Source organism: Lynx canadensis, chromosome D4, assembly GCF_007474595.2.
Source record: "Lynx canadensis isolate LIC74 chromosome D4, mLynCan4.pri.v2, whole genome shotgun sequence".
NCBI classification, from domain to species: Eukaryota; Metazoa; Chordata; class Mammalia; order Carnivora; family Felidae; genus Lynx; species Lynx canadensis.
Window position 1 is genome coordinate 14,377,893 of NC_044315.2, and position 144,179 is coordinate 14,522,071.

Here is a 144,179-nt window from a genome sequence, read left to right on the forward strand (position 1 = left end):
TTAAGATTAACTGTATTTAAAGCTACACAATCATTACTCATTCCAGAAGCCACACATAACAATGTCAACAAACATCAAAACAAAATTCCCTAGCAATTCCATTACCTCCACAGAATGATATCCATTGTTTTGGTATACCTTTTAAATTCTAGCATATACGCCTATAGGCTTTTCATGACTGTAACCATAGCATGAATGACATTTTTATTTTATTTTATTTTGAGAGAGAGGGAGAGAGAGAGGAGAGATCAAGTGGGGGAAGAGCTGAAGGAAAGGGAGAGAAAGAGTCTTAAGTAGGCTTCATGCCCAGCACCGAGCTACTCTCGGGGCTCCATCTCATGACCCTGACAATCATGACTTGAGCTGAAGTCAAGAGTCAGACGCTCAAATGACAGAGCCACCCAGGCACCCCATAAATGATATTTTAAAAAACTTACCATCTTCTATGTAATTGCCATGTGGCTGTTTTAAATATTTCCCTGCTTTTTAATAACTGCATAATATTCCACTAAACCTGTCTCTACTGTTGGTCACTCAGGTTGCTTTCATTACAAATAACATATTAGCCGTATCTGTTTTAGGGATCCAGTACCTCTTCTGGAAACATTGAATGGACTCCTTTTTTACATGACAATCCAGACATTTTCTTCACTTTTCCTTCTGAGGTTCATATGTATCCAAGCCTGAGTCAAGAGGATGTTTTCACTGTGCTGGCTGTTGGACCTACAGGGAAGGTGTGCGAGTCTGCAGAATCAGGACAAAATGACAGGGACAAAGGGCTAACGTGGCAACCTTAAGAGGCAAGCGCGATGCTCTCAGCTTCAGGGCTTCCTAATTCTGAGTCCCTGGTAGGGTGACCAGCCACTTCAGTGTTCCCGTGACCGCAATTTCCTCAGGGTGAAGGACCTGAGAGGGGAACGAATCATTTATGTAAACTGGCCCCGCATCATAATAGCAGCAACTCAGAGAAAGCCTGGTCGTACGCTGAAATGAGAAACCCTTATCCTTTAGGTAAGAGCCACAATAGATATTTATCTCAGGTTATTGCTCTGCTCCCCCCAAAAACATGCATATATTTATTCAGTAAACATGTAAGAAACCCCAGGCACCGTTCTAGGCATAAGAGCCCTGGTCTCTGGTTGGCCTGGGTGGCTCAGTCGGTTAGGTGTGGGACCCTTGATTTCAGCTCAGGTCATGATCTCACGGGTTGGTGGGAATGAGCTCTGTGATGAGCTGTGCACTGGCAGTGTGGAGCCTGCTTAGGATTCTCTCTCTCTCTGCTCCTCCCCACCCCCCAAATAAATAAATAAACATTAAAAAAGAGAGAGAGAGAGAGTGAGCCTTGGTCCTGTGGTGCTTCCATTACTCTGTGTGTGTTTTGCAGGGAGAGGAGCAGAAATCAGTGAAAAACAGGCAATAAATGAGGATGGATATGATCAATGCAATGGCAGAAATAAGGTGAATGGAATAGAAACTTTGGGGGTGGGGCGCTGCTGCTCCTTCGCCGGCTGGGAAGATTACTCTGGAGCTACATTTGAGGCAAACCAGTGATGAGAAGGGTCGGTCACGGTGAAGATCCGCAGGCGGCCTTAAGGGCAGAAGGAGCAGAGTGTGTGTGGCCCTGAGTGGAAACCAGTTGGTCTCCCTGGAGGAACTGAGTAAATGATTTTGTGAACGCGTTGCAAGGAAGGAATGCTGACCCGGAGGCGGTCTTAGCAAGCACCCCTTCCGAGTTCAGTTTTCACAAATGAAGATAAAGAGGCCGAGGCTCACTGCCTTGACCATCGTCTCTTGATTCCTAGTCCAGTGCTCTTTCCATCAAGCTATGCCACAGTGCCATTCCTAGCCACGTGGCCTGAGAACTTAATCCCAACCCCCCCTCCCCCCACGCCGTACAACTGGAATTAAATCAAAGAAATGCATTTGTTTTAGGTGTGAGAAAGACTGGAACTGGAATTGTTTGTGGATGGTCACAAGCGCCAAAACACTGGACTCAAGGAAAAAGAGAGGGATTTGGGGGTACAGATCAACCTTTGTTGGCGGGGCCCCCAGCAATTCTGTTGAGGGATGCTTCCGGAGCACCAGGTTAGGACAAATACTGCATCCCCAGAAACTGAAAACAAAACTGATCCGTAAGGCAGGCAGTTCTAGCGGACCTTTCCACCTGTTCCTGAACTTGGGACTGTTCAGACTTTGAAAGTGCTACAGGTTGAAGAGGTACAGGGTTGGGTCACAAGCAGCCCGAAGTTTAAAGGGCAGAGAGAGCAGGCAGGCGCAACGCCAAGTGTGCCAAAAAAGACAGGTGGAGGAGGCTGGGGGACGCGGAGCAGTGGCGAATTTAGCGACCGACGGAGGTGCAAGGCTGGAAACGTCCGCTCCTTCTGCCCCTTCCTTTCTTTCCCTCCCCACCTGGGTTGGTGACTCAGCCACCCCAGGTTGAAAGAACTGCGTTGTAGGCTGTGAATTTGGAAACTCAAAGAGTTAACAGATCAAAAACTAACACAGGGGAGGAGAGAAAGACCACACCCCAAGGGAGCGCGGAGCCAAGTCACAGGAGGAAAATCCTATTGGCATCGAGGAGGCACGGAGCCCGCCCCTGGGCGCGGCCTGCAGGGGGCAGGCGATCGCCCAGGAAAGCGGGGGCAGGAGGAGGCCCAAGCAGGTGCACTCGGCAGCCACCCGCAGTTGCAGGGACCCCTCCTGGCACCTCCGCCCGGTGCGCCCTCCTCGGCTCGAGAACCCCGCGCTGCGCTCTGCCGCTGACATGTGCGCCGCCCCGATGCCGCCCCTGGCGCACATCTTCCGAGGGACATTCATCCACTCCACCTGGACTAACCCCATGGAGGTGCTACGGGACCACCTCCTCGGCGTGAGCGACAGCGGCAAAGTAAGCGGGCGCGGGGTCTGGCGAACCCCGACGGGCGCGCGCGCGGACAGGTGGAAAGAGTCTGGCGCCTTGCGCTGCGGAGCGAGAGCCTCGGCTCCAGAGTTGAACTTGACTGTTTGACTCTTGGGGAACGCCACAAGAGCCCTGGGGCTAGGTTCGTGGGCTGGCCTGGGAGTAACACGTTCCCAGAAGCTGGGAGCTGTGGAGTACTCACACCCACGATTGGTTAGACAGCCGTCCAGGCTGCGGTGGAAGGGGGAGCGAGGCTGTGCCCTCGCAAGTATTAAGAAATCACTAATAAACCTGAACCTTGCTTCATTCATCTTTGTGTCTTTGGCGCCTGGCATACTGCCTCGCACAGGCTAGGCGCTCCGTACATTTCATTGAATTTATTGTGAAAGAAATAACAGACGGGGGAGTCACTTGGTTAGTGTTGTTTAGCCCTTTCAGTGCATAGAATAAGCAAACAACTGATTTCATTCACTTGATTGCTCAACAGACAATATACCAACGATGCCAGCGAGATGACTTATAATGCTAGAAAGGTAGTCAGAGCGAAATTAACCACGTCCTCCCTCCCCTGCCCCCCACCCCATAGCCATTTGCATCAAAGCAAGCAGTTGCGTTTTAAGGCTCAAAATGTCCTCTATGAGTGTGTCTTCTGTACTTCTTTTCCCCAAATCGGGATTTCTACAAACGACCTAGGTAACTTTGATGTCTGATATTTACTGTTCATACGCACCGGGCTGGACGCACCGGGCTGGGGGTGGTGACTGCATCAGCAGTGGCTTGGCTAGTTTGGTAAGTGGAAGCCATTCCATTTTTGGCAGAAAAAAAATAAAGACGAGGGTGGGCTTTTCCTCAACTACCAGTCTGGTTAGCAAAAGTACACCTATTTGTGACTTGTCAGCTTGAAGATACCATTCCTGGACTCGAGACGCTTCCGAGTCAGTGACAGTTTTGAATCGTGACTCTTACGTTTGGGGATAACTGAACCCTGTTTTCTTATGATGCTTAAAAAATATTCTCTCTGTGTGTATTCAGGGAGACTGCTGTTGTGTTTCCAAGGTGATGGAACTCGCAGAGCTCCCCCAAATGGGGAGGCTTTAATAATGCCCCCCCCCCACCAAGAGTGATACATTATTGCCTGGTGTATTTGACCCTCAAGTTTCAGGGAACCCTTAGACTTGGGGCTAGTCCTAAGAAGTAAAGCAACAGTGACCACTACTCTGGGGAGAGATCAGAGGTGTTTCCCTAATCACCAGGAGCTGTTCATCTCTTGGGTTTCTATTTAAAAATCAACTTCCCATATCTAGAATTTTACTTGGGAAGATAGCAGACAAGAGGGTGGGTTTGAAGACTGCCTTCACCGGGTAGCGCGTAGTAAGAAAAGGAAGTAATTCACCTAAAAAAAAAAAAATTACCTTTTCTGGGGGTTGTAGAGAAGAAGAAGAAAAGAGTGTCCCGAACATGCAATTAGCAGTTCAGTCAGGAAGTCTACTCCTCAGTGAGAGCATACTGAAGTTATAAATTTAGAAAAATGCCATTCCTCCACAAAATAAAATAGCTAGGAATTGAATACAAAGGTGAGTTAATCGAGTGCCTTATGCAGTGTCCGAACTGGTAACTGTTGATTGCTCTTCTAGCTGTAAGGCAGTTGACTGCAGACTGCGTGTAAGGGAAGAACGTGCCATATATATTCCAAGATTTGACTTCCTCCATTTTGAAAATGGGGCTGCTTTGCCTTTGTAGCTGCTGGGATAATGTTCATTTAAAAAATGTCAAGGTTCTTCCACAAGATTATCTCCCCATAAAATAAATATGTGGTGTCATGGTGATGTTTACATTTTTACTGAGCTCCTAAAGCTGTTCACAAACCTGGGGATGATCGGAAACATGTAGGGGTGTTTAAGTGCTGGTTCCTGGGGGTCATTCTCACTCCAGAGAAGGTGCATCTGGAGGGGCCCCCAGGGAATGGCATTCCAGCAAAGGTCCCAGGGCATTCGGATGCAGGTTGTGGGTGGATTTGGGGTAAACAAGGGTATAGGGTGTGTGATGGGACCAGTTGTATAGGGTCTTGGGACCTAGTTCTCCATTTCAAGCCCAGGTCTGGGGTAGCTTGTCAGAGAGAGGGGACATGACTTCCTCTCCTTCTCTCTCTCCCTTCTAGACCTCATCTCTCATTTCCTGTAACTTCATTTAGGACTTAGAGCATGGTAATGACTACTTTTAATTCATTAAGTAAAGCTCATTGAAAATTACATTAATTTAAAAAAATCTCTTGTCAACATCTTAGTATTGGGCATTTTGAATTCAGAGTTAACTCAAGTGACATGTAGCTTTTTAAAAGAGACTCCTGCATGTATAATTTATTTGCAGATATTCAGTTAATCTTGAGATGCTGTGTGCTCCAGTTGTACCAAATTATCTGATTCTTCCCACATAGAACAGGGGCGGGTTGACTTTAAACGTGGCGAAAAGATGCCCGGGGCCTTTTTAATGCACACTTACCTGGAAGCAAGAGCAAGGAAGAGAATCATTTTGGAGGTACTACCCTGGGAGCAAGTCCTATGGAGAAACCAGACTTGGGTTCAAGTTCGGTCTCCACCACCTGCTTGCTCTGAGACCATGAAGGAGACACATGAAGGAGACACTTAATCTGTCTGAGCCTCAATTTCCTCACTTGTAGACTCAGGGATTCTTTTACTGAGTATTAAATGAGATAATATATGAACATGCCTGGTGCTTAGTGGATACTTAACACACGCCATGTTCATTCTGTTACCTTCTTTCCCTCTGCTCCTAGCAAACCCTTAACCTCTGGTTCACTGTAGCGTTTTTGCACATTTCCACTTGATGGCATCGTGCAGACCAGCAGGTGGAGAAGAAAGCCATGGCCTGTGATGCACTATGTGGGACGTGGGGAGGTCACCACATTTCCACTGTGCAGCATCCCAGCTCATGTCCTTGGCCCACTGGGACACAAAGATGCACCTGGGAAGAAAGATCTACATGGCATTTGTCGCCAGGTGTGCTAGCACATTGTATTTAGTATCTCACTGTGTCATTATTCCCATTACAGATGAGGAAGTTGAGACTTGAGAAATCATGCTTTCAGAGATGGTGGCGTAGCTGGATTTTGAATTAGCAGGGCCAAAGCCATATTCTCTTCACTAGAGCAAGCCGCCTCTGTGAGGCATAGTCCTCAGCCTCAAAGGACTTGCACTTTTAAGCAAGAAAGCTTAGACGTGTACCTGTAATAAAAGTGGACTGACTCCTAAACCAAAGACTGGACTCGTTGCTGACGACACGTTGATGAGAGGGACACGCAAACCTTGCCCTGCCCTTGTGAAATTGATAACATAGTGATACATTAACAGACTGCTATGACCTATCAGAACTTGAACTAATCAGGGAGTGGAGAGAAGGCTTTCCTTAGTGTCAAGTGACATTTAAATTGTGATCTAAAGGATGAGTAGAAATTAAATAGGTAGGGCAGGAGGCATTGGAGATAGGGAGGGAGCAGCCTGTGCAAAGACCCTGGGGTAGAAAAGAATGAATGCATCGGTGTGGTTAGAGTCCAAAGTTCTAGGAGAAGGATAACTCAAGATAAGGCAGGAGAGATAGGCAGGGCAAGGTCTCGGAGTGCATAGGGAGTTGGAGGGCAGGGACACAGATTTGCCATCATCAAATTGTACACTTTTTAATTTTTTTTTCTTCTTAACATTTATTTATTATTCAGAGACAGAGAGAGACAGAGCATGAGCATGGGAGGGGCAGAGAGAGGAGGCGACACAGAATCTGAAGCAGGCTCCAGGCTCTGAGCTGTCAGCACAGAGCCCGACGTGGGGCTCGAACTCACAAACTGAGAGATCATGACCTGAGCCGAAGTCGGACGCTCAACTGACTGAGCCACCCGGGCACCCCAAACTGTGCACTTTTTAAAGGTCATTTTAGCTTCAAGTTCAAGAATGCATTAGAGAGGGGCACCTGGGTGGCTCAGTCGGTTAAGTGTCTGACTCTTGATTTCAACGCAGGTCATGATCTCACGGTTTGTGAGTTCGAGCCCCATGTCGGGCTCTGTGCTGACAGAGCAAAGCCTGCTTGGGGTTCTCTCTCTCTCTCTGACCCTCCCCAGCTCACTCTCTTTCACTTTTTTTCAAAATAAATAAATATAAAAAAAAGAGAATGCATTGGAGAGGAGTCAAGTGCAGGCAAGGGGATCAGATAGGAGCCTGTTGAAGTAGTTTAGGTGAAATGGATGTGGTTCAGAAGAGAGGCAGTGCATTGTGTCAATTAAGATATGAACACCTGGAGCCTGCTTCAGATTCTGTGTCTTCCTCTCTCTCTCTCTCTGCCCCTCCCATGCTCATGCTCTGCCAATCTCTCTCTCAAAAAAATAAACATTAAAAAAATTAAAAAAAAAAGATATGAGTATAGTTGATACACAATGTTACATTAGTTTCTGGTAAGAGATGAACTGTTAAGAGTACCTAACTATGTGCATCTGATGAAGTTACTGAACATTTCTACTTTCCAGTTTCCTCATGTATAAAATAACTCGTGTAACCCCCCCCCCCCCATACGGTTGTTGGAGGGCTTACGTGAATTACTAATTGTCAAGTGCATAGAATACTGCCTTGGACGTAGCACATGCCCAGTAAACATCAGCGGTTACCAGCAGTGGAGGTGGAGAGAGGTGGACAGGATTGGTGTCAACTTAGGTCAGGTCAAATGGATTTGATGATACGGTTAGAGAGATATGTGTGACTCTATTAAAAGGTATGGTGCGATACTTACTTTTCCAGTTTCCTGGTGTTGAAGGGTGGCCAGTGTTGACATTCTGACATGCAAGAAATTGGCTAAGAGGCTTCTGGGAAATATTTTTCTCCCTCGTAAATGTGGGAAGAGTTCTTCCTTTTTTGGATGTTCTCATGTGAAGAGTGGACCTGCTGCCCTTGTTTGAGACGATGAGGAAGAGCTTTAGAGGATTTCAGAGACACTTACCTGGTCTGTCTTTGAACATCATCGAATACATACATGAATAACATCATTGGATAGTTAACTGTCCCGGGAACTGCCCTCCGCCTACTGCCCTCAGACTTCTGCGGGATAATGAAATGGCTTTTTTTGGTCTACACATCTGTTAATTGCAGCCCAGGGCACCTCTAAATACGGCACTGCTTTTTTTTCCAAAAAATCATATTATTTCAAAGGACTGCTCACTGCCTTTTCCTTTCCCCCATTTCTGTCTTCTCCTTGTTGGCCCAAAATGTCAGTGTCTTTCCAGGCACCCAGATCGTTAGTCCAGACCAGCTTGTTTTCCTCTGGGGAACCTTTGTATGCGCCCCTGTCCATTATCATTGACCTTGTCCAGCCTTTCACTTTCTCTTGCGAAACTAATACAGGAGCCTCCTAGCTGTTTGCTCTTCTGCATTCCGATGTCTATTTAATGCCTACTCCTCCTTTAGATCACAATTTAAATGTCACTTGACACTAAGGGAAGCCTTCTCTCCACCCCCTGATTAGTTCAAGTTCTGATGGGTCATGTCAGTGTACCCACCAGGTTATTAATTTCACAAGGGCAGGGCAAGGTTTGCCCGTTTCTCTCATCAATGCTCTCCACATCCCTGAAGGCTACTTCTTAGAGCATGGCTAGCATCACGTATCGCTTCTCATACCACTACCGTCGGCTCTGTGTTGTCTCTGAGATCCAAACGTTCCTGATCGACATTCTAGGGATGACATTGTTTGACCCCACCCTGCTTCTCTAACAAATACTTCCTCCTGCTCCGTGTTTCTCTCTGGCAAATGGGAGGGGGATTTGCATGACTCGTTTACACCACGAGGTATCCATGAGCTCAGGGATGTCTATCCCTGCCAACTTCTCACTGTTCCCCAGCACATCGTGTTCTTTTATGCCTCCTTTGTGGGTGCCAATCTCACAGCCCGGAATAGTCCTCCTTTTTATATCCCCCTCTTCACTCCACCTCTGTCAAAATAAAATCTTGCTCTTCCTTCAAGGCCCAGTTCTGATGTCTTCTTCTTCTTCTCCAAAGTTGCCCTGGCCATCCTCCTTCAGTTGCAATAAATTACCCTTTGTTCTCCCACAAAAGTTGGCATATATACTGACACCAGTGTTTTTCTGGTGGTGAGGAGCATGGCTTCTGGAGTCAGACTGTGTGGATTCAGACCCCAACTCTGCCTCTTACCTGGATGAATTTTCTAACATATCTAAGCCTTGGCACCTCATGTATAAATTGTGGACAGTAATAGCACCCTGAAGGAGTGGTGAGGCAGATAAGACAGAGTGTGTAAAGCACTTGGCACATAGCAATTGCACAATAAATATTGGCCACTGTTCTGTTCTTTTCTTTCGGTAAAGTAATTATTTCATTTTTGCCTTTCGTTATGCTTAGCTTTATAGAACGTCCTCACTCACTGGGCTAGTGTGAACTTCTTTTACAAATGGGAGGTGAACTGGAGAGAAGGTAACATTTCTTAAGTCATACTTTTTGTCAGACTCTGGCAGATTCTTTGTACGTTAGCAATTCTGAGATGAGACCGCATCATCATCGTCCTGTTTTTGCTTCATCATCCCTGCTTTACAAATGAAGAAGGGAGGCTCACAGAGTTGTCTGTCTCAGCTGCGGCCACAGCAAGTTAGTGGCAAAGCCGAGATTCACACCCATGACTGATTTCAAGGTCTGTGCTCTTTCAAGGAGTCCCTCCTGCCTCCTGTCATGAGAAGGGCTGAAACCCTATTGTCCTTAGGGCCCCTCAACATTGATTTATCGTTTGAATGCAAATTAGGTCTGTTGAATGTGTTGTGTAGTGTGTGTGTAAAATGTGTTGAATGTGGTGTGTAATACAAAGACAGTCATGCGTGATGAGTGAAAAAGACATTTATAGTTCCAGAGAGATTTTTTTTTCAAATTAAAGGATAGTTGATACTCAGTGTTACATTAATTTCAGGTGTACAGCATAGTGATTCCGTGACCCTATACTTTGTGTTACGCTCACCAACACTCACCATACGATGCTATTATAATACTATTGACTCTGTTCCCTATACTGTACCTTCTATCTCCATGACTTACTCATTCCATAACTAGAAGCCTGCATCTCCCACCCCCCTTCACCCATTTTGTGCATTCCCCTACCTCCTGCCCTCTGGCGACCATCAATTCGTTCTCTGTATTTATGTGTCCATTTCTGCTTTTTTTTTTTTTATTCATTCATTTTGGTTTTTTTAGGTTCCATGTACAAGTGAAATCATATGGCATTTGTCTTTTTCTGACTCATTTCACTTAACATAATACCCTCTAGGTCCATCCATGTTGTCACAAACAGCAAGATCTCATTCTCTTTTTATGGCTGAGTAATATTCCTTTGTGTGTGTGTCTATCCATTCATCTATCGATGGATACGCGGGTTGCTTCCCTATCTTGGCTATTGTGAATAATGCTGCAGTAAACATAGGGGTGCAGGCATCTTTTTCAAATGAGTGTTTTTCTTTTCTTTGGGTAAATACCCAGTAGTAGAATTACTGGGTCATATGGTAGTTCTATTTTTAATTTTTTGAAGAACCTCCATACTGTCTTTCACAGTGGCTGCATCAGTTTACATTCCTACCAACAGTGCATGAGCTTCCTTTTTCTCCATATCCTTGCCAACACTTATTATTTCTTGTCTTTTTGTCTCCAGCCATTCTAACAACTGTAAGACTATATCCCAGAGAGATTTTTTTTAATGTTTATTTATTTTTGAGAGACAGAGACAGAGTGTGAGCAGGGGAGGGGCAGAGAGAGAGGGAGACACAGAATCCAAAGTAGGCTCCAGTCTCTGAGCTGTCAGCACAGAGCCCAACACGGAGCTCAAACTCACGAGCCGTGAGATCATGACCTGACCTGAGCCGAAGTCGGATGCTTAACTGATGTGGCTCTGGAGAGATTTTTTGAAAGCACAATTGGACTTCTTCTTTGAGGCTTTGAAGCAACGCTGCTGGGTGTGACTGGAGTTCGCCACTCTCTGGTTCTGTAGTGTTTTCTGTTCATGGAATTTCTCTGCAATCATTTTCCAAGGTTGATCATCTCTTACCTCATGCATGATTCTGACTGACATTGTTTCCTACTGTCTAAAAAGCCATACTCTTTTCCTTTGTGAAGACTTTTTTTTAGTTGACTTTATTATACTACTTTATTAATTCTAAAAGATAAGCTACATTAACTTCAAATTTAACTTCTAATTGAGATCCAGTTTTCAAAATCTTTTGACCGTTGTGTTCAGTGCTTCTGCTTGTGAAATGCAGATTTTTTTCCTCCCATGAATAAGTTATTCATGCACTGTTACCTGAGACCATTTCACAACAAACACCCTTTACATCTTTTCTTTCCCTATTGTCCCCGCTCAGGTTGGCACCCGCAGAACACCGGTTCCTACAGCCACAGACCTCTTGCTCTTCCCAGCCTATTACTGGGTTTTGAAGAATTATTTTGACTGAATGAACCTTTCTCAGTTAAAACCCCACTTGAAAACTCGATTGCGCGGATCTCAGTTTATCAAGTTAAAAAAAATCTTTGAAGGCTAAAGCAATGATACTGTAGTTCTAATTACAAGTAAGTTCTTCTAGGCTTCCTAGGAATTTTAAAGGCCTGCTGTTCCCCAAAGGCTTATGTGGGCAGAAAAAGTGTATCACGTGATCGTACAACCTCTCCATGCACCTATACCCTTATAAACACACTTACAAAACACATTTCTGGAAGGCAATATTAAAATTAAGAACCAAAATGGGGCACCTGGGTGGCTCCATCTGTTAAGTGACCGACTCTTTTTTTTTTTTTTTAATGTTTATTTATTTTCAAATGAAAGAGAGAAAAAGAGAGAGGCAGACGCAGGATCTGAAGCAGGCCCCAGGCCTCGAGTTGTCAGCTCAGAGCCCGATGTGGGGCTCAAGCTCACAAACTGTGAGATCAAGACCTGAGCCGAAGTTGGACGCTTAACTGACTGAGCCACCCAGGAGCCCCAAGTGTCCAACTCTTGATTTCAGCTCAGATCGTGATCTCACAGTTTCCAGGATCGAGCCCCGCATTGGGGACGCGGAGCCCACTTGGAGTTTCCTGTCTCCTTTTCTCTCCCCCCCTCATCCACAAGCACACACGCACTCTCTCTCTCTTAAAAATAAATAAATAAACGTTAAAAATATATAAAATTGAGAACCAAAAATAATATTTACTTTTGTAGAGTAGGAGCGGAGAGTTAGGGACGTGGAGGAGAATTTTTATGTTGCACATTCTAGCTTTTCACAGTGTTAGTTTTTTGTTTTCATTTTATTTTTATAATTTAATATAATATTTACCATTTTAACGTGTGCACTTCAGTGTCCTTTATTACAGTCACAGTACAACCATTACCATTACCTAGTTCTAGAATATGTTTGGAGCATGAACCATGTAGCAGCCACCCCCTATTCTTCCCCTCCCCGCCTCAGCAACCACTAATTTGCTTTCTCTCTCTAGATTTGCATATCCCGGATGCTTCAAATAAATGCACACATACAGTATGTGACCTTTTGTGCCTGACTTTTTTCACTTAGCTTAATGTTTCCAAAGTTTACCCATTTTGTTGGTTATCACTCTAGTCCTCCTGTTCTCAGGAATAGCTAAGCCCATTTTGTCCCCCTTTTTGTTTGGCACCTCCTTACATCTCTTACTTTTTTTCTTGAATCTCCCCTATAACCTCACCTTGAAGGCAGGGACTATGACTGTCTTTCTTTCTTTCTTCCTCCTTTCCTTTCCTTTCTTTCCCTTCTCTTTCCTTCCCTTCCCTTCCCTTTCTTTTCCTTCCCTTTCCTTCCCTTTCCTTTCCTTCCCTTCCCTTCCCTTCCCTTTCCTTCCCTTCCCTTTCCTTTCCTTCCCTTTCTTTTCCTTCCCTTCCCTTTCCTTCCCTTTCTTTCCCTTCCCTTCCCTTCCCTTCCCTTCCCTTCCCTTCCCTTCCCTCCCTTCCCCTTTCCTTTCCTTCCCTTCCCTTCCCTTTCTTTTCCTTCCCTTCCCTTCCCTTCCCTTTCTTTTCCTTCCCTTCCCTCCCCTTTCCTTCCCTTTCCTTTCCTCCCCTTTCCTTTCCTTCCCTTCCCTTTCCTTCCCTTCCCTTCCCTTCCCTTCCCTTCCCTTCCCTTCCCTTTCCTTCCCTTTCTTTTCCTTCCCTTCCCTTCCCTCCCCTCCCCTCCCCTCCCCTTCCCTTCCCATTTCTCTTTCTTTCTTTCTTTCTTTCTTTCTTTCTTTCTTTCTTTCAACTTTTTCACTTTTGTATCCACAGCTGTTAGCATATGGGAAGCACTCAGATGACTATTTGTTGGATAAATAAATGGTGTTTGGATTTTTTCACCACATGATAACCAGGATGGAAAAGTTCACTTGAGGAGTCAGCAAAATGTACAGCTAGCTAAAAATATCTTCCAAACAACCAATTGTTTGAACAAGAACTCTGGGTTTTTCTAAGCTAGATGCTTGATACAACATATTTGGCCACTGGGGGTTGTAATTAGTTTCATGTCCTAGTGAATAATTAAGAACCTGAAAAAGTAGAGTTTAATTGGAACTCTGAGACCTCATAAAATTCTCAAATGCCTTTAGCTCGAACCATGTGAAGGATTCGGAATAATGTAGATTATATAGGACTGCTTATTCCCTTTGGTTTTATATTACGGTTTGTTAAGTGTTCACGTCTTCATAAAATGGTAATTTACTGGAAATATTGCCTTTAAATTGCCACTTACAATTTACAGTCCTGGAACATGCTAGGCCCTCCATGAATAATAACTTATTATTCGTCTCCTGCCCTCATAGTACTTACTGCTTTAGCACAAAATCGCCACTCAGTAAATGCTTCTGAGTGAAAGGACAGAATGGTCTGCTATGCTCTCTACGCTATTTGGGGGGGATGCATAGATGGGGCAAAGTTTTTCATCCATACTATTTATTTATTTCTTTTAATGTTTTGTTTTGTTTTGAGAGGGGGTGAGGGGCAGAGAGAGAGAGGGACACACAGAATCTGAAGCAGGCTTCAGGCTCCAAGCTGTTAGCACAGAGCCCATCACGGGGCTTGAACCCATAAACCGTGAGATCACGACCTGAGCCAAAGTAGGATACTTAACCAACTGAGGCACCCAGGCGCCCCTCCTCCATACTATTTAACCTAGAGGTTGTTTTTCCCCTGCCATGTGTAGAAGGGTCTCATGTATGCCTTAACCTGTTGTTTTTGTTTGTTTGTTTTTGTTTTTGTTTTAAGTATAAAACACAGAGAGAAGCCACTCTAGGTCCTCGGGTCAGTGTGAGCACATGAATCTCCTCAAGATCCAGCCTGGTGTGGACTCACAGTCCTGTGTAGCTAGGATGCTTGGAGCTCATAAGAATTGGTAGCTGAAGAAGAAAGAACAAAGGCTTCAAGGGGTTAGGGACAAAACAATGAGCAAAACAGATGCAGGTTCTGCCTTATTTGCGTTCAGAGTCAATAACCACATGAGCATGGAAAAGTATATAATTTCTAAGAAAGAAAAATGCAGAGCACTAAGGAGGTGTGAAACCAGAGGACTTGGCTTATTGTGAAGAGAGGCTTCAAGAATGCAACTCTAAGGAAGCAACATTTGAGTTGAGTTTGAAGGTTGCATGGGAGGTAATTCGTCAGAGAAAGAGGAAAGGCCTATGCAAAGACCCAGTAGGGGGAAACAACCAGAAACTGATGTCGTGGAGGGTGGAGGTGGGGGGCAGGGGTTGGTGGAAATAGATGAAGCCAGGGAGATACGTGTCAGGCAATAATAGGCTTTTTTGTTTATCCCAAAGGCAGTATAATGGGAAACCAGTGAAGAATGTTACAGAGAGGAAGGCAGATCAGATTTGCATTTAAAAAAATATATAAACAATAATTGCAGAGTAATAATTATAGGAAAACAGACTGGACTGTGGAACAGGGCAAGAATAGTTAGTCGCTAGAGGAGATGAGTTGGAAGATAATGGCAGTGGACCTGGAAACAGACACGTAGGTGGTGATAGAGTTGGAGAGAAATGAGCAGATGTGTGAGACAATAGGGAGGCAGACATCAATGAGATTTGGTGACCGTTTGGCTAAAGAGGGCTAGGAACAAGCTTCCCCTGTATTTCAGGGTTCTACAACTGAATGGATGTGTTGGCCATCACTGGTTGAGGGAACAGAAGAAGAGATCCACCTGGGGAGGGCAGATTCAGAGGTCTTTTCTGGTCATGCTGAGTTGAGGCCCCCTTGTGACATCCATGTGGAGATGCCAAGTAGGGGGTGGCTGGCAGGTCTGAATATCAGAGGAGAGATCTGAGTGGGAGATATAAAATGTGGAATAAAGTTTGAGAAAAGAACAGGAACTATATTAACCCCGGTGGTTGAGTTTGGAGTAAAAGAGACTGAGTGAGGTGAGAAGGGCAACCCAAAGGTCAGAGGATAACCCCGGGAATGTGGTGTCATAGGAAACAAAGGATGGGCGACAACTTCAAGAAGGAGGGGGGTGCCTGGGTGGCTCAGTTGGTTAAGCGTGGGACTTGGGCTCAGGTCACCATCTCACGGTCCGTGGGTTCGAGTCCCATGTCAGGCTCTGTGCTGACAGCTCTGAGTCTGGAGCCTGCTTCGGATTCTGTGACTCCCTCTCTCTCTGCCCCTCCCCTGCCTGTGGTCTGTCTGTCTGTCTGTCTCTCTCTCAAAAACAAATAAACATTAAAAGAAAAAAAGAAGGAGGGAATAGAACAGATGGTACATGTCATTGAATGGTAGGAGGAAGAGGAATAACACTGGGAACATGTCCAATGGATTTAGCAACCTGAGGTTATTGGCGACCTTAAGAAGACTTATTTGGGGAGGGGGGCGCCTGGGTGACTCGGTCAGTCAAGCATCCGACTCTTGGTTTCAGCTCAGGTCACGATCTTGCGGTTTCATGAGTTCGAGTCCCGCATCTGGCTCTGTGCTGGCAGCTCAGAGCCTGCTTGGGATTCTCTCTCTCTCTGCTCCTCCCCGACTTGGGCGGTCTCTGTGTCTCTCAAAATCAATAAACAAAAAAGAAAAAAGAAAGAAAGAAAACTTATTTGGCTATAGAGAAGATGACAATCAGCTTCATTTGGGTTTTGGAATGGGTGGAAGATAAGAAAATGAAGACAGTGGTCATAGACCACTCTTTTGAGATGATAAACGTGCAATACTTTTGTTTATCCTCTGAGAAAAATAAGGTAGTGCCTTTAATAGTAATAAAATACAAATAAATTATATGTTTTATTCTCCCAATTCTTAGGTTACCTGAGGACTTTTCATACAAATGCGCCACTTGTAACATGATATAAGCATGTTGGTATCTCCCGCTTGCCAGTGTTTGAGTGGATATCAAGACATTTGCAAACATGTATGTGCCAGCGCTTAGACGTGGTTGCAGCCTCCTTAATAATCATTTTACACTCTTATCTCAGAAATGTAACTTAGTGTCTCGGCGTCACCAGAATTCCTGGTATTCGGTCAGTATTTTTGTTTTATAGTACAGGATGCCAGCAGCGAAACTGTTTTCATTTTATTAAGATCTAACAGGAAAGGCATAATTTTTCCTTGAGTTTGAGATTTTTTTTTTGAAATTAAAACAAAAATAAATAAATAAAACTAGAAGAGACCATAAAGCCAGATGTTTCCTTTATTTAAAAATGCAGTCAGTTTGCAGGAAAGCATTTTTGGACTTTCTCTAAGGGAACCGAGAAAAACCTCTCCCCTTCCATCCCTCCTGGTGGATGACTTTGAAAAGGAGATTTAATCCAGCTGAGAAAAACAACTCCTGAATGACTCATATTAAGGAGAATTGCAATCCATACATGTTTGAACACAGGCTTGTATAATCGTTCTGTTTTTTTTTCTTTCTCTGTCCAGATAATCAAGTAGGAAGCAGGAGAAAAACAAGAAGGCTTATGCTAGATTTATGTCAATTGAAATTAGAATAAGGAGAATTACACATGTAACCTAGAAAGGATTGGACGCTTCCAAAATGCCAAACCATTGGGCAGGTAGAGTAAGAAGACAGTAAGATGAAAGGATATGGAACTAAAATGAAGTGACAAATAGTAATATAAACCCACATCAGTTTACATTTAGTCATGCCTTTGGGCTTCACCATCGTTTTGTCCACACCCCAAATACCCTTACCTCTCATTCTCCCATATGTATGTATACCTTATCCATCACCTCCTCCAAAAAGCAAACTCATTTCTCTAGTCCTCACTGATTTCTCCCTTCTCTTGAGTTTTCTCAGCTCAGTCTGTAATGCCAGTTTGGACTTTACAAATATGCCACCGTGCATGGTTTTCAGTTTCCTATATGCACTTAAATTTTATTTCCCCAGCTAGAATATAAACTTTTTTTTTTGTTCTTTTGATGTTAACTTACTTTTTGAGAGAGAGAGAGCATGAGCAGGGGAGGGGCAGAGAGAGAGAGAGAGAGAGAGAGAGAGAGAGAGACAGAATCCAAAGCAGGCTTCAGGCTCTGAGCTGTCAGCACAGAGCTGGATGTGGGGCTCAAACTCACAAGCCGTGAGTTCATGACCTGACCTGAAACCAAGAGTGGGACACTTAACCAACTAGGTGCCCCTAGAATATGAACTCTTGAAAGGTGAGGATTATTTCTTCTACGTATATCTGATATGTATATATCTGATGTATATATCCTTAGCAGTTTGATGGGCATATGAGGTACATTTCAACAGTATGTGCTGCCTTGAATTGTTATCAGTTGAAATGCATTACCGAACACGACAAAAGGTAGGCCAAGAAAAATATTTTGAGCAGCTTCCCCCAACCTCTGTGTTCCATGATTTGATTGGCATGTACCCCGTCACAAGCTCTTGACGTGCACAGGTGTGACTTTCACAGATGGCTGCATCTCATTTTGTTGGGGTTTAGGACCGAATCCCAGAAGCTGATGTCAGCATGTTGGTCAGTATCACTTGGTAAGCCCACAAGCCCAACCGGTTCGCCCGCAACGGTGCCTCAGCGCGATTTCTCATCCTTGTTATATATGCGGTAACTCTCAAGAAGTAGTTGAAAAACAACCCAAACTTGGCATTTTTAATAAAATGGTATAATGTTCTTGAGAATGTGGATGGGCAAATGAAGATGTGCTATCAAAGTAGTTCTCGGCAAATATTTGAGGAATGAATAAATAAGAAAGTGATTATTTCTAATACAGGCAAAAGATTGCATAGCACTTTTTTTGTTTTTTAAGTAGACCAGCAGGGAGCCCAATGCAGGGCTTGAACTCAAGACCCTGAGATCAAGACCTGAGCTGAGATCAAGAGTCGGACACTTAACCGACTAAGCCACCCAGGAGCCCCTGGGTGAAACATCTTATGTTTCAGCCACTGGTCTAAGTCTTTTATGTATACTAACTCAATCATTGCAACAACACTGTGAATTAAGTACCATTGTGTCTCCATTTTGCAGATGAGGAAACTTGAGTCATCAACAATTTAAGTGCTTTGTTCAAGGTCACATAGCTGGTAACTAACTAGTGGAGTCAGGATTTAAAGCCACATGGTCTAGTTCTAAAGTCTATACCTTTAGCAGCTCTGGCATGGGAGAAGTTAAACGCTTTATTGTTACTCAGATGTTTGGGGGTATATGGAAGCCTTAGGATATAGTCGTCAGTTACTGTTATAAAATTTTTGTTTGCTTTTGTCTTTTTGTCTTGCAACACAAAACTCCTAAGGCATTCTGACAATTTGTCAGTAAACCTGAAGCAATTATGTGTCCTTTCCAAGATCAACAATTTTCTAATTCTTAATCAGGTTTTCAATAACACTATTATGTTGTTACATGTTAGAGCTTTAGGACCTTCTAGGTTGGCTTTGGCAGTGGTGAAAAGTAACCTAGTAACAGTTCATGGCTGGCATACATCTTCACACAGGAGAGGAATTTGTAAAACCAATAGCTGGGCCTGTTCTGAGTTTCTTTTATCAGTTTCAGGAGTTAAGTTTGTGGAGTTAAGCAGGCAGTTCCCATGTTGGTTGTGTGAAATCTAATGTCAAGTGCATTTAGAGATACTATGAAGAGAACACAGACAAGCAGGGAGGGAGAGAATATTAAGTCACATGAAATGCTTCTTGTCAGACTCAGATTTTATCTTTTTAAATCTACTCTTTTGGAAATAGAGCCCTGATTTGACTTAAGTTAGCAGCTGTGAATGCATGCTGCCTGGATGGCCACCATGATTTTGTTACACATTTATATAGACTTTGTAAGTGGGCTTTATAAATCAAACCTTGGAATAGCTGTAGGAAGTCTTGGCAGAAACAACCAACCAAAATTTTGCCTTTCTGTTCTCATCCAAGTTTCAATATGCAGTCAATCTGATTAACAAACCAACAGTAAACAACAACAACCAAAAAGGCTAGAAATTGAAAAACATTTGGTTTTCCAGGGGAACTGGGAAAGGCTTTGTAATTAACGTGACAAATGGAAAACCGACAAAAATACGTTATCAATTTTGCCATTTGGGGTAGAAAAAAAGAGTCCTTTAAAAAAACGTATCCTCCGGCTCTGAGAGCAGGTGATGGTGCTCTACATCTGAGCCTCCAGGAGGGGGCGCTCTCTGGTATTTCTTACACCTGTGTCCCATCCAGTGACCAAATGGGATGAGGAGAGAATTGTAAATCAAGCATAAAGCCTTTGCCCCTTTAAACTTAGGGAATATGGCATCAAATACCACTCTATGGCTGCCATAAAAATACAACAGGAAACTTGGATTAGACCCACAGGTTTGACTAATGATGCGGTGTTCATGAAAACACACAATTTTCCCTGAGCTCTTAGAGCGAACTGGTTGCAGGAGCTCAGGAGTGGGGGAGGGGATTTGCACATAATAATTGTAAAGACAGAATTCTAGTTGGCAAAAAGTGACTCTCCTAGAACTACATAACGTATGCAGCAAGCGGCGAGGAATATATATAAAAACTGAGAGAAAAATAAAGCTCATCATTGCCTTCATCCAGTGCAGATCTTTTCCAGACCTTAATAACTGTATCATTGTGGAGCTGTGTGTAAAAGGGATTTTATAAAGTAAATCTTCTGGGAAAATGTATTAGTCTGGAAGTTGGCATACCTGAACTAGAGAAGGGATTCTGTTATTCAAAGGATCGTGTGATCATGGGCTAGTCAGCACTCATTGTGGGTCTTTCTTCCTTTTCTGTGAAATGGTTCCAGGATGTGGTCTTCCAGAAAGGATTTTTATTTTCTTCTTTTGCGAGCTAGGGACTACAGGGACTACCGTGCATTTCGTCTGAGCTCAATGCTCACTGCTCACTGCTCCTCTTTCTGCCTAGAGCCTCCTTTTGAAAAGCGTCGATGCTTTCCCTGTGTCCTGAAAGTTCTACCTAAGAAGTCTTGTGCAGCATATCATTATTTTGTAACTGAAGTCTCTTTACAGTATCTTGCCCGCCATATTTATGGAAACAGGTATCGTAGATGTTACTGAATGCTAACTTTATGCCAGGCATTCTTTAAAAAAAATTTTTTTAATGTTTATTTTATTTTTGAGAGAGAGAGAGAGAGACAGAGCGTGAACAAGGGAGGGGCAGAAAGAGAGGGAGACACAGCATCCAAAGCAGGCTCCAGACTCGAGCTGTTCACACCGAGCCTGACATGGGGCTCGAACCCACAAACTGTGAGATCATGACCTGAGCTGAAGTCAGGCGCCGAACCGACTCAGCCACCGAGGCGCCCTCAGGCATTCTTTCAAGCATTTGCACATGTGCTATCTCAGCTAATGCCTACAGCCACTTTATGAGGAAGGTAGTCATTTTATTCTCATTTTATGAGTGAGGAAACAGAGGTCTAGTGGGATTAAGTAATAAGTTGCCAACGTCGCACAGCTGATGAATGTTGGAACTGGGATTAAAAAAAATATCTACCTAAAATAAATCCATGCACATGATAGGAAGTTCTCAGTGCACAAAAGGAGATGTAGTTGCTGGTAAGTTCCCTTCCTTGTTCCTGTAGCCTAGACATGGTATCACCCCTTCCAACAGGCAACCAATGTCTGTTACCAATGTCTTACATACTTTTCTGGAGGTAGTGTAGAACACATACAAACGAATGTACATAGCTTACACTTGAAAATATTTACATGTAGTCGTTTTTCCCTGGCGAATGGTAGTAACTAAATGTACTGTTTAACCCTTTGTCTTGGACGTCCTTTCCTATTAGCACATAAACTAGCACATCTTAGTCGTCCATAATTTTGCATTATAGACATGGGCCAGGATGTTCTTAAGCATTCTATGTAGATGAGCATGTAAACGATTTTATCTGTTTTTCTGGAGTGTGAACTCAGGGCGTGTGACTCCCGATTGCCTACTTCTTGCCAACCTTCTTTTTTGCTTTCTGCTGAGGTGTTTTCTCTGTTCTGGAAACAAGGAAGGAAATGGAAACTTACTTACTTACCTACTTACTTACTTATTTATTCACTTACTAGATAACTGGTTTATTATAAGAGGATACAACTCAGGAACAGCCAGAAGGAAGAGATATATAGAACAAGGCATGGGAAATGTCATGGAGCTTTCCCCACGTGTCCACCTGTTCCCCAGTCTTACAGTTTTCTGAACCTCATCCTTGTGAGGTTTTGTGGAGGCTCCATTATGTAGGCAGGGTTAATTAAATCATCAGCCACCGGTGTGTGTGTGTGTGTGTGTGTTTTGTTTTTTTTTTCACCTCCAGCCCCTCTCCCCTCCTGGGGTCAGGGGATGTAGGCAACGTGATCTCCTACGTCTTCCACCTGTCCAATCCCAGCCATCTGCTGCAGCCACCAACATGGCCTCACCTCGAATCCTTGAGCTCTTCATTGAGCCTACCACAGTGCTGTCAGCAGACACATGCAACCAGTGCCAAAGGAATGCCCTGTTTAACCTGAGGGCATAGGTCACCGAGTTAGTGGTTGGCCCTTCAGCTGAATTCCTCAAGAGTGGGTGGGAACGAGCTTCCATGTCATTACCCCCCAGTTCTGTCTCTCTGGCTTTACCTCTTACAATTGTTTTCCTGGCTCCTCTCACCCTTCTGGACTGATCAAATCAGCTGCAAACCCTAGGCTTCCTCCATCAGCCTTTTCATCCAGATATGGCTCTTTCCTAGATATGTCATCCTCTTGTGTGGAGTTCACACTCACCTCCGCACAGATGACTCCGGTCCCTGTCTCCAGACCTGGCCACCTCCAGAACTTCAGTCCTGTGTCCACACCTGCTGTTGGACAGCTCTGTCTACAAGTCCTGCCCCCCCACCTCATCTCTCCTTTCCACTCACAAACTCTTATCTCCTCATGGCCTTCCATAGTTCTATCCTTCTTTCCTCATTCTCTCATTCAGAGATGTGTGTGTATGTGTGTGTGTGTGTATACATATATTTATGTGTATACACACACACACACATACACACACACACACACACACATATATATGTATACATATCTTCAACCATTCCTTCCACATCCAGTATACTACCAAGTTGTGAGGGTCCTTCCTTAACATTCTGCCCACATTCTGCTACTCTCTGCACTGGCCATTGCCTTCACCAAAATGAACCATTCAAATGGGTGACGAAAGCTTCTTCCTGTTACTAAACTGTCCTCCCAACTTACCTTACAATCATTGTTCCATTAATTTTCACCTGACTCTTGTTAAAAAAAAAACTTCCAGAGAATAAAGTCTAAACTCTTTAATATGACATTTTAAGGTTCTCCAGAGTCTAGGGCATGTATTTATTCATCCAGTGTCCATTAAACACCTCTGATGTACTAAGACTGTGGCCAGAAATGGAAGTATGACAATGAGTAAAAATGAACATCTCCACCCTTGTGAGATTGCCATTTAATGATAAAGACAGATATAAATAAAACATTAGTTATGAATACATGTGAGACTGTGAAATTGCAACTGTAATCAAATAGTAGCTCAGACTTATATAATGTCTGTGATGTGTCAGCCACCATACTGACCATTTATGTATATTGTCTTATTTAGTTGTCACAAAGTGTTTACAACTATTATCCCCACTTTATTTTTTTTAATTTTTTTTACATTTATTTATTTTTGGTAGAGAGAGACAGAGCACAAGTAGGGGATGGGCAGAGAGAGAAGGAGACACAGAATCCGAAGCAGGCTCCAGGCTCCAAGCTGTCAGCACAGAGCCTGATGCGGGGCTCGAACTCACAAACTATGAGATCATGACCTGAACTGAAGGCAGACACTTAACTGACTGAGCCACCCAAGTGCCCCCCCCCCACTTTATTTTTTTAATGTTTATTTATTTATTCTGAGAAAGAGAGAGAGAGAGAGAGAGTGCACGCACACTAGCATGGATAGAGGTAGAGAGAGAGGGGGAGAGAGAGCATCCCAAGCAGGCCCCACACCGTCAGTGCAGAGCCCAACACAAGGCTCCATCTCATAAACCTCGAAATCCCGACCTGAGCTAAAATTGACAGTTGGACACCCAACCGACTGAGCCACCCAGGTGCCCCTATTATCCCCACTTTATAGATGAGAAAAGAGGCACAGAGAGTTTAGGTCAGGCAGCCTGGTTCTAGATTTTGTACATTTAACCACAATGTTTTTCCACAAAGAGAAGGTGCCTGGTGCTTTGAGAATCATTCATTGGGGATGGGGATGAGGAATTTGAGGTAGTCTGGAAAGGCATCCTAAGGAAAGACAGCTAAACTTAAATAGGAAATATGAGTAGGGTTAATTGGGCAAAAATAGAGTAAGGTGTTTATGCAGAAGGAAGGTCATGTGTAAAGGCCCCATGGTGGCGAGAGTAGGGTGCCTACAGGATCTAAATGGGATCAATATGGTGGAGCAGAGAGGGCAAGGGAAGTGAGGAGCAAGACATGGGATTAAGCTGAAATTGGATTAGGCTAGGAAGGCACATAGGTGCAAACCACTCAGGGCCCTGTAGATCACGTTATAATCTTTTCTCAATCTTAAATGCAGTGGGAAGCCATTGAGGTTTTAAGCAAAGGATAAGAGAGAGATGTGGCAAAACTTTCTACAATGTACCGTGAATTGATGAGGTCTTGTTCTCCAGAACAGGAATCCTGGAAAGGGACTAACGAAGTTTGGGAATAAGATTATGGATTCCAGTTTGAACATGTTGACTTTGAAGTGCTTTGTGAGAAATACTCATGAGATATCAAGGGAAATGTCAAATATATGGGTCTGGAGTTTGTAGAAGTCTGGGTTGGAACTTTAAGTTTGGTTGAGCAGATGGTGCCATATTAAAAGAGATGGTCCCTTTATATATGAAAAGTTGAAAGGCTCAGGACTTGTTTCACTGACCATTTGCAACCGAGAGATGAACTTGTTGAAGGACTTCATGCTTATTAAAGAGAACTTTAAGGCCTATTGGTGAGGTCTGCATTAGTCTTTTACAGCAGATTTGAATGTAGGGTAATAATCAAGGAGAGTGGGAGGAATTCATTTTAGAATCTTTCTCTGCTGTGTACTTTTACAACAGATTACCATTGTATAATCACTTATCTTTCAATGATAGGAGCTAATTTTTGGAAGTTGTGGTTTGGATCTATTAAAAGAAAGTGGCATAAAAAAAGGCTGTGTGAGTAGGCTTCTCAAGACTGCATTGTACCCTTAGTGTTCAGATCAAAATGGATTGTATTGGGTGACTATCGCTGTGTAACAAATTACCTCAAATGTAGAGGCTTAAAAACAACTTACTATCCTCACAGTTCCTTTGCCTCAGGGGTTCAGGAGAAGTTTAGCTGAGATGCTCAGGCTAAGCATCTCTCATGGAGCTTCAGTGAAGATGTTGGCCATGACTGAAGGCTTGACTGGGGCTGAAGGATCCACTTCCAAGTTTCAAGTTTATTTGCATTACTATAAGCTGGTGCTTACAGTAGTTGGCAGCAACCTGTGGTATTTCCCCACAAGTGCTTTTCCCAGGACTGCTTGAGTATCCTCAAGGCATGATGGGAGGCTTCCCCCAGAGTAATAATGCAAGAGTGAGAGAGCCAGGTGGAAGCTATTCTCTTCTGAGCTGGCGTTAGAAGTCACATAGCATCATGAGTGCTTCATTCTAAGCACATCACTAAGTTTGGTCCACTACAAGATTGGGGAAGGGAACTAGACTCCACCTTTTGACAGAGAGGAGCACTGAAGAATCTGTGGACATGTTTTAGAGCCACCACATGGATGTTCGGAATCTGAGTTGTGGAGGGAGCTCCCCCTCTCACCTTGTGTAGAAATTAATTTCTGCTACAACAAACCTAACAGATGGTCAGTCAGCCTCTGCTTAGCACTTTCAGCTATGAGAAGTTCACTACGTTATGAGTCAGTGAATTCCATTTATACCCACTTTCAATCGTTAGAAGTTTATTCTATTCATGAAATTGACAACTCTTCTGCTGAACATTCCAATATTGAAACTACTTCTGCTTCTCTAGAGTGGCACATTTATGTGATGGTGTGTCCATTATCTGCAACCAGGGTAATCTTCTTGATTTCTTTCTTCTTCAGAGAAAATACTGTCAGCTCCACTCAGAATTTCCCCTCACGTTTTGATTTCAGGATTTTTTCACCTTCTGGTCACCTTCCTGAAAACATCTCAATTGAGTTCATCCCTCCACAACTGCAAACCAACAACTAGTTCTGTACCCTAAGCTAAATTTAGAAGGACAGGACAAGGCAGTCCTCACTTGGCACAATAGGGAAAGACTGAAAAAAACCACTGTGAAAACTGAAATCATGCAAAGTAATCTTAAGAATCAATGAGAGGGGTGCCTGGGTAGCTCAGTTGGTTTAAGCATCCAACTCTTGATGGGCCTAAGTCATAATCTCCTGGTTCAAGATTTCAAGCCCCGAGTTGGGCTCTACACTGACAGTTTGGGATTCCCTCTCTCCCTCTCTCTCTTCCCCTCCCCCACTCAGAATAAATAAATAAACCTAAGAAAAAATAATCAATGAGAAAATTATGATTATTGAGATCATTAAACACTTTTGTTAAAATATTAAAAATTTTCCTTCTGATATGAATGCATGGGAAGATGAAAAGAAACCGTAAAAATAGTGTTCATTTAGGATACCTTAAAACATTAGAAACAGAGAATCACAGTGTTTTGTTTCTTTATTAAAAAACACAGCAAGAGTAGTTTGGACAGTGCTTGCCTTTCTCTTCTCATTATATAATAATTATACAGAGCAGACATCTTTTGTTCGCCTTGGCAAATTGCCTTCTGGATCAACTTCTAAGATTTAACGTCTTGAACTCTCGATGTAGTGAAATCTCTCTTGAGCTACTTCTCTGAGAGTTCCTTCAATGGGAAGCTACTGCTGGTGCCATGCCTTCTGAGACATCTTTAATCACTATCCTCATTTATGTTGATAAGTCTACCTCCGCTAAGTTCCTCTGGCTGTAGATCTAGAATTTCTCCAATGGTGGCAATGTCAACGTTCCCATGGTCAGCTATTTCTTGTATAACTCCCTTTATGTTAGATTCTTGTGCTATGCTAAGCACTTCTTGTGCTATGGCTTTTCACTTCTCTGCTGTACTTTCATCGTTGTTAAGCAATTCATTCTTTCAATGATCTATTTTTATAATATGCCACGTGAGTTTATTTCTGGGAGACAAGGAGGTAACACAACTACATGCTTTGCTGTCGGTGTGCGAACTCAGTAACAGATAGTAGACCATGGTAACTGGTAGACATGGTAACCTTGAACCATGCCATTGGGGCACTGTTGTTGTTCAACTAAACCGTGGTATCTGAAATTGATAAGTATCAGAACCATGCAAAGCAGGTGTTGCCTGTGTTTCTACACATTTGACCTTAGTTAGATCTGTTTTTATGGGCAATTATTCCACACGGCTTGTTTGAGCTCATGGTCCTTGTGGTTATCAAGTCTCACACATCTTTACCTTGTGCATTTGATTTTTCTTAAATAGAAAATGTCAGGTTTTACTTACATTCTGGTTAAGCTTTCTCTGGTAGTCTTAGCCCATGGATGTCTTTTTAAAACTTTATGTTGCTATCTAGGGAATAAACTATCCCTTCCAAATTGTTACCTTTTTCATATCTAAAAGCTGTTAATAAGAAGAGGCTGGGGTGGAGCTTACTGATCTTTCTCTCCATCTCCAGACATGTGTCCCTCATTGTATTCATCAACCCTTTGAGTAGGAATATATAAACTAATATGAATTCTCCAACTCTTTTGTCAGCCAGCTTGCCTTTCTCTAGCTTATCCAACAAAGTTAACTCTCCGGGGCCATCCGATGCCATTCCGAAATCAAAGCACACTGCAATGGCAGTCGTCTCCTACCATATCAAATATTAACACTATTGATAATACCTATGTTTACAGAGAGCTTTTACACTTCATGGACTGTTTTTACATATCTCCATTTGAAAATAGTTTGCCTTTATAAGATTGAAAAGTGTGGCACATATTATCAGCACGTTTTTAAGAACCGTAAGTCAGAAAAAGTACAGGATTAGCCTGTGTTCACAGAACTGCTAAATAGCAGAATCTTGGTTCTTCAGTGAGTTTAGTGTTTTGGTTTTCTTTAACCACTTCAAGCTTCTCAGACGAGGTGCCTACAGAAAACAAAGGAAGAGAGTTTCTGCAGTGTTTTTCCTTTGCTTATTTGCTAGAATAGTCTTCCAATCTTTCCTCCTACAGAGACTTCTATTAGTTTTCTAGGAGTACTAGAACGAAGTACCAGAAGCCAGGTGGTTTGAACAACAGAAATTTATTGTCTCTCAGTTCTGGAGTCCGCAAGTCTGAGATCAAAGTATCAGCAGAGTTGGTTCTTTCTGAGGGCTGTGAGGGAAGCATCTGTTCTAGGCCTTTTCCTATGGCTTGTGGATGGCATCTTCTCCCTGTGTTTTGTCATATCAACTTCCCACATTTCCCCTTTTCATGAGGACAGCAGTCCTATTGGATTAGGGCCCATCCTATTGACTTCACTTTAACTTGATCATGTCTGTAAAGACCATATTTTCAAATACAGTCGCATTCTGAGGTGCTGAGCGTTTAGGACTTCAGTGTATGGATTTGAGGGATCCTCAGTTCAACCTATAACAGGTCTCTAAGGCAGATTTCATGTTTAAAAAACCCCAAAGGAATAGACTTGTGTAGCCAGTACTTTTGTGTATACCTGCATTTTCTTATCAGTAGCTATGTATCTGCCGCAGTCTGTTGAGATAAACTTTGGGGAGAGTTGACATCACCTTTCGGTTCTCAAAAGAAGAATGAGTGTTTTTCCTAAATTCATACTCAGTTGTCCACTTGCTGAATTTAGTTTCTGAAGATGTCTTTTGTGAGACAGCAGCTGAAATTGTTAGCTTGTTTAATGATTTCATGATTCAAATGTGTCATTTAACCTTGGTTTTGAGATTTGGAGTGAAGTTGATTCAATGTTTTGTGATAATTGTAACCATTTTAGCAGTTTCCCTACTTCACAAATTGGTTAAGGCATCAGGGGATTTTGAATTTAAGAAATAAAAAACATTAGGGCATAATAATTTGTATCCCAAAGCCTTTTGCAAACTCTGGTGCATGTAGAGGTCGTTGGGCACATTACTAAAAGAAGGAACATACATGACCTCACTTTAGATTGCTGCTGTTGGGTGCTATCAACGTTAGATCCGTGTCATTCTGTTTTCCCGCTGCTTACACCCCACTCTTAGTTTTTCTTGTTGGTCATTTGGGTGTTCCACAGATTATCAGTGTAAGCATTTTATATAGTATGATTTTGAAGTTAAAAACTAACATTTATTATGAGCATGTAATTTGTTTTTGTTCATATATTTGCTCACATAAAAAAGAACAGCTATAATGCCTGTGTGGTTGTAACAGATGAAGACATGATGAACTGTTGCTTTTAATCAAAGCCTCCCAGATGCCCCTTCCATCCCCTTTCCTTCCCTTCCTCCTCTGAGGGAGCCATTATCCTGAATTTTATGTTTATCATGTCCTTACTTGTCCTTATACTTTCATTTGAATATTTGTATTTCTTATATTATTTTATTTTATTTTAATTTATTTTATTTTATTTTATTTAGTTTGGTTTAATTTAGTTTAGAGAGAGAGCATGAGAGCTGGGGAGAAGGGCAGAGGGAAAGACTCCCAAGCAGGCTCCATGTTCAGTGCAGGGCCCAATGTGGGGCTTGACTCCATGACCCTGGCATCATGACCTGACCTGAAATCAAGAGTTGGAAGCTCAACTGACTAAGCCACCTAGGCGCCCTTAAATATATGTAATTCTAAGAAATATACTGTTTGCTTGGTAGTTAAGATTTTTTAAATATTTAAGTTACTGCAAATTGTTTTAAAAAGTTACAAGAACACTATGAACAACTCTCATATAGCCTTCACCCAGGTCCCCCACTGTTAACATTATAATGTTAACCATATTTGCTTCATGGTTCTTTCCCACTTTCTCTAGATATATGTAGGTATACATATGCAAACACACACACACACACACACACACACACACACACACACACACGTTTTTAACTAATTGAGAGTAAGTTACAGACATGCTCTTCTAGTCTAAATACTTTATCATATATTTCCTAAAAAGAAAAAAACAAGGATGCTATCTTACATAATCATGTACAATCATCTAGATCAGAAAATTAACATAGATCTAATTCTGCCCTGTTATCCACAGATCCATTCAAACCTTGTCCATTGACCCAGCAATGTCCTTGATAGCTTTCTCTCTCTTCTGGGTCAGGATCCCCACTAGAATCACAGGTTGCACGTTCTTGTCATGATTTTTTAGTTGTCTTCCACTTGAAACAGGTCTTCAAGTCTTTCTTGTCCTGGATAAGTTTCAAGAATACAGGACAATTTGTTTGTTTTATTTTAGAATGTCTTCCTGTTTAGGTTTACCTGATGTTTCCTTATGATTAGAGTAAGATTATGCACTTTTTGGCAGGAATACCACAGAAATGGAGCTGTGTTCTTCTTGGTGCATCATAGCAGGAGGCACACAATGTTGATTTATCCCATTATTCTTGATGTTAACTTTGTTCAGTTAAAGTAGTATTTACCAAGCTTTTCTACCATATAGTTACTATTTTTCTCTGTAAAATAAATTTTGTGGGGAGATATTTTGGATTTATATAAATATCTTGTTCTGCAACAAAATTTTCACCCACTAGTTTTAACATTCATTGATGATTTTTGCATGAGTCATTTATTACAATGATGGCTGCCAAATGCTCATTTTCTAATTCTATTATTCTTTCCACATGGGTTAGTTGGTGTTCTACTGTAAGAAAAAACTCCCCTTCCTCCCTCCCTCCCTCCCTCCTTTCCTTCTTTCCTTCATTTGTGTGGACTCAGGGATTCCTATTTTATTCATTGGGATTTAATTTATTATTACTATTATTATTACTATTATTAGATGCTAAAACTGGCCCATATTTGGCTAGCTGGAGCTTCCTCAAAGTGGCTCCTGTGGACTTTTTAACACTCTTCAACTATATTTTTAGTGCTTCCTTTTTGGTACAAAATTACATTCCAGATTTGTCATGTACTTTCTCTGCTGCAGCCGTTGCTGCAGTCAATCTGATTCTTTCTAATGGAGAATGGTATATAGAAACCAAGATCTGAGCATTATGGGTGCTGATTGCTACAGAGTATCATTGTTCCTAAGTCCTGTCAGCACACAGACTTAGGAAGGACTTATGTATGTATGTATATGTATGTATGTATGTATGTATCCATTTATTTATTATTGACCTGTCTAAATGAAAAACCATGGTTGACACCAGTACCTCCAATTCAAATCCAGTACCACCATATGCTAGCCTTCCCTTTCTATATTTGTAACTCCCCTCTGAGAATACTATCATTAACCACAGTATGTTTACCTACTTGCTGGTTACCTGTGTGTAATCAATCTCTTGATCCTGGTAGCTGTCTCCTCAGCCATCCCTGTCCTCTTAACCTGCCTTATTGACTCTATACTTCTTCATCCCCAGCTCTTCTGGCCCTGTTAGCCTTCTTAGCCTTGATGACACCTTTAGCCCTGACTGCCTTTGTGTTCCTGGTCCCACCAGGCCCACAGTCTGGGACGTATTAAGGGAAGGGAAGGAAATGGAAAAGCACAAAGAAATATTTTGTAAAAAACAAAACAAAACAACAAAACAAAAAGAGAGAGAGAGAAATTAAAGGGGAGGGCTTTTAACAAAATTTTGTGTGAAAGACAATTTTAAAAATGTATAGCATGGTGCTTAATAGCCCTCAGCCTGGACAGGGACTATAGTTCAAATTTTAGATACCTACCAGCTGTGTAATCTTGGGTAAAATAGTTAACATACCTATGCCTGACTTTTCTCATCTGTGAAATGAGGTTAATAATAGTACCTACCTCATAGGGTTCTTGTGAAGTTAAAATGAGTTAACACAGGTAAAGTGTGTAGGACAGTGTCGTACACGGTAAGCACATTTAATAAGAATATTTTTATTATCAGATGTCCCATAATTTTAGAATGTTTTATTTTTGTACTAAAAAGTTACTAAGTGCCAACGAATCATTTACAATGCCATTAGATCGCAAGAATTACTGAAGTTACTTTTTTAATCTATTGAAAAATATCTGTATTTCTATAGCAAAATCAGGTTTTATAAGGTAGCCAGAAAGTATACTTTTCCAAGAGTATTTTATCAAACGCTAAAGTTAAAGGAATAATTGGTAAAAGTTATTGCCAATTGAAAAACCAATCATAAATTGAGATAAAGCTTTTCTTGAAAATGTTAGTGTAAGCCACTGAGATGGTTTTCAAATTATATGATTATAACATCCATGAGTCTTTTTAGGAGTCTGCAGCAAAGCTTGGCAAACTGCGACCCACAGGTCAAATACAGCCCACTGACTGATTATATATGGCCAGTGAGCTAATATAATTTTTACATTTTAAATGATTGGAAAAGAAGAAATTCTCATGACAAGTAAAAATTATATAAAATGCAATTTTTTTTCTATACATAAGGTTTCATTGCAAAATAGCCAGGCCTATCTATTATCCAGGACTGCTTTTGTGCTACATGACAGAGCTGCGTACTTACCACATAGACAATGTGGTCCATATTTACTATATGGCCCTTCATAGAACGTTTGCTGACCCTTAGTTAATACTATTGCAGAAGCAATCATAAAAGGTCTGGGAGAATCCATAAGACGGGTCGAGTCAAGCAGATACTCCTGGCTTGCCTCGTGACCTTCAACAAGTTATATAGCCTGGTCCGTTTCCTCACCTGTGACATGAGAATATCAGATCTGAATGTGTAAGTTCCCCACGCCGCCATTTGGTGCCTTTGTAACGTGAGTTTGTTCAGTTCTACCTCTATAAGCTGACAAGTTTTTGTTTGTTTTGCCTTTTTAAGGTAATCACACTTTGTCTTTCTTTTCCATTAATCTGTTTGTGGTGAATTGAGCTAATATGGTGATTTTCATCTCCGTTCAAAAGATTCAGAAATCTTTGAAACCTCATGTTTTTGATCTGATCTTATTTCCCATTACAGGGCCTAAGGGTGGATTTTATGTAATGGGTTGCAATATATGTTACCTTATTTAGTTGGATGGGCAAGCTATTTCACAATGGCCTGAAGAGCAGTTTACTCTGTTCATAGCAACAAACATCTTGCCCAAATTTACCATCTGGTGTTTGAAGCCTCTATCTTGCAAAGATTTTTTTCACTAGCTAACAGCCATTACTCATCTACTTTTGGCTTTAGTATTGCTGACATTCTTGTTATTGCCCATCCTAAATAGTCACAGTTTCAAATAAGAGAATTGGAATTGTTTGCTTAACAGAAGGGACTCGATTTCCTCATCTGGAAAACAAGGAGGTCAGATGAGAAGGTTCCAGTGAGCTGGCACCATCTATGATTTTATGAAACTTGGTTTTTATTGATTTCTGTATGTGCCAGACAGCCCACCTAATCCGTGGCTTGTGGAGGAAGTGCGTGGGTTATAACAGGCACTCATTAAATGGTGAAAGATTGAAGACGTGGTTGAATGGCCACATACGCCCAGAAAAACTCAGGATGAAAGAGCATTGTCCCATAAAGAGAATCTCAGTGATATTTGATAACTTTGCCACATTCATTTTCCAAAATACTTTTAGATGCTTCTTAAAAATAAATCTCAAGGCTGTACCATGATCTACAAAGCCCCGGCTACCATCTCTACTCTTCTGGTCCTTGTCGTGTATCCCCACTGGTATCCCTGATGTTTCAAAACTTGCCAAGCATCCAATTTAAATTAAATTTGAATAACATATCAGAGCCTTTGTGCTGATTTGTTCCCTCTGCCTGGAATGCTCCTCCCAGAATATCAAGTGTTTTACTCCCTCCCTTCATGTAAATCTGTGCCCAAACATCATTTCTCAGAGACATCCATCACACCCCACTTTTTATCTCATCCATTTACTTTGATTTATTTTTCATCACAGCACTCACTAATCTATGCAATATATCTGATATTCACCTATCAATTTATTTACATGCAGGCGATAATTGTTGAGTGAATACATGAATAAGAACAAGAAAGCAATCTATTAATTAAGTACTTGATTTGTGAATTAAAGCTGTCTCCAACCCAGGTTTCCAATGGTATTTAAATGTCCTATTTATTTATTTATTTTTTTATTTAGAGAGTACAACCAGGGAGAGGCAGAGAGAGAGAGAGAGAGGGACAGAGGATCTGAAGAGGGCTCTGCATTGAGAGCAGTGAGCCTGATGCAGGCTTGAAACTCACAAACCACAAGATCATGACCTGAGCTGAAATCAAGAGTCAGATGCTTAATCAACTGAGCCACCCAGGCGGCCCCTTGTTTTCCATTTTTATGCATATAAGTGCTGAGAAATATTTTCACATGAATCAAGTGGGTGGGATTGGGGGGGGGCTTTGTTATAGCAGTATCTCTCAATTTTTTCAATTCCTTCTGAGTTATTTGATAAAAATTACTATTAATATATCACTGAAAAAGCACTTTTAATGATCTGTTGGTGGATATGCAATTACGTTTTCTGTAAGTTTTACTAAAAGTAAAGACCACGGTGCTAGAGAAATGTCTTAGGGTGTCAGGAGTTGATAGGAGTTGATAGGAACACTTTGGACCTTGAAGATTATGGATATTCCATCAACCATGTCATGTGCTGCGGCCCAGAGAAGGGGAGAGTTGGATTCAGCTAAGGCTAAACTTCTACCTGGTATGTATTGACTAAGACATAAGAAATATGAAATAATAGGTGGTAGAATCTAAGCTAGACAAGGACAGTGTGGAAGAAGAGCACTGATGGACTGGGGAAAAGTAGAAAGGAGAAGATAAAGGGAAATTCAGGTGGAAGACTGGTTGGAGGAGTCGAAATGGCAAACAGGAAAGAGAGGTAATTTTTGTCAGATGTATGACTCAGGAGTTTTGGAGGTGGAACAGTTATGGGTCATGAACATGTCCAAGGTGTGACCACGGTGTGAAGTTCATGAGCTTCATTTGTTCACTTGTTTACGAGCAAATCACTGAAGATGGGTTCGTGGAAATAGGTGGTCATGGTGTCGAAAGGATCCATGATGATTTTTTAAGGAATGAAGGCAGGGCTTGGAGTGGAGAGAAAGAATGTGAGGCAGGCATTGACAAATGTAGACAATGAGAGAAAGGTTGGTAAAGGAGAACAACAAAGAGAGGAAAGGTGGTCTTGAAAGCTGGAAGGGGTGAGTCTTAAAGAAATTTAGTTTACAAGGAGCTGAAGGAAAAATGGTTTAGAGATGGCCATGGTTGGTATGGAAGAAACCAAACTCATTGCCTGACCGGGATGCATGAGAAACACAGAGACAATCGTGTCCTCAGGGTAGAGCCCCAATTATTAGGAGGGAGAAACTTGTGTTTGTGACAGGTATCATGGTTCTGAACCGCGAGCTTCCCTAATGGGTTAGAAAACGTCCTCAGTTTCTTCTAGAGTTACTAGTTCCTTCAGTTTCCCAGAATAAATTTTGATTGTTCATATTTTCAAAAACGATTTCTTTCAGGGGTGCCTGGGTGAGTCAGTCGGTTACGCTTTCAACTCTTCATTTCAGCTCAGGTCATGATCTCACGGGTTCGTGAGATTGAGCCCTGCGTCTGGTTCTCCACTGAAAGCACGGAGCCTTCTTGGGATTCCTTCTCTCCCTCTCTCTCTGCCCCTTCCCCATGCGCTCTCTCTCCCTCTCAAAATAAATAAATGTTAAAAAAAAAAAACACATGTTTATTTGAAATATATATTCAAATGTGTGAATATAGTGCTTTGTATAGTTTTTGTATGTATGTGTATGTATTTATGTCTTTAATGGTGAGTCAGCTCTGAGTTTTATAGATAAATACTGTTTTTGTGTTTTTTAAGTTAATTATGGATCTGTTTTGATCTACTCATGAATTCAAATATGTTTTTTAGACTCATCAAATTACTTTTTCTTATTTGTAGGAATTACATTTTTATTTTCCTCCTCTGATAAAAATCCCAATTTTTAAAAAAGCATATCATCAATGAATAGAGAAATCAACATATATTTTACTTTACTTTCAGTTCCACAAACTATTTTTCCCACACTATATTGCCTTGCTTCTAATTAATTAGATACATTTTATCTACCAGTGTTTTTTCAGTATTATATGTTCCACGAAACATGTATTCTCACAATATTACATTTATAAATGAAATGCAGGATATTTCCTGTATATATATATTCCATTGTTCCTTGTTTTTTCTTGCTTTGCAATCCATTTTTATAGAGAAGACAATAACACTGTATTTAAAAAAAATCAGCAATAGATATAATGTGTCTAGCATTTATTATGTTCTAGAGATGTGCTAATTTCTTTTCCAAAATTATGATATTTACTTTCTACAGTAGCCCTGTGAAGTATGCTCTGATGTTACCCCCAGTTTGCGATGGGGAAACCAGACAAAGAGAGAGGAAGAGGCCCATCCAAACTTCCCCAGCAATTGCCTAGGGCTCCCAAGCCTGCATGAGAGATCACTCTATTAGCATCTCATCCACAGTACTAGAAAAATATAGCAGACCTCCCTTTTTATGGTCGATGTCCAGCACCAGAGCATCAACATAAGTCATGCTAAGATTTGATTACTGGGCAATTATTATGTGCAATCATATTGTGTCAATAACCTTCCGCATGATACACTACTACCCTACTCTAGATGCGGGTTTCCTATAAAAGCCTAACAAAAATTTTTTATTCACCTGCAGTGAGGTACACTTTCTATAAACAATTGTTTCCTTCAATCATTCTGGGGTGGGGGAGAAATAGATATCAATGAATGATTTTTAATACCCTATATCTTCAAATTAGAATTTTGAAGTCTTACTTATGCCTACAGAAAGGCAGAAAAGGAAAAACTTCCTTACTTCCTTGGACAAGTGGAGGCAAAACCCTGTCTTTTTGTCTCTGAACGCTATCCCATTTGGTATGGAACACCTTTAAAAATCAATTCAGCTACAGTTTAGTCTCTTTTTAAAAGATTTAGACATTTAACAACAACAAATGCCAATGGCTTATTAATTTCTGATTCTTTTCTTTCTTTCTTTTAAAGATAGTGTTTTTAGAAGAAGCATCTCAACAGGAAAAGCTGGCCAAAGAGTGGTGCTTCCGGCCGTGCGAAATAAGAGAACTGAGCAACCAGTAAGTCATAGCCAACTTCTTCCCTTTGCTGTCAACTAGTGATGTCAACTAGTCTCAGACAATTAGACACCTGCCTGAAGACAGAGAGGCTTTGTTTTTTTTTCCCTCTGGGGTGAGTTGAGAGGGGACTAGAGAACAGGGAGCTGTAGGGTGGAAACTTTGAGAACAGGAGTCTGCCATCATTCATTCATTCCTTTAGCAACCCTTTGGTGAGCTAACTGTGTGCAAGAACTAGGATCTGGAGCAGAAAATGGTCTATAAAGTCTTTGCCCTTGCGGGGTTTACAGCCCACGGGGATCTCAGAGATGAAGTGGGTACACAGACACAGAAGCACACCAGCGATAGGTTGTGATACCTTTTGTGAAGGAAATAAAGAGGAAGCGAGATAAACCACCAGGAGGAAGGGGATGGAGGTTTGGGGATCAGTTACTGACAGCACGGTTAGGGAAGACCTAATTCCAGCCACTTCTGTGTTATTGCCTATTTCCTCTTTCTAGATTTTCTTGAGAATATATGTTGAGGAATGTTGAGGACATTAAGATTCCTGCCTGTGTGCCTTTGGGATATGGGGTCAGAAACTGTGGGAGTGCACAAGAGGGAGAGAGGGAAGTCGGGTGGCCATAAGCAAGTGGTTCAGCAGTGGGAGGGTGGGGGGAAGGGCAAATACTTCTGTGGCCTTTTATATTCTTGTGTCCCTCTTTATGAGGCTGCTTTTGGAGGTAAATCCATCAAACAAATGTAGATTCTGGTGGACCTGTAAGCACCACACACAGAGAAGTGGTAAGGTAAGACAAAATGTAAACTTTGGTGGAAGACTGAAGTCTTTGAAGAAAAAGAATATTTATTTATTTATTTATTTGTTTATTTATTTATTTATTTTTAAATGTTTATTTTTGAGAGAGAGCATGAGGAAGGGCATGAGAAGGGGAAGGGCAGAGAGAGAGAGGGGAGCAGAGGATCCAAAGCAGGCTATTTGCTGACAGCAGTGAGCCTGATGTGGGCTTGAACTCACAAACTGTGCCATCATGACCTGAGCCAAAGTCTGGCACTCAACTGATTGAGCCACCCAGGCACCCCAGAAAAATAATATTTAAAATGCAAGGTAATCCTATTTTTAAAGTGTTTATTTATTTTGAGAGAGAGAGAGAGCGAGCTAGCAGGGGAGGGGCAGAGGGAGAGGGAGAGCGAGAATCCTAAGCAGGCTCCTTGCTGTCAGCGCAGAGCCCAAGGCAGGGCTTAATTCCACCAACTGTGAAATCACCATCTGAGCTGAAACCAAGAGTCAGATGCTTAACTGACTGAACCACCCAGGTGCTCCAAAATACAAAGTAATTCTTATATCAAACACACGAGATACGTGCAGTTGAATTTCTTTAAGTAGCAATTTAAATGCCACAGAAGATGATGTCTCTGACAGCGTGTTTATCAGACTTCCTGTGCCTACAGGTTTACCTCAGCACGATGTGGATTTTTTAAATGCAAATACTAACTGGAACACTCTGAGTGGTGCTTTCATAGAAGTGGATCAGATTGTGGCTATGGGACCATAGAGACATTGGCAGGGCCAGGATTAGGGTGAGGCAAGTGAGGTGTTCACCTTGGGCAAGGAATTTAAGGGTGGTGGGGAGGGCAAAAAAAAAGTCAGTAATCAAGATAAGTAATAGTTTGGTGCAGTATTTTGAAAAATCAAAATTAATGCAAAGAATCCATGATGAACAAAATACCAAAATTTTAAATGAAGACAGAATGTTGTTGATAGTTTTATATGCCTGTGTTGTTGTGCAAGAAACAGTCATTTTCAAATGGCCTGGGCTCCCCAGGCCCATGGGACCATCACACCCCCTGCAGGGGAGGTTAATGAAGGTTGACAATGATGTACAAACAGATTGGGCAACTCAGACCCTTCTAGACAGTCATGTGTTTTGACTGTTGAGCTTTTATTAACGTTTTCCACTTGGTTAGAACATGGGTGGATGTTCTGGCAAGTGTATATCGGGGAAAACTTTGTTTTTTGTCCTCAGAGTCTAATACAGGCTGGCCAGCACCACAGGTTTGGAAGATGAAGTCGATTGGTTTTTATCGGGGGAGGGGGGAGACGCCGAGCTTTTCTAAGGGAATTAAGATAGTAAGTAAAATTGGAAAGAGGAAAGCTGAAAAGCAGAAGGAAGGAGAGCTCTTTCACCTTTTTCTGTTTCCACTTGAAAGCCTCGTCTCTGCTGTGTCTGCAGCTTGACTTTCATTAGTTATGATTTAGCTGCAAGTGAGGTCTTCGGTGGAGAACCGAGTTCTAATCCCGACCAGGCCACCACTAACAAGATGCATGTCTGAAAACAAGCGTGTTGTGCCCAAGTTTCCTTTTGCTCTCTCTATAAAATGATTAGTTGGGCTCAGTGACCTCTGATCTCATGAGCAGCTCTCACAGTCCACACTCACACATGCATCAATACCTGTGATACATACACGATACATATATAAGCAATATGTGAATATTGCGAACGTCAATATTTCTACTAATAAGCATTAGTAGAAAGTGCTTCCTGTTTCCCCAAAAGAATCGTTAGCTCTTCTGGATGAAAGTCACATGTAGGATGCAGTAAATCCCTGCTCTTCTGTCGCCTCTGAATTTGTTGTACCCTAAATTATCTCTTTTGCTTCTCTCGTCTCTGCTTTCTTAAAAACGTGCTCAACAAAACGTGACTTTCCCTCTCCTCCTACACTACCGTTCTTTCACTACCAAATATTTTTAAAGAGAGCTCTCCCTCCGCCCAGTACTTTCTCTAACATTCGTCTTCCAATGTTCCTGTGTGTCTTTTCAGCACCTAGGACAGTAACTAAACCATTCTAGATATAACGAGGGACTGAAGCCATGTGAAGTTGGGTGTCTCCCCCAACCACTGCATCGAAATGAGAGCACTCAGTCTTTCCTGAAACCACTTGCCCTTGCAGTTTTAACACCATTCCCTGTCCTGAACTCCTTTCCTTTCATTGGTGCCCTTCATACCTCTTTCCTGGGTCTCCCTCTGTCCTCCTGACAAATCTGCCCAGAGGGAGCATGGCCTTCTCTTCCTCATTCTTACTCCTTAAGTGGATGCTGCTGCTCAAGATTCAGTTTTGTTCTTTTTCCACAGAAGTCTCTGGCACCACCAGCTTCTAGGGTTAGCAGCTCAGGGCAGACTCTCCAATCTGAATCCCATCTGTACATCTTCTGTGACCTCTTAACCCACGTTTCTGATGCTTTGGAGGTTACACTTGGACCCTAGGCTTCGTAACATCGCCCCTCCCTCAATGTGGAGATTCCTCCTACATTCTCTGCCCTTTGTATCATATGTTCAGCATCACATGCTCAAAAACTCTCTCTTGAACTCATTCCTCTCCTTTGCTTCCCAGACCTGATAAAATGTCAAGGTTTTTCTTTTGTATTCATCTTTTCCTTTTGTTCCTATCACCATAATCTTTATTTAGAAATGTGACGGTTGGGAGATGGAAGGAATCTCCCAACACATGCCTGGCACCACCCGATTTCTGTCCTAAACCTGTGGTTCAATATGTCACAGTTCTGCAAAAGAGAAGGAAAAAAAAATGTAACAAATACCATCTCAATCCCCTCTCTCTTGGGTACAGAATAACCAATACAAAATGTTTTTAAGTTTATTTATTCTCAGAGAAAGAGAGTACGTGGGGTAGAGTCAGAGAGAGAGGGGAGAGAGAGAATCCCAAGAAGGCTCTGCACTGTTAGTGCAGAGCCTGATGTGGGGCTCTAACTCACGAACTGTGAGATCATGACCTGAGCTGACGTCAAGAGTCAGATGCTTAACCAACTGAGCCACCCAGGCACCCCAGAATAACCAATACCAATTAATTCACTTAATTGACTCTTCAAGACTCTTTTTAAAGACACTTTTTTTTGACTGTTGTTGTTTTTGAAACATTTTTTATGTAGTAAAGTGCATAGATCTTAGGGATGTTAATTGATAAATTTTGATAAGCATATCTACATATGTAACCAACACACCAAGAAAGATATAAAATATTCCTATCAGCCTAGAAAGTTCCTTTGTGTCCTTTCCAGTCACTCTCCACCCCCTCATCCACTGTTTAATTTTTTTTCTATCACATAGATCACTTCTGCTTGTTTTTGAATGTCGTATGGATGGAATAAACCAAGAAGTCTTGTGTCTGGATTCTTCCATCCATCATAATGTATTGAGATGCATCCATATTATTGTTTATATCAGTAGTTCTTTCTTTTTCATTGCCAAATAGTATTCCATTGTGTCAATATACAGCAGTTTGTTTCTTTGTTTTCCTGTGATATTTGGATTGTTTCCAATTTGAGGCTAGTACACATAATGCTGCTATAAATATTTTTGTACCCTGTTTTTGTTTTTGTAAGCATATGTTTTATTTCACTTGGGTAAATCACTAGGAGTGAAATTGTTCACTAAGATCTTTTATATTATGACCAGATTTACTTCTTTTTTTCTCTCTAGCTCTCTCACAACCCCCCCCCCCCCCCCACACACACACACACCACACACAGAGATATCCTCACTCACCCCTAATCTGCTCAACCAGGTTATAATCTTTTTGGAGACAAGATGTCTTATTTCTTTTTGGACTTTCCAGAAGGCTTAGGAGAGTTTTTTTTTTTAACGTATCACATACTTGGGAAATATTATTTGATTGAACGATTCAACTACATAAAGAAATCATACCACCATTTCACTGTGTGGTAGTGGAGACAGTAAAGGTCCCAAGGACTGGGTTATCCTGAGAGGTCAGTGACTCAGGCCTGAGAGGAATCCCTAGTTCATCCTCCCTCTCTTCATGCCCCACATTGTAGACTCGCTTCCTGCTGCCTTCTTGCCATGCTAGCTGGTCACTGCTCTCCATTGCCAGAGTGCATTAAGAGTTCAGTCATGTGGAGGGTGACCAAGAGTAGTGAGTCTGCAGACCAAACTTCCTAGACTAGTTGAATGATTGCTTTTTTTCCAAGCTACTCATGTTTCCCGAGCTTCAGTTTTCTCTTGTGTAAATGAAGATAACAACACTACTTCGTAAGTTTGTTGTGAGCATTACATCATCATAACAACTACTGCTTTTTTTCTTTTTGAATGCTTTTTATTATCTAGGCGCCGTTTTAGCACATGCTAACAATCTTCACGTCAACCCTATGGTGCTACTGCTGTCTCCCTTTTACATAAGGGGAAACTGAGTCACAAAACACCTCGATTATCCCACTGCTGATTTATGGCAGGGTCTGCATTCAAAATCAAGCAGGCTGAGTCAAGAATGTATATATTGAATCCCTATAATCAGCCGCCTCCCACAAGTAGGATGATGCGGTGCCCAGTGCCCAGTACATGCACCTTGTCAAGAAAATTCCCTGCTGCTACCACTGTCAGCAGTAGCACTACCCATTCCTAGTTCCCACTGCTCTAAAAATGAGGCGTTTAAAAATGTTCATTTAGTTTTGAAAGAGACAGAGACACAGAGCGCGAGCAGGGAAGGGGCAGAGAGAGAGGGAGACCCAGAATCGGAAGCACGCTCGAGGCTCCGAGCTGTCAGCACAGAACCTGATGTGGGGCTTGAACCCACGAACTGCAAGATCATGACCTGCGCTGAAGTCACATGCTTAACCCACTGAGCCACCCAGGCGCCCCTGAAACTAAAGCATTTTATAGGCGGCCCTGGTTTTGTCTTCCACCTAGGTGGTATACATTTGAATTGGTAGAATAAGGAATTCTTTGTTATGTCAAGTTTTGAGCTCGAGTTCTTTATGCACATTAAAATGTAATTAGTATTTTCTCAGGGTGGTGGCACATACTGTCTTCTAACAAATATCTGTTGGGATATGTTTAGACACTTAATAGACACCAGTGAACTGGATTCGTTCTTTAGAAAAGCCATTAGTTTTGGTTTGTCTCGATTTTGTGGGGAATGCCTCTGAAAACTCTTTAAAAAAACATCTTTCCAGAAGTTTCTGTTGTAAGAATCAGTAGACATGTGAAAATCAGTTGGAGGGCCAAGGTAACAGCAAGAGAGATCAGCAGCACCTGGGGAAGGGTTGATAGTCTCGTCTCCTAAGATTGCCTGCCCCTAACCAGCCTCAGTGTGCATTGCTGCTTCTATTTCAGAACTCAGCCCCTACATCACATGGGAAAAGACTAGGTTTCTTTCAGTCAGCCAAGGTCAGGTGACCACTGGGTCTAAAATTGTGGCCACTGTGTGTGTGTCATCATCAGTCATCCTTAGTGACTTGGGAGTAATTCCTCAGCAGGGCTCTAGATGTTTTCAAGACCTTCTTTCTCATCTTTGCTCGCCATCGATACCCTTCCAGTCGTGAGAACAAAGTCGTGAGGTGTCTTGGTCCACGACTGCTTTGCTTCTACTCCGTGCTGTGCTTTTTCCCCTTTGTCATCTTTGGTTAACCTCACACCAGCCGTTTTAACAGAGGAGCCGTGTCTCTCCCAGCAGAGCCTTACTGTTGTTTCTTGATCTCTAGATAACAGGGGAATTTACAGCCCTCTGGTTGCATCAGCTCTAAACCTGTGTGGGGTGAAAATTAAATCATTGTTGACAGAAGATGTGATTTAAAGATATGGAAAATGACTGAAGATGGTGTTAAAGTTCTTTTCCTCTCGTATTAATTTCCAGTGAGTTTTTCATGCCTGGGCTGGTTGATACGCACATCCATGCCGCTCAGTATTCTTTTGCTGGGAGTAATGTAGACCTGCCACTTTTGGACTGGCTGACCAAGTACACGTTTCCTGTAGAACACAAATTCCAGAACCTCGATTTTGCGGAAGAAATATATACCAGAGTTGTCGTAAGTATCTTGCTTGTGAGTAGTGGTGTGTTATGACTGAATCACCTGTAGAAGGGTCCATTTTGGGGGGCAAATTTTTTTTAATGTGTATTCATTTTTGAAAGAGAGAGAGAGAGAGAGAATGCAAGTGGTGGAGGGGCAGAGAGGGAGACACAGATTTCAAAGTGGGCTCCAGGCTCCGAGCTGTCAGCACAGAGTCCAACGCAGGGCTTGAATTCACGAACCGTGAGATCATGACCTGAGCCGAAGTCGGATGCTCAACCGGCTGAGCCATCCAGGTGCCCCATCTTGGGGGCAAATTTTAATTATAAAATTAGCAGTTAAGGCTAGCATGGACTGTTGAGACTTTTTAAGGTTTTTTTACAGCCCAAGGAGTTTGTGACCACCTCATCTACACAAGCTAACCCCTAGCAGAGAGACAACTTGAACTCCAAATTCCCAAATCCCTGATTGGGTGGCCTCTCTTTACTCTGTTACTTCTTGTGTTTTTGCATTACTAAATTTGAGTTTAATGCATATGTGTGTTCCCTTACTCCTGCCAATCCACAGTGTGTTCTGGGGACCATATGGAATAGCTGTGTAACCTTTGGAAAGTTCCGTGACTCATTTTCCCCATCTGTAAAATAGAGATAGTGATAGTAACTATTTCATAGGATTGTTATGGTAAGTTAGTGTTCATGAGGTTCTTAGGATAGTGCCTGACACATGGTAAACACTCTATATGTTTGCTTTAAATACCCAAGGAAGTTTAAAATTAAAATTTCAAGTTACAGTTAGAAGAATATCACATTATTTTAGTAGCTTCCAAATTGGGAGAAATTGGGTGCCCCCCCCATAGCAGGGCATGTGGGAACGTGATGAGCATTAACACCACTAGAGGGAACTATGGAGCTAGTTCAGTCATTGAGCAGCGCCTGTGGTGTATACCCGCCATATATTGGAGGCTCTGAAAATGTCCTTCCTTCCACTCTTTCAAAGAAGTCAGTTCCCTTCTTCTTATTCCAGCCCTATGCCAAATTCACTCAGCAGCCAGAAACAGCTTCTGCAGTTGAGAATACCTTCTCCAGATCCCATCTTATCTGACCACTACCTCTTATCATTCAACACACTTAGCCTGAACATTCCTGCATTTTTGTTGGACCCGTCGATGGTTTTTCCTCTAAAGTGACGACTATGTGATGGCGACAATATTATAAGCATTATGCAGTTACCCAGCCATTTTGCCATTTTCCTTGGTCTTGCATCATTCAAGCCTTGAGGAGTAAAAGCAAGTGCTATCCTTTATACACTTGACTTGCTTAATTATAAATTCAGTGTAATTGTGGGTCTTATATATTCAGCTAGCATCCACATGACACCAGAAAAACTGAGAAGGACTAACACTGTGCATGAAGTTGCCATTGCATTGTGTTAATGAATCATGTTAACCACACCAAACCTTTTTATCCTCAAATTTTATTTATACTTCCCATTGTTCTAGAAAGGGTTTGAGATATCTTAAAATAACATAATGTACAATGGAAGCAAATGAGTCACAAGAGCATGGCAAAGGAAAAAGAGAGAGAAAGAAAAAAAAAATAAAACCGAGAGTTAAATGTATGCCATGGCCAGGGGGTGGGGGAGGGGGATCCACGCATTCTTTAGAATTTATCACAATGAATTTAACTTAAAGCTGAATGAGTTAGCTCAGTTAGTTCAATGACTTGACTTGAAGCTGAATACTCTAAGTTTCTAACAGCTGATCCAGAGAGGGAAATCAGTTATGTAATTTACACAGTGTATAGGATAAAAAATAAAACATTTCTTAAGGTAAAGCGTGTCTATTCCTTATACTGATTTCCTTAAAAATTAATTCCAATAATCTTTAATATAAATACATGCTATGTTGTCAAAATATATATTATTAAGGTGCTATAGTATAAAAAAAAGACACATCTGTGTTTTATGTTTTAGACAGAGTATCTAGAACCATATATCCTTCAGACAGTATTCTATAAATATTATTTCTTATATCAGAGAGTTAAGTATTTGATGTCAGTGACTTCAAAATAGATTTTATTCTTGACAAATATTTGCATTGCATATGTCCTATGTTTCTGATTAGGAGCAAGCAGGCCCACACACTTTAACAGTTGGATGAGCTGATGGTATGATTGAAATCTGTTTAAGTTGAGATGTGTTAAGTAGAACCTGTCCCTAGGCTGAAGACTGCCCATGGCAGTGCAAAGGGATGCTAAGGCAGTACTTACGAATAGAGGGAAGCCATTTTTGTTTGTTTGTGTTATTTTCTCCCTCAGAAAACCTAGATCTATACATCAACGAATGGGCAATCCAGACCCCAGAGTTTTGCACCATAGATGACAATGGTGCAAATTTCATTTCATTTCATCTGCAAATAATTAAAAAACATTTTTTTAACGTTTATTTTATTTTTGAGAGAGAGAGACAGAGCCCAAGCGGTGGAGGGGCAGAAAGAGGGAGACACAGAATCTGAAGCAGGCTCAGCACAGAGCCCAACGCAGAGCTCGCTCGAACTCACAAACCATGAGATCGTGACCTGAGCTGAAATTGGCGCTCACCCAGGCGCTCCAATCCGCAAATGATTTAAAGTATATATTAGCAAGCCTCTCCTGAGATTATACGGAAAAAAAATCCCAGTAAAGCAAGCCTAGATTTTCTACCTTTAACCACTGCAACCTGGGTGAAAGATTACAGTTTTGAATTGGACTGGAATGAACTAAAAAGACTAGAAAGAGTTCAGTAATCTATATATTATACAGTCAAGGGATTGGAGGTGAGAGCCTTGGTAAATGGACGACGATAAACTAGTTGCAAATATTGTGGATAATAGAAAGAATATGCTTACTCTTTGGGTTTGTCCAAGATTCAGCTAATGAATCCAAACAATTCCAAAGTGGTATCAAATCATTAAAGTACAAGGTGGAAAGAACGGGTCATTCTTCCCCCCTATTTCAGCACACTGGAAATGCAAATCATCTAATCTGTTAAGAGGCCATTGCTACAAGCCTTGAAGTTGGTAGTCATCCTAAGTTTGGAGTCTGTTTTGAGCTCAAAAATCTTAGCCTCAAGAACTGAAGGCTGAGGAAAGACTGAAAACACAGGCCACAGTCTGATGTTATTCTTGATAGAGTCTTGTAAATGGGAAAAATACAAACTCGTCACTAATGGAAGAGCCCCCTTGAAAGCTTATGAGGAACCAGGGCGGAATGGAGTCTGGGATGCCCAAATCTAGAACAAATGAAGATGGAAAGCAGCTGTATTTTAGAGGGCCTCTTCAGTAAGCCGAATTCTTATTTCTTTCAATTACATAAGCCACGCCCATGTGGCTCCTTTGTTCAATGGGCTGGACTCCGTGGGAACCGGCAGGAGAAGTAGCGTGGGCGGTCTTTGCACCGTCCTCTTCCCTCCTGCCTTTTCTTATTTTCCTTTGCGGACTCTCCCTGTCCTGTTCCTTAACTATAATTCGGGCAGATTCTTGAACATTCCGGTTTGATCCAGTCCAATTTGAAACTGCAGTTTCTCACCCAGTGAAAGCTTCCCCCCCATCCCCCCCACCCCCACCCCCACCCCCACCCCCGAGTCAGAGGAAGGACTTGTCGGCGCCTGTGCGGTGCTTCCATCGTCCTTCTTGCTAATGAGCCAACAATTTTGATTTCATCTTCACGCCAAATTTTTAGAAAAGGGTGAGAAATTTTGAGAATTTAGAAAATGTTAGATTACACTTCTGTTTTCGTTTTGAGTTTCATTTTATTCTGGTTAGGGTGTGCAACTCATGTGATTATTTTTCTCAGGAATTAGTTCACTTTATTTTATGACCCAACAAAAGGTCAATTTTTTTTATGATTATTCTGCCCATTTTTTATTTTATTTTATTTTTTAAAGTTTATTTATTCTGAGAGAGAGAGAGAGAGAGGGAGAGGGAGAGAGAGAAAGAGAGAGAGAGTGAAGGAGGGGCAGAGAGAGAGAGAAAGAGAATCCCAAGCAGGCTCCATACTGTCAGCAAGGAGCCTGACACAGGGCCTGAACTCACAAACTGTGAGGTCATGACCCAAGTCAAAGACAGTTAACTGACTGAGCCATCCAGGCGCCCCCTGCCCATTTTTTAAGAGTGTGGGTTCTCTGTCAATATGACATTTTAACGTCTCTGTAAGATTGAGTTGTTAAGAGTGTTAGACAAGTCTTCTATCATTTTTCAATATATTCTTCCATATAAGAAGTCAAGAATATTGTATGTACTGTCCCTTCTTTGTCTCCTCCCTCCCCCCACATCTTATGTTCTATCATCTGAGGTTTTGATTTCAGTTTTTTTCCACTATCTACACTTAATTTAAAATAAGCTTTAGCTTACAGGGTGGCTGGGTGGCTCAGTCGGCTAAGCATCTGACTTCAGCTCAGGTCACGATCTCACAGTTCGGGGGTTCGAGCCCCGTGGTACGCTCTGTGCTGACAGCTCGGAGCCTGAAGCCTGGTTCAGATTCTGTCTCTCCCTCTCTCTGCTCCTCTCCTGCTCATGATCTGTCTCTCTCTCAAAAATAAATGAACATTGAAGAAATTTTTAAAATAAGCTTCAGCTTTTAAATTTAATATTTTAAAATTTAATTCCACTTTATTTTTCAACATCTGTACTTAATTTAACAGTGTGCTTGCTTTTTCTTGTGCCTCTTGGATCCCTGTCTTCCTTTTGTATTCGTGTTTCATTTTCTTGAAGAATTAACTTCTGATAATCATTTCCAGTAAGGTGGGTGATAAGCCTTCCAAATCCTTGAATTACTAAAAATGGTTTTACTTTGTTATGACTCTTGAATGATGCACTTTAGCTGTGGAGAAAATTCTATTTAAAATGATTTTCCCACCAGCATCTAATGGGCTGGTGTCAATCTGACATGTATTCCTTTCTGGCTAATTTGCTGGCCTTCAAGATTTTCTTTTCATTCTTGATGTTCTGAGATCTCACTTATGGATCTCTTTTTCAGTTCATTCTCTTTAATATGTAGTTCTTTCAATATGAGAACTCCTGTCTCTCTTCCATTCTGGGAAATTTCTCCCCCCCCCCCGCCCCCACCTCTCCCCTCTCTTCCCCCCATATATACTTCCCTCCAGTCTACACTTAGCTTGTGATGAGCCCTGTTAGAAAAATAATGAAATATCTTCATATACTTTCATGTCTCTTTTGTGCTATGTTCATAGAGAATGCTGTGGCCCAAGTTTGCAAATCATTAATTCACTCTGACCGTTCTAATGGTCCATTTCTCTTTCAAGGGTAAAATGTCCTCTCCTATCCGTCTAAGGATGCTGATTTTAGTTCACTTTATGTCTCTTGTTGCTTAGTAATTCTGCTACCTCAGGTATTCATTCAACAAACATTTAATGAGCACACACTCAAATTCAGGCGCTTTTCTGGTTGCTAGAGATTGAATTCAATGTCTCTGTCAAGATACTACCCTTTCTCCTGGATTTGTGAATCTGATAGAGAGTTAATCCTTATCTGTAGCTGACAGGCTCTAAACATCTCTGGCAGTCAAACACATTTTATTTCATATGCAAAGTGTCTTAATTTGAAAAGATTGATGTAAAAATCCAGATTTCCCAATTCTCTCAACTTTTGGGACTAACTGATGTCACTGGGCTCTCACTTGTTTTTTTTCAACATTTGGCTGAAGCGGAGTAGAGGCTGTTAAAATATGGCATATTCTTCCCTATTATCTTAAGTGCAAAATATTTTTCCCCCTGAGAGATTCTTTTTTAATTTATCCTACAACCCTTTTATTGACTTTCAAATTTCATTTATAAAATCTTTAGTGTTGGAGAGCCCTTGTTCTCTCATTTTCATAGCATTCTGTTCTTGTTTTGTGGATGCAATATATTCTTTTATTTCATTGAGAATGTTAATCATAGATATTTATTTATTTACTTACTTAATTTTAATTTTTTTTTTTTTGAGAGAGAGAGTGCACGAGTAGGGGAGGGGCAGAGAGAGCAGAAGACAGACTCTGAAGCAGGTTCCTAGAAATGAGCTGTCCTCAGAGGGCTTGAACTCATGACCTGAGCCAAGTTGTACGCTTAACTGACTGAGCCACCCAGACGCTCCTTATTTATTTTTTTTAAAGTTTATTTATTTATTTTGAGAGAGAGAGGGAGTGTGTGAGTGGAGGGGGTGGGTCAGAGAGAGGGAGAGAGAGAGAATCCTAAGCAGGGTTTATGCTGTCAGCACAGAGCCCAACATGGGGCTCCATATCACCAACCGTGAGATCATGACTTGAGCCGAAATCAAGAGTCAGATGCTCAATGGATTGAGCCATCCAGGCACCCCAGATTTTTTTTTTTAAATCAAACTTTATTCTGACCTTATAAATTGCCTCTTTTCTCTGAGATTTTTTTCCCAGATTCTTTGCTCTTTCTTCTCTTTTTTTAGAGTAGCTTTCCTCAAGTATCTATTGAACCTCAAACATATATTCCATATTTAAGTGTGACACTCAAAGATGCTGATTGGGAGTCTGGATGGGAAGTAGCACTTGTTGACTGGTGAACTTTATTCTAGGATGGACAGTGAAGGCAATGAATGGCCCTTCCAACTGTGGGCCCCAAATGCCATTGTGAGGATATCTTCTTTCTAGAGCCATTCATCTTCTCTAGGAAAGAGTCATCAGTCCTGCCAGGAGTGATGGGAGTTGCATATGTGACGTTTTGGGGGGTGATGACCAAGGATCCCATGATCCTTGGGTCAGCCAGATTATCCACTTAAAACTCTTCAGTCGGCCATACTTTGCAGTATTGGATGTCTAGTCTTCAAATACTACACAGTTTCTGCAAGAGTAAATATCTCCTGCAGGATCAGGTTGGGTGGGTGGCTGATTTCAACAAGTGGGGAGAAGGGTCCTGCCAGGGTTTAATCTTTTGTATACAGACTATCGGCCAATTCTCTCTTAACAGCTCCATGCTTCTTTCTCTCCTTCCAAAGTCACCTCCACGTTCTCATCCTTGTTTTTTTTTTTCTTTTTTGTCTAAGAAGATATAGAAATGTTTCCTCTGCTCATGTCTCTTTCTTGTGTGTTAATAAATTTTACTGTTAGTTTAGTGGAAATTTGCTAAGGAAGGGAGATAAATACATGTGACCAATCTGCCAGGTTGAACTAGAAATCTGGCTGCATAATTTTGCCCTCTTATAGATAGAAAAATCTCATTTACACCCCTTGGTGCAATAAAGTTTGGGTATCCTTAAATAATCCTAAAAAACAAGGAATTAATTAGTATTGCATTTTGTGAATTCTGCAACACCAAACTGTGTGAATCTAGGAAATCAAAAGTACCAGCTTCTCCTCCAGTTCACACTTTTGGAATATAAATACTTTTGCCATTTACCTTAACTGTACTTCACATCAAGATGGCATACCTTTAAATAAAAACATTTTTAAATTAAAAACTAGAATTCTATTTTCGTCTTCATCTGCCATGTGACTTTTCTGGGCACACGCGATTCATGGTTTTGTGATTTATTTTTAGAGGAGAACACTAAAGAATGGAACAACCACGGCTTGTTACTTTGGAACAATTCACACTGACTCATCCCTGCTCCTTGCAGAAATTACAGGTGAGGAAATGAAAGCATGATGTATGGGCACATCCATCCAAGACAGTCAGACCATGTCCGGCAATGACTTCTACTTGTGAGCAGTCCTGCCTTTTAATTGCTGGAGTTTGAGCACCGCCTTTCTTGCGAGTAATTAGGTGTTTGTGTACGGCCCTTGGATGTTTTTTGTTGTTTAAGTAATGTGATTATTTACCTATGGTTTTGGTTTCAGAATGGTGTATACGGGTCTGAGGTTTTTGTATTAATTCAGAGCATTTTGGAACAGGTTTACTAATTGTCACTGTGGCAACAGTTTATTATGATCCGCAGATGTTGTGTTGGCTGCTGGCTACACTTAGGAGACTGTGCGAGGTGCTGGGAATACAATGAAATAGAAAATCGTCTCTGCCCTTGAGGAGCCAGACAGGATTAACTGACTAATAGCTACACACATTAATTAATAACTGTAGTAACAGCTGCTGTGCTCTTGCTAGACGCCCGGCTTTACATGGAGCACTCGGTGTGGATTATTGCCGCTCAGTTACAAACAGCCTTTGGAAGTAGTCGTCAATGTCCTCATGTTACAGATGCATAAACTGATGCTCAGAGGACGGAACATGCCCAAGTCATACAGCTAGTAAGCAGAAAGGAGACTGGATTTAGATGAGCGATTCCAAAATTTGTACCTTGCACAGTGCCCAGAACATGGCAGATGCTAAGCAAATACCTCCGGCTCCTCTGGCTGATGCACTGATGCTTCTGCTTGCTGGCTAAGGTAGTTTATGCCAGAGGCCTGAAGGGTAGCACTGAAAATATATATTGCTATTTTGGGAGGAGACGGAGAAAACTCAGAATTGGATCATCCGCAAAGAATTCACGGAAGGGACTGTTAAACGGGGTTCAAAGGGACGTAAAATGGGGAGAAAGGAAAATGTCTTCCCAACAGGGGAAATGACATGGACAGAGGCGTGGGAGCAGAAACATCCATAGTAGATCCAGGAAGCGGGGAACAGAGTAGCTAAACTGGAGGACAGGATTCATTGCTGGGTGGGGTGGGGGAGGAGGTGGGGGAGATGGGACAGTTCAGACTATGGACAGATTCGTATGTGCATCAGACACTCAAGATTTTAAGCCAGATGAGGTATCTGATGAAGGTGGGGTTTTAGGGAAGAATAATATAATGGCCAGGTGTTAAAACGAATTACAGGGGAAAGAGGCAAAAAGGCTTTTGCAAGACTCTTATGACAGAGGCACAGACATTGTAAAAAAAAAAAATGAATATTACCCCACATAGCTTCAACTTTCTAGCTAAAATAAAATTTCTCCAGCACCTCTAATGAGGACTAGGTTCCTTAGGGCTGAGAGCTGCTGGTAGAACTAAGTCAAATTCCCCGCTTATGATACATTCTCACTTACGTCTTCATAATGATTTTAATTGAAAGATTAGGAAAGACACCATTTGGGAGAAAAAGAATGACTTCAGATTCTGTTTGTGTGTGCCTCACAGATAAATTCGGGCAGCGGGCATTTGTGGGCAAAGTCTGCATGGATTTGAATGTTACTGTTCCCGAATACAAGGAGACCACTGAGGTGTCAATCGAGGAGACAGAGAGGTATATTCATCTTGATTTGTCTTGTGGGCAGTCCCTTTGCAGCACTGATGGAGGCAACCTCTGTGAACCAGGCGGATGTACACATATGTCACTGTGTGGGTTTGCCCCACTTTATGCGGTTGGTCTGGTCCTAAAGAAAATATTGCATGTCAATACGGTTTGGGAGCCTCTGTGAACTCGTTATAGGAGTCCTAGGGTGAACCCCTTTGTGAAATGAAAGATTCTTTTTAAAAGTTAATGATTTACCACTCCCCTCTCCTTTAGTATAGATGGAGGCTTTTGTAAATTGAACTTGCTTTAAATATATGTGGTGTGCTCATTAGATTACTTTTGGTTGTGGGTCATCCTCTTGCCTGAGATCACGGGTTTTTGTTCTGTTCTTTTAAGATGACCTTGGGATACTCTATGGATCCCCAAAATACTCTATCTACACTTCTTTAATGGCTTTTCCATAGTCCCTTTAGGATCTGATTTGACAAGGAATTGTGTTGTATGACTCTCAACATGCAAGAGATCCAGAAGAACGTTCTTTAGATTCAAATCTCCCCCAAGACCTAACCTATCCTGATGCAAGTTTTAGAAGCCCAACTTTTCTCCAGTTCCAAACTTCCTTCACCTTAAATGTGTCCTCTGAAAAGGGTGGCTTCGGAACCGTCACCTGCTCCCAGAATGAAACATGCCTTTTCTCATCGGCCATTTGCTGAATTTTTCTATGGATCTGTGTTTGTGATCGTAGTAAACCTTAATCTGCGTTTTGTTCCAAAACAAAGGTCTACCAGTAGGCAGGAAGCTAGCTAGTAAATATATTCGGCCAGGGCACAAATAGGTATCTCATAGGCCCTACGGATACTACCGTCCCTGCAGATACAATGGGTAAGATTGTCACCCGGTCCCATCTGGTGCCCCTGCCCCCAATTCACAGCCACCTCTGGCCTATTCCTTCTGCCTTACTCCATCGTCTGTGCCCAGGAGCACCTGGCCTTTGGAAATGAATGATGATGTTGTGTGAGAAAGTAGCTTTCGCTCTATAAAGGAAAATTAGGAGGAGAGTCCTATGGCTTCTAAACACCTCCAGGTGCATAGGATTCCATGATTCTAATATCCAAGGAGCGTAACACCCTACAATATTCCCCCAAATAGAGCTTAAGCCAGCAGAATGGCTTCCATGCCGTGGGGATACTTATGAACAGCCCAGCTGATGTTAGATGATAAAACTTCAGTTCCCTGTGATTTCGCACTTTATCTCCCTGGCCGCACGTGAGAAAGCAGAATAATTACTACTTGTTAATCTTTAACTGCTGGTGGTGAAACATGTACAGCGTTGGAAATGTTTGTCTGGAAGTTAGGACCTGTGAGGATCATGTTTTCACCCTTTTTAAAAACGTATTTTTAAATGCCAAATTTTTCTATTTTCCCATTTGTTGCTGTATTTCAGATTTGTGTCGAGAATGCTCCAAAAGAACGTAAGTAAGCTTGTTCCCAGCTTGTTTTTGGATTGCCTTTGTGCTGTTTGCAGGATGCGTTATTAAGTTGTTTGGTAAAGATTAGTCTGCGTGTGTTTGGCTTACTCCATGCATGCAGAAATATTTTCCCAGAGCCTTAAATTGTTCCTACAGTGGACCCATCAACTCAGCTCTGTGAGGTCAGGCTTTTTTTGTCTTCTCTGTGGTTTTCCCTTCCTCTTCTCTAGAACCTTTTCATCTCACAGGACTGGTCCCTGGGGAGGTAGGAGGGGGCTTCACGGATGTGGAAAGATTGGTAAAAACTGGAAGTTGGCTACCTCAACGTTGGCTCTGGCCTCTTGTACTCCCTGATCTGGTCTGAAGCACAGGTAGTGTCCACCCTGATGCCCCGGCCGTTGGCTGCCTTGGTGCCTAATGTGTGGTATATCACATGGCCTGCAGGCATTCAGACACTCCTCTTTGCAATGCCCTAGTGTCGGTGAGCCTTGGAGGCAGTGCTGTTTCCTTTCCCGACCCCAGCATGCTGGTTCTTAGCTCCACTGTGCAAGCCAGCCCCTTCCTTTACCACCTTTTGAGGTCTGATTGAAAATCTAAGGAATCCATTACTTTCAATCTAATCTCGGGAGACCTACCTGCAGCCTCCTGGGTCCTCATCTTCACTACTGCTCTCTGAGCCCTTCTCTCCTGTTCAGCCTTTACCCTGGGTCACATCAGAGCCAATGCTGCCACTAAACGTCCCGAGGGAGGCCACGGCCAGCACACCTCCCCAAGATGTAGGTGGTGAATAGGCCTCCAGCTCACTTTTAGTCTCCCCAGTGGCCTCCTTCGGATGTTCTTCTGTTTCCCGTTTCTCTTCATGAAGGCCACCCAGTCAAGGCCTTGTCTGAGCCTTCATGTGAATGTGTGACTCGGGGTGTCTGTCATTTAGGCCAGAATCTTCTTCCATTGAACTTGGTGCTGTAGAATCTTGTCTCCATTGTCCTCAGTCATGAGCCATTTCCATGAAACCCAAAACTTCCACCCGCTGTTAGAATGGGAGACTGTCCCCCAAAATGAAAACATAGTTATATGTGTATGATACGCATGTTAGGGTCTGCTACACATTCATGATATCCATGGTTTCCTGACTAATTGCTCTTTATATTATTTCCAGTATTCTAGAGTGAAGCCCATAGTGACACCACGTTTTTCCCTTTCCTGCTCTGAGACTTTGTTGGGTAAACTGGGAAACCTCGCGAAGACCCATAATTTGCACATTCAGGTGGGTGTTTTCCCCCTAGTTCTGCCTCTGTCCAAACCGGCAAGACTTCTCAGTACCCTAAATTCTTGTAGTAAATCTCCAATTCTTCTCCTGAGATCTAGAGAAATAGCATCACAGCACAGGAAGGGCTCTTACAGACGTCACCTAAATCCACTCCTTTCATTTCTCAGGTAAGAAACCTGAAGCTCCTTTTACCCTTCGTCTTCTCTGATCAGGCTTTGGAGAGACAAGGACATCATGAGTAACCAAGCCAGACCGACGACACACCGGTTACCTGTTCTCTGTAGGATAAATTTCAGGCATTTCTTTCCTACTTCTCTCTTTTATTTGATACTTTTTGTCAGTGTTCTAGTCCTTGATTTTTGGAGGAACCGCCCATTATTTGAAAAGCAAAAAGAACCTAATTTCTACTTGCAAAAATGCATTTAAAAGCCCTTTTGTTCTGAGTTTCTTAATTTGAAATCAGGAACAAAAAAAGCATATCTTACTTTGTCATTAAATGGTCGCAGTTTAGGAATAAAACCCTTCTAAAGCTTCCAGCTAGGTTAAAATTGGGGGTTGCAAGCTCCCCTTCACACATCCTCCGGGCTTCATCATGTACTGCACTCCAATTTTCCCTCTTAAGAGTTGACTATCTTATCACAATGGGCAAGGGAAGAGAGAGACAACACATTGATTCTATATCAGAGTGGAAGGTGTTCTGTTTTGTTTTAATAAGATTTCTTTTGTTAGGGCTTCTCAACTCTTCTCATTACCCCCCGTTTTTTGTGGACTGTGATATTTGTATTTTTTATTCAATCCCACATAATTGTAGGGGAGGAAAAAGTTTTCCTTAACCTTCTTAGAGTCCCTGGCCACATCTGAAAACTAAATTGACAAAGACAGATTAAAAAGGGAAAAGCATACAAAGGTATTTAATCTCAGCTTTACATGATACAGGAGACTTAATAAGGAAAACCCAAAGAAAGAGCCCAGAGCATTTCTAGGCTAGGTTGGGTGACGAGAGCACAGTCATGGAGGAATATGATCTTTGGTTTGGATTCTTCTAGGCATCCTTTTGTCTTCAGAGATAAGGATGCTTCTTCCCTCCAAGTATAGGGTGGGCACCCCTCACACAAGAGTTTTATTTTATTTCCCTGTTTCAGGGAAGAAGGGTGGAGGAAGGTCAGAGTGACCTTCCCACTTCAGCTATTTTCCTTCGGCTTAAAATAATACAATATGCCACAGTGCCATAGTTGGGGGTAGTCTGTCCTGAGCTCCATGAAGACACAGCCAAATCAAGCGTGTCCTTGCTGGGGATGTATGTATGTGTGCGTGTGCATTTAACGTCTCCTCAAATTTATTACAATGACATGAATCATCTGGTTGTCCTTTTTTCCCTTCAGATGCCCAGGCATTTCTTCAGTGGTCTAAGTTTCCTCAAGGACAGGATAAAGCTCACCCTCTAGGTGGAATACTCTATTTTTAGAACATGGCTCTTTTGTTCTTCTATTTATTTGACTGACACTCTACTTCACGGAGAAGGGAAATGGTATTGCCATTCTTGAAAATGGTAACTTGCTCATGAGGTTTTTTTTCCCCCCATTATATGTACTCATCACCAGTTGGTCTGGAGTGGTTTTTGTTTTAGGCTAGGGAGTGAGGTGGTTACACCCAAGTGTTGTGTCTCAAAAACACTTTCTGCCCTCTTGGGGTTTGTGATGTTCTGCAGGTGTGGGGGCCAGGATTCATTTGTTTTGATTGCGTGTGGATTCTTATGGGCTCTTTTTTGGTGACTTCAAGATTGTCTAGCTCAGTTATTGTCAAACTGTTTTCTGCACAGGAGCTCATTCTGGAAGGTGACAAAGGGGACAGAATGACGACAGGGTTCCAAAATCCCAACCCTGCTTCTTCCTGAAAGGCAACTTGTTGATGCCTTTTACATATTGGATGTCTATGAATTTTTATATGAATTTTTGGAAAATCACTCACTTAGCACAACCCTCATATTTGAGAGCTGAGAATGTGGAGGCCAAAGGAAGTAGCTGACTCACCCTAAGACACACAATTAGGCTCAGAACTTGAGCTAACATTTAGCTCTCCTTGTTCAAATTCTAGTTTTCTTATGAGGGAACCATGCTGTCTGTCCCTTTGTGGCCCTTAAACTCTTATCTTAAACGGCTAACCCCAGAAGCAAATTGGCACCAATAGCTAGGCTCTTGACCCTTTTCAACTACTTTTTACTTTCATTTGTTCCTAACATAGTATGGGATTTGAAAAGACTTCATTGGAAGAACATAACATTGGCTTAGGGTTAGGGTTAGAACATAACATGCGCATGTAATGACATAGTCATAGTTAAATTTTCATGCAGCTGTTATATATGATATGTATCATTGCTTTCAATAGAACACTTGTACATTCTTCGTGGTCTTACATAGGCAAGTAGAATCCATCCTTATCCTTTTGGGGAAGAAGTATAATTTCTGATGGTATTTGACATTAGAAAATTGAAACTATTATTTCTTTTTCTTGTAGAGCCACATAAGTGAGAACACCAGTGAAGTAGCAGCTGTGAAGAACTTATTTCCCGATTATAAAAACTACACAGATGTGTATGATAGGAACAATCTTCTGACAAATAAGGTACATTGCATATCGTGACATAACCTGTATACAGCAGGGCATATTTATCTACATTTTAAGATCTCAGGGGCACCTACGTGGTTCAGTCAGTTGAGCCTCTGACTCTTGATTTTGGCTCAGGTCATGATCCTGGGGTTGTGGGATCGAGCCCCATGTTGGGCTTTGTGTTGAGCATGGAGCCTGCTTAAGATTCTCTCTCTCTCTCTCTCTCTCTCTCTCTCAAATAAAAATAATAATAATAAAATAAAATCTCAATAGTAATCTCCAGACTTCTCCAACCTATGTGCATTTCCCAAACTAGAGCATGCACATATGTGGGTAGATAGTTAAAAATGACCTGAAGTTTCATCCCAGTAAAGAAATCTAAAGGCTTCTTAGAAGGAGGGTAGGTCGTTTGGCCTAAGGACATTTTGTCAGTATCCATTAGAATATAAATACGCATTTCCTTGAGTTAGCAGATACGTTTTTAAGGATCCATTCTGTACGGGATATGAATAGGAATATTAATGTGAAAGTTAGAAAATATCTATCAGTGGGGGATTGTTTAGATTATAGAACATTCATAATTAAAATTTTATCCAACATTCACAAGAATGATGTATCCAGGCTTACAAGGAAGAATGTTTGTACAGTATTGCTTGATGTTATGTGGGTTGCATGCTCAGTTAGAAAGAAATTATCTGGAATACAAACATTGAATGTTAAAAGCGATCCTCCTGAGGGAGAAGGCAGAAGGACTTTTTACTCTTTTTAAACACTCTGCTATTGCTTTAAAAAAATGAGTGATATTACTTTCATAATTAAATAATTTTACATTAATTTAGATTAATATAGTGAGGAGAGACTTCATTCCACAGTATACCCTTTAGCCTTGGCCTTCAATGAATTGTACAAAGTGCATGGAGAGTTTAAGTACTGCAGCAAATCAGTTCTTCTGGACTTATGTGAACAGAGGGCTGAATATGACTAATCTGAAAGATTAATCCCTTACATAGGGCTTTAAATGCTACATTGTAATTTTCATCCTTCTCTACATCTATTTCCATGTGATTAATAAATTAACCTTCTAGCTGCATGTTAATTTTATTTGCATAGAGCTTGGGAAAATTTTATTTTATTAATTCTGTGGTCACGGAACCGTGCCTCCCCAAAGAGAAAGCTGTTTGAAAACGGGTTTTGTACTGAGGGGAAAAGAATTTTGAACGAGTAAAGCCGTTTTTTTTTTATTTTAATTTTTAAAAATTTGAGTATAGTCGACACCCAATGTTACATTAATTTCAGGTATACAATGTAGTGATTCAACTTTGCTCTATGTTGTGTTGTGCTCACCACAAGTGTCGCTACCCCCTGTCACCACACAATGCCGTTATAGTACCTATATATATTGACTATATGCCCTGTGCTGTGCCTTTTATTTCCATGACTTCTTCCAGAACTGGAAGCCTGTGTCTCCCACTCCCCTTCACCCATTCTCTCCCTCCCCGCCTACCTTCCTCTCTGGCAACCCTCCATTCATTTCCTGTGTTTGCAGGTCTGCTTCTGCTTCTGTTTGTTTGCTTATTCATTTTTCTTTGTTTTAGATTCCACACATGAGTGAAATCCTCTGGTATTTGTCTTTCTCTGTCTGGCATATTTCACTTTGCATAATACTCTCTAGGTCCATCCATGGTGTCACAGATGGCATGATCTCATCCTTTGTTATAGCTGAGTAATATTCCATTCTATGTGTCTGTATGGATATATGCCATAAGAAAGAGGCAAGTCTCATTCAGGAAAACCCACAAATTATTACCAGGACTGAACAGAAAATTCTCCTGTGTGCACACCGCCCACCTTCTTTGATCCATTTTACCTTCCACGTTAACGCTTATAAGACATCACGTTTCCTAATTTTTGTGAAAATGTGAATATGGGTGATAAAACAAAGCTTATTTGGTCGTGTAAACTATACTTCAATTAAAAAAAAAAAGACAGAAGGGGCGCCTGGGTGGCGCAGTCGGTTAAGCGTCCGACTTCAGCCAGGTCGCGATCTCGCGGTCCGTGAGTTCGAGCCCCGCGTGGGGCTCTGGGCTGATGGCTCAGAGCCTGGAGCCTGTTTCCGATTCTGTGTCTCCCTCTCTCTCTGCCCCTCCCCCGTTCATGCTCTGTCTCTCTCTGTCCCCCAAAAAATAAATAAACGTTGAAAAAAAAAAAAAGACAAATAGATGAACAAAGATTATATGGTTTTATGTGTCAAGAGCGTCGTGCGTATGTTTTACTAGGAGCAGAAATAAAGAACGACGGTTTCCAGGATTACCCCCACAGCTTCCATGTGCTGGCAAAGGAAAGCTCACTTCTAGAAAGTTCTGATCAGGATGGGAACAAGCACGGCCCCACCAGTTGCTCCCCACGTAGAGTTAGGAAATAAAATAACGTGGCTGTTTTCTTAGGGTGGCGATGAAGCCATCGTAGTATCTTTGGGCGGGGTGGGTATCCTATACTGCTGGTAACCTGGACCCTCGTTATTTTCCAGATGAAAAAGAGAAAACGGTAAGAGCCACAAAACTTGCTGAGCCTCGTGTGATCCCATGTTCATACGGGCCTCTTTTGAGGGGGTACCTGGTACACAGGGATTTTATCCATATGAGTGATCATAAATGTTCTTGTGGGGACGAGGCCAGCCGCAGCAGCTGCGTGTACCTGTAACGTCTCGCTGTGAGTGAAGACTCACCAAACATTGTTAAGTGGTAAACTCCACGTGGGGTACTCTTCTCTCCAGACAGTGATGGCGCACGGCTGCTACCTTTCCGCCGAGGAACTCAAGGTGTTCAGGGAGCGGGGAGCGGCGCTCTCACACTGCCCCAATTCTAACTTATCGTAAGTAGGCGGTAATCGGTCGGTAGCTGGTGAGCATTTGGGGTGTGAGTTAGCAGCCTAAAGACCTCCGTTTTCTCAGTCATGTCTTTAGTGTCCCTCTTCTAGGGGCCTATCTGATTGGGACAGGGACCAGGGAGGCACACAGACATTCCCCCGAGCCTTAGGGGACAGAAAGGGCACTCGAAAGAGGACACTTTGTGCGGAGTATGCACGCGAAGAACACAGCGTCTTTTAAAATTTCTGAGTCTGCGCAATGCATCACGTCTGGAATTCATCCTAGACCCTTCTCTCCTAGTTTCTGCGGTTCTCAGCGGCAGCCTGTGAACTGCCAGGCCCCGACGCATCAGCCTGCACCCCCTTTTCCGGTGGTATCCCCTTTCTCTGGCCTTGCAAGTCCCGACTCATTCAGGGCAACAAATTTTTCCAGACGGAGAAGAGAGGTGATGCTTTATAATTTGTGCGTCTTCACATAGAAGGACGAGTTGGTTAAAAACAAACCAAAACAAACAAACAAAAAACACTGAAGACCAATAAGACTTTTGCACCAACTGCAAGGTCGAATTGCTTCATTTATTTCTCCTTACAAATGATTCCCCTGCTTTCCCTTCTGCTTCTTCCTGCTTGGTACCCTCCTGAGATTAACCTCAACCCAAGGATTAAAGATCCTTTATGATTGTGTGTTCCTCCGGGACTCAGGTGATCTGATGTGGCTAATGAGTTTGTACCAACATGAGAGCCGATGTGACAGGAACCAAGTGTAGTGAAATCACCATCAGCACTGTTGGTGTCCTTTCTTTGTTGAAAGCATGTGGGTCTCCTTGTCCTGACTCTCTCCTCTCTCTACAGGCTCAGCAGCGGCTTTCTCAATGTCCTTGAAGTCATGAAACACAAAGTGAAAATAGGGCTCGGTACAGGTCAGTAGTTCGCTATTTGGACCTAAGCAAAGTGGTTGAGTAAGTGCGTAACTTTCTGATGTGACTAATTTTCAGGTAACAGTTCTATGTTAAGAAAAAAAAAAAAAGTTTTATGGGATGCCTGGGTGGCTCAGTCAATTAAGCATCTGATTTCTGCTCAGGTCATGATCTCGCAGTTCATGAGTTTGAGCCCCACGTGGGGTTCTGTGCTGACAGCTCAGAGCCTGGAGCCTGCTTCGGATTCTGTGTCTCCCTCTCTCCCTGCCCCTCCCCTGCTCACGCTCCGTCTTGCTCTCTGTCTCAAAAGTAAATAAAATAAACATTAAAAAAATGTATTAAAAAATAGTTTTATTATCTGCTAGTACTGTCTCGAGCTGATAAAATGGTAAGGTTGGAAGCAGTAAGAAGGGGTTTTGATGATACTAACCTCCTGAAGGCCATTATCCTTTCTTCCTGTTCAGAGGTTGGGTGATAAAGGGTAAGTCCTTCTAAGGTGTTTTAAAGGTTTTTTTGTTGTTTTTTTTTTTAAAGCTCCTTGATTTTTCTTCCCCTTTTGTTTTGTCCTTCTGGCTAGGTTTTGATGGTTTGGGTTTGTACGGTTTCAGTTTTTAATAACTATGTCATCGCAAATACCGTCTCAACAGAAAATTATTTGACCTTGCCACATAGTAAGCTCAGATTCTGTCGAGGCCAGCATTGTGAACTCGGTGGTATGTTGAGAACTTGTTTTGCTTTTAAGCAGTGTTTCACAAAATGAGATTCCACTTCCCGCAGGTAGTCTGTCGTTGGCTGTGTTGAAGGACAGTCCAGGTGTCTGAGGAATTAGAGATATCTTTTTTTGTTCGCAGCACATTTTAATTGTTTTTCCTGAGTATGTGCAGTGCTTCTCACTTTGGAAATATGAGACAGGCCGAATGTCTAGGCATATCTGCCGTGAACCTTTTATTACTGTGTGTGAATAAACTAAAAAAATTTTTAAATGGGTGTGGGGCACAAGGATTTATTTTCCATTCCTTTTTTTTTTAATGCTTATTTATTTATTTTTGAGAGAGCATGTGAATGAGTGTGAGTGGGGGGAGGGGTAGAGAGAGGAGAAACAGAGGGAGAATCCCAAGCAGGCCCTGCACTGTCAGCACAGAGCCTGAGGCAGGGCTCGATCCCACCAACCTTGAGATCATGACCTGAGCTGAAAAAAGAGTCAGACGCTTAACCGACTGAGCCAACCAGGCACCGCTGTTTCAGTCAATTTCATACCAGCAATGTTGGTAAGATATACAATAATACAAAATGAATTATTAATATTTTTTTTTTTTTTTTTAATTTTTTTTTTTCAACGTTTATTCATTTTTGGGACAGAAAGAGACAGAGCATGAACGGGGGAGGGGCAGAGAGAGAGGGAGACACAGAATGGGAAACAGGCTCCAGGCTCCGAGCCATCAGCCCAGAGCCCGACGCGGGGCTCGAACTCACGGACCGCGAGATCGTGACCTGGCTGAAGTCGGACGCTTAACCGACTGCGCCACCCAGGCGCCCCGAATTATTAATATTTTTAAAGATGTGTGCTATGTTAGATTTTCTCCCCCAATTTTACATGAATCAAAAGAATTAAGATTTTTTTTTTATTCTAATTTAAGGCTTCAATCACTGAGACTGTGGCAATACTTGGGTAGAGTCACAGGTGTTAAGGTGGTGATTTTACCTTCACAGAAGAGCTTTAATGAATAAGAAAAACATGGCCAAGAATTTTTGTTACACGCTAGTCAGTTAATGACAAATTTTGTAGACAGCCAAAAATCAGGTAAGTGTTGCTTTCCAATTTTCTAGGATTTTGGTCTCCATGATTTAAATTCGTCATATGACTTTCAGGGGTGCCTGGGGTGTTCGGTTGGTTAATTGTCCGACTCTTGATCTCCACTCAGGTCATGATCTCACGGTTCAAGTGTTTGAGCTCCCCCTCGGACTCTGCACTGACAGTGTGGAGCTTGCTTGGGATTCTGTCTCCCTCTCTCTGCCCATACCCTACTTGTGCGCACGCGCTCTCTCTCTCTCTCTCGTTCTCAAAATAAATAAATAAAAACTTTAAAAAATTCATCACATGACTTCTAGTTCTTGACTTTGGGTTGTATAGCAATGCATAAAGCCTTTAGGTAAAACTGTCACTTATTAGCTGTAAGACTTTGAGCCAATTACCTGAATTTTCTAAGACTTCATTTTGTAATTACGATAACAGTTATAGCTATGTGTACCTTATAAGCTTGTTTTGAAGCTTAAATTAAAAAAAAAATGCATGCGAAGTGCTTAGCACATTCTTGGCACATTGCACCAGTCAACAAAGACTGGTTTAAAGGAAAAATCAATGTTGGTGTATTGACCAAAGATTTGATTAAATATGATATATTCATTTATGCATTTGGAGAATGCTATTGCATTTTACATAGTTTCTGTTGAAATATCTCCTCTACATTCCGCCCTTTTCTGAATATGCCCTTTATATAACAACCTGTCTGTCCCCTGGAGGCTCCAGAACGTCATTTAACCTCATACTGTAGAGAGACAGCAGGTCCAAAAGTACTTTGTTCACCCTGTCTATCATGAGTGGAGACAGATCTGGGCTTGTTCACCTATGAGATAGGAGAAACTCACATGAAGCTTAACAAAAACATTGCAAACCAAGAGAAAGTAGTATTCCAAAGGATGAGAAGATGAGCTTATCTCAGAAAATGACCTACTTCAGGATCCAGAAGAAAGTTTCAGAAAATTGCCGTCATCCTTGGAGTACAAGAAGACATGGTGCTTTGAAAAGACCACAAGTTGTGATGGAAAGGGAACGTGTTTAAATGAAAGAAGAAAACCGGAGGTGGGGGGAGGGCGGGAAGAATGAGACGCACTAGACAATCACCTGCGGCTGGAGGGACAGTAAGTTTTACAACCACTTTGGAAAACTGGAAAACTGGCAGTTGCTTATAAAGTTAAATATGCATCTGCATATGACCTGGTAATTCCATTTTGGGGTATTTACCCTAGAGAAATGAACATGTGTGTTTATGGAAAGAGGAGTACACGGACGTGTATACCAGCTGTGTTTATAACAGCCCCACACTGGAAACAATCTAGACACCTGCCGACAGGAGAATGGATAAGCCAACTGAAGCATATTCCTACAATGGAGTGCTACTCAGCATTCAGGAAAGAACGACCCACTGATGTATGCAAAACAAGGGTCAATCTAAAAAATATTTTGTTAAATGAAAAAAGCCAGACACAGAAGAGCACACACTGCATGTCCCCATATGCATGAAACCTAGGGACCAATAGAGCTTACCTGGTGTTGATAGAAATCAGAAAGCGGTTGCCAAGGATTGGGGCCGGAGGCAGAAATTGACTGGAAAGGGCGGCGAGAGAGCTTGCCGGAGCAATGGAAATGTTTAATATCTTGTTTTTCTGAAAGGTACTTCAGTGGCCATGTACAGTCGTCAGCATTCATCGAACTGGACCCCTGCCTTCTGTGCATTTTATGATATCTTAATTATACTTCAGTTTAAAAATAGCAAATAAACTAACCACGTAGGAAGCTATGCGAAGTAGAACTATTGTTGCAGAAAATTAAATCAGTGATGTCAAGAGCAAAGTTGGCCAAAGATCAAAGGGGGTGTTTGAGGATGACCCACGTGGAACGCAGGACAGCATTGCACCAGCACAGCAGGATCCAGAACAAATATAATAGAAGTTTTGAAGGCTAAGTCTTCTCCTTAAGCTTAAGAAAGAACTGTGTATCATATTCAAAGAACTTACCCTATTCCAGGCTAAATCATAACACATTGTGGCAAAATATTGGAGTTGCAAAGAAAAAGGAAACAAAAAAGTCTTAAAACAGTGAGGCAGGGAAAAAAAGTAGTTATCACTAAAACAATTAAAAACCAGTTTGGCATGAAAAATACCAAGAGAAAGAAAGAGTTTGGAGCCAAATAGTTGTTACTCAAGAATATTATATTGGACGAGATTCTCCTGTGAAGGCAACAGAATTCTCAGATGTACAAAGTTTTGGAAAATATTCTCCCCATGAACGCTTTGGAAAAACTACTTGAAAATCTACAGCATTAAATGAGTTATGAGGCGAAATAAAGGGCCAGGATCAAGGAAGTGATATTATAATAGGATATCAGCGAAGGCTAAGTCAGTTAAAACAGAAATAAGATTTAAAAAATTGTAAAAGAGTTTAAAAAACAAAAGCAAAAATCAAAAGTGTATCTTAATAGAATGTGCACAGTGTGAAAAGTAATATCTTATAAAAAAGTTATCAGGCTGTGAACCTTAAACTGCTCTAAAAAATAAAGTCAGTAAACAACGGCAACAAATATAAACATTAAAAAAATTAAAATGGCAAATCAGTAAATCAAGAAGAGTCTCCGTCTGGTTGGGAAGAGGTTCCTGGGACCTGAATATTTTACTTTTGATACTGAGTGCCAGGTCCTTGAGGTTTGGTATTATATATCCCTTACGTCATTTGAACATCTTTAATCTTTCGTCACAAACTTTGAAAGCGGTACATGCTCTGCAAGAAAAAACTTTCCAAATACTAAAATTTCTTCTATTTTCTGATTTTGTTAACAGAAACCAAGAAATTGTGGTTTCTGTGTAAGGTTAACAGAACGATGTATTTGGCAAGTGGGAACAAAATTCTAAGTATGTAAAATTTCTCATCTTAGAATAAAGGGACATAGTAAAAAAAAAAAAAAACAGTAATCTGAAGGGAAAAAAATGTGGAACAAGGTTTACGTCAACAAGACCTACGACTTCATTAAAACAAACAACATACATGGAACCAGGGTCCTACTTACTTTCTTTTTTTTTAAATGTTTATTTTTGAGAGAGAGAGAGAGAGTGTGTGTCGGGGTGGCAGAGAGAAAGAGAGAGAGACGCTTAGAATGTGAAGCAGGCTCCAGGCTCTGAGCTGTCAGCACAGAGCCCGACGTGATGCTTGAACTAGTGAACCCCGAGGTCATGACCTGAGCTGAAGTCAGAGGCTTAACCGACTGAGCCACCTGGGCGCCCCCAGGGTCCCACCTCCTAATGACAATCTCCTGACTTTCTATCTTACTTGTTCCATTACTCCCAAAGCAATAGTTCTTTGACCAACTTGTAAATGCCAAGCCACTGATTCCGTGCTTTCTCAAATCCATTTTCCACTCCTAATTTACCCAGCTTAGATGCCAGAATACATTGCTATAATCATTTCCTTGGAAACTCTCGTGTCCTTTTCATTTTCTTTGTACTCACTTAGCAAAACGTGAACCTCCTTGGTTCTCCCAACGATTCCCCTTCTCAGCGTCTGCAGCTGAGCATCTGGAAGTTGCTGGGAAAAAAATTCTCCGGTGGGGTTTCATTTTAAATTTTGCTCTCAAATTCCAAATGGCCCTCAGCACTACCCAAACAGACAATCACGTTGCTCTAAATACGCATGCATCCCCGTATTCCAAGACGGCCTTTTCTTATTTGTTTGCCCTAAACTTTCTACTCCAACTCTTACCCTCCTGACTTCTTTACCCTTCTCTCATGTCATTGAGAAAATAGAAACAATCGGAAATCCTTCCCTCCTCTTCCTCACACCAAATGTCCCCATGTACACACTTTCCTGCGTCTGAGTTTTCTCTTCTTCCTCTCGCTGCAGCCAAACAAACACACCCTGAGTGAGGTGTATTCTGTAATCTACACTGTACTCATCCAACCCACGACTCTAATATCTGCCGAGTCCACCCCCTTTCCCCAGATCAGCCACGGCCACCTGAGGTTGCCATGGTTTCTTGCCTAAACTCCTGCACTAGCTTCCTAATTGGTCTCCCATTCATCCCGGGCCCTTCTAATTCAGTCTTCTCTTTTCAAAAGAATTACAGTGAAAATCAGACCATTTTACCTCCTCCTGCTTACACCCTTCAGTGGGGTTTTGAATAGGGAAACCTCATGCCAAGGCACACAAAGCTCTGTCTGCATGGTTTGACACCCGTCCAGCTCCCAGCCTTGTCTCTCACTTCTCCCCGTTCCCTACACTGGCTATGTTTTAAACCACTCTACGAAGTCACACTCCCTTCTACCAAAAGAACTTGTGCATTCTGTTCCTCTGCCTGGAATGCCCTTTATGTCACTCTTTATATGGCTGAGTTCTCACTCCTGTCCTAGTCTAAATATCATTGCCTTAAAGAGGTCTTTTCTTGACTGTCCTGGCTAAATGGGTTTTCCCTGTCCATTTTCTTTATTATTAGCTGAATGTTATCTATACTTAATATTTGTTTGTTCATGTGTCTCTTTTCCTTCTCCTTCGCCAGGTAGTTGGCTCATGTGGAGCCCATAACTTTTACTTATGAGTGCTTAAATAGATCAAGCACATAGAAGGTGCTCAGTAAATGACGGTCAATAAATGAATGAATGAAACAAAATGCACACGCACATATCTAATCATGTGCTTTTACCTTCCCATTGCCCTTTGGCTCAAGTTTTTACTCTTGTATGGTTTCTTCAGTGTCTTCTTGTAAATAATGTCCTTTGTGTTGACTGGCAAAGGATAGCGTTGTTCCTTATTGTGATGGTAGAGGGACTTGGGGGTTTGGGAATCCATTTTCTGCAAAAATGCATTCTTTTTGCCCCCTCCAGTTCTCCCATGTAGTTTCCATCCTTTAGTCCTTATTCCTTTCCACTTATGCTATTTAATTGGATTTTCTCAGCAACTGTTAAGGTAGGTCATGTTATTTTAATTTTCTGAGAAAACTGAGGTTCATAAGGTACCAACCAAAGGTCTATAAAACAATAAAGCCCCAGATCCACAGTTTAAAACCAGGTCAGTAAAATGTAAAGCTCATTCTTTCTCCACCCCGTCACGCTGCCTCTTGTGATATGATAAAATAGGGATTTTACCTTCATTAAATGTGTTGCCGGGAGGTGGTGGGGGGCAGGGGGAAACCACTGAGCTCACTGGGTATCTTAGGGATCAGGAAATTTGTTACTCTGGACAGAAATTCCCAGAAGAAAAGCTTGACTCTTACACCAATAGTCCAGACTAAATACCAGGGTCCATTCATTCTTTCTTCGGCACAGTATGGTTCCTATTGGTACTTTACTAACATAACAACTGAAGAATATAGGATCCTCAGCAACATAATAAGACAGCTCTCAAAATTTTCTCAGTGAATTGCATAGCACTGTTTTCTAATCTGCCCTTATTCTTTCTATATTGTTAGCTTTTATTAGATATTGAAGAAAATACTACTTTCTGTCGTATTTCATAAAACCTGGTTTTTTTTAACTGCATTAGTCAAATCTTCCATGTTAATACCATCCTAATGGCGTTGCTTTTGTTTTTGTTCCTTTCAGTCTTTGTCCACATACAGTTGACCCTTAAACAATGTGGGGGTTGGGGATGCTGACCCCATGCATAGTCGAAAATCTGTGTATAGTTTGACTCTCCCAAAACTTAACTGTTAATAGCCTACTGTTGACTGGAAGCCTTACCCAAAACATAAACAGTCAGTTGGCACATATTTTGTATGTTATATGCATTATGTACTGTATTCTTATACTAAAGTAAGCTAGAGAATAGAAAATGTTACTAAGAAAATCATAAGGAAGAGAAAATGTATTTACGATACTGTACTCTATTTAAAAAATCTACATATCACGTGTTGTTCAAAGGTCAGCTGCATTTTGAAATATATATTCAGTCTTTACATGTTTCCATACCTTATGGTGATAGCGTTTTTATTCTGCATTTACACTTAACGTTTGCTTGGTTCTAGCAATAAAAAGTAAGCAGACAATGTTTTTCAAAGTTAAAAGTACGTTATTTCTGAATCTTATCTGAAATTTTTCTAGTTTGAAGCTATGGTAAAATGAAGATTTAATGGATTGTTACTAAAATGGGCAAATAACTTTTCTTAAATTTAAGTTTTTATTTTAATTCCAGTTAGTTAACAGTGTTATATTCGTTTCAGGTGTGCAATAGAATAATTCAACACTCCCATACATCACCCCGTGCTCATCATGACAAGTATACTCCTTAATCCTCATCACCTATTTAACCCATGCCTTCACCCCTCTCCCCTCTAACAGCCATCTGTTTGTTCTGTATAATTAAGAGTCTGTTTCTTGGTTTGTCTCTCTTTTTCTTATTTTTTTTCACTTTGCTTGTTTTGTTTCTTAAATTCTACATGTGAATGAAATCATATGGTATTTGTCTTTCTCTGACTGACTTATTTTGCTTAGCATAATACTGTTTAGCTCCATCCATGTTGTTGCAAGCGGCAAGATTTCATTATTTTTTATGGCTGAATAATATTCCTGTGTAATATGCCTGTGTAGTATATATATATATATATATGTGTGTGTGTGTGTGTATGTATATAAACGTATATGTATATATATACACACACACACATATATATATATACACACATATATATCATATCTTCTTCATTAAAATGAACTAATAACTTAGGTAGATGTAATAAAACTTGCCAAAGAAGTGGATGATCTTTTGGTAGTGTTCATCTGCTAAAAGAAAAAAATTTCTAAAAAAAAATTCTATACATGTTATCTAAGGACATAGAAGACAGTTGCACATAGAAGTGAACTGCAGACTAGAGATTATTACTTAATAGGCTATTACTTTCCACTTTTGAAGTATATGTAGACACTGAGAATTAAGTTTGTCTACCTGGAAATGCAGAAGGAACCCTTAAAATATAAAAGGTATTTTATTAGTTATAGATGTACTTTTCCTTTAATAAAACATGCTAATTTATTTACTTGGCATTTATTTACGCAAATGCATTTAATAACTTCTACATTTGTTCTTGTCAAACGTAGTATTTCAACTTAATTATGGTTAGAGACTTTATTTAAATCACTAAAAATCACATTCCTCACCTGATGATGATGCCAACCAACATATAAAGCTGTTTACATCAGCACTGTTCGTTTATTACACTAATTTTCCAGAATGTCTAAGTTCATTTTAAAAGCTATCCCTGAAAAATTATCATAAAGAGGTAGCTTTTTAATGCCCAAAGTTCTCATCTGTATTAGAATAGACTTAGGATGAGATTTTTAGGGCATAAGAGCATGAGTCTGTTTTAAATCTCATGTTACCCAAATTACCTTCGTAACTATGCAGGCATACTTCTGTGAGGCTTCAGGGAATATTCAGAGATAAGAGTTTCTTCCCTTAACTTTATTAACCGTTTGAGCATTGTACTGGGTTGAATTGTGCGTTCCTGCCCGCCCCCCCCCCCCCCCCCCCCCCCCGCGAAAAAGATGTCTACTGGAACATGTAAATGTGACCTTGTTTGGAAAAAGGTCTTTGCAGATGTAATTAAGGTAAGGATCCCAAGATGAAGTCATTCTGAGTTAAGGTGGGCCCCAAATCCAATGATGAATGTTCTTATAAGAGAAAATGAGCAACATGTAAAGACAGAGGGAAGTAGGCCATTTGAAGCAGAGGCACATATTGTAGCTATATTGCCACAAGCCATGGAACGGCAGGAGACACCAGAAACTGAAGCAGCAAAGAGAGATTCTCCCCTAGAACCTCTGTAGGGATCGTGGCCCCGCCGACAGTTTGATTGAAGACTTCTGCCCTCCAAAACTCTGAGAGAATACACGTCTGCTACTTCAAGCCACCACATTTGTGGTAATTTGTTGTGGCAACCCTAAGAAAGGAATACAGGTATCCGTTTGATGCTAATTGCAGGTTTTCAATGATTTTAAATGTTACTGTATACCTATTCTGTGTTTAGGTAAGATCTTTTCTTTGAAGTATATTGCAGACTGAATATCAGTCACTAAAACCAAAAACCCAACCTCATATACCTCGTACTCCATATACCTCATATTCCATTTATCTCATGAAGTGACTGCTTTGGCTTTATTTTGTCTACCGTAGATGTGGCCGGTGGTTATTCATCTTCCATGCTTGATGCAATCAGAAGAGCAGTGATGGTTTCCAATATACTTTTAATTAATAAGATAAATGAGAAAAGCCTCAGCCTCAAAGAGGCCTTCAGACTAGCTACTCTTGGAGGCAGTCAAGGTAATGACCATTTTCTTTCTTTCTTGAACAGTATACAACCATGCCGATCTGTGCCCTTGCAAGCAACGTGAAGGCACAGGAGGGTCGCATCAGCAGGCATCCCATACTCATGACTGTCGTATCTCATATTACATATCCCAAATTTAGCGACTTAAGGTTCAGATATGTGGCGGAGATGTCATTTCTTCAGCAAGCCCCCTGTCTTTGACAGAAGACATGCTCGGCACACAATTATATTAATTTTGCTTTGCTGGATATTTGCAATGGTCACATGTGAGTTCTTTAAAATAAGCAGTTTTTTTTTCCCAGAGTCAAGTAACATGCTCTCTGTTGGCCTGAGTGATGATAACAATAATAGTAAAAATAATAGCCAAGAGCTACTGAACTCTCACCAGATGACAGGCAGTATGCAGCATGCTTTACTATGTCGTTCCTCAATCCTTATAACCACTGCGACGAATTCCACCTTACCAGTGAGATACCTGAATGAGGCACACACAACCATCAAGGCACAGAGCGCCATGGTTTGAATCCAGATCGTCTGATGCCAGAGCGCAGGTTCTTACCCTTGCACTGTGATACCTTCCTCTATAAGTCTTAGAAATGCAGGATGATAGTAGCTGAGAGTATCCTGGGAAGAGAACTTCCTGGCTCTTCTTTGAATGTTTGGGGCTATGATGAACGCCATAAAGAACACTGAAAAAAACAAAACACAAGTAGAGGTCATGCTCTTGGCATTTTCCTAATGATTTCGTTTTCTAAGGTTCCAAGTTTTAAATCGCCCATTTTTAAAAACAGGTGTGACACTCCCCACCCCGACCCCCAGTCCGTTTGTGCATCTGAGTTTGAGTAGCTGGCCTACCATCTTATTTTCGGGGTGCGAATGGATTGTACTTAAATGGTGCTTTTTTTATTCTAGACTCTCTGTGAGGTGCTTCATCAGGATCCTGTATGTGATCAAGCTGGTATGGGGTGCTTACCAAATCCTTTTCTGTCTTGGCTGTATAGCGTTTAAATCTATTTTCTGGGCCACTGATCTTCCTGTGATGAAATTTCTTCTCCTTAGCTTGTGCCTCTATGACACTATGAGGGAAATGAGATGAACAGTTCCCTGTTTAAACTGTGGCGTCTTCCCAGCTTGCCACAGCCTTTACATTCACTCTCAAGATCAGGATGTGCATAAATCACCCTCGCAGAGACGTTTGCTCCAAGGCTGCAAAACTGCATTTCCTGAAACGTATCTGAATTGCTTACCAGCCCTGCTGGGCCTCTCTGCAATAATCTGAATTTAGACCAATTTACAAATTTACGAAAGCAATCGTGTCTTTTTTGGTTAGTTCATGCCTGACTTTCCAGCTTCTAATGATTAGCTCAGTTAGTTTATATATACCATTACACTGGCAAATGAAGCCGGTTCTCTGGCCTATTAAACACACAACCATTTTATGTTGAATACGGTCATTAAAAACTCATATTTGTTATACTTCTTTGTCAAAGGCAAAAAGAAGTAGACTGTCATTGGTAAAGGAGGAGAGAACTTCCGCTGATTTTCTATTACATTTGGTCCTTCCCCACATAATTAGTAGAAGTCACCTAACTGCCTTTAACCTTTTCTAATTCTTTTTACACCCCTGTCTTCCTAAAAGAATTCTTTAGCTACACACTCTTTTTCTTTTCTGAGAATAAAGGAATTGCCCTTTAAATAATCTTTTAAGAACAAGTAGGATTTCTACATCGGTACTTAGACAATTGCCAAAAGACTACTGGATATCCATATGTAGAAATATAATGTACCAGATATTGTCTGACAGAGATACGTAATCCAGTATTTTCACATTGGACTCTGTCCTGCCTGTGACAGAATACAACCAACACATGTAAACATTCAAGTACATAACGCTGCCCTCCAGTTGGCCTTCCTTTTACGCATGCTTCCATTTGGCACCTCAGTGCACACTTAAATTACAGCCTTTAAGGAGCTTTAGACTTAATACCTTTATTGACTAGGAAAGCCAACCACTCCCATCTTCTGAAACTAAATCATAAGTGACAGATGTTCTTCCTTGACATCCAGTATTCATGGAACATGAATTCTAGCTTTGCGATGGATCAAGTCAATAGATGTTATTGACCCATGCCTATTTTAGAAAACCATTCTTCCCTGGCAACCAGAAAGCCCTTGAGGGTACAGAGAAATCAGTCTGCTTTCAAAAGTGTTGGGACTCTTGAGTTATGGGGATCTATTTACTTTCAGAAGCGAATTTTCTCCAGTCACAGGATGTAAACCGAGGAACTTATGATGGATATGCCTGCATTCGCAAATATGTAAAAGGATACTTATTTTTTTATTGACTCGAGGTTCATTTCACTGCCATGAAAATAGATCCAGTCAGCTGTTTCATGGAACAAAAAGGGCAAGGAAAAGAGCTGGAATGTGAGGGGAGAAGGAGAGGGAAGAAGAAGAAAGATATTATGTCAATTGTCATGTTTGTTTGAGGGATGAATGGAAATCATAGACCAGCTGGACTGTGAAATGCACTGACAGAGCTGAGATAGACCGACGCCATCCGAATCATAGATCGTGGTGATGAGGGGAACTGTCTTGATTCTTAGATTTTGCTTTCTCTGTCCTTATTCTGCTTTCTGTATGTCAAAGTTTTAGGACCGCTTGGAATGAGAGAGCTTTTCTGCTTCACACTAAGATACTAACTTTTTCTAGTGATATGTTGGCAGATTCTGTCCTTGCAAACTGGGACATTTTCACCACCTGATGGCTCCAAAGACTGACTGTTTATTAATTTATTCCGACCTGTAGCCCTGGGGCTGGAAAAAGAGATTGGAAACTTTGAAGTGGGCAAGGAATTTGATGCCCTCCTGATCAACCCCAAAGCGTCTGACTCTCCCATTGACTTGTTTTCTGGGGATTTTTTTGGTGATCCGTCGGAAGTAAGTAAAATAAATTTCATCAGAAGGCATAGATTTCATGAAGTAGTCACAATATCTTCCCTATAGAAAAAAGGATAGAAACTGAAACTTTTCATGGAATGCAGGAGGATCTTAAAAGGGACGCTAGATCCTTTTCAACTGTTTATCATTTGCCAATGCAATGTGAATAATGGTACTGACAGAAATTGGTATCTTGAAGATATTTGTATATTTGAATGTATTTGACTACAAGGAGCCACAATATACTATTCCTTATTGATCACTTGCTATGTGCTAGGTAGTATGGGATTAAGTACTTCCATGCATCCTTTTTGATTAACCATTAGAATGACTCTTAATGACACGCAAATGCTATTAATATCTCTCGTTGCTCACATGGGCAGTGAGGCCTAATGGAAGTTAAGTGATTTACCTAAGGACTCCTGGCTAGTAATTAGTAGTTAGTAGATACAGTTTGGATTCCAGCCCAGGACTTTCTGACTTCCAGAGTCTGGCCTCTTGACCACAATGCTACCTTGATTTTCTTAACTTTATAAGAAAATGAGTTTTATTACCTTGTTCCTCTTATTTTAAAATATTTTTTTCTATGTCTAAACTGGTTGTTCCTAACAACTCTTTATAAAACTGAGTTTTTCTAGAAAGTAATTAACTATTACTGATGTGATGAGGGCTGGGAGCGAATGATCAGGAAAGAATTCTTGAGATGTTTTTGGTGCAAAAAGATGTTTTTATTTAAGCACGGAGACAGGACCCTTGGGCAGGAAGAGCTGCTCTGGAATTGTGAGGAACAATTGATTATATACTTTTAAGTGGTGGTGGTGGGCAAGGGTGTTTCTAGAAGGTATTTTCACATGTTAAAGAAGACTCATAGGATCCTGGAAGTCGTGGCTATTGTCAAGGAAGGTTGCATTTTACCTCTAGCAAAGTGTTAACATCAAAGCAGTTTTGAGTTCCTTGAGGAATGTCCTACTCTGCCTGTCTCAAGTATTTGTCAATGGGCTGCAAGTTCTAGGGAAATTTAACTTTGTCTACATTTCTTTTGCATTTGTTCTCCTCATCACTACTACTTATAAATGGATACACTGGTGAGAGTAAACAGGACATTATATATAACTTGTCAAGGTTTTTAGAAGAAAGTTGCCAGATTGCTTGAAGGTGGTACCATTTGTTATTTTTATATTACTTATTTATTCTTTTACTCCTTCATTAAAGTAAATTTGTGGGAATAGGGCTGAGTCCCATTCACCCACTTTTCTTATACACCTCTTAAAATATTTGAATTATTTTATTAAATTAATTTCTTTAATTTATGTAACACTTTTCTCTGAAGATTTCAATATCACATGCCAAGAACTTTTACATAATGGATAAACATTTGTTAATAGCCAGGATTATTTTGTAAGCAAAAGACCATTTCTTTTTCACTAATAGAGTAGATTTTGCCATTGAGAAATACATTTCTATGTCTGTGCTTTGCCAACCGCTATTGGCTATGAATTTACTTTCCTAAATGCACAGAATTTTTTTTCTTATTATTATTCTATTTTGTATTTTAGGCTGTTATCCAGAAGTTCCTCTATGTAGGTAGGTGGATATATGTCTCTGTGGGAAATAAAATCTTTGCTTGTCTCTTTCTTGGGTATGGCTCCCTATATTTGTGGCACCACAGGCTAAACCCTATGCGTGACCATTTTATTTGGTTTATTATTTTATTTTAACATTTCTCAGCATCAAGCCCATTTAGGGCACACTATTTAAAGGCACTATTTGAAATGCACATGCCTCTCTGCGAGATAAACCCAAAGCTGAGGCATGGCAGGCAGGCCCAGGGGAGGGGCCATCCTGTCTCTTCCTCCTACGTTCGCTCTGTCCGCCCCCCCCCCCCCCCCCCCGCCAAGGCTACCCTACCATGTCGTATTTGTGATGTTTGTGGTGGAGTCTCACTGCGTGTGGTTTTTTGTGTTTTGTTTTGTTTTGTTTTGTTTTAATGTACTCACATTCCATTCCGTTCACTGAGAGAGAGAAATAAAGAGTACCGAAGGCTCTACCCTGCCTCCACTTGGTCCACTGAGCTCTGAGTCCTGCATAAACCTGAGATGGGAGAGACGCAGGTGCTATTTCTTAAGCTCACTTCCTGCAGGCCTTCCACCTCACCACCCAGAGTATGATTCTGAGGTGTAAAGATAGTATTTCCTTTACAGTTGGTGCTGGAAATGCAAACCACTCCAGCTGAAAGGGAGCGGACCCAACTTTCTGTGATTTCTGCCTTAGATGCAGAATTCCAACCCTAATCCTCAAATTCGAGGCAACACCTTCCCTTGGCCATGTCCCCTTGTCCAGATAAGAAACAATCTGAGAGAAAAAAGGCACCTTTGTGCGTTTTCTCTCATAGAAGTGGTATTTGTTTCTAACACCCGCCCAGTGGCAATTAGAATACTCCAGACATAAAAGCCCTTGATGAGTGATTCTCTCATTTTTCTTTCAGGAGACGACCGAAATATTGAAGAAGTTTACGTGGGCGGAAAGCAGGTGGTACCCTTTTCAAGCTCAGTGTAAGACCCTTGGCCTCTACCAGCTCTGGGATCACGTGGTTCTGCGTCTCCCTTGTGCCCGGGCGGAGTTAGAAAGTCAAAAAATAGTATCTTGTTCTTGGGATGACTATCTCTTTCTGTGTCTAGTTACAGTATTCACTTGACAAATCATTTGAAGGAAGTTGCGTTAATTCTCAACTCTGTTTGGGAGGATTCAAAATTTCTCCCTTTTGAGCTGTTCGGATTTACTTTAAGCTCAAACATAAGGGAATGTTCTTCCTGATGGTGTTCTTACTATGAGATTTAAGTGGAATCACTCCATATTTGGAAATGTGGAGAGAAAAGATACTCCTATAAGGTTAGATACTTTGAGCTAATAAATGTGAAAATCAGAAATGGAGAATGAAACAGTGGATATATTTTTATGAGGGAGAAAAAGTTAGACTATGAGCAAACATTGGAAAATCAATTCAGATTATGTTTGAAAATTAAATGCTGAGCATATTAATTTCAGAAGAGAACTTGTTGAATTTTAAAATGTGTTTCTAGATTGACCTTGTGTTCTGGAAATTTGCACTTAATGGAATTTGCATTTCAGAGATGTTATTGTTGTGCTTTGCCTTCTTTGGGCATGAAATGTCAGAAACTGGATGCCACATGCTTTCTTAATACAGTTCTGTGCTTCAAAGTGTTCGACAGAGGTTGGGTATTAAAGATTTAAAGTCTCTTAGGAATATTATTCATATAACTATATGGCATAAATAGTGATATTTTTGTGTACTTCAGAATCACCTTAAAGTATAACTATGTGATGCTATTATTGCTTCCGTGTGATTAGAAGAGAAACGCATTCCATACTCCACACTGTTGTGTAGACTGGTCTTCCTAAACTGGGGTAAGTGCTGGATGTCAAGGATCCGTCAGTACTAAAAGGAAGGGTTCCACTGCAATGACGTATTCTCTCCAAGAGTAATGCCACAGTTGCTGAAAATTTCATACTCGGATATCAATCTGTTAGAACTTTGAAATGAAGGACAAATTCAACTAAAAATATTGTTACAAATCTTTAAATCCTGCTTATCGAAAGTACTCTGTGTTTCAATTTTGTCCTATTGACTTTTTACTTCAAATAATTTTCAGGACATCAGAATTTTAGGATAATGAAAACTATGTAGATGTCCCACATAATAGTTATATTAATAGGACTTAATCTGTACTAGACATCTAGGAACATGAAACAAAGCAAAAAGTATTGTTATGCCTCCCAACTCTTACAGTGTGGTTTCCCATACCCTATAATTAAAAACAAATTGACTTTATGATAAACGCTTAAGAAGTATTGATGTGAATGTCACTTAAATACTACATTTTTCTCGTTTAATTCCAAATACTATAAACCAATGTGGAAAAGGAATAGATTTTCTTAATATATCGTAACACTCATGCCTAGAGCTTAAGTGTGACTCTTTATTATTTACTTTAGAGAGAGAACTTTATGTGGTATCATATAGCTAACTCCATATTTACCGAACTAAGACCAAATTCCTCTTGTACTATACTTTGTTCTCACATAGTTATGCTAAATCAGCAGTAATTTGATTTGCCTCCTTTTTGTTTTTTGTTTTTGTTTTCCCGGTGGAAACACTTTTATAATTGATTTTGTGTACACAACACCTACTGATCTTATTTTTATTCTTTTTAACAACTTTTCCTATTTGAGTACTGTCGACTCACAATTTGATCTTATTTTAAAACAACAACAACGACAGAGTTTGTGTTGTGGGATATAAAGTAACTCAGTAAATTCAGTTTCCGGTGTCAATCTCTGTATTTCCAGAATTCCTAATTCCCGAGCTATGTCAACAAGGCCCCGCCAGTTTTCTCCCCGTTTCTCTGTAGTGTTGACTGAGTGTTTCCTGCTCTGCCTCCTAGTCTCTGCCAAAGGAACATGATTACCTGGTGTCTAACCCACAGGGGCGGGCTTAAGAATTTGGATGAGACACGCAAAATCCACTAATAGGCAGCGGCTATCCCCAGCGTTTGCAAGATCCTACGCTTGTACCTTCCTTAAAGATGTACATTTTGACGTTGACCATCAGTTTTCATTTAGACTAAGGATTCATACACGGTGTATATAAGTAAGCGCAGCATCAGCGACAAGTAGAATGGATCTATACCACCGATTTGTCGAACATTAAATGTAGCCCAGTAGGATGTTAAGACCCTACTATCTTTTCTAGTAAAAATAGAATGTGTTGACATGTTTACATGTAGTTTGATCTCCCTGCATCACTTACAACTTACGTGTTTGGTTTCTCCAAGTGCCGTGTTCCGAGCGTCGCATATGCTTTTCGCAGCGCTACAGGCATTGGCCATACATGTGGCCAAATGCTCTACACTTTGAAACCTTGGCTTTGCCTCATGCGGCTTAACTTTCTGAATTGTGGACAGGCGGTATTTCAACCCAACACGGTTTGTCACTTTATGTTTGAATATTTTGCTCTCTGACAGGAAAGAAAGAATTAATTGAGACTTCTTATCAGCCCCCTCACCTCACCCGGCACCGTTTGCCTCAGGTTTTATGGTACTTTTAGTGGCATACACATTAGCAGGTAAAAACTGATTCAATAGTGGTGACTAGCACACATTTCAAAGGTACTTTTTACAACAGAACACAAAAGCAGGCCGAGCAGCTAAGGTGCACTGAATTTCCAAAAGGGAATGAAACATGGGACTAGGGCCCGAGAGGTTGTCCTCATAATCATAACCTGAGACTGAGACCCTGCTCCCTTCATAAGCTCCTTCTCTGATTTAATTGTCAAGGGCTCTAGAATCCAAGAGAGTATCTTGAACTAGCTCCCTTCATGGCAGGAGGAGATCTTTCTGAGTTATTATTGTGACAATTGAAGCCCACTGAATCTCTTTTTCACTTCCGTGAGAATTCTGCATGGTGAAGGGAGGAAAGTAGTTGGAAACACTCCTGTTACGCTCAGCTGATTTTGAACTGTGCCCTTGAAATCCCTGTTGGCAACTAAAGCTGAGATGTCAGAGAGGAAACATAATGGATGTGAGATCCAGCAATGTATTTTGAATCTTCACTCCCTTCCAGACTCTTCCTATTTTTAATCTTTTCACCTCAGAACTAGACATATGGAAGGCTTTCAAGGCAAGCTGGAAGGCACGTTGGATCAGTTCTACCTTGTGCTATACCTAAAAGATCTCCAGAAGTGGAGGCTTGTGTAGTAAGTAGCCTCCGGGACATCTTTTCATTTTTGTCCATTTTTTTAAAGTTGATGATGCTTCTGGACACATTCACATGTCTGAAAGGAGTGTTCGGAATTTTATAAGTTAGACGAAGAATTGTGTCATGGCAACGTCTTGAAATAATTTTCAGATTACATGGATTGTTATGAATTTTTGAAGAGATATTTGCAACTTCAGGTCTACCTAGCCCCTTTAGGTATGATTTTGGACCCCAACCCTTTTCAGTGTCTCTAAAGGAAAAGTGTGGAAACAAGTGCAAAGATGAAGGAAGGGACACTGTTGGCAAGCCCTAGCATTGGTCCCCATGCATGTTTTCACACCCGTCCTTTCCCTCCCACAGCCCCAAAGGTGAGAGATTGAGGGCTGAGGGGTTAGTTTGTAAATCTGATCCGAATTTACTGAAATGCAAAAGTTGAACAGGCCAGTGATGGACGTCAGTATAAATTCCAAGATGGCTTTCAGAGTCCACGGGGTTCAAGTGACTTGAGTCACAGATATTGCATGGCATTGACTTACCTGTCCACTTCCTACTCAAGAGCCTGTCAGAAAGCATTCTCTATTGAAAACCACCTTCCATGGTTGTTAAGCTCCTGATTGCTGCTTTTAAGAATATATATGTGTGTATTCATGGGGACATTTTTACTCAATATTTGTGTGATTTGCTTACTGTTCATGTGCTGAGTGAACTCCTTTGTGCTTCAGACAAAAATAAATGAGATTTTGTGTTTACATTTTTTTGTTGTGGTGAGTTCTATCATTCTGACAGAAGGGAGATTAATCTTACAATGCTTTCCTCCTTTTAACGTGAAGTTTTAAAAACAGAATATTTAGCTGTGGACCAACATGTATCATGACATTTTATGACAGATAATATACATAACTTTAAAAAATTAAGCTATAATGTCAGCCCTTCAGAATCAGATTGCGATCGCTTTTGATTTCTGCACAGTTAAATTTCCTATTTTCCAAAGTCACAACCCAGAGTCAGAAATGCACTTGAGCATCAAGAATTAGTTCATACCTAACATATGTGCATGTGGATTTAAAACAAAACTCTCACAAAATAATACTCTCCGTAACTATGATGCCCCGGGCTACTTTCTGCACTATTACTCTGTTCCATCCTTTTGTGTTCTGTTCTATGATATTTTCTTCTAAGTTTGTTTTATGCTGATAGTGATTTCGCAGGTTGGTTTCTTGGTCCTGGTGGGCTGGCAGCTGCAGTGTGGAAGTGGAATTTCTAGTGTCTTTTGAGCTGTTTAAGTCTCCATGACCCCATTCTGTGATTGGGGCCTGACCTAAGTACCTGCCTCAGAGTAGTGAGGATTAAATAGAATAATACATGGCCAGCTCCCTGGAGAGCATCTGAGACCAAGTGAGGGCTCACCATGTGGTAGTTATTATTTTTAAAATGAATACAGACTGAACAGAAATAAAAATAATTTGAACTGTATTTTTATCAGTTCATTTTTTAGAATCTAAATCAAGTGATGTTAAGGATCTCTCTGCGCATAAAAATATTCTGTAAGGATTAAATCTGATTTCTCCCCCCCTGGCGCTATGATGTTCATTTTTTCTTTATAACACGAAGCATAAGAAAGTGGTAGAAGATTTGGTCTTTAAATTCACCCTCAATTTTCTGAGCAAGCCACGAAGCATCTTTTCTTCCTCCTGAAGAACAACTTAGTGAAAATACCCAGAAGAGAATTCTCAGGCACGTAAGCTAGTGATAACGTGTGCCTAATTTGCAACCGTGGGCACAGAGTTCTGTAATAGTTAATTAACAGATGTGCAAATTATTGCATGGTACTAAATTAGGGATTTCAATAAAATAAGGTTTAGGTATAAAAATACTTGCTAGTAGCAAAATCGAACCTGTGGTAGGGTGTTTGAAAACTCCACGGGGAGGTCACTCAGTTAAAGGAACAGGACCCCTAAGTATTAACCAACGGGAACAGGTTTGGAGTTTTGGGGTTTTTTAATCTTGTTTTAAAATGGGATAAGAGGAAAAAATTAAAATGAAATGGAAAAAGGGAGTTAGTCTCTGTTCTTTAAAGTGATAGAACATTATTTTAAAGTGTAATTATTTTTTTTTAAGAATTCAGACTCATCTGCTTTTACCATCAAGCCCGCCTACACCATCATTGTAAAATGACATTAAATTTGCTATACTTCTTGGGTTTTTCGTGCTTCTGTATGAGTTGAGTCTATATTTTGAGGTGGGAAGAGAGAAAGATCGCTAAAAAAAGTATTCTCCATGGGAAAGACTTAAGTGGGAAATCTTTCAGTGGTAACTCAGAAAAAAATAAAACGTTTTTTAAAAAAGATTTTATTTTTAAGTGACCTCTACACCCGATGTGGAGCGCGAACTTACAACCCCGAGATCAAGAATCACATGCTCTACTGAGTTGGCCGGGTGCCCCCCAAATAAAACATTCTTTTGCCTATACATAAAAAGTGATCAAAGAAAATATGAACAGATGAAATGGAGTTTCACAGGCCACTTGAGCCCTCCTCAGTCGCCTGGACTGTGCCCACCCCTATAGGGAATTAAGCAAACTTCATTCCGCATCTGTAGAGAGCTCAAAGTCATAGCCGTAAAATGCAACATACAAGAAATAAAGTCCCTAGAAATATTATCATTCAGTCTGATAACAAAAGGCTCTCATACTTGCTTGAAAACTTGAAGCTTCAAGAGCCTTGAAGCTTCACTGGGAAATTAATTTTTTTACATGTTTGTTGATTTATTTTGAGAGAGAGAGAGTGCACGTGCAAGCCAGCAGTGGAGGGGCAGAGAGAAAGGGAGAGAGAGAATCCTAAGCAGGCTCCATGCTGTCGGTGAAAAGCCTTATGTGGGGCTCGATCTCACAAACTGTGAGATCATGACTTGAGCTGAAATCGAGAGTCAGTCACTTAACCGACTGAACCACTCAGGTGTCCCACTGTGAAGTTAATTTCTGTCCCAATCTTGGACGGTCTCCAAATCAGACTTTTGTTTTTACTTCTCTCAAACAAAGCCACAAATCTGAATTGAATAATCTTAGGAAGAGTTTTACTCTTGTTTTTTAATTTCTAAATTTGCTTCCTGGAGCACTGGAGAGACTTTAAGCAGCTTTGGTGGGTTTTTTTGTTTGTTTGTTTTTGTTTTGTTTTTTGTCTTCCTGCAAAAGTTGAGTCCACTGTCACCTGAACTTGGCAACCAGTGCAAGGATTGCTTTGCGCTCGGCAAGCACTTTGAAAATCTCCACTGAAGCCTCTAAACCGATGAGGAAATGAGAGGCTTTTGTTATTTCAAAGGAGAAGTTAAGAGCCTCAGGAGAAAGCAGTGTGTACGCTTCTTTTAATCCATGAACATTTTTCTCCTGGCAGAACTATGAAAGATGCATCAGACTTAGCCAATTACATCTTCTGGATTAATTTATGCAAGTGCCACGGACCCCTTCGGCATCATAAACATGTCCTGGCACGATGCAGGGGCAGGCAACGCATCCAGTAAAACCCCATGGCAATGGCTCCGTCGTGCGGGTGTAAAAGAGAAATTGTGGACTTTAGGGTGTTTGTGGTTGTTGTCGTGTGAAGCTCGGTGACAGATTTTTTTGATGTCCAGGACAACTGTGCTATCTCTTGCAAGTGGGCTATTTATTGTAACACATGGGCAGAGAAAACCCAGTCTGTAGAGACTTGTACAAATTCCTCATGTTCCTTATAAAATTACTGCCCAGATAAAATAAGAAAGAAGTCAACATCAATGCATACAAAGTCTTCATTACACATGGTTTGTGACACTGTAGACCATTTAACATGGCGCAATTGCTTCCAAAGGAAATCGCAGTTAATCCATCAAATTGCACTGAAATGCACATGGCTGTTCTCATGCTTCTCACTGGTAGCAGTGAGTACTTAAGATTAATGAATTGCTTCTTTTAAAAAAGGTAGATAGAAACCCATCCCTGCAGGAAGCGTAAGTTACAGCCTGGTAAGTAATGTTTTATTTACTCATTGTGAAAGTTGGTAAGTTTTAAACCATATTCATTTAAGTGATATTTTATTAAATGCACATGAGATACCAGGCATGGCCCAGTTTCAGGGTTAAAAATAACGTTCAAGGTGCCTGGGTGGCTCACTTGGTTGAGCGTCCGATTCTCGATTTTGGCTCAGGTCATGATCCAAGGGCTATGGGATTGAGCCCCACATCAAGCTCCATGCTGAGCATGGAACCTGCGTAGGATTCTCTCTCTCTCTCTCTCTCTCTCTCTCTCTCTCTCTCTGTCTCTCCCCCCACCTTTATCTTTCCCTCTTTCCCTCTTTTGCTTGTGCACTCTCTCTCTTTCAAGTAACAAAAAATAAAAATAAAAGCGATGTTCATCTCTTTGAGGAACTCGATCTAGGATGGCTGGTGAGAGAACTAGGCAGAGAAGTCAATATATGAAGTTCATGACACATGTATAGAGTGTTTACAGGGGAAGGCTGGGGTGTGTTGGGTACATGGTGGGCAGGGAAAACAGAGGCAAGGGCTAGTGGTGACAGTGTCACAGAAGAAAAGAAGGTGACACAGAAGTGTCACAATTGTTGAGCTGTAAAGAAGAATAGGAATTTCTTTTCCATGTGAAGGTTCTCCAAAGAATCTTCCAAAAGGAGCATTCAGCATGAGCAACAGCAGTCCTCATAAAGAACATGACCTCTGAAAAAAGTAAGCCAAGATTGAGATGGACTAACCCAGTGACCATAATGGTCACCAGGGGTGTTGATTCAAAATGAGGGTTTCCAGGCCCTTCTTCCTAGAGACTCTGGTTCAGCAGGTCTGGACTGGGGCTTATGAACTGTATTGTGACCTCGGTGAGGTCAGCTCGCTATGTGTCAAAGAGGACCATCCTGGTGAAGACAAGGACTGGGTGTGGTAGGAGGCATGGATAGTGAAGAGAGAAGGTGTGTCATTCACTGAGTGTAGGACTGTGAGCCTCGTGTGCAACCAGGGTCCTTTACCTGTTCATGGGGCAAATGTGTTGTTAGCACACCGTGTGCATGGCTACTGGGGAAAGACAAGCTGCCAGCCACGTATGCCCCGGCCACCACGAGAAACCGGAGAGATGAATCCTGCTCGTAAACACCCAGAGGTCGAATTTTCCTGAGTCTGGAACTGGAGACGCAGGGGCTCCGGCACAGGTGAGGCCCTGATCCAACTGGAGACCCGGGGCCGCTGTGGCTCCCTACTGCCCTGCCACTTCGTGAGCTACCTCAATATCCTCTGGTGACTTAAGCCCCTGCCAGCTTTGTTTCTGGCAAATCAAAGATCCCCACCTAAAATCCCTCTAATCTCTCCCCTGCCCCACTAGGGCTAAATTCTTCAGTAACAGGTTAGAAATTGTGAAACAGCCATTTTCTTCGTAAATAAATGAATGAACGATAAAGAAACCACAGGTATCTGGCTGCCTCCCCCACCCCAAGCACGCCCAGAGGCTCCATTCTCCACATCCACAGCGGCACCTGCAGCTGAACCTGGCATCCTCCATGACCCCAGGCCAGCCTCCACTCACAGGTCCCTAGTTTCTATCCAATAAAGGTACTAGCGACACATCATCAGGGCAGAATTCCAGGTGGGATACGAGGAGAGTCCGACGCTATTTAAGGAAGTAAATGGTGGCAAGTTTAGCTAAAAGAAGCACCTGTTCCCTCTGCAGAGGCAGCCACACTTCCGTGACTTCATGGAGTGGAGAAAACTTGCAAAATTGCAGGACAAGCTTGGGAGCCGTGAGCTGAAGATGGTAGGGTCACATGATGCAATTAGCCTGGGTCACCAAGTCACCATCAGAGTCTCCCTGATCCAGAAATACATGGATTAAAAGGGGACCGGCTGGCCCTACTGCAAATTCACGACCGGCGAAAACACTGCCATTCTGATATTGAAATCCAGGACTGTTCATTCAGCCCTTTGCTGAGGCCTTTCGGGGCTCTGTCCCCGCCCACCTGGATAGACCAAAACAAAAGCCAGGTGGGGAGACCCCTGTGACCTCTGCAGGCAGCATCAGGCTTCCCTGCTGCCAAAGGAAACTTGAACTCAGGAGAATGTTCTTCTCCCAGGGGTGTGGGTACAGGGCCAGGTCAGGTCCAGAGCGGCCAGAGCTCATGGCTGCTCTCCTCTGGCTGCGGTCAGCATTTTCCACTCGTGCAAATGGACTGGACAAAGAATATCACTTCCTGTTTGTGCAATGAGCAGACCCAAATTAGAGAACGTTGTTTAATGGAACCTGACCCCCAGCCCACTGACGGCCCCTCCTGTTTGCCAGGCACCTGTCTGGGTTAGCAGGGGGTTCCTTGTGATCAGTTGTGGCCCACAGGATCCTGGCAGCCAGGGGCACCTGGGTGTCTCAGTTGGTTAAGAGACCGACTTTGGCTCGGGTCGTGATCTCACGGTCGGTGAGTTCAAGCCCCGTCTCTGCTGTCTCTGCACAGAGCCTGCTTCAGATCCTCTGTTCCCATCTCGCTCTGCCCCTCCCCCACTCATTTTCTCTCTCCCTCCCTCTCTCTCTCTAATAATAAATAAACCTTTAAAAAAAGAAAACAGATGCTGGCAGCCAGAGACAAAGCAGCAGTTGCTTTGGAGTCTGAAAGTTGGTATGACATCTCCCCAGCCAGTCCTGGGGCGCTGCTCAGTGCTCTGGTGGTGGCCTAGGAATGCTTGAGCCAGGCCTAAGTCTCCCTGGGTCTCTCTGAGAGATTCTGGTATAAGCAGCCCTGATCATGGTTCTAGAAAAGAGCCAACACTCTTTAAGCAGCAGTTAGTAAATAACCAAACAGGCTCACATCTTCACGTGAGGACAGGGTAGACCTTGTCCCAAAAGGACAGAACAGCATGCCCTTAAACTTTCATTTCATGGAAAGCTGACCTCTGGACTTCAAGGGCAGACAAAACCACTAGGAAATGCATCAAAATCCCATCACTCCTGGTGACCGATGCCAAAAACGTCTTACAAGCATCTCAGAAGAATGTAGAACAACTTCCAAGGGAAATTATGGATACTCCGGCTGAAACACTCATTTCCGGGAAAGCCAGAAACTGCTTTCCCAAGAAGCTACTAGGAAAGTTCCGAGAAGGGACTGTGCAGGAATTGAAGGAACAGAAACATATGTTTGAGAATGAAACAAGGGGTAAATTTCTGAAACTGCACTAAAGATGGTAAGTTTGCCTGGGATTTCCAGAAAACGTTACATGATGGCAACTTGAGATTAGACAAAAAGAATACAACATGGACACCTGGGTGGCTTAGTCAGTTGAGCATCGGACTTCCACTCAGGTCTTGATCTCACGGTTGGCCTGTGCTGAGAAGCAGAGAAGAGACCACGTGGTCCCAGGGAAGGCGAGAAGCTATGCTGAACATTTGGTAACTTTGTTTTTTGTTTTTGCCTCCTTTAGTCAAGACTCCTAAAAGGTCTGTGTTCTTCCTTGTTGCAAGTCCCGCAAGAATTATTGTATTAAATCTTCTATAGCCTCTTTTTGTTGTTGTTGTTGTTGTAATCCTACAACTCTTAAATAAAGACCTACCTACTTGCCATTGAAATGGAGCACTGTCATCCCTTCCAGGGCAGCTATTATCCCGGCAAGCAAGCAGCTGATTTCTTGAGGCAGAGGTGGGGAGGGAGGAGTGTGTGTGTGAGTGGGGGGAGGGGAGGTATCTTCTGCCATTTTGACGACACAGGTTAGAGTTATGATTCATCGTTGGTGAGGTGAAATAAGCCCCTGTTTCCGCAGTCAGTTGGTCTGACACCCTATTGAAATTCTTTCAGCTCCCACTTAATACCCATGAAACAATCCTCTGCAGTTAAATAGCTTCCACTTAGGGGCATCTGGGTGGCTCAGCCGGTTAAGCATTCATCTCAGGTCATGATCTTACTGTCCTCCGGTGGAGCCCTGTTAGCTTGAGCTGACAGCTCAGAGCCTGGAGCCTCCTCCAGATTCTGTGTCTCCCTCTCTCTCTCTGACCCTCCCCTGCTCGCATTCTTTCTCTCTCTCCCTCTATCAAAAATAAATAAACATTAAAAAAAAATAGCTGCCACCGCTTGGGGGCTTCTCAGATGCACCTGGAGAGAAGCTGAACGGCACTTAGTTTATAAGAGGAGGAGATGCGTGAGTTACGCAGGACTCTGAAGTCCTCAGTAGGGTGGCACCTGTTCCCCAGAGGGATGATACCCCAACCTGGTGTACCCTCCCCCCATTCTGGAGAGTAGCAGAACTTCCTGACTTCCTCTCTTACTTTTCTTTAAAAGATGAACACTAGGGGGCGCCTGGGTGGCTCAGTCGGTTAAACATCCGACTTCAGCTCAGGTCATGATCTCACAGTCCGTGAGTTCAAGCCCTGTGTCAGGCTCTGTGCTGACAGCTCAGAGCCTGGAGCCTGCTTTGGGCTCTGTGTCTCCCTCTCTCTCTGCACCTCCCCTGCTCATGCCCTGTCTCTCTCTCTCTCTGTCTCAAAAATAAATAAAAACATTAAGAAGAGATTAAAAAAAAATAAAAGATGAAAACCAAACTGAGATTGATGTAATAACAAACAGTAGTTGATACTTAGTATGTACTTACTTTATGCCAAACATTGTTCCAAGACATTTACTGAATCCACTCAGTCTTCACAGAAACTAAGAGGAAGGGGCCACCATCATCTTAATTTCACACAGAGGGAGACTGAGGCATGTGGAAATTAAGGAACAGGGTTAGATTCAAAGCCCAGTAAAGGACACTGGTGTGATCATTGGCAAGATTTGAATAACATTTGCAGATTCCGTCAGGGGTCTGCAAACTGTCTATGTAAAGAGTATATATTTGGGGCTCTGCGGATCAGCAGTGAGCGTACCTCAGAAGTCTCTGTCATGACTGCTCAACTCTGTCTTTGTAGCACAAGAGCAGCCACAGACAGTGGCCACACCTGAAAGTATTTAGAGATAAAGTATCAACCTGTTTCCAACTTCTCTCCACCAAACGGCTATGCAGCCTCTGCTTGCATACCTCCACTGACGAGAAACTCATTTTAACCAGCTCATTTTATTCTATGACAACATAGATGAATTAGAAAATTATGTAGGGGCATCTGGGTGGTACAGTTGGTTAATATCCCACTGTCGATTTTGACTCAGGTCATGATGTCATGGTTTGTGAGATTGAGTCCCACGCACTGTGGGTGGCTGCTTGAGATTCTCTCTCCCCCTTCCTCTCTCTGCTCCTCCCCATCTCACACTCACTCTCTCTTTCAAAACAAATAAACTTAAAAAAAGAAAATGATGTATCAGATTGAAAGAAAATATAATTCAAAGTGGGCTAAATCCTAAGATAAATATAATTATTTCAAAGTAAATGAAACTGGCTCTTTAGTACAAGATCTAAAATGGGCATTTTGGGAGTACAAAGCAAGATTGCTTGCATCCAGGGAGGTGGAGATAATGTTTCATGAGTGCACCACCTAGTGGCCAAAGCTTGAACAGACTGCTCTGTGCAACAACCAACGTTGAACAACTAAAACGGCCAAGTTGCAGAGGGAGAAAAGAGCCAAATTAATTTTATATTGACACCCAGCAGAGCGGAAGCTTACAATTTTCATAAAAGACTAAAACAATACAAGAAAATTTGGAAGAGTAGTTTTCTAGCAGGAAGCTGGACATATTCTTTTCCTATACAAAGAAATTATCAAATAATTTCTTAGGTTGAACCCAGACTCTATAACAGACAAAACATAAAAACAAAACAACACAACTATATTCTCAATGCAAACAAATATAATTTACTCACTGTCCTTAGTGAAGACAATTTCACAAGGAAAAAAAATGAAACAAAATTGTGAAATCTCGAATGGCTTGCTCAAGTTGTCTCAGTTCCTTGAAGATAAAAGGCAAAGATGTGTCCACTGGAAAGGAATCTTGCATGTGGGCATACTGCAAAATGATGAATTTCCATGGGTATGTTAAATTTGTCTTAAGAAGTAAGAATGTGGGGTGCCTGGGTGGCTCAGTTGGTTAAATGCAACTCTTGATTTCAGCTCAGGTCATGATCTCGTGTTTCATGGATTTGGGCCCTGTATCAGGCTTTGCACTGACAGTGCAGAGCCTGCTTGGGATTCTCTCTCTGTCCCCCTCTCTCTGCCCCTCCCCTCCTCTCAGTGCTCTCTCTCTCTCTCAAAATAAATAAATAAACAGTTTTTTTTAAAAAGTAAGAATGTAAGACAAATTGTTTTACGTATTCACCAAATATAAAATTCAACCACACTGCTTGTAGGTTGGTCAATTATTTTCCATTACTACACATACATGCATGATCCAAATGATAAGCCTTGCTCTAGCTTATGCCAAACCAATTACCAATTAACAGGCATTATCCCCTTGCCAGTATTAGACAGCCAAATGAAATCATGAGCAGGGGAATTTGGAAGATGGTGTGTCATAGTCCCATGAAGGATCTTACGAATCAAATCTTAGAAATCTTGAATCTCAGATTTGGAAGAACATTTTAAAGATCATCTAGTCTGGCCAGCTGGCTGACGCTTGAATCTCTTCGTTAATATCTCCAGCAAGGACTATTTAAGCTTGTTTAAGCCCTGGGAGTGATAGGGAGGTCAAGGCTGTGTCCCAAAGCTCTTTCCATTCTTGGACCACAATTTAAGAAGTCTAGCTAAAAAGACCTATTAAAGAGACCATGTGGAATGACCACGTAGAGAAGGCACATAAAGATGAAGAAGTCCTAAGATTGCATGGAGAGAGAGACTCAGCTTTTCCAGCACCTCAGCTGAGCCCAACCTTCCAGTCATTTCTGCACGATGCAATATATGTAAGCAAACAACCTCAGCTATTCTAGCCCAGTTGAGCCTCCCGATGACCACAGCCCCAAATGTCATCACACGGAATAAGAGAACTGCCCAGCTGGCCCCATTAACCACAGACTCATGAGAGAAAATAATGCAGTGGTTATTTTAAGCTACTCTATTTTAGTTTTTTTTTTTTCAAGTCCAAGAGTTAGACTTAAATGCTCAGAGCAGTATGCACAGTGTTATGGCAGTTATCAATTTATTGCCTCTTAACTTCAAATTCATGCTTCATTGCCTTACTTATGAAAATGTAACCAGACCCTTCAAATCTTCTACCTTTGTCTGGCACAATGCTAAGCTTCATCAGTAGAGGGCCCTAGAAAGACCTTCCAATAGGAAGGGTTCCTGGGGGCTCTTGACTAGTTTGGGGAAAACAACTTCTTTCCACTGCTTGGATGATTGCTAGAGGCCTGTGGGACACAGCTTTCTCCACATTTGGGTACCATACATTTTCTCCAGTTCTCATCTCAAGCAATGCCAGTGTGGCTATGAGTCCCAGGTGGTTATATACATATAAACCTTTTCTTACTTCGAGGAAGGAGGGTTGCAGGGAAGATGGGTTGGTCACTGAATCATACTTTATATGCTTCTGTATTGTTTGAACTCCTGGTGGGTAGCAGTGAATACCCTACGATTTGGGCTTTAAATTGACCCTAAATTTCAAGGCCTCTCTTTCCTTTTGCCACTGGGACACATTTCTGTAGATTTTGGTTTTTTTTTTTTTTTTTTTTTTTTTCAACGTTTTTATTTATTTTTGGGACAGAGAGAGACAGAGCATGAACGGGGGAGGGGCAGAGAGAGAGGGAGACACAGAATCGGAAACAGGCTCCAGGCTCCGAGCCATCAGCCCAGAGCCTGATGCGGGGCTCGAACTCACGGACCGCGAGATCGTGACCTGGCTGAAGTCGGACGCTTAACCGACTGCGCCACCCAGGCGCCCCTGTAGATTTTTGTTTTTATGATCATATACAAACTGTTCACCGGGAGAACAAAGCATCCATACGCTATTACCAAATCAGATACATATGTAATCCTGGATATGTACTAATTGAACAGTAGACAGAGTGTGGAGCCACACTTCACAGCACTTCTGATATTGTGTTCCCTGGAAAGGAGGAGCCGTTAGGGTAGCTGTGACCAACCTTCCTTCGGCCAACCTAAGTAGATCACGTAAGAGTTTGGTATTCGACTAAGTTGAGTGTGATTTATTATTGCCCTTTGAAGTGAGTCATTCAGCTGATAACGAATGCGATTAATGTCCCGTCTAACAAATGACTGGCACAATCACAATACTAAATAATATTGCAAACGAGGCAGAATTGGAAAGTATGTTGTGGGCAAAAATGCAAATTAGAGCTCATCTGATGTTTTGTTCAAATGGGATATGACCCAGTGCCCACCCCAGAAAGTGAATAAAGCATATTAAATTGATTCGCCTCCGCAAATTTTGAAGTGTATGACTAGGTTTGTACATATCCAGAGTCGTTAACAGTGCCACTCAATCCAATTACATGAATTTTACAGGCATCTTGCTGTGACAATAATTGAAAACAATGTCGACTCTTCTGCTTTTCTAAAATTACTGTATCTTCGGGTCAATAAAAATGTTTTCACATTTGCTAATTCATGATTTTTTTTTCTATCCGTTCAGAGATGAGTCTGATACGGGTAGTATTTACTTACTGTCATGGAAATTGTTCATTACGTTTAGAGGACTGATAATCTTGGGAAGAATTTGTCCTTCAGTGGGGGGGCGGGGTGGGGGAAAGCATACTTGATCTGTTTTAAGACTCTGAGGACAGGGGCGCCTGGGTGGCGCAGTCGGTTAAGCGTCCGACTTCAGCCAGGTCACGATCTCGCGGTCCGTGAGTTCGAGCCCCACGTCGGGCTCTGGGTTGATGGCTCGGAGCCTGGAGCCTGTTTCCGATTCTGTGTCTCCCTCTCTCTCTGCCCCTCCCCCATTCATGCTCTGTCTCTCTGTCCCAAAAATAAAAAAAAAAATAAACGTTGAAAAAAAAAATTAAAAAAAAAAAAAAGACTCTGAGGACAGAGGTGGACATAGAAATTTACAACTTTTGGATCAAAAAGGGGCCGTGGCGTTTGTACTGATCAGGTTTCTTTGTGGTACACAATGGAAATGACCCCAGTTAATCTAAGGAGAGCTGGTTACAGAGTCACCATGGAGGCTGGAGAATCAGCCTTAGAAGTCAGGCAGGATCCAACGTGAGGCTGACTGGCTGGAACCACCGTGAAAATCAGGCTTCAGGAACAGGGTGCTCTAGGCCCTGCTGACTCCACTTTTGGTGGACACTGCCGGTGCTATGGGAGAACACCACCGTGGCGAACGGTTCTAGCTGCACTTCCGCTCTTGGTGCCTGGCCACCTGCTGGGCCAGCCTGCGTCCCGTGCCCCTATATTTGTCAGGGACATGAAGTAGGGAGACTTCGCCCCGAGTGACCTCAGTGAAGGAGGGGGTACCACTTCCCACGGACGCACAGAGTGGGGGGTTTCTGCAAATTAAAAAAAGGGCTGGATGGCGGGACAATCTGGATAAAGATCAAAATGGTTTATAAGATTCATCCCTACAGTATAGGCAGATGTGACTTCTAGGTCCCATTAGTTACTCTCATGTCCCAGAACAACATTTGTGCTCCTCACATCCTGTCCGCACCTGTCCTATTATTTTGGCTCAGTACCCCCAATCCACCAGTAACTCTACCTCGCGCCCCCCCTGCCCCCCGCCGCTACCCTCTCCTTCCCTTTCCTGTTGGACCTTTCTCTCCAGGACACGACAGCCACTCATCACTGGTGTTTGAAGTAGGAAGTGTAAGAGTGGGAAGAGGGGGAAGCAGAAGGCCATCTGCGGGGGAGCTTTTTGTTCTCATGGTCAAGGCTGCACCGGGAGTGAGTGACATGTGTTCTGATCCCCGTGGTTAGAAGTCTGTATGCAAAGATGAGCTCTGTATATCATACCGTTAGCCCAAAGCCCGCCAACAACAACCTTGAATCCTTACACATCCAATTGCTTTAAATGTAGCCCCAATAAGCCTATTTCTAGCAATCCAGAGCCTGACGGCTCTGCATACCTTGTGAAAGTTCACCCAGCAACAGCTAGCCGTGCATAAGAGAGACTCCACGTCGTAAAAGACCCCAACGTGCTGCTGTGAATCAGAGACTCCTCCCCTCCTTGTTGCTGAGCGACATTGCCTAGACACACAGCCCCCTCTTCAAGTCCCCTCCCCCCCCCCCCCCCCCGCCAGAGTTCCCTGGCCCTCTTCCCCTTGTAGGTGGTGGGTCTTCACCTCTGTATCTGGAAGATCACCAGCAGGGAGGGATGTCCCCTCTCAAGCAACCCCGTCCCAGCACTGCCCAGGGAGCATGTTGTACAATACTGCCATCTTCTGGTCCTGTCTTCTCCTATATAAGCCCTGAGATTCTCCAACACACCACAGGACCTTGCCTTCTCTTGTCCATCATTCAGAACCTATTCATGATCGGGACTCCATTTCAGCCATAAGGGTTAAACAGGTTTCTATGAACTAATCTGGAAACATAACCGTCTGAGATAAGTGGAGTGACCTGGTGTCCCGGTTTGCCAGAACTGTTGGTTTACCAGGCCCGAGGGTGTTCTTGGGATGTTGGACTATCAGTTCTAAAACTGGAAAAGTCCCTACTAACCACGGTGAGTTGGTTACCTTAGGAATGACTGTCTTTGTGGGAAAATATATTCTTCACTCCAAACAATTGATTTCTAGTCAGCTTAGTGAATACAATCTTTGGAGACAGCATGCTGGAAAGCATTTGACTCACCTAGTCAATGCGATCGGCTTCTAAGTAGGGCCGACATAGGTATGCTAATATGATTTTCTGACAGCTTCCACCAGAAGTCTTAATGTTCAGGAGTATTCCGTAGAGACTAAACCTGGGATACCAAGGATATCAAGAGAATATTCGTGTCTTGGCTGAGTCAAAGAAATATTTTATACTGGCCCAAGAAAAGAGCCAAGACATGGCTAGAGTCTTTCTTTAGAAAATTTTCATTAAAGATTTGATTATTTTTGGTTACAGGTACAAATGCACTCCACACAGGTTGGTGAGACCATAGTGGCCAAGATTCTGGTTGTATGGGTAACTGCCCTTGAAATCCTGGGGGACGTTTTGTCACCAATGAAATTTCAAGGGCAGCTCTGCAGGTGGGAAAGACTCTTGGTTGAAAATTGCTAACACTAATGAAACCAAACTCAAAGCCCTGTTTGAGTCCTGCACATCAATTTGGGTGAAATTCCTAAATCTATTTTTTGGGGGGAGGGAACCAGAAAAGCAAACAAACAAGCAAAGAACTTTTGGGGTGTGGGATGAAACTGTTCTTTAAATTTAAACTCCTTTCTTTGTATGTTTTTAATAGAACATCATTTGAATCTAGGCCCAATCATCATGATGTTTGTGTTAGTTTGGGTTCTCGCTAAAAATATAGCCTGAGAAAAGAACTTGGGTGCAGGTAGTTTATTGGAAGTGATCCCTGGAGGCAGGAGTGAGGGAACCAGGAGTGGGAGTGGGAGACAGGGAAAGAAGAAAAGCCAATATAAGGGTGGACTATCAAGGTTATGACCAAGAGCTCATTCCTGCTGGGAATACTGAAAAGTACACCGTTTCCGTGGCTCAGGAATTTGGGAAGAGCTTGGCCGGGCGGTTCTGGCTTGGGGTCTTTCATAAGGTTGCCAGCAGATGTCACGTAGAAGTGTAGTCATCCAAAGGCTAGTCTAGGGCTGGAGGATCCTTCTCGAAGGTGACTTAGTCCCAGGTGGCAAGTTAGTGCTGGGTCTTGGCATTAGGCCTCGGCTCCCTTCATGTACCCCTCCACAGGGCAGCTTGAATGTCCTCACAACATGGCAGCTGGCTTCCCTGAAGCAAGTGATCCATAAGGCCAACATTAAATATGTACTATGCTTCGTAATGTAGCCTTGAATGTCCCACACAGTTTCTTTCTTTTTATGCTGTTGGTACACAGACCAGTCCTGGTTCAAAGTGGGAAGGTCTACATGAGGAGGTGAGTTCCAGGAAGAGAGGGTTTTTGGGGATCATGTGGGGGCTGACTTCCACTTAGTCTTATTTTCTTTATCAATGGGAATAATTATAGGACTATCTCATAGGGTCGTTGAGAATATTAAACCAGATAATGCATATGAAGTTCTTAATATTTTGCCTAATATAGTCAATGCTCAATAAATGCTAGTTATTACCACTATTATGAATTTCTTTCTTCCTTTTTCTTCCTTCTACTCAGTGGTAGGCCATCTTCATAGCAGCTGTACATGAATTTATAATTATTACTGGCCATACAGAGCTCAAGCAAAAGAGCTTGAGGCTGCTGTCTGAATTGAATAACCGATTGCAAAACGCAAGTTTTTGAAAGGGAGCAGGTTACCTGAAAGCTTGAGAGCCCTGTCAGCTTGAGAGCCGTAAAGTATGATTATCACTGCATTCATAGTTCTGCATGTAGTTTAAACCCTCCCTGCCCCGGAAGGCTTAGCTATACCTTCTTCTTCTCCTGGCATCGCCCTGGTCATGCTAAGTAATGATCACCTGCTGGAGCTTGTGAAAACTTGCCTGTGTCCATCACAGTGGGGAATGCATTTCCTTATGGGCCTAAACCCCCTTCCCCACGCCCACACCCCCAGGTGTAACCTGGCTTTTTTGGAATTGGAATAGCATCCTGCTGATTCGGTTTGGTTTGCTTTGATTTGGCTTGATTCCTTTTTCTGGGGACAGCTCTGTGGATAGATTTGATTACCTTATGTCCCTAAAACCTGCTCTAGTCCTCACCTGGGGCATCGGTTGAGCGTCCAACTCTTGGTTTCAGCTCAGGTCATGATCTCGCAGTTTTGTGAGCTGGAGCCCTGGGTTGGGCTCTGTGCTGGGAACCTGGAGCCTACTTGGGATTCTCTCTCTCTCCCTCTCTCTCTCTCTGCCTCTCCCCCTCTCATGCTGTCTCTGTCTCTCTCAAAATAAAGATATTAATGAAAAAAATATTAACCCTCACCTGGGTCATGTTTTACTCTATTCTTCTTTGTCCCATCCAGTGACGTGGTGATGTATGAATAAACCCAACATCCTCGGCCAAAGAAAAACTCTTCGACTGGTAGAGGCTTACAATATCTCCCTCCTCCTGTTGCACTTTTGGGGGAAAAACTCAGTAGCTCTACTGTTTGCTGCTTTTCTCCCCCAACTTGCATTTGAGGATTGTATTTGCTTTCCTGCTACCCGGCCATGGCTGTGCTTGTTTTGACTTCCAATAAAAGCCTTCAGCCTAGAGCAGCGGTTCTTAACCTTGGCTGTTCATTAGAATTGCCTGAGAGCTTTTAAAATCCCAATATCTTGGCTACACACCAGACTAATTGCATAAAAATCTCCAGGCACAGAACCCAGGCATCAATATTTGTTTCAAGCTTCCTAGGTTGATTCCAGTGGGCGGCCAAGGTTGAGAGCAATGGTTCTCAAGTGTTTTAACCTTAGAATCTTATCATTCTTTGAAATTGTTGAGGACCCCAAAGAGTTTCTGTTTGCATGGATTATATCTATAGATATTTAGTATGTTAGATATTAAAACAAAACAATTATTAATTCACTTAAAAATAGTGGTAATAAGCTCACTGTATATTAACATAAGTAATTTTATGAAAAATAGCTATATTTTCAAAAATTAAAAAAAAACTTAGAAATGTGGAATTGGAGGCGCCTGGGTGGTTCAGTGGTTAAGCATCCGACTTTGGCTCAGGTCATGATCTCGAGGTTCATGAGTTCAAGCCCCGCATCGGGCTCTGTGCTGACAGCTCGGAGCCTGGAGCCTGGAGCCTGCTTCGGATTCTGTGTCTCCCTCTCTCTCCGCTCCTCCCCCACTTGCACTCTCTCTATCTCTCAAAAATAAATAAACCATTAAAACAAATTTTTTTTTAAAAAAGAAAGAAAAGTGGAGTCGCTTTACATATATTTACCAATATTTTTAACGTCTGGCTTAATAAAGACAGTAGGATTCTTATATCTGCATCTACGTGCAATCTGTTGTGATTCCAGCATGTCATGTGCCATCTGAAAACCTCTGTACGCTCACCCAAGAATGAGAACAAAAGAGGAACATTTTTGTACTATTATGAAAAGAGTTTTGACTTTGTAGACCCACTTGGGGTCCCTGGACCCCACTGCTGTGCCAGGGGGCTGTAGAGTAGGTGAGTGCCAGCTGGGTTAGTTATGAAGCCCTCCAGCATTTCACCCTCTTTCCTCCTCACCTTCAATGACCTCTGTTCTCCCTGCCCTTATTATAGTTGGCCTCTAGAGGGAGCCCACGGCCTTTTACGCCAACACCAACAGGTGCGCTGGGACTGGGTCAAGTTTAAGCAGTAAGTTGAGGGCAAGGAGATCTTGGGCTCTAAGAAGAAAAGGAATTAAAGTTTTGACTTCTGTCACAGACTCTCCCAGTCTCTCTCTCTCTCTTAGAAGTCCTGCCGTGTTTGACCTTTCTCTTGGTAGAGCTGCCCTTTTTTCCTTCTAGTCAGTGGGTGCAACAAAGAACAATCAAGATAGGACCTAGAACAATGGTTTTCAAACTTCATGCTCCTCCGAATCACCTGGACAGTTTGTTTAAAATGCAGCTTCCAGGGCGCCTGGCTGTCTCAGTTGGTAGGGCATGTGACTCTTGATTGTGAGTTCGAGCCCCATGTTGGGTTTAGAGTTTACTTAAATAAATAAACTTAAAATAAAATAAAATAAAATAAAATAAAATAAAATACAGCTTCCTGCCACAAAAGTGTTGATTTCATTTTTGATAAGGCTCATGAATCAGCATTTAAAGAGGTACCTTAGGTCGCTCTAATCCAGGTGTTATAAGAACACTGCTCTGTCACTGACAGAAGAGGCAACCTGGGCCTGAGTATTCCAAGCAATAAGATCTCAGGCTAAACTTCTTTCATGAGAGTTTAGGGTGCAGACCCCAGCTGATTGCTGTGCTCATTTTATTCTGTGCGTGATCGCGTTTCTGCTAACGGCTTTCACACAGTGTCACCACAGCCCTCTGCAACTCAGTATCCGGAGTTCAACAGCATATCACTCATCATGGCTAGAAAATTGTCTTCAACTCTTGCTTTTCTTCCCTCTTCCAGAATCTCTTCTTTCATTATTTTAATCAGTTAAAACCAAGCAGCATGGCCCAAAAGCACTAAGTGAAAAAACTGAACGTGTTTAATGTGGAGAAGTGAAAATTTGACACAGATCAAGGAGACGTCTCTGAATGTACGCAGATTTGTTTTAAATGACTTTGTAAGTAAGATTAGCGACTGGTTGGAAACTTGGAGACAAAATATTTTGGTTCCTTCTAAAGAATTTTCTAAAATTAGAGCTGCCTAAAGGTGAAGTAGACTGCCTTGGGAGTGGTGAGTTTGCTATCACTGGAAGTATCTAAACATAGCTCAGACCATAATTTGGTAGGGATGACACGGAGGGGATTCAACAACAGGCTGAGTGACTGGCGAGGACTTTCCGTCCTAGAAGTCTTGACTGACGAACTGAACGAATAGAACCCTTTGGCTCCTGTCACCACAGGAGAAATTCACAAAACCAGACCAACTTGCACATTTCATAAGGTACCAGAGTTGTACATGTGGTTTGATTTGCAGGCGGTGGGTGCCCCCCTGAGAGTTCACGCATTTGTTGGGCGTTCTGCACCTTCTTCCGTCGCTACACCTGAAGAATCTTTTAGAGCCTTGGACTCCGAGGGTGGTTCCTGGACCAGCAACAATGACATTACCTGGGAGCTTTCCGGAAATGCAGAGTCTGGGGCCCCATCTCAGACCTGATGAATCAGACCACAATTTAACACCTGCCATTGAAGTTAGAGGCAGTCAAATATGTTTCTAACACAAGAGAGTCTATACAGGGAAGTATCTATTAGGAAAGGGCTGGCAGATTGTTCATTTTTGAGGGCTTTGCACAGAGCCAGCTCTCGGTATATGTTGATTTGAAGTGGTTTATAAATCTGGGTAAAGAAAGAGGGGGAAGCAGCAGTGCAGCAGGAGGGTAGGCTGAGATGTCAGGAGGCAGGTCTTACAGGAATTATAAAGCAGTAGGAAGACTCTCAACATAGTCTTGGAGACAAACTCGACGTACTTCTCTATTTTGCTTTGAGCTCATCAGGGTCCCCACTCAACATTACTGCTTACAGCTCGTTGCCCAGGGGCGCCCCCAGGTAAGGTCGCTTTGTAAGTCATTCTGGATGTGGGCTGGATCAACAGCCACCATGTGGCAGGGAGAGAACTTGGTCCCTCTGCTGTCTGGTATCTCTCCTGTACCCAGAACTGCTGTCCTTTCTTACCCTTGTTAGCTACTTCTGCATAACGAATTAGCTCAAAATTTAGTGACCTAAAACAGTAAGAAACATTTGTTATCTCACATACTTTCTGTGAATTGGAAATCCAAGAGCAGCCTAGCTGAGTGATTTGAGTTCAAGGTATCTTCAGAATGTCTGCTGGGGCTGTCATTGTCCTGACTGGGGCTGGGGGATCCACTTTCAAGATGCTCACACTCATGACTGTTGGCAGGAGACCTCAGTTCCTCACCACATGGACATCTCCATAAGGCTGCTTGAGTGTCTTCATGACATGGTCGCTGGGTTTCCTCAGAGCCAGGGATCCAAGAGGAGGCAAGGCGGAAGCCACAATATATTTCATGACTTAGTTTCAGAAATCATACTCTGGCATTTCTACAATATCCTACTGGTTACCCAGGCCAGTCCTATTTGATGTGGGAGGGGACGACACAAGGGCATGAATACAAAGAGGTGGGACCATTTGGGGACCATCTTGGAGGCTGGTAAGCATACACCCTTAAACTCTGCTGTTTCCCTTTGGTCATTAAGACAGACTTCTTCAATACAGGTCTACATGTGCAAACATGCTGAACAAGCCTAGCTCATGACACAATCAAAACACAACACTAGTGGGGCGCCTGGGTGGCGCAGTCGGTTAAGCGTCCGACTTCAGCCAGGTCACGATCTCGCGGTCTGTGAGTTGGAGCCCCGCGTCAGGCTCTGGGCTGATGGCTCAGAGCCTGGAGCCTGTTTCCGATTCTGTGTCTCCCTCTCTCTCTGCCCCTCCCCCGTTCATGCTCTGTCTCTTTCTGTCCCAAAAATAAAAATAAAAAAAAAAAAAAAACAAAAAAAAACAAAAAAAACACAACATTAGTTTAGTCTCCTACATCCCTGTAAAATTATTCCTCAGACCTTGACAGGCTCATGACTTCACAGCTCACTTTAAGGCCTACGGTTCCTTTAGAAACCAAACCTACTCAATTCAGAAATTAGAATATCCAGCCCAAAGTAGAAATTCAAGCATTGAACTTGATTTAGCTTCGAGTTTTCTCCCCAGATGTGGTCTGGACCTGCTTCAGGCTGGAACTTAGACAAGAGAGTGTATCAGTTAGCGTCTGGTCAGAGAATTGGGCACTGCTCGAGACATGTCAAGCAGAGAGGGATTTAGCTTGTTCTCAAAGGGGAAGAGCTTGAGGAGCAGAAGAGGGAAAGGAGTGAAGAAGGTGTCTGTTGGAGCCCAGAGCCAAACACACAGCTCAGCCACTAGAGACGTGTGAAGTGTTCTTGCTGTTGGCACTTCACCGGATCTGTTAGGTAGAAATCCGGGCAGCTGTGCTCCTGGGAGCTGCTGAAGTCACCACCAATGTGCTCGAGTTCACACTTAATGCTGTAGGCTGCAGTTACTCACTGCCAGAAGGAGCTGCCAGCAGAAGAAAAAATTAGCTCCCTCCCTCCTTCCAGTCCCCATGCCTGTGCCTCTCTCAGCAGAACCCAAATCAGGGCCTCCTAGCAAGGAGATCTGTGGGTCTCAGTGAGGGAAAAAGGGCAGGAGTGATGCTAATGGTAAATGGTAAAACAAGTTTCTCTCCCTTCTCCCGTTCCACCACAGCAACTTGCTAGCCAGTTTCAGTTGCTTTCAGGGTTGGGAAGATAAGAACATCAGAAAAGGAAAGGAAATGGAAAGTTCTAGCACTGTAGACACCTGGCTCACTGTTTTCTAGACCTGGCAATGCTACAGATAACTTTTTCTTTGAGGGGGTAGTTTGTAGGCTGTTTCCAGGTCTTTGCTGGGTCCCTCTCCTGAGTTCCCTGAGCCTGGGCAGATGCAGCTTTATTCCATAAATGACTCATGACTTCTTCTGCCCCCAGCATTTGCTCCAGCTTCCTGATGCTGTGGACCCTCTATCCTCCCTGGTCATCCAATCAGAGAAGCCCAAGATGACCCTTTGCCAGCTCTGAGTGCTGGGTGGTCCACCTCTGGTCTGCAGGAGGCACCCATTTATCCACTGGTCCAAGAAACTGAAAATTTTTGCCATTCCCAACCAGTGCTTCAGACTTCTCCCAGCATGGCCATCAAAGCAGTTAAGCAACTTTTCTCTCACCCATTGAATGACCCAGGCAGGCGTCAGACCCAATTCCAGAGCTCCCCTCAACTCCCGGGAGAAGCATCTCAGACCTTCTGAGATTTCCCTCTAAAGAATCCATTGCCAATCTAGATTTGTAAGGAGATGGGGCTCATAGCCCAGCATCCTCCAAAGATAGCCTCTTCACCTAATCCCTTCCCCACTATCCTGGAGGCTTTTGTATACCCTTTGTATTCTCAAAATGGCATGAGATTGTAAGGATCATGGAAGAAGTTCTCATTCATTTCATTTAAAATTCTGTGCTTGGTGATTTGGCACCTCACATTGGATGTTCACTGCTATTACATCTTGAAGTCTATCAGAATTTGAATTTTAACCTCCCGCTACATATGCATGTCTGAACTTCAGTTGTGGGAAAATCCACTTTCTTCCCATAGGACAGTTGGACCTCAGCCAATAGGGATATTTAAGTAGGCTCCTCGAGGGCTGGATGGGCAAGGGGGAGTAGAAGAGTAATGAACAGGACAGGTCTTACTTGAAGTAGGGCTGTATTTAAAAAAAAAAAAAAAATTTTAATGTTTATTTATTTTTAGAGAGAGACACAGAGCACCAGCGGGGAAGGGGCAGAAAGAGAGGGAGACACAGAATCTGAAGCAGGCTTCAGGCTCTGAGCTGTCAGCACAGAGCCTGACGCGGGGCTCCAACACACGACCTGCGAGATCATGACCTGAGCCGAAGTCAGACGCCCGACCAACTGAGCCACCCAGGTGCCCCAAAGCAGGACTGTATTTTAAGGAGTGCCCCCAAACTCCCTGAGAGTTAAAGAAGGCTTTATCAACCCAAGGTACACATAACATCTTGGGAGAGATGGGGGAATGGGGTAGCTCTGTCTTTTCTGAGATTCAGCTTTGCTCTAGCTAAGTCGCATTAAGATAATGAGTATCTTAGCATTCAACTCCCCAAATACTGAACGAGTACTCACTAAGTACCAGGCATTGTGTCCGAGTCTGGAGGCTGCCAAAGCATAGACCCTACCTCAAAGAGCTCACAATCCATTAGCACAGCCCTCAAACTAGTTGTAAGTTTAAACCATTTACTCGAGGAGCCATGAAAAAAGTTCTTTCAACCCCTGCCTGACTTCCACACTAATTTTCAAACTAACTGCACCATTTTATATTTCCACCAGCAATGTACAAGAGTCTTTATTTCTTCATATCTTCACCAACCCTTGATATTGTCTTTTATTATTATTATAGACACCCTAGGGGTGTGAGGTGGTATCTCATTGTGGTTTTGATATGTATTTCCTTAATAACTAATGATGTTGAATATCTTTTTACGTTCTTATTGGTCATTTGCATACCTTTTTGGGAGAAATCCCTATTCAAACCTCTTGCCCATTTAAGTCTGGTTGTTTATGTTCTTATTGTTTAATTGTAAGTATTTATATAGTCTAAATCCAAATCCTTTATGATATATTCTAGATACAAGTCCCTTATGATTTGCAAATATTCTCTCCTATTCTATGGATTGTTTTTGACGGTGTCCTTTGAAACACACACAAATTTTTATTTATATCAAGTCCAGTTTACTTATTTTTCTTTTATTACTTGTGATTTTGGTGTTGTACCTAAGAAACCATTGCCTAATCCAAGGTCACAGAAATTTACTTCTGTGTCTTCTTCCCTAAGTTTTATAGTTTTACCATCTTCATGTCAGTCTTGGATCCATTTTGAGTTAATTTTTGTATACAGTGTAAAGTAAGCGGTCCAAATTTATTCTTTTGCATGTGGTTATCCAATAGTCCTAGTACTGTTTGTTGAAGAGATTATTCTCTCTCCAATGAAGTGTCTTGGCCCCCTTGTCAAAAATCAGTTGACAGTAAATGTGATCATTTATTTCTGGATTCTCAATCCTACTCCATTTATCCTTTTGTCAACCCTTATGCGAGGTCCATACTGCCTTCATAACTGTAGTTTCATGGTAGGTTTTGACACCACAAAGTCCGAGTTCTTCAACTTTGTCCTTCTATTGCAAGATTGTTTTGATTACTGGCTCCCCTGAATATCCATATGAATTTTGAGATCGGTTTATCAATGTTGACAAGAAGAGGATCATGTTATTTTCTGCCCTTTATTCTATCAATATGGTATGTTACAAGATGGACTTTCAGATATCAAATCAATCTTGCATTCCTAGGAAAAATCACACTTAGCCATCATGTATAATCCTTTTTACATGCTGCTGGTTTCAGTTTGCCTGTGTTTTGTTGAGGATTCCACATAATGTCTTTGATAAATATTTGTTGAATGAATGCATGAATTATGCATGCATGAATGTTTACAGAGTGAGGGCTTCTTTTATATAGGCAGACATTAAAATACATGCATACACATTTTGCATATAATTTGAGGAGGTTCAAGGACGCGAAATTGGGTACTCCTGAAGGGTTTGGCAGGACGTGCTATTGTGGGATCATTAGAAAGGAAGTGGTTATGTTGAAGCAGTAAGAACACTGATTGGAATCAAAAGACACGGATAATAACCTTATTTTGCTAATTCCTGGGCATGAGAACTTGCGTGGTTATCCTATTTCGATAGACTGTGTTTCTTCATCTATATAATGGAGGTGGGAGGGAAATCTTGGGGAGGGTATATAATTGAATTAATCAACTCTCAGATACTTTCTAGTTCTAATAATACTTAATTTTCTAAAATATGGTGTGAAATTCAGTTTTAAGAAGAACGTTTATATATTTTTATAGCTTTTGTTTAATGTCTCTGGAGTTGCTTTGTGGGGAAAGATATAGGAAGATGATATTTTTCAATATCTCAACTAGTATGCTTTGTCTCTAAATTTATATTTAAAAATTTTCAAGAAGTAAATTTTCTATTTTCTTCTGAAGTGTCCTCATAAATAATTTGTGAAAGAAAATCCCTTGGTCTAAGATGGAATTTTATATCTTCAGAGAACTCAATAGTGTGCTATCTTATTCTTGAACTCTGAATTTTCTGGACTGAGTATGTGATTGAAGTTAATCTGAACAGGCAGCAAGGCTTATAATTTTAGGGGTCCTTACATGATAATAAAGGCTTATGGGTGTCGGATTTGACCTTCAACATGATTGCACCGTCCTTTCTCATTTTTTTCACTTCCAGACGTCATATCACCACTTCCCCAGCAGGGGGGGTCATGCTTTTTAAATTAAGTTCCTTCACCGCTAAGAGTCCACATCCTTTTTGCTTTTGGTCCATGGATTTTATTTTTTGTACATTTATCTCTTCCGTAGTTTGCTTAGGGTGCAGGAAATAGGAAAGATTTAAAATAAACTTAATTTTAGATCATAAACAACAAGAAGTCAGAGGACATTCTCCTCAACAGAATGAAAGTAAATGGTAAAGAGCACTGTACTTTAAGGAAGTTAGACAACCAACTGGGTTCAAGCTTACAAGGTAAAGTAAAGATGAGGAACCACCCAGAAAACCGAGACAAAAATAACGCAGTTTGAAAGCATCTTGGGGATATTTATGTTCAATTGAAGGTGATTTAACTTACTCCAAACAGCTGTTTAAATTGGCTTTTTTTTTTTTTTTTGCATTTAAGCATCTTTCCATTGATAAAAAAATTAGCAATCTCTTTTTTTTTAATGTTTATTTATTTTTAAGACAGAGAGAGACAGAGCATGAATGGGGGAGGGTCAGAGAGAGAGGGAGACACAGAATCTGAAACAGTCTCCAGGCTCTGAGCTGTCAGCACAGAGCCCGACCCGGGGCTTGAACCCACCAACCGCGAGATCATGACCTGAGCCAAAGTCAGACGCTTAACCGATTGAGCCACCCAGGCGCCCCCAAAATTAACAATCTCCTAATTATGACCACATGCCTACATTATGGGGTGGTAAGTAGGTCAGCAGATAAGGACTCAAGGACCCAACTTCTAACAAGATGGAGAGGCGATATCACTTACCTACTTCCCCGTGTGGTTGAGCTAATCAAGTGAGATATCATATATAAAAGAACCTTTATAAAATAATCAAGTTGCATACACGTAAGTTATTTTTAGCATGGGAAACACTCGGTCTTGCACCTCTCCTCCAGCTGGTAGGAGACCATGTGCTCAACGGGCAACTCAACTCTGTGAGTTACACAGCCTTACCTTCCATGGAGGGAGGCCAGATTCACTCAAAATTTAAATGTAAGAAACCTTTGCCATTAATGCACAGAGTCTTATACTAACAAAGGACTTCTTGGAACAGAAACACTGGGCCTCATTTGTGATTCTCCTAAATGTAAATGATTGTGGAAACTAGCCCCCCAAATTACAGTGGTAATCTAGATAGACATATCAATTCCTTTTGCTCAACAAATATATATGCTCTGTCAACCAGACACTGGGTTTACACACAGGGGATATTTCGGTGAATAAAATAGACAAAATTCTGTGTCCTGTTGGACCTTCCATTTTTGTGTGAGGCGATAGTTACTAGGCTTTTTTGTTTGCTCATTTAATAGGATATAGAAATACTTCAGGGAAGTGTGCATTTTCTAGGCTAACATATTTACCAAGACATGATGAGCAAATCTCTGGGTCCTGAAATAAAAATATTGACTTAAAATTCCATCTGACTCTTAGGGGAGGTTTCATTAAGAATTCAGTTTTGTCCATTGTCAGTAATATTTATTCAGCACCCACTGTGGACAGAGAGTCTAATGGGTGATATTAAATATGTGGTTTCTGGTTTAGTGTGTATCTTTATCATTTTTCCCATTTATTTTTCGCCATTTTCCTGAAAATTCTTCTCTGTCCTCTTCTTACAGACACTTGAGAGCAAACGGCCTTGTAATGAGCATTTAATAATAACATAATTATAGCGCTTTTTAGTTCACAAAACATTTTATAAGACATAATGTCTTTTGAGACCATCGGCAATCCAATCCATAGATGTTATTTCCGTTTTATTGAGGAAGCTAAGATTCAGAGACTGTAAGGAACCTATGCAAAGTTGCACAGCTGGTGAAAGGCCCTGCTGGGATTCAAAGTCACATTTTCTGTATTCAGATCTCAAGACCTTTCCTAAAGGCCACCTCTTTCACTTGGCTTGAGAAAAGAAAAATATCACCTACCTTTGGTGTTTTAGTTCCTTCTAAAGCATGACCAAAGTCAGCCTGTCAAGAAATTTATTATAGTTATTAAGCAGAGGTAGGCTTATTTTCTTCTTTAGAATATTTTCTAAATAGAAATTAGAATATTAGAAAGTAGAATATTTTCTTCTTTAAATTTGTGTAAATTCCTGAATCCTTTTTAGTGGTTGGTGAAACCAGTAACTGACCTCACTGGTACAAATTGCACCCAAAGTCTACTTCCTGAGTCACCTTCCTTTCTAGCCTAAGCTACAAAACGCATCAGCGTAAGAAGGGTAGGAATGGGAATTGCTTCCAGACACTCTACAAACAAAGCTATGTTTAGGTGTAAGAACTTTTAACACTGATTCTGGCTTCATATCTATTTAAAGTAAGAAATATTGGAGCATCTGGGTGGCTCAGTTGGTTGAGCATCCAACTCTTGAATTCGGCTCAGGTCATGATCTCATGGTTCATGGGTTCGAGCCCTGTGTTGGGCTGTGCACTGGCAGTGCGGAGCCTTGTTGGGATTCTCTCTCTCCCTCTCTCTCTGTCCCTCCCCTGCTTGTGCTCTCCCTCTCTCTCTCAAAGTAAAAGGACTAATAAAGTCAGAGATGTTAATACTAACTGAGGTAGCAGATATGTTCTGAATACAAGGAAGAGCACGGGTCATCCACTAAAGTAAAGAAATTGAGTCAACTCTACTCCAAAAGGCTAAAAATGGCCAGCTTTAGGAATAGCGAACCAGGAGAACACCTGAGTTGGTTTAGAATGTGAGGTGGGGCTTGGCACTTGTGACCTTGGGGGGCTGTGCTGTTGGGTAGGTAGTTTATGTTTTTGTAATTCTGAACAACTTTGTTTTACCTTCAGGTACCTGTGGGTGACCGCCTAAGCAATGCCCAAGGTGGACATTGGCTGGCCCTTCCAATATTTGCAAGGGAGAAATAAGGCCATGAAGAAGGAAGCAAAAGAAGAGAAAGAAGAAAGAGAACAGAAAGACATGGGGTTGGTGGTGGACACAATACTCACAGACCCCTGTTTGTGCCACAGACTCCCTTGTCCAGGGTTCAGAAAAGAGGAGACTCGGGATTTCTATGTCCTTGTCCTTTTTTGCATTCTTTCAGACTCTTTGAGTTCTGGTCCCACCACAAACATTTGTGGGACCCAGGGCAACAATGTCAAGGGGATCCACCTACCTTATGTCTAACTATTTAAAGGTTATAAACCAAGTGGACAATCTGATAAGTGGTACACCTCGACTTATGCATGATAACGACCTAGAGGTTTTTGAAATTAGAATCTCCAAAGTACCACGTTGGAACACAGTGGCATAGGGAGAGCTGGGTGCCGCCATTTGCTCAACCCTCCCCACCCCAGCTCTGTCCTCAATCATGAGGAGCTTTGATGCAAGGGGTATGGACACCCCAGACTGCCCCCGTTGAACTCTGTCCACACCTCATGGGCAGCAGGTCCTTGGTCACTTTCTGGCTGGAGGTTATCACGGCAGTGGTACAGGCTACTCTTCAAAGGACAGACCTGAGGGCAAGGTCTACAGATGCCCTCAGAAATGGAGACATTGGGTCAAGGTGGGGAAGGGACTGCTGGGTTCCGCATCCCTTTGACCCCATGTATTCCTTGCTCCATAAGGAGGGATGTTGTTTGTGGAAGGCCAGAGCAGAACCCCCCAAAATTATGTATCCGGGGACAGGACCCCTCCTGCCTGGATCTAAAAGTAAGACCGCTGTGTCCTGATGCCCACTCCAATTTTCTTATCACGCACAATGCATGGAATGTTCTCTTTCAAATAGCCTGGGAGGCAGGAGCTGATGTGCTGCCACCCAAAATGTGCGACCATGCGTGTGCTGTCCTGCTGTTTCAGGTAGACTGTGCTAATAAAGCATTTCATAAGTAAAACTCAGTCCCCATGTCTGTGTGGCCAGACATCACCTCACGACGCTGCTTTTCGTTGTCATTATTATTGCTTGACTTTTGCTGGTCAAATGTTTAAACTCAAGAACCACTAAGTCTTAATCTGTTTTCATTCATCATGCATCTCATTTTCGAGCCTTCAGACTAGCTTCATCACTGGGTTTATGCAAAATTAATTGCACGATTTCTGTTTGCTTTGGTAACATGTAGCTTATCACTTTTAGACACTTTGGCGTTATAATTACATAAAGCCACACTGAGAAACACTGGTACGCTTCTATGCTCCCCAAGTATTTTTTAAAGCTGTTTAGAACAGTTCTTGGAACTAAGATTCTCATTTCTTTCAGTCCTTGGGCAGCTGGTGAGCCCGGGTCGCCTCTGCTCTGTGGCTACTGGCTGCTACTTTCTAGAAGCTTCATTCCTTTATGCCGACGTGCCCTGGAGTTAAAGAGGTTGGGGAGCTTGGCAAAAGTGATTTTGCTTTGAATGCATCTGGAGATACATGCATTTAGGACCACCCTAAGTTACTAATCTAAACAATATTGGTATTTCTTCTAATGTAGCAATGTATTTGGTCACCTCAATCTTCTGAAATGCCTTTCCCTCCTCCTCCTAATTTCTCCCAGTTCTGCTTATCCTCCAGTGCCTGCCGAATTTATTCAATCATCAAACAGGTTCAAAGCTCCTTTGTTCCAGGCATCATGCCCACCTTCTCCCTGAAGCCCTCCTTGACCACACTGGTTGGCCATGGGCTCCCTGTCCCTTTTTAGAACTCATAGTGTATTTTATCCCCACTTCTATGTGCACACAGCACCTTGTTTCAGTTCTGTTTTTACACTCATAGGTCAGTGAGGTTATAGATCCCAATGAGGTTATACATTCTTGAAAGAAAACCCTGCTTCTTATAAGGCCCTGCGTTTCTCACTCCACTGACTCAGGTGCACTTCACATCTATATAAAATCTCTTGACTAATTGATCGTGACTATAATAATCATAAACATCCTTTGCTGGGCACAGTGCTTAGAGCACAGTCTGTGCAGAGTCCCGCTGAACTGGACTGAATCCTGACAGTATGGCCTGTTAACAGTGCCCTCTCGGGCCGCTGACTTAACCATTTCCTCGTCTGTAAAATCAAGATCAGGATGGCACCTCCCTCATGGGATTCTTCGAGAATTAAAGGAGCTAATCCCTGAAACAAACACCCAGAAGAGGCCCCGTTTGGAGCGGGTTGGGTGGTAATGACAAAAACCACGATGTCCTTGGCAAGGGGATAAGTTCTTTATATGTATTACCACTAACTCTTATTCTCTTATTATTAATTCCACAAAGTGTGAACTATTCTTACACCTACTTTGCAGATAGGTAAACTGAAGCTTAAGGAAGAGAAAGATCGGGCCCAAGGTCACAGAACAAGATTGGAGCCCAGGCAAGCCGGCTGCACAGCCTACCCTTTGAACCACTGCAAGACGTCAAGTGGCGAAGAGAGCTGTATCCGAAGCTAATGGCACTGTCCCCTTCAAGGCACCTGTTGAAGAAGCATGCTGGGTAGGTGCAAGGGTTTATGTGTAAAGGAGTCTTGGCCCGAATGGAAGGGGATTCTGATGTGTCTGAGCCTGGGCACGACCTGGTAGCAGGTCACCGGAAGTCAATGTCAGTGAGTTTGGCTGAATCTTGAGTGGGAGGGGTGGCATGCCCTGGTGCCTGATGTAGAGAAGGGAGGGTAGGAAACAGCGTGCCATTTGGTTCTATACTGTCTGAGGCCTCTGGGGCCAGGGGCTGCAGACAGATGACGAGGCGGCTGTTTTCATGAGGGATGCTGAGACACAGAGGTCTAGGCCGCCTGCCGGGGGCCCAGTGACAGGCTGTGACACAGAGCGGGGCGAGCGGTGTTCTCCCCACTGGCCGGGCCTGCCTGTGTTGCGGTGCAGGCTGAAGAGGGCCGCAGTGCCACGGCAGCCTCAGCGGTGGGCAGAGCACCCTGGGGGCAGACGTCCGTGTTCTCACCGAGGGCCCACGCAGGAGCGGTGGCACGGGAGGACCCCGAGGCGGCTCCCTGGGCAGAGCGAGAGGAGAAGCACCTGAAAGCCCCCGGCACCCACAAGGCAGCTTCTGGGATTCCTACAGAGCTGTGCACCATGCAAATGAATGTAAGACAGTGCATCCCACATGACTGGTGGCCTCACCAGAAGAGGAAGAGACACCAGGCGCCCACACGCACACGGGGCAGCCATCTGCAAGGGGAGGAGAGAGGCCTCTGCCAGCACCTTGACCTTGGACTCCCAGCCCTTAGAACCGTAAGAAAATAAATGTTTATTGTTTAAGCCACCCAACCTGCGGTATTTTGTTACGGCATTCCTAGCAAAGCAGAACACTGTTCCTAGAGAAGATCCATTTCACGTCTCTGGGCTGGTGCGGCCTGGGGCAGCTTGGGGTAGACTCCCCTTTAACTCTTACTGGACGTGTTCAAGGCAGGTCGTAGCGCTCCTTCTACAGCATAGGAAACCACGGTCAGGCAAGGTAAATAGCTTGCCCAAGATCACAGAGCAACTGAGTAATGGAGCCCAGACGTAAGCGCAGGTCTTTGTGATGCCCCGGTTCATATTCCACGTTTCACCGCTCATTTTCTCCCGCGCCATCACTAAGTGATTAATAGGACGGGCACATATCATATTGCGACGCGGATCCAAAGAAAGCGGGTTCTTTATTTATGAATTGACTACAGTCGCCTGTGAGGTAACATAAAATCCAGAAAAAGGTGCCGGCAGAGGAAAATTCGATTTCGTAAAAACATTTAAAAAATATTTCCAAGCCATTACTACTCGAGGCCTTAAAATGATCTTATTAAGATGATGTACAGCGGGGCCTTAGGCAGTAAATAGATAGATAGATGGGTCTGTTCCTGAGTAAACGTGTATTGGACAAGCAGGGGAAGAAAGGGTGAGGGGACAGGAGGAGAGAGGAGACAGGGACTTCTCTACAGTTCCCAAAGTCAGAAGATATGTCCTCAGCATTGTTACGTCCCCTGGGGGGCTTACCGGGTTGGGATCTGTGGGCTGGCGACGTATACTTGGTTATTGGCCAACTGAACAAATGAATGAATTCAATCTTCTAATGAGAAGAGAAAAAGTCCTTAGGCTTTTTCATTGACCTAAATTTGTCAAAGTATTTTGGGCTTTGCCTAATTTACTTTCTGTTTCATTTAAACAAATGAGATGGAACTCCAGGGGAAGTAAAGACTGAACTGAAGAATTGAGCCGCAGACCAAAGCAGAGCAAGCAGGGGTTCTTGCCTGAATATTTGAAAAGGATTAATGAAAATGTATCATCCCGTCACCCTTTACCGTCATCATGGAAATCAAGTCCGTCCACTGCCTCCGGTGAGCCGGGAATGTATTTGTTTCAGGAGGATACCCTTGGTCTACATATGGTGAGCTGCGGTCAGAGACGCCAATAGCTCAGGAGACGAAATACAACAACAATGGTAAATACAGGCGGAAATCCAAATCTTGTGAGCCAAATAGACTTCTTTTTGGCTGCTGGTTTTTAAGAACTGTCTTCCGTGCTTGTCTGTTTTTTTAATTATGCTAAAAATAATTATCTAAAGGCAGAGCACAGAGGATTTCTAGGGCAGTGAGACTGTTCTGTGTGATACTACGAGGGTGGGTACATGTCATTACACATTTGTCTGAACCCGCAGAATGGACAACACCAAGGGCGAACCTTCACGTAGATGACGAACTTTAGGTGATAATGATGCATCAGTGGAGGTTCATCAACTGTTACAAATGTACTAGTCTGGTGGGAGATGGTGGTAATGGGCGAGGATATGTAGGTGTGGGGGCTGAGGCTATATGGGAAATCTCTGTACTTTCTGCTCAATGTTGCTGTGAACCTAAAAATGCTTTAAGAAATGAAGCCAACAAAAAAATTATCTACCGAAAAAGTAATAATAAGACCTCCCTCCCCATTAAGAAAAGTGGCTACCCCAGTTATGAACAAGACAAAACAAAGCGAGATGCCCTTAAAGTTTTCAAGCACTATTCTCAAACCGACACTTAACTGTAGTTCCTGTTACCACAACAAAATGCAAAAATTCCTGAGCACTCTGTCCACATTGGATGAAGCACTGCAGGGAAAAAGCGAGTGTTTTCTCACTCTACCTTGGCTTATTACAGTTAGGAGTGTGGCAGCTATAATACCTTCTTTTCTCAGGTGCTACGTAGCAGTTACTTTGAAGAATATAATAAATTAAGGCGAGTCACTTTGCATCAGTATCCCAGTGTTTCCTCGGGGACAGGGAACGTTCTAACAGCTGGATAATTTTAACAAATATTTTTCCATTTTTTTCAATAACCTCATCAAGTTATTAATTTCTAACTTCTATCTGTAGCAATTTTAACGGGCTTTCAATGACAACATTCCCATTTTACTTGCAAATGAAAGACACCTGCAGCCTACTATCTGCCATTGTTGTAAACAGGACTCTTGAGTCTGAACAATCCAGTGCTGATTAGCGGTCTTCAGCCTTAAGCGCTGGGCTCATTTCTAAAGTTAAACCAATAACACAATACATAATTCTCTGGCACGTCCAGTCCTTTTATGTCACGCAGTTAACACTCCCTCTACTCACGTGACAAGCCAACAGAACGCATCCTATAATCAACTGAGCAGGCTATGATTAACTTCGCACGGAGCCATCCCCAAACTCTGTACAAACTCCATAGTGGTTCTCAGTTGAAAACATGTCAAGACATATTTCTCTAATGAAGAGAAAATTTCCAATTAAGAGCATCTTATGTGTCTTACTTTTTAGGAGATTATGAATCAAATTAGCACAGGGCCTGGCCAGACTGTCTCTAGTCTTATTTTCACCTGCTTCTGCTACACAAAGCCAATCATCTGCAAGGTGCTGGGCTTTACAATCTGGTCGGGACCATTATGTTAATTAATTGAACAATAATGCGTTGAACTCATTCCCGTTACCCTGAAGTGGGGCAAGTTCCAGCCCCATCCGTGAGATAAGTAGATGCAGTGTTATTCCCATGTCGCTTGAGGGTGTGCACATAGTCCTATCAGGAAAATGAAAGAAAGATTTTGGATTTCTTTTCCTTCCATATTATAGGACAGTGCTTAGTACAGAAGAAATTTACCTTTGGGATTCTCTTGGAACATTCTTGGTAGGACGGGATCTTCAATTTCTTGGAAGATAATTTTATTATTTCTTTTTTGTTGAGAGCAAAGAAGGACCTCATTTGATTGTCCTGTGTCCCTCCCCGAGCCCTAGTAAAGTGCTTAACAATAATGTGAAGTCGCAGTGGGTAGCTAATAGCTCTGAACTCAAGGCATCTCCGCCAGCATGGCTACTTGCTCTCTTTATTGATGGCAGAGGTTTAAGTTACAAATAGTAGGAATTGAACAGCATCTCAGCTGCCTTCCCGTGACAGACACTGTCAACCATCTGTGCTCCCCATACACACGAAGGTCTAAGTGAATCTGTTTACAAAGCACCTAGACCACTCCAGTGAAAGAACTAGCATTCTGTCTGACTCCGGAACCAATTTGGAACCACTTCGTTCCAATATCAATAATTTCATTACTATCCCAAGTAAAGTGATGGTAGTTATCTTCTGACTAACACGTTTCCCAGTCCGGGAAAACTGTCTTGTCAGATGGGCTCATAAGGTGGCTAAGTGTAACGAAGTTCCCTGCTTAAGGAGAATCTGTCCAGAAAAGTCACTCCGAACTCCCCAAAGACCGGGGATGGGGAGGTTTAATATGTCCACAGCATCACTAGATTAAATTCCAAAACCTTAAATAATTTCCGGGGGTGTGGCTGCTGTTTGCCATTCTGCGAAGGTCCCTCTTTCGGGACCGAAGGATCTATTCGCCCAGCTGTTTCTGGGCAGAACTTCAGCTGACAGTCCACAGAGCTATTCTACTCAATGTCACAGCACTTCCTGGGGCAGCCAGCTTCCAATTATTGGTCCAGGCTTCCCTTTCACAACTGAGAGCAACGCAGAAGGCCCACCCCAGCTTTAGCGCTCCTCGTGGGGTCACCTCAGGCCTTGGTTTACACCCCTTCTTCTCCCCTCTCCCCATCCTGCTTTCTTGCTCTCCTTCCCTTCCCATCATAGGTTTTGATCCCAAGGGCACTCCCTATAAACTATGTGCATGCCGAGTTCTGTCTCAGGGTCAGTTTCCCAGAGAACCCAAATGTACAATCTCTGGCTTCCCCTTTTTCTTCTCTTTTAAATACTATTGTGTTCTGGGGCACCCGGGTGGTTCAGCCTGTTAAACGTCTGACTCTTGGTTTCAGCTCAGGTCACGGTCTTGCACTTGGTGGGTTTGAGCCCCCTGTCAGGCTCTGTGCTGCGAGTGTGGAGCCTGCTTGGGATCCTCTCTCCCACTCTCTCTGCCCCTCCTGTGCTTGCGCTGTCTCTCTCTCAAAATAAATAAACTTTCAAAATAAATACTATTGCGTTCTTGCAAATGGAACTAGCCTTTGGAGAATATAGTGAATATGCATTCTGTTTCCACATGAAATTTCTGATAGTATAGACTGTGCCTGCTTTCTAGTCTATACCCACAGAACATCTAGTACAGTTAGGATATAATAAATACTGAACAGAAGAAGCTGCACGGCGGGGCTGGGTGGTGTGTATTATTACTCACAAATGCTAAATATTTTATCTGGGGCTAATTAGTAACTTCAGAAGACAGCAAGTGAGTTAAGTTCACTTGGGCTACCATTATGCACAGGCAGCTACGTTGAACAGTGGAAAGTGCCTGCATTTCGTTTTCCTCTGGATATATCTGAGGATGGGAAAACTGACTTTTTGCAAAGCGGTCAAGTGAAATAGTTGGTTAATTGTCAGCTTCCTTATTTGAAGACATTTTTGGAAAATGTCTTGCCATTACTGTGTTGTTTTTTTTTTTAATTCTGCTTGTGGATTTTTATTTGTTGACCTTTTTGTTTCTTTAACAGATCCAAATTTTGAATTGGTTGAGAAAACTCACTAGCAAGTAATGTCAAACAAGTACATTATATTATTATTATTATTTGGGCTTATTTATTTATTTATTTATTTTGAGAGAAGGGGGTGGGGGAGGGGCGCTGGGCTCTATCTCATGCACCTGATCATGACCTGAGCTGAAATCAGGAGTCAGATGTTCAACCGACTGAGTCACCTATGCGCCCCTAAACAAATAGACTTAGAAATAATGTGAGGGGTGCCTGGGTGGCTCAGTCGGCTGAGTGTCCAAATTCAGCTCAGGTCATGAACTTGCAGTTTGGGAGTTTGAGCCCTGCGTCAGGCTCTGAGCTGCTTCGGATTCTGTGTCTCCCTCTCTCTTTTCCTCCCCTGCTCGCACTCTGTCTCTCTCTCAAAAATAAATCAAGATTAAAAAAAATTAAAAAAATGATGTGAGTCATAGTTGAGGTCACTGTACCCCCTTAAGACCTACAGGAGATAGCCTCAATCCTCCTGCCCCTGATTTGTGGAAAGTCTAAGGCATTCCTCAATGATTCTATGAATTTCTGGAGGGCTTACATTCTCCTGGTCAGCTTTGATCTCAAGTTCCTATTCTGCTAAAGTTGTTGAGTTTAGGTATGGTCTTCTCATAAACTATTGCTTTCTTTATTCTGTACCATGTGAATACAATGTAGAACCCAGTCTTTCACCCACCCTCCCTCTCTCTTGGTACACAGACACATGGACACACACACACACCATTCACACAAGGCATTCTTTTTTTTTTAATGTTTATTTTTGAGAGAGAGAGAGAGAGAGAGTTGGGGAGGGGCAGAGAGAGAGGGAGACACAGAATTGAAGCAGGCTCCGGGCTCCCAGCTGTCCACACAGAGCCCGAGGTGGGGCTCGAACTCACAAACCATGAGATCGTGACCTGAGCCTAAGTCAGACACTTAACCGGGTCCCCCACAAGGCATTCTTACATGTAGCCAAATTTACTAGAGTTTTGGGAAGGTGAAAGTTATGTAACACAGAATGCAAAACCATGATTACAACATTTATCATCTTTGTCCTCAAAAAAACAAGTCTTTCTTCCTTATCTGCAACAATCTGATGGCCTCTCCCTCTTTCTTCCTTCCTCCCTTAGGTGCCCATTTTTGTTTTTTAAGAGAAGAAAAAATTCCCCTCATTCTCTTTAGGAAAATACTTTAGCCCTTTCAGATGCTTATGAGTCAAGTCATCTTGACTGCATGCAAAAGAAAACCTAACTCAGACTGGTTTATGCAAGACATTCTATGGGTCTTATAACTTAAAAATCGAGGGCTAGGTCTTTATTTCAGGCATGGGTGGCTAAGGGACTCTGCTGTGTCAGCAGATCAGCTTTCCTTCTCTCAGTCTGTTGGCTCTCTGCTACTGGCTCCCCCTCAGACGCCTTTTGCTCAGTGTCGTAAAACGATCCTTCACACCTCTTCCAGTGCTTCACACCAGCTGAAAGAGGGGGCCGGCCTCTCCCAGGCTCCGCAGTCAGACTGCACTGCATTGGCTGCCAGTGAGTCACATGCCTGTCCCTCAGCCTATCGTTGTGGGCAAAGGAATGCAGCGTGCTCATTGGCTTAGGCCTAATTCCCATCATCCAACCCTGGAGCTGCTGGGGGCGGGATTAGTCTGACTCAAACTGGGGGTGGGGGGTGGGGGGTGGGGGGTGGGAAGGCGTGAGCGGCTCCTCAGAGGGAAACTAGTTAGGAATGCTGAACAGGGGTGAGGGGGTCACAGAGCAGTAGCCCAAACCAGCAGTATCTGGAACAGGCTTAACCCAGCCTCATACTTAACCTTAGGACCTCCCTCTGAGTATTTAAGGACCGCCTGAAGTCTTTGTTGTTGTTATTTTGAGGAGAGACAGAAAGTGAGCAGGGGAGGGGCAAGAGAGAGAGGGAGACAGAAGATTCCAAGCAGACTCCGTGATGTCAGCGCAGAGTCCTGTGTGGGGCTCAATCTCCCTAACCGTGAGATCCTGACCTGAGCCGAAATCAGGAATCCAACGCTTAATTTACAGAGCCACCCAGGTGGCCGAGACTCCCTAAAGTCTTAAAAGGATTGCTTGAGGAAGGCCAGTGTGGCTCAGTTGCTTAAGCATCCGACTCTCGATTTTGACTCTGGTCCTGACCTCACGGTTAAGGAGATGGAGCCCTGACGGCGCCAGCGTGGAGCCTGCTTGGAATGCTCTGTCTCTCTCTCGCTCTCTGCCCTTCCCCCACTCATCCTCTCTCTCTCTCTCTCTCTCCCTCTCTCTCTCTCAAAATAAATAAATAAACATTAAAAAACAACAACCCACAATTGCCTAAATGTGCCTGCCCAATTAAGTCTGTAGACAAAGGTCATCTTCCTACCATTGACAGTTCAGAGTGGGGAAGTTCATTTTTGTAGATACTCCGAAGTGGTCTGCAGGGGCCAAGAATGTTCCATATCTCGATGGCAGTGGTTATATGGTTGTACACATATGCAAAAATTCATCAAGCTGTACACGTCAGGTGTGTGTATTTTCGTATAAGTGTTATCACGCTTCAGTTAATTTTTATCTTTTTAATATCCTGCAAGATGACCAATACACGTCTGTGTGTTCCTTAGTGTGATAGTCAACCCTGTGATCTTCAATTTGCCTTTCTACTAAGTGTATTTACTCAGAGGTGAAGACGTAGCCTGGCTGAGGCCCTGACGGTAGGAAACCCAATATGAATTGGGGGGTCAAGTCCTAATTGGTATTAATATGGGTGTATTTGCCTGAAGTCTCTTCTGGGACGTAATATATCCCTCAGATCGTATGTCAACATAAGAGACATTTAGAGACTGAGGATAACCTGAAAGACGATGACTACGATAAGGCTTCTAAACCTTTCCCCAAACGATTCAGGTAGACGTATTCAGAAAGATAACTTGTCTTCTATCATAAATAAAGCCAATCAGAGTCATTAGTTTTCAGGGAAACCACCACATTTGCTGTTCCTTTCGAGAAGGGTTATAATGAGCCTAGGATTGGAGATCTGTGTTCGAGTTCTGCCCCCGTCCTTTACTAGCTGTGTGACTGTGGGCAGGTCACTTAACTGTGACTGAGCTTCGGTTCTCCATCTATAAAAGAATGGTAATAAGCGAGATTCCCCTCCTTCCGGGCTGCTCTGAGAAATAGATGACACACACAAGCAGCGTTTGGAAAACGGGGAAGTCTCATTATTTTGGCCCCCACTCCTATTTCCTTTAACGGCATTAATCACTTTTTTTTTTTTTTTTTTTAAATTTTCAGTGCCTCTTTTGAACTTATCTTCTTAGGCACCCTCCTGAAGGGATCTTTTTCTTCATAATTACTTCTAAGGTTAAGTGACTACCAGGATTTGATTCAGCAGCCCCTTCCATCCGGCCAATACATCAGGACATCTTGCCTGAGTTTCATCTTGCTTTTTTCTGTTTCCGCATCTGTATATAGCTTCTTCCTGTCTTTCTGGATCTTTTGCAGTTCCATCTTCTAATTCCCTCTGCTTACAATATTATCCCTCTTTGAAATCTCATTATCAACTGCGGCCAACGGGGGGAAGGACAGAGTTTCTTGATTTCTTTTAGTAAATTTCAATTACTGTAAACTTCTTCGGTTACATAAGTGAGATGAGTAAGAAATGATGGCTGATGGTACAGAGAAAGTGGAGTTTTCTTTTTGAGAGGTGGGATTACTCCCACATAAGGAAAAGCTTGCTGTTTTTCAGAAACGACTGGAGAGAGTGATGAGAGAGGGAGCCAGAGTTGTTAGAATATTTGAGAGATTAGCTTAGATCCACATCTGGAGTACCTGCTATTTAGAAGGCATTGTTTTAGGTTCTTACGTTTCTTATCCAATTTGATCCTTGTCACCTTTCTACAGGTTCGCTGTTGTTTTCTCACTTTTACAAATGTTGAGACTGAGGTTAGCTCCTACAAAGTCACACAGCAGGTTAGTTGGAGAAGATCTATTTGGATGCAGACGTATCAAAATACAAAGCTAATACTTCTTCCAAAAACTATTCTTCAGTGGTCCTTGTCTTGTAGAGTTTGGTGGGTCTACAACCGGGTAAATATAAGAGATAAGCTTTGGTAATAGAATACTGACTTGCTAGCCACATGGCTTATGTCTGGGATATATTTCCTTTTTATAAGAGTGTAAAATCGGGGCAGCTGGGTGGCTCAGTCGGTTAAATGTCTGACTTTGGCTCAGGTCGTGATCTCACAGTTTGTGGGTTCGAGCCCCACGTCAGGCTCTGGGCTGACGGCTTGGAGCCTGGAGCCTGCTTCAGATTCTATGTCCCCCTCTCTCTGCCCCTCCCCTGCTCATTCTCTTTCTCTCTCAAAAATAAATAAATATTTTTCTAAAAAAGAGGGCAAATGAGGAAGTAAGAAGAGAAGGACGAAAGGGAGGGAGGAAGGAAGACAAATGGTCCCTTTTTCTGCTTCTACTGAGGACTGCTCAAAAACAATAACAATTTTTAAAATACTGGTCTTACATTGCTTTGGTAGAAAGTTCTGTTACTTTTAAAGAAGGTATCTCAGAAAATGGGTTATTAGATGTAGGAATGGGCCACCCAGCAATTAATAGAATTAACCTTAATGAAAATTATCATGTCTAAGGTGTACCTAAGATCAATGATGGCCAGATTCAAGGACAACAGGGATTTGACTCAAAAGCCTGCAGGGCAACTATAATTTTATAAAGTAATTACTTCCTTTAGTATTAATTTAAATGTAGTCCAATTGAAAGCTTTGAGAAGACCATCTGAGTATGTCCTCATGGGGACACATCTGTTTGCAGACCCAAACGGCTAGAACGACACAGTTATCAACATTTAAACACACTAACGTGAACATGAATAACATTACTGAGACGCTGAGATATACACAGATACTTGTTTGTGAAGTTAGCATATTGCTAGGAAACATGTATGATTAAAAGGAAATAAGAGGGCCTTACAAGTTTGTTCATTCTTTCAGAAAAATAGACATTGTTTTTCACTACAAAGTCAACGGTGATCCTTTTCCTTGACTCAGAGGCCCTGCTGGAGCATTACTAGGTCAGAGAGTGACTCAGATTTATGGTCCAAACAAGTTCCGGATTTGAGCAGCGCTGTACATCAGCTCTCATGGCCCTGCTGGTGAATCATAGCAGCTACCCCTACATTCCTGGGACCTTTTTCAGCTCCGCTCAGCTGTGATTCCCCAGATCCATTGCTCAAGATTAACAGAATATAACACACGAAGATCAGAGGTCAGCTCTGAAATACAAAAGCATCATGCCCAAATGTCAAAAACAAGGTCAGCAATAAATCATGTTGGAAAGAAGCAGAAGGTCATAAATAGAAGACAAGAGATTATAAATCATAATTCACAACACGGAGCACCACCATCCTAAGAGAATGGACTAAAAAGTAACAACAACAGCTAAGACAATGACCGCAAATAACGCAGGTCAGCAATCTGAAGTTTAGAAGGAAAAGACCAGAAATGTTCCAAGGGTCCAGAGGAAAGGGCAAAGGGCACAGGTCACAGGATTAGACAGACTAACTAGGTATCAAAACAATGTTTGTTGGCTTGCTCATTGTTTTTCATTCTGGAAAATGCCAAATCTCTAGTTACTAGACTTTTTGTTGGTTCTTGGAAGTCACTCTAGAAGTGCAGAGTCACTTAGAGGATGCTAAGAATAAAATCTCGTGTGCTTAATTAAAGACATCCCTAATATCTTGGAGGCAAAATGCTGAAAATCTTAGAGTAAGAAGGGTAAACTTACATCACATTCTTCTGGTATCACTCAGCAATGCTAAAATATCCAGACTTTTTTCAATATGTAAGAGCATATCCTTGACATGAAGAGAACAATGATTTTACTCTAAATCAGAGATAAGCCACAACCACAAATCTCACTGTCAGCTTTCTTGGTCAATTGCAAAGCTAACGATGGTTTAAAACTACTAATGACCATACATCATGTTTTTCTTGCGATGAAACATAATTACAATGTGTTAATACTTACGAATCACATTGAGGTTCTCAGACGAGGTGAAGTGAAAAGAAGTAAATAAATATTACATAAATAAGTAATTATACAAGCAATTAATGCCTCTCAAATTGTGGATTGTAAATTTGAAAACACTAATTGCCTTACAGGACTGAGGCCTGCACACAACATGGGAAGGGTTGCTGTTTAGAGTGAAATCAACCCCTCTCTGATTTGACTTTCAGATCAAGTGAAACAGAAAGAAGAAAATGAGGTTCTAATCTATTTGATTTTTTCGTACTGCTGGAGACATTATGGATTAGTTGAATATAGTTGACTTAAGGATACGGGCAAGGGAATGTGTATGATCTTTTTCTTTTTTGTGGTCATATACAGTTAGTGCGTGCAAAAAGCTTTTAAATAGATTTAAAATATCTGATGGCCAGAACAGTCAGAAAGAAATATATGTGGGAGTAACTCAGTCTTTGAATCACATTCAGATGAGATGTAAACATTAGATATTTTAAATGCCCACATGTAATTATTGAAAACTCAATTTTTGTATTTTCTTTTTTTAGGTGTAATATTTTAATCTTTCATGAATAGGAAGAAAAATGGGGAAAAATGGGGAGTGGTAAATCACATTTCTAGTTACTAAGTCTTTTCAAACCGAAGCTTTGGCAACTCAGTATTCCAGATCATTTTGGGAGTTTTAAATATTAAGATAAGAATCCAGTTTGCCATGCAATACGAAGCATTTGGGAATATCAGAAGCTTACTGTTCCCCCATTCAACAATTCTCTAGAGATTCATCTGTAACAACTAGAAGTAGGAAATTTTTTCTTTATTCTCATTTGACTGCTTGAAAATGACTTAAGGTAAAATACCTTGAAATTGCCCTAGAATCAAAGGGGTTTTCTTTGTAGCTTTTCACAAAAATAACTGCACAGGTTATTATTCAAACCCAAACGAGCTTTGAACCTGGGCCCAGATCAAACAATAAGAAATTTGGCCCTATTTTATTGGCTTCTTTATACTCTACTATATTTTCTGAATTTCCTACGATGGACATATATCACTTTTATAATCAGAAGAAAACATCCCATAAAGAAGTTTTAGTTCAGATGAAACACGCTCAGGGCCCATAGAAATGAGAAAATAGGCTGGAGCCCATGGCGTGAGTTCTTACAAGCATCACCGTGGGAGTCCGTGCACAGTTTTAAGAACTATTCCTTATGTTTAGTAACAAACACTTGGATGATGTAGATGATGGAACTATTACTCCCACCCCAGCCCCTTTACCGATGAGCAATGAACGATGTGTACACTTACATAATTTTCTTGTGCACGGAGGTTAAAAAGTAAATTGTCTAGCAGCATTATAAACAACACGAAGGCTGCTTTAAATAAATCTGAAGCTGAGTTTGCTCTGGACAGTGTTAAGCCATCTGAGATTTCTGCTAGGGAGAGGCTGTCAGGCCCATCAAAGGCAGCAAGGATGAGCTTCTCAACTGAAAATTATTGTTTTCAGGAGTGTAAAGAGAGGCAACACGGTCTCATAAAAATTTGGAGTGATCAAAGCAGCACAATACAGGAGCCTCTAGATTTAACACCCACTCTGATATTTACAAGCTCTTTGACCCCGGGCCATTTGCCTAACCTCTCTGAGCCTCTGTTTTCATTTACAAAATGGCTATGTTAATAATAGAACCTGTTTGGAGGGTTATTGGAAGGATTAAACTAGGTAAATTGTTTGTAGGATATCCACCAGCACATGGTAGATAACTTTTATGGAAACCTATATGGTCTACTCCCCTTATATGACAGTGGTGTTAAATGAAGATCAGCGTCTGAATGTTTTAAAATGTATTTATTGCACAGTAGACTATGCTGGACGCACCGGGTTCCCTTACCTTCATGCTAAGAGAATTATCTGTGTAGAACCTTCAATCGGGCCCTAAAATGATGCCACCTAAGTAGCTACTCACTCTAGACATGGCATGTAGAATTTCCTTGTACAAAATTAGAGAGAGCTTATGTTTGTAGTTAAGGTGTTGGAAGGAGTCCTAGAGGGGAAATCATGTGCCACTGGCAGATAAGAATCTGCTTATAATATGTATGATAAACCATTCCCAAATGTTCACTTGGAGTGAGAGAGTTGCTAACAAGTTGCCCCTGATGCATTTCTCACCATCACCCTATGCAGCAGGCACTGCTTTAATCTCTGGAGAAGATTGAAGCTCAGAGAGGTTAATAACTTTCTCACTGTCATCCAGTGAGTAAACAAGAGACGGGGCACTTCAGCGTCTAACCATAAATGGGAACATCCATTTATTTGAGAAAAAACCCTGTTAGTCTCACCCTTTTTAGAAACGGTGGTGGGGAGGAAATAAACCCGCAGAGGAAGGGAGGAATAAGGAGGAAAAATTCAGCCAGCTGTTTCTTTTGTTGGAGGACAGAACCAACCACAATTGCCCAAGAAGGCAAATCGGACACTGGGGTGCAAAGACACTCTTCTAGGGAATCCAAAGAGAGGTTATGCCTTCAAAAGGGGTGAGCGGTGGCTTGGTTCCCACCCCCTCCTCCCCCCCCCCCCCGCCTTCTCCCCTCAAACCTGTTTGTCTCTGGGAAATGAAACAGTTTTGGTTTGCAAGCTGTCGCCAGGGAGTGGGGCAAGACTTTGTGTAACAAACAAGAGCGACTGCCAGAGCCCCCAGCCAGCCTCTCCGGGGCCAGACTGCCAAGGAAACCTGGCGTTGTGACAACAAGGTCCATTCAGCACAACCAGTGGTCACTGAGGAGCGGCTTTGGAAAGGACAGCCATGTGAGGCTCAGCAGGGGAAGAGTGCCGCCTCCCAGTAGTGAATTGTGTAAGCTCTTAAAATCCCTCCAGCCTGGAACACCTGGAAATAAGTACAATTGTGTGTGTGTGTGTGTGTGTGTGCGCGCACATGCACAGAATTTTCTAGGAAAAAGGTTTAGAGCTTTCAGCAAATTCCTAAGAGCCCGCGACCCTCAAGGGAGAAACCACAGTCAGGAGGAGCATATGTTCTGATCTTCCAGAAAAGAACACCAAGCTCACCAACTTTTATTTCTGGAGCAACTGAGCCCAGGCTGTCAGCCCACTTTCCTCTTGCAAAACCCTAAGGCACTTAAAAGAGACCACAGGGGTAAAAAAAAATCACTCAACCCCTTTTTTAATCTAAACCTAATCCTCCTTAAACCTCGCCTGACCCAGGCTACCAGGAATCCTGCCATTGCCAAATGATACGATGTTTATTCGGCTCAGGTCTCGGCCTGCTTCTCCCGAACCACAAAATCAAAGAGGGACGTGTCAGCCGCCACCTGCTGATGAATGAGTAAACAAAGGGCCAGTCAAGAAAGAGGAGGACCAGTGTTTGAGGACAATGCCCTTGTGTAGTTCTGGCTCAAAGAAGGGCACAGCTCCTAAGGAACAGGCCTGAGACATGCATAAATGCTGTGCCCGGAAGCCTGGGGACAGCTGTTCCTAATACGCCCTTTGCCCCTGCCGCCCCCTAAAACTACAGTAGGGCGCCAGTGACACGGTGCCCCCTTTCCCAGAAGTGGGCAAAATTACACTTTGTGAACCCGTTAGGTTTGTGTCACAAGAGTGCTCTCCAAGGTATTCGCCCAGAAGCCTCAGGTCAGTAAGAGTGATGGAGAGCTCAGAAGGCATGGCCTGACCCCCATCTTACTGGAGCAGCTGTTTTGATCCGCTTTATATCTGGGGGATCTGAAAGAGGTTTGGGGGGAGGGAGTTCTGTTGTTAAAAATAGAATGTTTGTAATACACTCCTGAAATATCAGATTTGGCACATCCATACCCAAGACGGGCTGAAATGAAATAGGTCTTCTAGATCCTGAGACCCAGCAAGCTGGTTTTATTCTCGATGTTCTCTGCTTCCCTTCTCCGAACCGATGCCTCCTTATAACTCTTTCCATGTGTGTTCAAATCAGCATCGTCCTCCCAGTAATGGCTGTGAGAGGGACAGCTAACGTTTTTCTATTGTGTGACAGGCGATGTGCTGGGCGTTTACTGGTCCCTCGGCAGCCCTTTGAGCAGGCGGTCTCTGTCCTCAGTTCAGCCGAAAACAGTGAAACAGAAACACAACAACTATAACCAAAACATCAGCAACCACCGCTTGCCCAGTGCTTGTAAGTGGCGGGCCAGACCATAGCCCAGATGGTAACTCAGAGCCTGAGCTCTTACTCAATGCATAGTGTCGCCTGTCATATTTGAGCAAGGTGTGTGTGTGTGTGTGTGTGTGTGTGTGTGTGTAAATCAGATGTGTGTTATTTTTACATCTTAAACATAAATAAAGTCTGAAGGTAAAAATAGGAAGAAAAAAAATCGCCCATCATTCTACCGTTCCAAGACTATCAACTGTTCGCATTTGGCCGTATTTCTTTTCAGTCTATTTTTACGCATAATTTCTAGCTGTGCACATTTAAGAAAACAGCTCTGATTATCTATGCATATTTTATTTTGCTTTTGTCACTTAATGTGACAACATGTTGATGTTTTTAATAACACTGCAAATTCTCTCTCATTTTTACTGGCTTAATGATAGTCTCCTAGGTGGAGCTATTCACTTTAACAAACACTTATTGAGGATGTAATGTGTCCTAGACCCTATGCTAGGCCCTAGGAATACTGGTTTGTTTGTTTTTTCTTCAAGGAACTAGTCTAATGTCGGCCAAATAAGGCACATAGATAACTATATAGTTGTAATAATAGCGAACACTACTGAACACATACCATGTTTGAGACACCATTCACATGAACTCACTGAATTCTCACAGCAACCTATGAGCTGCGATGATCTCTGCTCTTCTTTTTTCCCCTTTTTTATGAGGTTTAATAGTACCTACCTCATAGGCACAGAGTGAGGTTTTATTTTTTTTTTAATGTTTATTTATTTATTTTGAGAGAGAGAGCAAGAGAGCAGGGGAGGGGTAGAGAGAGAGGGGGAGAAAGAGAATCCCAAACAGGCTCCACACTGTCAGCTCAGAGCCCTACTTGGGGCTCGATCTCATGAACCATGAGATCATGACCTGAGCCGAAATCAAGAGTCCGACCCTCAACCAACTGAGCCCAATGGGTGCCACTCTGCTCTTTTGATAGGTGTTGAGACTGAGGCATATCTTGATAGCAAGATAGCGTTTCCAGATATAGTAGGTAGAAGGTGCTTGAAGATGTCCACCACCTTAACCCCAGAATTTGTGAATATTACTCTATATAGAAATCACCTGTAAGGTAAAATAGTAAAACGTAACATTACCTTAATTGGAAAAGGAACTTTGTAGGTGTGATTAAGTTAAGGGTTTTGAGAGGGGAAGATTGCCCTGGATTTTCTGGGTAGGCCTGTTCTCATCACAGGGAGATTTATAAGAGGGAGACAGCAATATCAGGGTCAGAGGAGATGTGACAATGAAACCACAGGTGTGAGAGTCTGTATGTATGGGGGAGAAAGAGAGAGAGAGAGAGAGAGCGGGAGGGAGGGACTAGAAGATGCTACAGAGTGGACCCCGAAGATGGGGGAAGGGGCCATGATCCAAGGAAGGTAGGAGACCTTCAGAAGCTGGAAAAGACAATGAGACAGATTCTCCCCCTGGAACTTCCAGAAGGAACACAGCCATACCATCACCTTGATTTTAGGACTTGTATCTTCCGCAACTGTATGATAATAAGTTTATGTTGTTTTAAGCCACCAAGTCTGTGATAATTTGTTAAAGCAGCCGTAGGAAACCAATACACTAGGGTTCAAACCCAGGCAGCTTGACTCTAGAGCCGTATTCTTAACTACGGTCATACGTGCTGGGCAAGGCGTGCCCAGTGTGCTGTAAAAGCCCAGAGAAAGGACACCCAGCAGAGCGTTAGGCAGAGACAAGAGGATGACAGCCTGAATCTTCCAAACTGAGCACGAATTGTGAAGAGAGCGAAGGATGAGAAATTGAATTAATGTAGGAAGATATCCGTGATATCAGAAGTGGAAAAACATTCTAATACTATGGATAATAATCTTCCCATTTCTGTTTAAAAATACACACGAGTGTCTATTCATCAGCATATGTGCAGATGATACAGTCCCATAGTTATCTCCGAGGAGTGCCTTTGTGGGTAACTGTAAGGGGAGATTTTCACTGTTTACTTATAAATCTTCATGTTATTTGAAAATATCACCCCAAATGTGTGTGGGGTTAATTTTTTGTGTGTGAAATAAAGTATATATAACATACCTTTTTTTTTTTTTTAAGTTGGAGGAAATGCTATGCCTCGCTGGGATATAAATATTTGTGGATAGAGCTTTGTGCTTCTGTGGGATGATTTCCTTAGTGTGGAAAATTCCTGGAGGTAGAATTGCTGAATCAATGGGTAGAAACATTTGGAAAACATATGTATTAAAAAATAACGGAAATAGTACTCAGTCAGTAAGCTAAAATGAAACGTAGGAGGAGGAAATGGATGTATAACCCGGTGAGCAGACGACATGGTAGTTTTCTCCTCCTGTGTGGAGGCTGATACATTGGATACTAGTTCCCTGGGGCTGCCCTGGCAAAGTACCACAGATTAGGTAGCTGAAACAACAGAAATTTCTTTTCTCGTAATTCTAGGGGCCAGATGTCCAAGATCAAGGTGTCTAGAGGGTTGGTTCTTCCTGAGGGCTCTCTCCTTGACTTGTAGATGCTGTTCTTCCTGTGTCTTCTTCATATGGCATTTTTTTCTGGGCATGTCTGTGTCCTAATTTCCTCTTCTTCTAAGGACATCAGATGGCTTGGATTAGGGCCCATCCTAATGACTTCATTTTAACTTAATTACCTCTTTAAAGGCGCTACCTTCAAGAAAGATACTGCATTCTGAGGTACAGGATATTAGGACATCAACATATGAATTTGGCAGGGGGACATAATTAAGCCCATACCACATGAAAAGAAAGCTCTAGAGGAATGAATCAATACCCATGAAGAGAATTTCTGTTCACTCCGAGAAGGAAGCTTTGTAATATCTTAACATTTTCCATAATGGAATAGAGCTAAAGAATGAACACCATGGTTATGCTGGTTATAGGCTCCCTGTTTCTTCCCAGCCCTGCCCCAGTGCCTGTCCTAATCAGCTGGGCTGAGCCGAATGCAAACTGCATAGACTCTTTCCTGACTTTTCTCTTTGGGAACCTAAACCCGAATCTGCTCTAAACAATGACATGACTCTTTCCTAGTACCCACTGTGGTTCCACTTTGCCTCTATAATCTATCTCCAAAGACAGCACGAGAAGGGGGAGAATAAATCATCAACAGGAAGAGGGTTTGGCCCCTTCCCCCTCCCAATAAAATGTCACTGCGACTTCTTTGTGCCCTTTGTCTGTCCTTGATCCAGATCAGAAATCTCTTGGAGTGGGAAAAGAGGGTAAGGGTGGAATCCTGAGCTCTTTTTTTTTTTTTTTTTTTAGGATTAGAATACATCACCAGTAAGAGGTTTATAGAGTTTAACTCAGGAGTCATAAAACACTTCAGTAAAAAACTAGATAGGAAACATTTTAGCATTGCAGGCCACAGGATTATTGCCGAGTATTCAATTCTGTCATGTGGCACCAAACCAGCCACAGAAAAACATAAAAAAAAAAAAAAAATCACTGTTGTGTTCCAATAAAACTTTATTTACCAAACAAGCAGTGGGCCATTATTCAAGGAAATGGAAAATATTTACTAGGTTGAACAAAAGTATGTAGTGGGCCCAGAATGATCAACTGTGAATTGTATAAATTTCCTTCTTGATTGATTAAATAAATTATGTAGTATTGAGTGTAACTTAGGTATTTCTGTTTTTTTTCCTCAACACATTTTGTTCATTTCTTATGATAAAGAAGGAGGCTTCAAAAGTTAGTTTAGTAATAACATGTTTCTGAACCTGAACTTTAGTTTTTTAAAAACGTTTTGCTACATAATGCTTAGGTTAAATCTGACACAGAGGTGACACAATCAGATGCTATAGTTACAAAATAAGGGCCAGAGATAAAGGACAGAATAAGTCCCATTGACTTGGTGTTTCATCCTGTCATTCATTTAACCAATATTTGCCTATGTGCTGTGTGTAAGTCACTAGAGCGAGTGCTTTAGAGAATTCTTCAAAGTCACCGGTAGTTCTCTCCAAATCAAGCGAGAAAAGAAGACTCCTGGCCATGGGTGATTAGCCTGGGGGAGAGCACCTGACCACATTAGAACAAGCAGACTGTTCCTGTGGAATTTGAATCTGAAATGGAATGCCATGGCGGGAAGAGCCTGGAGCTGCTTCACCAAGGAGATAGTTCGTTTGTTCCTGCCGCTGAGCTACGTGGAGTTGCCCCCTTTTCAAGGTTGCTTGGTTGGTGAAGGAGACCGATAAGAAGTAATATTGAAAAAGGAGGTGGGGGTCAGCTGTGGTGAGCCTTCACAACCAGAGGGAGGAGCCTGAATTATACCTTATAGGTAACAAATATCCTATGATACCACGACTGATTCCAGTGGGTTAACAACCAACCCGGCAAGTGCAGTTTCCACATCCACAAAGTGCCAACCACCAACCTGGGTTATGCTAGATGGAAGGAACACCGAAGATCTGGAGCGTTTGGCACTCCTTCAGGTCTGCCAGTTCCAGTGCTATAGAGCAGAAATTCTCCACCTCAGCACTAGTGACATTTGGGCTGGATAGTTCTTTGTTGGGGCTGCCTGGTGCATTGTAGGACACTCAGCAGCATCTTTGGCCTCTCCTCACTAGTTACCATGCAGCTGAGTTACGACAGATACAAAAGTCACGTGTCCAGACGTTGCCACACGTCCCCTGGAGGACTGTATGGGTTCCCTCTTGCCGCTGTGATGAATTACAAGAAAATTAGTGCCTTAAAACGATCCAAACGTCTTCTCTTACAATTCTGGAAGTTAGAAGTACAAAATAAGTCCTATGGATCTACAATCAAGTTGTTGGCACGGCTGGTTCCTTCCGGGGATCTGAGGGAAGAATCTGTTTCCTTGCCTTTTTTGGCTCCTGGTGGCCACCTGTACGCCTTGCCTAGTGGCCCCTTCCTCCAACTTCAAAGCATACCACTCCAATCTTGGCTTCTGGCTTCACGTGACCTTCTCCCCCACTCTCACTCTCCTGCCTCCTTCTTGTAAAGATCTTATAAGGCTCCATTGGGTGATCTGGACTACACAAATTAATCTCTCCATCTCAAGATCCTTAACTCAATCTCATCTGCAAAGTCTCTTGCCACGTAAGGTAATGTTCCTAAGTTCGGGGGCTTACGACCTAGACATATTTGGGGGTCGGCCTGCCACAGGAGCAAAATCACCCCAGGTTGAGAGCTCCTTATCTAGAAGAATAGGGTCAGCTGACCTAGATTTGAGTCCCCGATCATCCCTGACTACCAGCTGTGTGGCATCGTTCCCTCATCGGTAAATGGGGCTGGTGGTAGTATTTATCCCATGGGATTAATAATATATGAACTGAAACACAGAAAGCCGTTGTCAAAGTTTTGGGCATACGGTGCTCAATACACATTAGTTATTAAAAACAAAAGTAAAGGGTCTTCTGGGTGGCTCAGTCAGTTATGCCTCCAACTCTTGATCTCAGTTCAGGTCTTGATCTCAGGGTTGGGAGTTCAAATCTCACATTGGCCTCCACACTGGGCATGAAATGCTACTTAAAAATGTTTTGTAAAAAAGTAAGGTTTGACTTGAGATTTATAAACATGAGGATCATTTTCATGATCATACAAAGAAAATGAGAGTGGTATGTAAGGAACAAGTCCCTGGCTAATTTGGAGTCGGTTAGTATAATTATAACTCATTTAAATAAGATATTTCCTGATCCCTCCTGATAACCATTTTTACAAGGTACGTGAGGGCACACAGAATTTCTCCAAGGGCTTACATTTACTGAAATATGGTACGGGCCAGTCTCTATTCTGTGCTTTTTACCTGCAATAGTTTATTTAACACTCAAAGCTACTGCAAGGCATCGGAATTTTAGTATTCCCATTTTACAGATGAGGAAACTAGGCTACAAAGAGATTCAGAATCTCATCTGAGTTTACAGTGTTGCTGACAGAGGTGAGATTTCAGTCAAGCAACCTCTGTCCAGAGTTCCCTTTTGAACGTCCACTTATACTGCCTTCATTTTTGTTTTTAAATTGTTGTAAAGATGCACACACACACACACACACACACACGAGATCTACCCTTTTAACAAACGTTTAAGCGAACAGTGCATTACGGTTAACTATAAGCACGTCTCTACAGCACATCTCTAGAGCTTTTTCATCTTCCATGACTGAAACTTTACACATTGAACAGCAATTCCCTGTCTCTCCCTCTAGCCTCCTGTAACAACCATTCTACTTTTGGATTTCTCTGGGTCTGATGACTTTAGATGTCACAGAAGTGGAATCATGGAGAATTCGCCACTTAGCGTCATGTTTTTAAGGTTTGTCCCTGCTGTCACAGAGGGCAGAATCTCCCTCTTTTTTTAAAGCTGTATAATACTTCAATGTATGTATGACTGCCTTCAAAGACCCAGCCCTTGTCCCAAATCAAGTTATTTCTTACTCAGATTAGGGACCAATTCATGTCTACTCCCTGGGGATAAAGTTAGTTAAATAGAATGGGAGAAGGACAAATTTTCAAAATGATGTCCCTGCCTACTTCATTCTCGTTGTAAGAATATCTATGTAACCATAAGAGCTGAGGGATTCTTGGAGCAGCTAAAGAGCAAACGATAAGGATTCGTCTGTGGGACGCAGTTTGGACCTTTCATGTGGCCCTTCTAACTCTTGCCTGCAGGGTCTTATGCTCCTCTGCAGACCCAGATTCCCTGGGGGAGAGAGCAGAGAAACAGCATTTGTAACAGGCTCCCCTGGCAATTCTTCCCCATGCCAAGGTTTGAGAACACTCTTCCTAATATTTCTGATCTCAGCCCCAGCTCATCAGAGAGCTGTTTTCTCTTCCATGGAAAAATCACCAGCTTAATGATCGCTACCAGGGCTGGCTTATTAACTAAAGGGGGCACGGAGACTCAACTCTCAATGGTTGGCAATTATCGCAAGGTAGTTCCTGCCATTTTTCCTTCCCCCAAGGGGCAGCTTAGCAGCAAATGGCTCACTATTAACTTCACCAGTTGAAAAAGAAAATAACAAAACTAACGGTCAACTAAATTTCTTTTTCGTTGGTAGAAGCATTGGCTGCCTATATGATGCATCATGCAGGTTGAAGAAAGGCTCATCTCTGCAAATACCTCTGTCCCACCAATCTGCTGGGGGGTGGGGGGAGGGGGCAATTTTGTGGTTTGGAGTCTCCTAAATTCCAAATACGTTAACCAGAAGGTGTAATAAGTAATACATTAAGCTGCTATGATTCAACCACAGCTTAAGGAGGATTGCAAAATCAGCTATGAAGCAATTGAGCAAATAACCAAATAAAGCCTTGAGAGAGTGAGATTTAGAATAGTATATTTAGAAGAGCAGAAAAAGATTAGGCGAACTCAAGAAGAGGGGCTATTACAAGAGGCTGAGTGGGTAGAACAAAAACGAGTTCGTCATCTTCTCCCACTATTTGCCTTTCTGCCCCTTATGCTTTCTCTAAAGCAGGAGTCAGCAAACTTATTCTGTGAGGAGTCACATAGTTTATATTTTAGGTTCTTTAGCAACCACTCGGTTCTGTCACTGTAGTACAAAAGCCGCCGAAGACAGTATGTAAATGAGTGAAGGTGGCCGTATTGCAATAAACCTTCGGTTCTGGACCCCGAAGCTTGAATTTTATATAATTTTTGCATGTTCCAATTTTTCATCCTCCTCTGGGTTTTTTCCAACCATTAAGACATATGAAAACCTTTGTTAGTTTGGGAGCCAGGCAAAAACAGAGAGCGGGATAGTTTGTAGACCCTTGTTCTTAAGCAATGACCATTTGCTTTCAGGGGGCGCCCGGGTGGGTCAGTCGGTTACGTGTCCGACTTCCGCTCAGGTCATGATCTCAGGTCATAATCTTATGATTTGTGAGTTCAAGCCCCATATCGGGCTCTCTGCTGTTAGCGTGGAGTCCTCTTAGGATCCTCTGTCTCCCTCTCTCTTCGCCCCTCCCCCGTTTGTACTCTCTCTCTCAAAAATAAATAAACATTTTTTTAAAAATGCTATTTTCAGTACATACCCCAGGCTAGTTCAGTTCTCTGCATTTGCTTCTGCTATTTCTTCTACATGGACTGTTATTTTCCCACCCCTTTATTTGCATCTTGTGCTTACCACCTGGTTCAATTACTGTCCCCCTTCCAAAATGGCCTGTCATCCTCCAGTGTCTCCATCTGTATCTCTCTAATAGCCTCGATCATTTCTGATTTGCATTATTTTGTGGCCCAAGCTGTTTTATTTTTATATCCTCCATGGCACTGAGCCTAACACGGAGTTAGCGACTGCTAGTGTTTTTTGGGTCAAGGCAGGACCATCAGCATTTGGGAAACCGTATAATATTGGGACAAGAAGAGAGCTGAAAGAGAAGTGATAGGACATGCCGAACACCTGTAGTGGATTGATTCGTGGCCCTTTAAAAGATACGCCCACCTTCTAATACCCTGACCCTGTGAATGGGAACTTACTTGGAAAAAGGGTCTTTGAAGCTGTAATTAAGTTAAAGATCTTGAGATGAGATGATCCTGGATTACCCAAGTGGGCCTTAAATCCAATGACAAACATCTTTATAAGAGACAGAGAAGAAGGCATGTAGAGGAGCAGGCCATTGAAGGTGACACAGAGACTGGAGTGACACAGACATGAAGACTGTCCAGAGCCACCAGAAGCTGGAAGAGGCAAGGAAAACATCTGCATTGGAGCCCCCCGAGGAAATGCCGCCCTGCCAACACCTTGATTTGGGGTCTCTGACTCCAGAACTGTGAGAAACTACCTTTCTATTGTTTTGGAAAGCTTGGTTTGTGCTAATTGCTATGTCAAAGCCAATAAACCCTCCCTGCAAGTTAAATATTGATAGAGTAACAGCTGATGTTTAGTTAGCACTTATTTTGTGCAGTTTTACATGGATTATTATATTAAATGTTCACAACTATCCAAAGAATTTGGAACTATTCTTATCCCTTGTACAAATGAGGAAACGGATATTCTGAGTAACCTGCACAAAGATCCACTCGGTTAGTAGGTGATGGAACCAGAATTGAATCCAAGTGGTCTGACTTCAGAGTCTCCTCCTTTTGATCACTATGTTATCTGTTCAGGTCTTCTTAGTTATTCATCTGGCATCTCACATACCCTAAAAAAGATGGGGGAAGGGGCGCCTGGGTGGCGCAGTCGGTTAAGCGTCCGACTTCAGCCAGGTCACGATCTCGCGGTCTGGGAGTTCGAGCCCCGCGTCGGGCTCTGGGCTGATGGCTCAGAGCCTGGAGCTTGTTTCCGATTCTGTGTCTCCCTCTCTCTCTGCCCCTCCCCCGTTCATGCTCTGTCTCTCTCTGTCCCAAAAATAAATAAACGTTGAAAAAAAAAATTTAAAAAAAAAAAAAAAAAAAAAAAAAGATGGGGGAAATGTTGGGCAATGACTTTCATCTCTGGGGGTTGAAATTCCTTGAATTGGATTTGTACTATTCTAGCAGCCCGTTCTTTCTCTTCTTTCTTTTTTGCCTGCATTAAATAAAGTCCGTTTCCCTGAGCAGCCCTAATGTGACTACAAGTAACAATCTTAGCTTCTAGTTTCCATTAAGGAAAATAAATAAGAAGAAACACAACTCCAGGCAGCAGTGGGAAGATGTCAGCAATGGAAACATAGCCTGTTGAGGGGTGAGTCATGAAGAACAAAGTGTCCAGCTGTCATTGGGACCTTCCCCTAGGAAAAGGCTCTGTGGACAGGACGCTGTTTGTACAAAGCAACCCACAGTTAGGGCTCACGGGGAAGCCAGACAGCATAGTATTTAGGAGCGTGAATACACTTGGGTCTAGGTTTGAATATACTGGTTTTGCAGCATACTAGCTGTGTGACCTGGGCAAGTTAACTTCCTTGAATGTTAGTTTTTCCATCTGTGGACTGGGGATGATAATCATACCTACTTCATAGGTGATATTTGTGTCAAATGCAGGCACATAGGCAGTATGATCAAAGTCTAGTTGTTAAATTGTTTATAGCCAAGGCTTAAAGAACGGAAGCCTGTCTCTACACACTGCTTTTCCTTCCCCCGCCCCCTTCTCTTAACAATTTCTTTGTTGCTAGGTATAACTTTGCCACTTCATTAACTTCTGAGTAGCTATCTGAAGGCCAAAAATAAGTTGGAAAGAATAAAAATAAGAATTCCCAAAGCTCACTCAAACTCTCCTTTAAAAAGTAATGACAAAATAAAAGATGTTTTCAGAGAAGAGAGATTTCACACAAGAATTGGGATCTTTACCCAGTATTCTAACCTGGCCAATTCAGATTATTTCATAACTCCATTACAGGAAAACCTAATTGGGGCCATTTTCATCACTTAATTCCTCTCCTCCCCTGTCCCCCATGCCTGCTGCCTCCTAGAAGCATTTATTATCTCAAGATAATTTCACTGATTATTGAGACATTATTCTGCTGCTTCTCCTGTGACCTCTTCATTCCTGAAATCATTCCTTTGCTTCAAACATGACATTCTGGCAAGAATACTGTTTTTCCCTATGCCTGCAATAACTGGGTCCCACAGCCCCAACATTTGCAATATGAGGACCAGAATGGAAAATGTCATCCGTAGAAAGTGGCACGCAGGAGTAGATGTAATACTCATTTTGCCAATAACACTCAGCATTTCCTGACCACTGTCTTCATATCACTTACTTTCAAAGCATTTTCTGTCTCCTTGATGTAGATTGTGTATGTACGAATCCCTACACATGTGTATTTCTTGTGGTAATTGTTATGGAATATAGTATTATACCCTCTTTATAGTTGGTATGATTTGTTGATGGAGTGAGACCCAGGGTGAGTTCATTAACTGCTAGGCTGGCCCTGTGGATTCATTGCAGAACTATAAATTCAGAGGTTAGATTTTTATTGCTCACAAGTCCAAGTGTATGCATTCTTGAGATAATGGTAGGACTGCATGCCTTAGTCCTTCCGACCAACGTTCAATACCACAGTAACGGTGTTTCCTTAGTCTGTTGAATTCTGCCCCGTCCTAAAGAACGTTACCTCCATCTGCCTTGTCGTTTTCCCCTTCCTGCGAAATTTCCCTTTGCGCCTTCTTCATTCTTAGCCCACTGGAACCTGATTCCAACCTCACCTACCCTACTGACTGTGGTGTCTTCAAGGTCATTGATTTAGTTAATGTAGCTTTGGGGAAATGAGAACGTGTCACATGCCACTCCTGAGTTAGTCTGCATTGCTGTTTGTGTCACTTTTGTCACCAGGACCTAGAGGTTGTTAAATCTGAGAACAGATAGTTCCCACTTTGGTGGGTTCCAACATGTGTGAATTAGTTATTTGGAGGGTTTTTGTTTGTTTGTTTACCTTGGGTGCAGAAATTGCGGGACATGGTAGCCAGGTCCCTGTGATAGCACTCAAAAGATAATTTCACCCATAACAAAATAGATCTGTGATATTATATATATTTTTAATGTTTTATTTATTTTTGAGAGAAAGAGAAAGAGTCAGAGCATGAGTAGGGGAGGAGCAGAAAGAGAGGGAGACACAGAATCTGAAGCAGGCTCCAGGCTCCGAGCTGTCAGCACAGAGCCTGATGCGGGGCTTGAACCCACAAATGGTGAGATCATGACCTGAGCCGAAGTTGGATGCTTTAACCGACTGAGCCACTCAGGCGCCCCATATATCCATGATATTATAAAGCCCAAGCACTATTTTAAGTTTGTGAAAATTCATTTACAAAAATTTGAAAGATTTGTGGATGAGTATAGAGAATTCATTTGTCATGTCGTCCCTTATTGCATTTCTGCCTAGAGGTAGAAAAAATCTTCTTGAGTTTCAAGGACAAGGTCCTTTCTTAACGGGAAGCTATGTAATGAAAACTTAGGTGGGAGGTCGGTCGGGTGTCCCCAGTCTAGGGTCATGACCCGGAAAAAGAAAGCATTCAAGAAAACCTTCAGGGATGTGATGCTCAGTCTGGTGAAGAAAATCTCATGCTATAGTTTTAGGGCTCCTCCATTTCCCCCACAAGTCCTTTTTTGTTATTCGTGGCTGCCTCAATTGCCTGTCCTCTTTCGCAACGATTGCAGGGGCACCTGGGTGGCTCAGTCCGTTGAGTGGCCAACTCGTGATTTTAGCTCAGGTCATGATCTCCTGGTGGGGAGATCAAGCCCCGAGGGGGGCTCTGCGCTGAGTGTGGAGCGTGCTTAACATTCTCTCTTTCCCTCTGCCCCTCTCCCCGGCTTGTGAGTACGTGCTCTCTCTCTCTTTCTCTCTCAGATAAAAAGCCAAAACCCCAAATCCAAACAAACAAAAACCCACAATGATTGCAATATCCCCCAGGCCTGGAAAAGAGCCTCTTCGTTTGGAGCAGAAGAAGCAAGTCCTTCGTCAGATAAGTGATGGCTGAGGTTTCAACATGGGTCTCCTCTCCTTCCAGCTTCTCCACACGCCATTCCTTACAAAAGGTTTATTGTTGTTCCTCAAGGTCTCTAGGGTCACACCTTCAACGTAGGAGAGCAATTCGTGCGAGAGATGGTTAACATATGCAGCCAAGGCCTGCCCTTTTTCAGGATTCTAGCGAATCCAGGTTCTCTGATACTGCTATGTATATATACGTTCTCCGGCATTATCGTGACTCAAAGCCACATGACGGAGTGATGGGCATCACTATTACTCAAAGCCACATTAAGGATCATTCTCCTTTATGTGGTCTTGTGCCCTTTTAGGACTTTCCCCCAAACCCAAGCGTGAGCACTTATACCTGAGAGTGTTGTGGTTTAGTCCAGACACCAGCCCAGGTACAGGTTTTTCTTCCTTCAACATTCCCTTCACTCTGAGCGATACATCTGCCTCCTGTCATACTTGAAACCCTCTTAACTCTCATTTTCTTTTTTTTTTTTTTTAATGTTTAGTTATTTTGAGAGAGAAAGAGAGAGAGAGCTTGGGCACATGCACTAGAGAGAGCAAGGGAGAGGCAGAAAGAGAGAGTGAGAATCCCAGGCAGGCTCTGAGCTGACAGTGCAGGGATCGGGGCTCGATCTCATGAACTGGGAGATCATGACCTGAGCAGAAATCAAGATTTGGACACTTAACCAACTGAGCCACCCAGGTGCCTCTTAACTCTCACGTTCTTAAATGATCATAAAACTCCCAGGCCTTATTGATAACTTGTCTTTTGCCTCTCTTATCATTTATTGATTAGGGTTGGAAGCTATCGGTCTCAATGATACTGTCTTTGCTTCGCTCCAACAGTACAAACGCTCTTCACTCGTTAAATCAAAACCTCCCTCTGGCTGAATTGTTCACAGGATAAAACGAATGCATCTGGGTATAAACCTGTGCTTCCCTAGCTGGTGTAAGATTTAAAAGACATGTTTTTAGTCACATATAGTCCCTGTTTATCAACTTAACAAAAATTAATCTCGGTAATGTATTTCTTTTAGTCTTCTGTCCTCTGTGAAAATATCAACAAATAACACTGGAAGACAGCTCCTCTTGAGTTTGTTTATTGGAATATCTTTAACAGCCCTGTTTTCTTATTTATCACTAGGGCTCAAGCACAGTCAAATCAGCATTGCTCAAAGCAGGCAAGGCACTCACAAAAGCATAAATAAAGCAAAATGGAGAGAGGATCTTAGCATTTTGCAAGGTGGGTAGTTGAAAAGGAAAGACACGTTCTCTCTCTCTCTCAAGCATCAGAAAGGAGCTGCTTTTTCCTGGTTAAAAGCAAGGAAATATGAAACCATCGATTTTCCAAGCGAAAGGTCTTTTTCCAGTCCCTCTGAGGGTTAACTTTATGACAAAATGAAAGATTATCCCCCTGCCATCTGTCACTGAAACCCAGTCTCCACTCTATATCCAGGCCTCAGTGCAGAGTGGAAGCAAAGGAAATCAAGAGACTTAAATGCACCAGGAGCCATTGCACGACAAGCTTCTTTCTCATTTGTCTTCATCAGAAGAATTTCAAGATCGAAACATCGAATAGACACTCGCTGATCACTGATAGGAAGATTAGTGATCGAGGGTTGGAGCCATTTGGAAACGGAGTGTGCTCAGCCAGGGGGATCGATGCGCACATGAAGAGGGAACTCCAAGCCCTCAAACAGAGACCGTTGAGGCTGAAGGCCCGAGAAGCTGCTGCCCGGGAAGGAGAGCGATGGATTCCGTCTTCTGTGGAGGCCGCATCCCGCGTCCATGCAGACGTGTGCACGCGGCCCTCTTCAGAGGAATGGGGACCAGCCAAGTGGCGTGCTTGAGAAAGCCAATCGCAGGAGGCCTCTCACATTTGAGGGGTCAGCTCTGTGGGAGGAGAGAGGACATGCGTCTGCGAAACAAACCGTAGGAGGGAGTCACGGCCTTCGAGAAGAGACAGTATTCAAAACGTGGTTCCCGGCATCATCACTTACCGGAAGTCTGTTTCATGGGCATATTGCTCTAGCCTCCGTGAATCCAGGGTCTCCTCCACAGAATTGCAATCGAGAAATGAAGATTGTAGGGATTTTTGGCTTTTCAGCTCATAGACGGCTCACGAGGCCGATGAAACTGTTAATTCCACTCACACGGATTTATCACTCCCTCACCTCCTCCCCCCGCCTCCCTCACAGTCTACTGACTGGTTCCAGAAACAAAAGTAGAGACATCGTCAGATTACATACTTGAATCAGAACTGGCCCACGGTTAGGCTTGAAGGGAAATGAAAGACTCGGTGGAGAGGCTATAGAAGTCCCCTCGTGGTGACACTTTGGGAGACCAGCAAATATTCAGACGAAAGGAGGAGACTTCACTGAAGAGATGTGGTGGCTGAGCCTCTGGCTTCGAATTCTGACTCTGTCCTCCTATCTAAGATGAAATGAGGCTCTGAATAAGAGTCCTTCTCCCCTTCTGGAATCCCAAAATGTGAAGGCTGGAAAGGACCTGAATGCTGTCTCAAGCAGGCCCCTCCTTTTACAAGCGAGGAAAACGGAAGATGCCAGACGTACTGCGACTTGTCTGCAGTCACAGAACAACTTCACGACAGATGCCCAGTTCACTTCCGTCTGGTGACGAAGATTCTCTCCTTGACCAAAACTTACTCAGGCTCCTCCCACCTCTCTTCTCAAATAGGCCTTGACTTTTGGGCTTCCAAAAGTGTTTGTCTCTCCATCTCCAATTTTAGCGGGAAATCCTGCCAAGTTGGTCTAGACAGAATCCCCCACTCTCAACGTCTGATCCCCCTTGATACCTGGTCACTTCCCCCGAAGGTGTCATTTGGTCACCCAGACCTGCCTTCCTCAAGACTCTTGTCAGGTCGGTTTAGCCAGAATCCTCCCTGACCACTCTTAGTGACCTTTCCTCTGAGTAACCATCCACCCGCTGACCCCTGCCCTGTTTCTTGGCTATAAATTCCCTCTTTTCCTTGCATTGTGGGTTGAGCCCATTACAGTGGTCCTTACACTCAGGATGGCTCTGAATAAAGTCTGCCTCTCTATTCTTTAACAAGTGTTGTGAATACTTTCTTTAACACTGGTCTGGGGTGGGGGGCATTTATTTTCTAATCATCATGAAGAGGGGAAAGTAAGAATTCTCCATCCTTCGTTCATACGATTACAAGTGGTGGAGAAAGAGGGTTGAAATTCTTAACTAAAAATGAAGTAAGATTTTAGATTCTTTCTCATTTTAGAGAGAGAGCACGCACATGAGAGAAGGAGAGGGGCAGAGGGAGAGAGAGAGAGAGGGAGAGAGAGAGAGAGAATCTCCAGCCCTGATGTAGGGCTCGATCCCACGAACCTGGGATCATGACCTGAGCCGAAATCAAGAGTCCGTCACTCAACCGACTGAGCCACCCACATGCCCCAAATTTTAGATTTCTAACTAAAATATATCTTGATTACTAACTGAAAGCTTTCCTTCCTTTTAAGGAAACCCTCCTCTCTTATTTCTAGAAGGTAGACCAACATGGTACATAAACCTTTAGATGCCACCCCCACTCTAGTGGTCCACATTATTCTCATCTCTACCCCCAGTTACCGTCTGAAATTTCCCAATGCTGGTAATAGTGTTTTTGAACGCTAGGGACAGGTACTTTCGTTGTTTTCCAGTTTACACATTTAGTGAAATATTATTAACACTGAAATTATTAAAACCTCATCGACTTGTTTAAACAGAAAAAAAGGCCAGTCTAAATTACAGAATATTTTGAAAGAAGTTGACTTAATAGCAACGCATGAGTTTACTAGATTGAAAAGCATAAGATGTTGTGGGGGGAGCTGGGTAAGAATGAGTCTTAATCATCATTGGAATTCCTTTCTATCTTTCCAAAGGAATTTGCAAAATTTGTTTGCAGCAGTGTTTAAAACCTTTGCCACACTATTGTCGTGCTAAGCAAAGAAACCGTGCTCACCTGCACCAACTCTGGACTTATCACTTGGAGGGATTTACCAAACTATAAAGAAGCGTCCCCCCCTTCATGAATTTGAACATGAAGTGTTATTTATTTGTTTTTAATGTTTGTTTATTTACTTAGAGAGAGAGGGAAGGAGTGCACACGTGAGCTGGGGAGGGGCAGAGAGAGAGAGAGAGAGAGAGGGAGAGAGAAAATCCCAAGCAGGCTCCACACTCAGTGTGGAGACCAATGTGGGGCTCAAACCCACGAACCATGAGATTGTGACCTGAGCGGAAACCAAGAGTCAGAGGCCCAACCAACTGAGCCCCCCAAGTTTTATTTTTGTCGTCAATTTACTGAAGCATTTGAAAGTTAAAATGTGCATAAAACAATCATTTGCTAAATGCATCAGCCCCTCAGGGGCCCCCATCAACAGTTGTGTTCATCTAGAGGCTTAAAGCTTTCCGTTCGTTGTCACTTCCAAAATTCTTGTCAAAGTTGTCATCAGGCTGAAGGTCTGACTCATTTTGAGCTTATCTGAGCAGGCTGTTCGGATCTGTCAGTTATGATTGTTCTTTTTACTTCTCTAGTCATGTTGGTTAAAATCCCCCCTCTGCACAGCCCGCCTAACCTCCTCCCCCAGCTGCTCCAACCATCACCACTGGATTTGGTGTTTTTGAAGATGGTAACTTGTAAACCCGTCTGCTTCATTCTCGGTCTGGCTGTTCAGACAACAGCTGCTGCTGTCAGTCAGGTCAGAGCGGCGCAAATGAAAGCCTTTCCC

At 42.3% G+C, this 144,179-nt stretch overlaps 1 protein-coding gene across 1 annotated transcript; it reads left to right on the forward strand.

Annotated features, from left to right (window-relative positions):
* The first annotated feature begins 2,637 nt into the window (after window positions 1-2,637).
* Window positions 2,638-81,317, forward strand: GDA (guanine deaminase). Its single transcript, XM_030293679.2, has 14 exons — window positions 2,638-2,887; window positions 36,535-36,623; window positions 43,281-43,452; window positions 50,974-51,061; window positions 52,548-52,653; window positions 54,089-54,116; window positions 55,270-55,377; window positions 57,895-58,002; window positions 60,761-60,858; window positions 61,705-61,772; window positions 71,701-71,847; window positions 74,663-74,793; window positions 76,350-76,377; window positions 77,279-81,317. Exons 1-14 carry the CDS (start codon window positions 2,765-2,767, stop codon window positions 77,347-77,349), a joined length of 1,365 nt encoding a protein of 454 aa, XP_030149539.1. The 5' UTR covers window positions 2,638-2,764; the 3' UTR covers window positions 77,350-81,317.
* The last annotated feature ends 62,862 nt before the right edge of the window (window positions 81,318-144,179 follow it).

Bases quoted from the DNA above. Each gene is read 5' to 3' on its own strand.
- GDA (XM_030293679.2), top strand. From the start codon at position 2,765: ATGTGCGCCGCCCCGATGCCGCCCCTGGCGCACATCTTCCGAGGGACA. The intron at 2,888-36,534 runs GTAAGCGGGCGC...TTTCTTTTAAAG, and splicing joins GCGTGAGCGACAGCGGCAAA to ATAGTGTTTTTAGAAGAAGC. The intron at 58,003-60,760 runs GTACATTGCATA...TCTTCTCTCCAG, and splicing joins ACAATCTTCTGACAAATAAG to ACAGTGATGGCGCACGGCTG.